This window comes from Tursiops truncatus, chromosome 3, assembly GCF_011762595.2.
Source record: "Tursiops truncatus isolate mTurTru1 chromosome 3, mTurTru1.mat.Y, whole genome shotgun sequence".
Lineage (NCBI taxonomy): Eukaryota > Metazoa > Chordata > Mammalia > Artiodactyla > Delphinidae > Tursiops > Tursiops truncatus.
The window spans coordinates 118,153,566-118,295,360 of NC_047036.1; the positions used below are offsets into that span (position 1 = coordinate 118,153,566).

The 141,795-nt window shown below is 45.3% G+C and overlaps 4 protein-coding genes and 2 long non-coding RNA genes across 28 annotated transcripts; 3 read left to right on the top strand and 3 right to left on the bottom strand.

Moving 5' to 3' along the window:
- Positions 1-18,426: 18,426 nt before the first annotated feature.
- Positions 18,427-22,021, bottom strand: LOC141278334 (uncharacterized). The gene is made up of 2 exons (XR_012330896.1): positions 21,913-22,021; positions 18,427-20,251 (listed from the first exon to the last, which is right to left on the bottom strand). It is a non-coding gene; the product is annotated as an uncharacterized lncRNA (long non-coding RNA).
- A 311-nt stretch (positions 22,022-22,332) lies between these two features.
- On the top strand, positions 22,333-36,314 carry DELE1 (DAP3 binding cell death enhancer 1). 7 transcript variants are annotated; one of them, XR_012330894.1, is made up of 13 exons: positions 22,333-22,509; positions 23,218-23,332; positions 23,434-23,551; positions 25,587-25,734; positions 26,701-26,862; positions 27,104-27,192; positions 27,294-27,390; positions 30,231-30,373; positions 31,188-31,346; positions 31,440-31,532; positions 33,002-33,056; positions 33,671-33,830; positions 35,721-35,856. XR_012330894.1 is itself a non-coding variant. In XM_019924596.3 (13 exons), exons 1-12 carry the CDS (start codon positions 22,479-22,481, stop codon positions 34,816-34,818), a joined length of 1,554 nt encoding a protein of 517 aa, XP_019780155.2. In that variant the 5' UTR covers positions 22,333-22,478; the 3' UTR covers position 34,819; positions 35,721-35,858. The 7 variants fall into 7 exon arrangements, 5 of the variants coding, with proteins under 5 accessions (XP_019780155.2, XP_019780154.2, XP_019780157.2 ...); XR_012330893.1 differs by lacking the exon at positions 35,721-35,856 and adding an exon at positions 34,580-34,715; XM_019924596.3 differs by lacking the exon at positions 33,002-33,056 and adding an exon at positions 34,580-34,819 and having other exon boundaries at positions 35,721-35,858.
- Positions 36,315-36,466: 152 nt separating this feature from the next.
- On the top strand, positions 36,467-81,726 carry RNF14 (ring finger protein 14). Of its 11 annotated transcripts, XM_073802627.1 has the most exons (10): positions 63,955-64,047; positions 64,996-65,129; positions 66,426-66,592; positions 67,795-67,964; positions 69,023-69,174; positions 72,337-72,864; positions 73,811-74,039; positions 78,433-78,605; positions 79,574-79,704; positions 80,057-81,726. In XM_073802627.1, exons 4-10 carry the CDS (start codon positions 67,811-67,813, stop codon positions 80,112-80,114), a joined length of 1,425 nt encoding a protein of 474 aa, XP_073658728.1. In that variant the 5' UTR covers positions 63,955-64,047; positions 64,996-65,129; positions 66,426-66,592; positions 67,795-67,810; the 3' UTR covers positions 80,115-81,726. The 11 variants fall into 11 exon arrangements, with proteins under 11 accessions (XP_019780164.1, XP_033709240.1, XP_073658728.1 ...); XM_019924605.3 differs by lacking the exons at positions 63,955-64,047; positions 64,996-65,129; positions 66,426-66,592 and adding exons at positions 36,467-36,952; positions 40,246-40,374; XM_073802628.1 differs by lacking the exon at positions 66,426-66,592.
- On the bottom strand, positions 40,996-53,984 carry PCDH12 (protocadherin 12). 5 transcript variants are annotated; one of them, XM_004325274.4, is made up of 4 exons: positions 50,775-53,984; positions 47,277-47,374; positions 45,197-45,348; positions 40,996-41,852 (listed from the first exon to the last, which is right to left on the bottom strand). In XM_004325274.4, exons 1-4 carry the CDS (start codon positions 53,652-53,654, stop codon positions 41,383-41,385), a joined length of 3,600 nt encoding a protein of 1,199 aa, XP_004325322.2. In that variant the 5' UTR covers positions 53,655-53,984; the 3' UTR covers positions 40,996-41,382. The 5 variants fall into 5 exon arrangements, 1 of the variants encoding a protein (XP_004325322.2); XR_012330891.1 differs by lacking the exon at positions 40,996-41,852 and adding an exon at positions 46,719-46,844 and having other exon boundaries at positions 45,210-45,348; XR_012330892.1 differs by lacking the exon at positions 47,277-47,374 and having other exon boundaries at positions 41,715-41,852.
- A 9,453-nt stretch (positions 81,727-91,179) lies between the features above and the next one.
- Positions 91,180-102,264, bottom strand: GNPDA1 (glucosamine-6-phosphate deaminase 1). Of its 3 annotated transcripts, none has more exons than XM_019924613.3 (7): positions 102,163-102,264; positions 101,173-101,302; positions 98,092-98,193; positions 96,736-96,918; positions 95,546-95,730; positions 93,564-93,738; positions 91,180-92,655 (listed from the first exon to the last, which is right to left on the bottom strand). In XM_019924613.3, exons 2-7 carry the CDS (start codon positions 101,294-101,296, stop codon positions 92,555-92,557), a joined length of 870 nt encoding a protein of 289 aa, XP_019780172.1. In that variant the 5' UTR covers positions 101,297-101,302; positions 102,163-102,264; the 3' UTR covers positions 91,180-92,554. The 3 variants fall into 3 exon arrangements, with proteins under 3 accessions (XP_019780172.1, XP_073658733.1, XP_073658732.1); XM_073802632.1 differs by lacking the exon at positions 102,163-102,264 and adding an exon at positions 101,828-101,934; XM_073802631.1 differs by lacking the exon at positions 102,163-102,264 and adding an exon at positions 101,476-101,572.
- Positions 93,704-108,964, top strand: LOC109548189 (uncharacterized). Its single transcript, XR_004525904.2, has 3 exons — positions 93,704-93,831; positions 101,676-102,906; positions 108,599-108,964. It is a non-coding gene; the product is annotated as an uncharacterized lncRNA (long non-coding RNA).
- The last annotated feature ends 32,831 nt before the right edge of the window (positions 108,965-141,795 follow it).

A 141,795-nucleotide genomic window follows, 5' to 3' on the forward strand; every position in this document is an offset into this window, starting at 1 on the left:
TTCTGCTGCCTCCTGAGGAGACCCAGGACTGTCTCTTCCTCTGGCGCAGAGAGGGGGGTTCCTCTCTCCCCACGCCCCTAAGATCCTTCTTTACCAGGAACTGCCTGATCTGGGGTGAATCTCTTTCCCAGGAGCCAGCAGTCTTAGTCTAAGACAGGGGCCATAGGATACCTTCCCTCCCCCAAGAGCTATGCACTCACCCCAGACCAGTGGCTCTGTGCTCTGGAGGCTGGGCCGCCCCGGGACCCAGTGACCACTGCTGACCCCGTGGCGTGCGGCTCTCAAAGGCCCCATTCATCTCCGGGGGCTGAAGGCACCATTGTCCCTGGCGGGGGGTGGTGGGGGCAGTGGGGGGGTCTCGACTCAGAAGGAAGGAATGTGTCTGGAGAAGTTGCCCGAAGGGCTCCAGTCTCCAGGTCCCCACCAGCTCTCCATCGGGACCGCTACATGACCCCAAGCCCTTTCCCCCACTAGCTCCCAGCAGCCTTCATGCTTCTCTTGAGGGTGGGGACTGCCGTGGTTTGGGGGAGAAGCCCCGCCCCAACCCTCTGGCTCTCTCGGCAGAACCCTTTCTGGGGCTGGGAGCTGTCCAGCGCCTCGGGTCCTGACGGACCAATGACGCGCCTAGGTGCCATCGGACAAGAGGGGGCTCAGGGCCAGCCTAAGCTGGCCGGGGGCTCGGGAGCTCTCCTCCACCCAGGTTAACACTGCAAACCACACCTGACCTGGGTGGGCATGGGTGCAGCTCTGGACATGGGGATCCATGGGTGCTGAGAACTGACCTGGGGAACAACTTGACCCCTGCCCTATCTGAGGAGAATTGAAGGGTCAAGTGCCACCAGGCCACTCCCCTGGAATTCAGTCTCTGACAGAGTTACAGAAAAAAACAGGAGAGGTCACGCCCTGCCTCTCCCTCCCCCACCGTCTCTGCCGTGCCTCTGTTTCTGTTTTCCTAGCTCTCTCCACCCTCCTCTTCTCTTTCCCTCCCTGCTGGGTTGGGGGCTGCTGAATTATCACTTCCCAACTCTGCTAATGTGCTCCCTGCTGCAGGGAGGGATCGTAATTCTGGGAGATGATTAAGTTTCAAATTGTTTTTCTGTGTGTTGTTGAAGATGAGGCTTTAATATGGTCCCTCCCCAGATAGGGAGCCTGGCCTGGCCCCAGCTGCTTGCCACATCCCTCCTCTGCTGGACCTCTCCTCTCTGATAGGCCAGGTCTGGGAACATGTCCCTTGGTGTCCCCTTTAAACTTATGCGGGGTGTGTGTGTGGGGGGGTGGGGGGGTGGACCCACCTTTGACTCAAGCAGGAATACACATAATGTGTGGTGAGAAACACTGGTTTTGAAGTCAGACACGTCAGAATTCAAATCCTAACTCTGCCACTTACTATCTGTGTGACCTTGGATGAGTTACTTAAACTGTCTGAGCCTCAGTTTCTTCATCTGTAAAATGGGGATAATTTAACAATGGCCTCATAGAGAGCTTTGTGGATTTAAAATGATAATGCATGTAAAGTGCTTAGCGGAGTGCCTGGCTCACGGTAAAACCTGGTCAATGTTAGTGGTTATTAGTACACACGTACCCCATCCTGTGTGATCCTGCCTCCCCCATCCTTCCTAACTTTGTTCTTCAGTTCAGTAAATATACATCTAATGCCTGCTATTTTTCCAGGCACTGTGCAGTAGAAATTAAATTATTCAGGAGTGAGGAAGTTGGTTTTCTTGCTTATCCGCCCTTAAACACTCCTTCATTTGCCTCCTTTCCTCCTTTCAATTTAAGTTCATTCCCATTTTACCCTCCCACCTACTTCCAGCTCTTCCTTCATTCTTCCTACTTCATTCTTCCTTCTTTCTCTGCAGTCTTATCACTTCACCTTGATTCTTATCCTCCTAACACACACACGTCTTTTACCTTCTACATCATTCTCCATCCCATTTGGGGTCATCATAGTGAATAAAGGGGTTGAGTTTTCAAACTAGGAGAGAGGATCCTGAGTCATGCCGTGTGTGTGTTTGTGTGTGTGTGTGTGTGTGTGTGTGTGTGTGTGTGTATCTAAGGGTCACACACATTAGTCTGAATTCAATGGTGGATCTGTAACAGACTTCTGAACTCACACAATTCAACGGTATACTTGTTTGCCTTCTATCCCCTATGTATAATAAGCCTTACAACGCTTGAAATATGTCTGTTTCTTTGCCTACCTACCTACCTACTCTGTCCCTACCTCCATCCTTGTTATACTCTACTCTAAATGGGAAAGTCTACTGGTTGTCAGTAACAGAAGCTGATTTATGATAGTGTCTTTTCGTTTCTTCTCAGCTGGCTTCCTACCCTTCACCATACTGACCAATTTTTCCAAGAAGTCATTTCACAACTCTTTGAGGGCTTGATTCAGTGCAGGAAACAGAAACTACTCTAGGTATTTTAAACTGAAGGGAATTTAATATGGGAATTGAATGCTTATAAAAATATTAAAAAGACTTGTGGAAAGGACTCCTAGAAGCTGTACCAAGAGAGCTAATACATATGCCATGATCAGAAAGATGGGGACTCAAAAGGCCACCACTGGAACTATTGAATTAAAGAACACACTGCCAAAGCTTTTCCATCTAGGAATTAGGAAGAAGAGACCAGGAAGCTGGAATAACCGTTACAGGAGAACCCCACATCTCCAGGATCCTGCTTGCCGGCAGAAAGCCCAGAATAGCAGAAAGAAGGCCTCTTCCGCTTTTCTGCCTGTCAGTCACACAAGTGCACTTAATTGTAAGGGAGTCAGAGGAACTGGACTGTAGCTTTCTAGTCTCTGTAACACGGTAGAAGAAAGTAGCAATAGAGGATGCATGCCAACTGACCATATTCAACACTAATTTGGACCTTGCCCTTTAGGAGTTCACAGACTAGAGGAGAAAACACCAGGATCAATGCAGGTTAAAAGGATGAGCCAGAAAGTATCTGTGACAGACCAAATTTCAGCCCCAGGAGGCCTGGGACCTTAGTGGTCTTAAAGTGAGTCCAGACCTAATTTGTAGCTATGGAGCTCAGGCTCTGCGAATCACTGGAGGACTAAAGCTGACGTCAGTGCACGAGGGAGAGGCGGGGAAAGAAGAGACCATGACCCAATGTCCACAATAGTTCCCACTTCCTGGAAGGGGCTATACGCAATAATCCAGGACCCCGAGTGAGGTCCCAAGAAAACAGGGCCCACACTTGGTAGCAGATCCTCCCTCACACTGACTGGTTTTGGCTTATGTGGCCCTATGTGGCTCACCTGTCACCTGCCTCAGACCAGCATTCTAGAATGAGCCCTCAGGATCACCACTGGGAGAAGAGGAGTGCCGAGGGAAGGCTAAAGTGGGCCCATCTCTCAAGCAGGAGAACCCAGGGGTGTTTTGATGGGGAATATCCAGAAACTGGCACCTTCCAGCTGTCTATCTCTGCTTCCTCCTGAAATTCCAGATGGTCTGGCATCTCTTCTCTTCTCTGACTCTAGGAATCAGGAGCTGAGTCTAGGTGCTTCTCGGACAAGGAAATAGTAGCAGCTTCCAAGATCCCAAATAAATCCCGTTTATAAATGGTGTCAGTTTATATCTGCTGAGCGAGTATGAAAGTGTAGGGATAAGAAGTGGGCTGGCATCTCCTCATGGGCTTAAAATGGAAGGTAGTGTATCCCGGTGGGTAAAATCTTGGCTTCCAGAGTCCTGTCCTGACTCAACTGCTTCCTAGTTTGGCCCTAGTGTGACCTTGGGCCAATGACATAATCTCTCTGAGCTTGTTCCCAATCCGTAAAAGGGGAATAAAACATACTTGCCTCCCAAGAAGGTTGGAGAACTAATTGAAATGATTATGGATAACCATGGACAAAGTGCTTGGTTCAGTTCTTGGCACATAGTAAGCTTTCAGTAAATGGCAGCTGTTAGTATTTTTGTTATTATTATTGATACCGTACTTTCTCAGCAGCAAACATCTTCCATCTTAACTACCTGGAAACATTTAGAAGAGGGGGTTCCTCACACAAGGCTTGCTCTGGAAGTATGCGCTCTTAGTCACAATTTGGAAAAGTGGGGAGCCAGACCAGCTCAGGATGCCCCTCAAGCCTGTTTCTTCCGGCTGAGAAGTCTCTGTCCCCTTGAATCCTAGTGCTGTCCCTGTGTGGATCCATTAGGGCATCTTAACATCACCCAGGGAAGGGGCCGTGATGTCACTCTGGCAGGTGAGGAAAGGAAAGGCTAGTGATATTCACAGGCCCGAGATCAAAAAAGTTTGGAACCATCTGCTCTGACCTTTTGTGCCCCCTTTTCTCCTTTCCTCTCCTTTCCTCAAACCCTCCAACTTCATTTAAATTTTATTGAACATCTACTATGTACCAAGCACAGGCACCATATTAGGTACACGGGGGTACAGTGAAGAACAGAGAGAAAGGCAGCCCCTAACCAACTGGAGCTCTCAGTTCACTGTGGCCACAAACTGTACAACTATAATGACAAAAAATATTCATTTAATTACAGTTATAGTGGATGCATCTAAGGAAAATGACAGAGAGTAATGAGAGTGTATAATGGAGGAACTTAACCTCCCTTGTTAGTCTGGAGGAAGAGGGAGTGGGCAGGAAAGGCCAGATCAGACCTGCAGAATGAATAAGAGTTAGCCACCCAAGGAGGGGGAAGTGCCCTGGGCAAAGTGAATTCCTGCCAAGATGTTAGATGATAACCTTAGGATGTGTTGCCTTGACCAGAGGTATTTGATTCTTAACTAGGGACTCCTAAAGGGATAAATATTTAATGGCGGGATTTTTGAGAGACATGTGACCAGCTGATAGGGTCAGGAGGCCTTCTCATCAGCAGCATTCTAACCAAACCATGTGGCCAGGAGGCCTATCTCTGGGTATGCATTGTGTGTGTGTGTGTGTGTGTGTGTGTGTAGGAATGTAAATGCATGTTTGTGACTGTGAATGTAGGTGCTGGTGTCTATGAATAAATGCAGAGCTGTAGCTAATACCTTTGACATCTGGGCCAAGCAACAGAAACATATCTTTAAATCCAGGTATACACCAACCCATGGGGGAGTTGCAGGAGAACAGAGAAGGAAAACTGTTCACGTGCATGCACATGGGAGCCCCCAGCAGTTAGATCCCCCACCCTTGACCTTGGACATCCCAGATCATCCATCTCTGCTAAGTATCAGGGGCAAACTAGGCAGCCCTGCTAGCGAAGCATTGGTGTCGAAGGTGGGGGAGGAGAAGAGCCTTTAAAATTTGCACAATCTTCTAGAAAATCATTATTTAAAACGTTGGCATCCTCCATATTTTTGTTCCTAGGCCCCTGGTGAGTGAGTATACCTTTATTGAGAGTTTGAGTGTACGTATGCATCTATATGTGTGTGAATGCTGACTGTACGTGCTTATGTGTATATAAATAGGTGTTTGGGGACTACGGTGTCAGTTGTGATAACTAAGAGCCCCTGTGAGTTTGGGGCCAGCAGACCTGTTTGTGTGCTCCTCCCCTCCTACTACGCCTGTCTCCACTGATCTCATGAGACGCAGAGGCTGGGATTATCTGCTGGTCAGGGCTGAGTCCCTCCGTATTAACAATGGACCAAAAATGTACTGACCACAAGGCAAACAGAAATAATATGCTCACGTTCACCTCCATCCCATAAAGCAAGTGGAACCTGGGCCCGTTGCAGTGAATGAGCTTCAGTAATTCATCCCAGCTGCGGGTGTTGTATTGACACAAAGCTAATTTAACACTGTGGGAGCCAGGGGAGGTAAGGAGCAATTATGCCCTCACCTGCAGCATGGTCACTCTGCTAGCTCTCTGATGCTACGTTGGAAAGCAGAATCCCACAGTGGGAAAAAGGTTGGGGAAGTCGCTTGTCCCTTTCCATCCTTGCAGGCAGTTGACTTTCTGAGGCTGTTAAGATGATGTTCTATTTTCTTCTTGATAATATTCTTGCATAGAGACTTCCCACCCCCATCTCAGGACTTGAACTTCCCAACAGTGACGGAGATGTTTCTTAGGTCAGACCAAGGTCTCTTCTGTATCTCTTTCTGAGGAATCAAAACCACTGGCACTTTCTGTAGGGTGTGATGGGTTTGGGAGGAGTGAGGTTGAGGTTTTTGCTGGAGAGAGAGGGAATCCTTAACATGGTTAATGTCTTAAATGACATCCGACAACCCATCTGATTTTCTTCTTTCTCAAAAATAAAAGTCACTCATTCAACCTCCAAAAAATGTCTGTTGAGTTCCTATCTTTCTTCCTTTAGTCAATAAATGCTTAATAAGCACCTACACGTACTAGGTGAACCAAAGAGTCTGGATCCTTGCTTTCGTGGGTCAATAGGATAGCAGGAGAGAGAAGCCTTAAACACATGAATAAGTATGTAAGTGCAAATTGTTGCTAGTGCTACTTATTTCTATTCATTCACTCATTCAAACACCAGTACAATGAGGGAGAATAATAGTAAGGAACAGCTTTGGAACAGAAAGGGCTCTTTGAGCCCTGAAGGATGAGTAGCCTAGGGAAGAGAGTGGGAAGAGTAAACCAGGGGAGGGAAAAGCATGTGTTCAATGCCTTGCTTCTTACCGCAAGCAGATGATTAAGCTTTCCTGGGGCCTGGTGGGAGAGAAGGAACTGGAAGAGAAAGGTCTGAGTTCAAATTCTGTCTTTGCCACTTTATAGTTGGGTGGCCTTGGGCAAGCGACTTATCTCTTTCAAGTCTCAAGCTACTTGTCTCTTTCTCACCTCATCTATAAAATGGAGATGATAACGTTTCCCACTTTATAGGATTGTTGTGAAAAATTCAGTAAAATAATGTTCTAAAGTGCTTACCAGTGCTTGGCATATGGTAAGTGTCAATAAATTACTACTGTTGCTATTATGATTATCCTCAAATGCTCCAAGTTATTTATTACCTCCAGGCTTTGGCACAATTTTTTGCCTCTGCCTGGATCACACCCCATTCTCTTTACTCACTTATACTCATCTGTCAAGTAACAGCTGAAATGTATTTCCTTGGAAGGACTTTCCTGACCCCTAGATCTATGGCTCTCAGACTTTAGTGCATGTAAGAGTCACTGTGTGTGTGTGTGTCAGTGTGTGCTTATTACAAAGCAGATTCCCAGTTTTGACAAAGTACCATGGTAACATAAGGTGAAACATTACGGGAAACTGAAACTGAATGGGAGATATACAGGAGCTCTGCTATCTGCAACTTTTCTGTAAATCTAAGATTATCCCAAAATAGAAAGTTTATTTTTTTAAAAAGCAGATTCGTATGCAAGTCATCAACCACAATGAGATATCATCTCATACTATTAAAAAAAAACAAGAGAGAGAGAGAGAGAATAACAACTGTTGGCTAGGTTGTGGAGAAATTGGAATACTTGTGCACTGTTGGTAGGAATGTAAACTGGTACAGCCACTTTGGAAAATAGTATGACAGTTCCTCAAAAACTTAAAAATAGAATTACCATGTTCCACCAATTGTACTTCTGGGTATAATCCCAAAAGAATTCAAAACAGGGTCTCAAAGAGGTATTTATACACCCATGTTCACAGCAGCACTATTCACAATAGCCAAAAGGTGGAAGCAAGCCAAATGTTCGTTGATGGATGAATTACTAAACAAAATGTGGTATATACATACTATGGAATATTATTCAGCCTTAAAAAGGAAGGAAATTTTGACACATGCTACAACATGGATGAAACTCGGGGACGTTATGTTAAGTGAAATAAGTCAGTGACAAAACAATACTGTATGATTCCACTTATATGAGGTATTTAGAACAGTCAAATTTATACAGATGGAAAATATAATAGGGTTTCTAGGGGCTGGGAGGAGAGGAAACAGTGGAGGTTTTTTGTTTGTTTTTTTAATGTCTATAGAGTTTGTTTTGCAAGATGAAAAAATTTTGGAAATTGGTTGCACAACAATGTGAGTATACTCAACACTATCGAACTGTACACTTAAAATGGTTAAGGTGATAAATTTTATGTTATGTATATTTTACCACAATTTTCAAAAATTCAAATAGCAGATTCCCGGGCCCCACCTTCAGAGCCTTTGACTCAGTGAAGAAATGGAAAAGCTGATTGTAAAATTCATATGGAGGGACCTCGAATAGCCAAAACAATCTTGAAAAAGAACAAAGTTGGAGGATTCACATTTCCTGATTTCAAAACTTACTACAAAGCTACAGTAATAGTGTGGTACTGGCATAAGGATAGACATATAGATTGACGGAATAGGACTGGGAGTTCAGAAATAAACTCATATATCTATGGTCAGTTGATTTTCAGCAAGGGTGCCAAGACAATTCAATGGTGAAAGAATAGTCTCTTCAACAGTTGGTGCAGGGACAACTGGATATCCACATGCAAAAAGAAGGAGGAGGATGAGGAGGAGGAGGAGGAAGAGAAGTTGGATCCCTACCTTACACTATACACAAAATTTAACTCAATATGGTTCAAAAGGCTAAATATAAGAGCTAAAACTATTACACGCTTAGAAGAAAATATAACGGTAAATCTTCATGACCTGGATTTGGCAATGGTCTTAAACAGGACACCAAAAACACAAGTAACAAAAGAAAAAATGGATATATTGCACATCATTAAATAAAAAACTTTTGTGCATCAAAGGACACCATCAAGAAAGTGAAAACACATTTTGCAAGTTATAGATCCAGTAAGGTTCTAGTATCCAGAATATATAAGGAACTCATTACAACTGAATGACAAAAAGACAAATAACCCAATGTAAAAATGAGTAAAGGGCTTGAACAGACATTTCTCCAAAGAAGATTATACAAGTGGCCAATAAGTACATGAAAAGATGCTCAACATCATTAGTCATTGGGGAAATGGAAATCAAAACCACAGTGAGATACGGCTTCATGTCCACTAGGATGGCTATAGTAAAACAAAACAAAACAAAAAATAAAACACCTAAACAAAAACAAGTGTTGGCAAGGATCTGAGGACTTTGGAGCCCTTGTACATTTCTGGTGGGCACGTAAAATGGTGCAGCCACTGTGGAAAATGGTTTGGTGGTTCCTTAAAAAGCTAAACATAAGGCTTCCCTGGTGGCGCAGTGGTTGAGTGTCCGCCTGCTGATGCAGGGGACACGGGTTTGTGCCCGGTCCGGGAATATCCCACATGCCGCGGAGCGCTAGGCCCATGAGCCATGGCCGCTGAGCCTGCGCATCCGGAGCCTGTGCTCTGCAACGGGAGAGGCCACAACAGTGAGAGGCCTGCATACCGCAAAAAAAAAAAAAAAAAAAAAAAAGCTAAACATAGAACTAGCACGTAACCCAGCAACGTCACTCCTAGGTATATACCCAAGAAAATTGAAAACAGGTACTCAGACAAATACTTAGACGTGAATGTTCATAGCAGCAACATTCACAATAGCCAAAAGGTGGAAACAACCAAAATGTCCATCGATGGATGAATGGATAAACAAAATATGGTATATTCATGTAATGGAATGTTATTCAGCAATAAGAGGAAATGAAGTACTGACATATGATATAACATGGATGAACCTCAGAAACATTATGACAAGTGAAAGAAATCAGACACAAAATGTCATATAGAGTATCATTTCATTCATTTAAAATATGCAAGATAGGTAAATCCACTGAAAGTGGGTTAGTGGTTGCAAAGAGATGGGGGAGGGGAACATGGGAAGTGACTGCTTGATGGGTGATGAAAATATTTTAGAACTAGATAGAGGTTGTGATTGCACAACATTGTGAATGCACTAAATGTCACTGAAATGTATGCTTTTAAGGCTATTTGTATGTTATGTAAATTTTACTTCAATTAAAAAAGAAAAGCAGATTGCTGGCCCCACCTTCAGAGCCTTAGACTCAGTGCATCTGCCATGAGGCCCAGGAATCTGAATTTTCTGCAAGTACCTTAGATACCTGACGCAGGTACAGGTACCGATGTTGAGAAATATCACTATACTGTCTTAAACCTCCTGTTGATCCTCTCCCATAGGACCCGAGCTTCTCCTTTCTTAATACACCTCATAACTGGAATTACTTTTCCCGCAGCTCTTCCTGCACCGCCCCCCCGCCCCCACCCAGCGAGTCTGCAAACTCCCTGAGGGCAGAACCCATGTCTTCCTTATTTATCATAATACTCCCAGCATTTAGAAAAATCACCTGGACATTACATGTGCTTAATTGATATCAGGTGAATGGAATTACTGAACTGGATTAACTAGAAGGGGTCAGAATAAAAGGGGGAAATCCTAAGGAGTCTCTAGCTCAAGAAGCCACAGTCTATGTAATGCACCCAAGGTTAAAACTCACATCTCTCCATGAGTTCCACCGCATGATGCAGTGTATCCATCCCTGGTGTGGAAATCAGCACACTCTGGTTGGGAAAGGCCTTCTCCAGGATCCCAGACTGGGCTCCCCATGGGGAGGCACAGCTAGGGAGCTCCTGGCCAAGGCTGGGCACAGCAGTTTCCGTTCTTGGACCCTCAGACGTGGCATCTAGAGGTGTACACCGCTGTTGGCATCTCCTGGCTGGAAGACTCTGCCAGGATTTCCCAGCCTCCTGGCTGATCCCAGCACCTTTTGGCTGGGCGACTGCTCCTGCCTTGGCTGCTTGCACCTTGCCTTAGAGAACACAGTCAGCAGAATGGCTTCCCTCACTGTCGCTGAGCTGGGCCTGAGCCATCCTACTGTCGCCCGTGCTGATTTCTGAGGCCTCAACCACACTGCAGGAAGCACAGTGCAGTCGAGAGGGTGTAGGTGAGACATCCCTGGGACTGGCTGGACCTCTCATATGAGGCTTGCAAAATGCAGTTTTCTCCTTACTGCTGTTACTCCTCCCGTCCAGGCTCCCTAGAGGCACCCTCGCCTCTGTGTCTTCTCTGAGGAGGAGAGTGAAGTTTTCCAGCTCCTCACTAAGCTTACGACGGTCAATTAACCCTACATCATCAGCCACCGCCTCCCCGCCCCCACAGACTTATGCTTACATACCAGATACCACCAAAATAGGAAGACAGTGTGTCTCAAAGGAAAACCAGGGCCTTTTAGAATTCTTATTATTGGCTAATTATATGGCATTTCTCCAGGGCCCCCAATATTTCCCTCAACATGAAAAAAGTCACTTCCGTTGAGCACATACTGTGCACCAGGCAATGGAACTTAACGCTTTCATCATGTATTACCTCATTCAATTCTCACAGGACCCTAGTAGGTATGTGATGCTTTAGAAATTTAATTGTGAATACAACATATACAGAAGATGTCTAAAACATGTATATGAACCATTTAACCCATACTGGTCCCCTATATTAACATACTTATAATTAATATTATAATATCAATAGATTATGTGTTATTATTACATATATCTGTGATAAACATCCCCTTGTTTTTCTTTATAGTTTTATTACCCATGTATGCATTCCTAAATCGTATAGTTTTGTTTATTTTTAAACTATATATGAATGGAATAATACAATATATATTCTTTTGAGGTTTTTTCTTATCATGAATCTATGTGGAATTCATTTATGTTGTTTCATGTATCTGAAGTTAATTGATATTCATTGCTGTATATTCCACTGTATGAAATACAACCATTTATATTTCCATTCATTATAGCTGGGTATTGGGGTTGTTTCTCCTTTTTGGACCTCACAAACTTTTCTTTCTTTTTTTTAAAATTTAATTTATCTTATTTTTGGCTGCGTTGGGTCTTCGTTGCTGTGCGTGGGCTTTCTCTAGTTGCAGCGAGCAGGGGCTACTCTTCGTTGCAGTGCGCAGGCTTCTCATTGCGGTGGCTTCTCTTGTTATAGAGCACGGGCTCCAGGAGCTCAGGCTTCAGTAGTTGTGGCACGCAGGCTCGGTAGTTGTGGCTCATGGGCTTAGTTGCTCCGCGGCATGTGGGATCTTCCCAGACCAGGACTCGAACCCGTGTCCCATGCATTGGCAGGCAGATTCTTAACCACCGCGCCACCAGGGAAGCCCCCGATTCTCTTTAATAATCATATTTTGAGGCTTCCTTCCTGTAAGGCACTGAGCACATACAGAGGCATCATAAATGTCGGTTTACCATATATGGGAGTTCCAGAAAACAGCATGTGTGGATGAAGAGTTAAGGACATGTGCTCCTATAGAGTGAGCTTAGAACCAAATCATAGAGTCCCAGATATGTAGCCATGTCCTGCCCTGCAGGGAGAGCCCCACGTAGCACATGCAGAGGAGCTTGGACTGGGTGGGATATACGTAAGGAAGGAATGTGCTTCACAAAGGATGTACTATGGAATAATCTCACACTTTGAGTAATCCCTCCCCTCTACTCAGGACTGAAGATACAGCCTTGGGCCTTAGCAACAAGGGGTCTTAAGGGGCTTGGTCTGTGGAAATCATGTTTCTTACATTCAAATGGTCCCATTCAAGGGTCTGTGGGTCTCCTGATACCTAGAGGCACCCTCAGATAGGAGGGGCTGTAAGGACGTGAGTTTTCTGTACCTGTCGGGGAAGTCTGCATGGATTAGGTAGGAGACCCGATGAGATGACCTGTAGGTCCTTCCCAAATCTGGGCCTATGTTCTAAGGTTAGATAGATATTGTTCTAAGGTGTCAGACTTCCTGAACCATAACTTCTAGTTTTTTCTTCTGCCTCATGGAAAAGAGGGTACCCCCTTTCTGTCACAGATGGCCTATTCTGGGAAACCTGGAGGAGCAGCTGTGCAAGATTGGGGGTGAATAAATAGGGTGAGGATCAGAACGACATAGGAGTATGTCCTGGCTCTGTCCTAGTTGGGAAAATCTCTAAACTACCTTCAGCCTCAGTGTCTCATTTGTAAAGTGTAACTGTATCTGAGAAAGAAAGAATAATCATCCCCATTTTACAGATGAGGAATCTGAGGTTCAGAGAAGTTAAGGTGTTCAGGAATTCACTATACAGAGCAGAGTCAGGATTCAGACTCAGGCTGTCTGACTCCAGAGGTGAAGCTCTTATTAATTACTAAGAATCACTCCTGGGGTGGGCAGAGGAGCCGGGGAAGGAAGAGATACTCTTTAATACATTTGATGCGGACAGCCACTGTCAGACGTAGAGTGTTTTGGCGTGAAGGCAGCGTGGTACTGTGGGTGGGCTGGAAGGAGAAGGAACAGAGACTCCGTGTGACTCCTGCCATTTCTTTGTCGGGTTTACAGCCTCTGGCAGGCACCAAGCAGGGGAACAGCCACGTTAACGGGGGCCTAGGGCACCTGCTCCCCAAGTGGAGGACATGCAGCAGCCTTATCCGCAGGGTGCCACACACTCCCTTCCCCCAGCAACCAAGGTTTGGAGGAGCGGGGAGGGGTACAGCGGTTGCCACCGTTTATGCTCCTCCAGAGCTTCGGAGCAAGATTTCCCCCAAAAGCCGTATTAAATAAATAAAAGGAAATCCAGCAGATGGAAACATGAATCAATGAAAAGACTCCCATATGAGTGCAAAGATTTATGTCAAAAAACAAAACATCAACATCTGGGAGCTGCCGTGTCTCCTCTTGGCTGCTCGTTTGGAATGGATTCTCCGTGTCGCTTTCTGCCTCTTTCTGGCCCTGGGAGAGGCCAGAGAGGAAGAATGAAGCCTATTTAAAAAACAGTCATTTTTTAAATCAGAAACGAACGCTGTTTTCCGTCTCAAGGCTGGAGGGAACTTGATCCGGGCTGCCGGGGCCCCGAGATCTCCGGGAGAGAGAGCCCCCTGCCGGACGCGGAGCGGCACCCCTCGTTCCCCACACCCCCACGGCTCTCTGGGGTCCGGTACTCCAGATTTCACAGCTGCCGCGGCAGCGCGAGCGCGTTACCCCAGCGCCCACCGCACTGCGGCCGCGTTCCGCGCTCCCAGCGCCGGCGCCCAGACCCGTCACGTGGCTGGAGGCCTGCGTTGAGGAGGTTCGGTGCTCGCCACCACCCGCAGTACGGCCGGCCGCCAGGGAGCTCATCTCACCAGGGCGGGCCTCTGCGTGGGTTCCCCCAGTTCCAAGGGGAAGGATCGGGGATGTATGGTGAAATTAGAACGCAGGCTTTGAGGATGATGCAGCACGGATCAAAGATCGCACTTAGTTCGTATGCTGGGCCACGCTGGAGTTAAGAGGGCAGGCGTTGGGATCCTGATGTCTGGGTTCAAATCCCAGATCTGCCACAGCCAACTGGGTGACCTTGAACACGTTAACCTCCCTGAGCCAGGGTTTCATCATCTGTAAAATGGGAATAATAGCACCAGCCTCCTGGGGGATTGTGCAAAGAGAATGAGAAAACACACATAAAGTACTCAGCTCAGTACAAATATACATGAAATTGAATAAATGTTAGCTATTGTCATCAGGTTAAAGGCTCAGATTCTCATCATAACCTACAAGGCTCTGCATAACCTATGCTTCCAGCTCTGTGGCCTTGGAGAAGCCACTGACCCCCTCCATCACTAGGCTCCAGTCATTAACCTTGTCTTCCACCCAGCAGCCTAGCTCCCTTCCACCTCAGGATCTTTGCACATGCTGTTTCCTCTGCTTGGAAGGCTATTTTACACCTTCCACTTCGCTCCAGGCTGCCCGTTCTTGGGGCCTCGGTTTACTTGCCTCCAGGAAATTTCCTGATTCTCCCCTCCCCCAAACATAGTCTCTGCTCTATACTTTCATAGCAGCCTTGGCTTCTTACTAGCAATGCTCCCAGTTGTAATGTATCTTCAGTTTTGTTATATGTTTGATGTCCATCACTCCCTAGACAGTTCACTTCTTGAGGCCAGGAGCCCATCCTATTGCATTCACTGTGGTATCCCCAGCCCCCAGGACAGTGACCGACCTAGGCCCACTATTTTTGGTGAAATGGTGGGACTCTGAGGCCAGAGGGAATCTTGAATCTTCTATATTGTTTTACCAGTTCCTTCCAACAATAAATGTATTTATTAAGCTTGGCACCAAGGACACAGAACCGTATAATTCTATCGCTGACCTACTGGAGCTCATAGTCCAATGGCAGAGACAGGCATGTAAATAGAGGACAACACAACACACAGATGGGGTGGAGACAGCACAGGGTGTGTGGGGGGTGGTCTAAGTGGACTAAGCTTCGTGCTTTTCCTGCATTATCTTACTAAAACTCACAACTGTCAGATAGGCCTATTACTATCCCCATTGTATAGTTGAAGCATAGAGGTTAAACAACTTGCCTAGGATCACAAAGACAGCCATGGCAGAAGTGGCATTCAAAGAGGGCACATTCTGCTTCAAAGCCAGAGCTCTCAACTACTTGGCCACTCTGCCTCAGAGCAAAGGGCTCTCAGTGAGGTTACCCTCCCTGCCCACGACCCCAGTTCTGGTTCTGCACTGAGAGTGGGGCACTGCCCCTCACCATGTTCTTGCCAGTAGAAATCCCGCCACCCAGCGGCAGAGAGGGAGGTGGGCGCGCAGGGCTGAGGGGCAGGTGAAAGCCCTACGCCCTGCTCCGCACAAGAGCTTAATGAGGAATGTTCACAGGGCGGCAAGGGGGACCTGCAACAGCTCAGCTGAAAACAGGAGCACCTCTGGCTTCTGTGCTGCCAAACCCCAGCACTGGAGGGAGGCCCCAGCCTAAGCCAACTCAGCACCCTAAGGGTGTTGCTCTCACCTTTCACACCCACCTCGAAGCTCCATTGATCCTGCTACCACACCCCCGGGGCTTTTTTTTAAAAGGTTGGATTCACATCCTTCATTTGCTCTCTTAACAGCCGCCCTGCCTGCTCTCCCAGATTCCAAGAAAGAGCCAGCAAAGCTTTTGGAGGCTTACAGGGGAACTGCTCTTCAGAGTCTTCTCTGCTGGGGCGTGGCTGAGGTTAGGTCAGGGTTCCTTCAAGGATTTGATGAGACCACCCCTCTTTTTCAGCACCCACCCCCCTCCAGTTCTCAGAAAGCTGCATCTTCCAGCAGTGGCTGGAGTATTCCGACAGGTGGATCTGAGGTCACAGCAGGACATCTAATGGAAGAGACTAGCAGGTGATGTTAGAACTCAGGAAAGAGAACAAGGGTAAGGCTGTTAAGTGCTGCCATTTATCGAGTCCTTTCTGTGTGCAGGGAGCTGTGCTAAGCACCTCATGTGTGGTTGCCCAGTGAATGCTCACATCAACCCTGTCAGGAAGGGACCAGTATTATCCCCATTTCACAGATGAGGAATTGAGGCTCAAAAAATTCAGGTAACTTGCCCAAGTTCACTCAGCTAGAAAGTGGTGGTAGGGACTTCCCTGGAAGTCCAGTGGTTAAGACTCCGTGCTCCCTCTGCAGGGGGCAAGGGTTCGATCCCTGGTCAGGGAACTAAGATCCCACAGGCTGCACGGCGCGGCCAAAAACAAAGTGGTGGGGGATTCAAACCCAGGCCATTAGGACTCCGGAATTCAAGCTCTTAACCACTCTACTCTGTTTAGGAGTCAGCCGCCCAGAAGGAAGGTCAAGAAAAGAGTGATGGACAGAGAACTGAAATGTGGGCAATGCTGTACTCAGCATCGGGAGGAAGAGGCAATGGCAGAAACAGTGATCAGGAGGTAAACAGACATGGGAGAGGAAGTACAAGGGAAGCTGGAGAGGAGACAGATTCAAGGGGCTGACACAAAAGATGGTGATTTTTACGGGACCTGGTGACTAGCTGGGTGTGGGAGTGTCTGACACCTTTGGGGTGCCGATCACGAGAAATCCAGGAGGCAAGCTAGAGAGAGAGGACTCACATCATTGGCTTCGAGTCTGCAGTCCTGGGCTTTCCTGGGTTCCAGATGCATTCTACCTTTGGGGTCCATTAGCTGTCCCCCACTCCTCCATATCCTGATAAAAACTTTTCTAAAAAGCTATCTTCAATGAGTTTCTCACATTTGCAGTAAGAGTCAAAAGTAATATGGGGGTGGGCAGAGAAAGGAGTTGAGCCAACCCTGGGTTTAAGGTTTATTCCTGAATGGTCTGGGGAAAATGATACAATTGACGGCCGTAAGGAAGGGTTGGGTGACGAGGTGGTTTGGTATGTGAGAGTTAAGGAGTGGACGGTCAACTGAGTCAAGGGCTCTGGGTCAAGACTGATTGAGCGAAGGCCCACTGGTGGTTAATGAGGAGGTCTTTGATGACCCTGGTGACAGCTGTGTCAGAAGAGTAGCGATGGAGGCTGGGAGCCAGCGGAAAAGTGAGGGAGTCATGAAGGACTGGGAGGCAGTTTGTGTGTTACTTAAGAAATCCAGCAGTAGGGAGAACGAGACAGAATGGTAGCTGTAAAGGGCAGGAGGATGAAATAAAGGATTTCCCCCCCAAGAAAGGAAAGGCCTGTGTATATTTCATAGAAAGAAAAAAACTAATAGATGTATGCTTGTCTTGAGGGTCAGGATAATTATAGAGACAAGGTTCTAGAAGAGACAGGAAGGGAATGGGACTAGGAGCAAATACCGAGTTTGGCCTTAGAACAAAGGAAAGAGACAGACCTCTTCTGTGTTCTTGTCATTTCCTCCAACTCACATTCATGGCTTACATTTATTTGTACAGTGTGCAGCTAAACATCCACAGCTGTGCTCACAGCTGCTTTCAAGTTAGATCCTTCTTCACATTCCTGTTTGTTGACCACGGGCCAGGCAATTATGTGTTATCTCATGAGACGTGTACAATTATCATTCCCATCTTACAGATGTGGAAACCAAGGTAAAAGATAATTCACTTGACCAAGGTCACCCAGCCGGTAAGTGGGAGAGCTGGGTTGGATGCCAGATAGTCCCATTCCAGTGCTCTTCTGTGCTGCTTCTAGAAATTTTAGAGTTGAAAATTGTTGCCTCTAGGGAGCAGGACTAGAGGGTAGAGAGCTGTGTGTGGGGTCTGCTGGGCTTTGTTATAAGCCGTTTAGTGACGTTTTTACTAGAGTAGGCGCTCCTTTAACAGACCTTTTTTTATTTTTATTTTTTTTACTTATTTATTTTTGGCTGTGTTGGGTCTTCGTGGCTGTGTGCGGGCTTCTCACTGCGGTGGCTTCTCTTGTTGCAGAGCACGGGCTCTGGGCACGTGGGCTTCAGTAGTTGTGGCACATAGGCTCAGTAGTTGTGGCTCATGGGCTCAGTAGTTGTGGCTCACGGGCTTAGTTGCTCTGCGGCATGTGGGATCTTCCCGGACCAGGGATCGAACCCGTGTCCCCTGCACTGGCAGGCGGATTCTTAACCACTGCGCCACCAGGGAAGTCCCGGCAGGCAGCCCATTTTTTTAAGTGAGGGGTAGAATCCACTGAGCCTGGCACGATCCCTGCTTTTTGCAGGCAGGCTCTTCCTTAACACGGTTCACACTTAAGCATAAACTGTTTGACCACCTGGCCAGCCTCATGTCTAGATGCTACCAGAAATAGCAGGCTTTCTATGACATGTTTTTGGGTTTTTTCTCTAATACAAAACAAAAAAAAAATCAAAAACTTGCACAAAGGAGTCTGCATTTTTTAATGATACAAATTCCCACTAACAAAAAGCAAAAGGAACTGGTATCAGTGCTGTGATAATGACTCAGCCTTCTCAGCGATGAAGGTGAGGTCACTGGCTAGAAGGGACAGGGTGAAAATGAGGGCGTGACCCTCTCCAAACCATCCCTCACACAGCAGCCAAGAGCCTTTTAGCATCCCTTGGGCCTGATCATGCCCCTCCTTCCTTCTTTGATGTTTCACGCCCTCAGGACAGAGTCCAGACATGGGGTGGGAGTGGGGGGGTGGGCGGTGGGCGCTATATAAGACTATGAACCAACAAGGACTTACTGTAGAGCACAGGGAACTCTACTCAATAATACGTAACAACCTAAGTGGGAAAAGAGTTGGAAAAAGAATAGATACATTTATATATATAAATATAAAAAAAAAAAATATATATATATATATAACTGAATCACTTTGCTGCACACCTGAAACTATCACAACATTATTAATCAACTATACTCCAATATAAAATAAAAAGTTAAAAAAAAAAGAGACTTTATGATCTGGCCCCATTTACCTCTCCAGACTAAAGGGCTATTGCTATCCTATACCACCCCCTCCACCATCCCCTACCCTAGCTACAGTTGCACTGATCTTAAATTGTGCTCTTTGCCTCCCTGGGACTTTGTACCAGCTGTTTCCCCTGCCTGAATTGTTTTTCCCTTCCCTTCCTCATCTGGCTAGTTCCCAGGCCTCCTCATTCAGGTTCATCGGTTTAGAAGTCACTGCCTCCAGGAAGTCTTCCTGACTTCCATACCTAGGTTATGAGCTTCCCCTGGGTGTTCCAATAGCACCCTGTTCTTTCCCCACAAAAAAACCACATTCCCCTGTATTCGTGCCTGTGTGTCTTCCCCTCCCACACTGATGCTGGGATGGCCCTGTGAAGTGCTTTAACCAACAGAGTGTGGGAGAAGTGGCCCTGAGCAGGTTCCAGGCCTAAGGCTGAGGAAGCCTGGCAGTTTCAGCTTTTGTACTTTTAGAAGCTCTGAGCCACTATTTAAGAAGTTCAGCTACCCAGATGGAGAGGCCCTGGGACTACACGGAGAAAGAAAGCGGCCTAGTTGAGCCTTCATATGACTCCAGCCCCAGCTGCCATCTGACTGCCACCTCATGACAGACCCCAAGTGAGACCAGCAGAATTGCCCAGCTGAGCCCAGTCAGTTCACAGAACTGCAAGAGATAATAAAATGATTGTTTTAAGCCACTAAATTTTGGAGAGTTTGCTATGCTGCAATACATAACTAAAGGACCATTCTGGATTTCAATCGTCTACTGAATGTTTGTCCTGCTAGACTATTTTCTCCATGAAGGCAGGGACCATTCTATTCTTAAAAATTGTTATACACTCAGGACATTCTCCAGCACAGAATAAGCTCTCATATATTTGATGAATGCAAATTAAGAATGTCTACAAGGCGAAGCCAACAACAAATGTCTAGACCACTCACTGTGTTGAGTATACAATGACATCAACAAAAGGTGATTAACTGGACATCTGGGCAGTAAGTTCCCGATGTAAGACAGCTTACCTTTGTAGAAGGACTGAGTCAGATTGACTTTGGGCCACAAGCCAACAACACAGAACAACGTTGGGAGCAGAAGAGAATGGCTAATGGTTCGGGCCTGCAAGTTCAGAAGCTAAAGGCAAGGGAACAAAGTTGTGATCCCCGATGGTGCTCCTCTGGGCAGCACTGAACAGGTGATCTGGTGTGTCAGTCAGTGAGGACTCCAGCTGCTCTAGCCAAGTACCCCTCACTCAAATGGTCTGTTAGCATTCACAGGCTTCTAGGGACAAGAGACATCAAAATGCCATTTTACACATAGGAACAGACATCATCGTCAAAAATTTTTAACTCGCTTTAAACATGGAGGGCCTTCAATGTATGCGGAATGAATACATTTCTGCTCAAATCGGTAAATCCCAGGATTGAGGTCTGGTGGTCTTGTCTGTAATAATCATCAGCACAAAGTGTCCAGTCAAGTCAACGTGTATTGTTTGAGTATCTTCTGTGTCAAGCCTTACGTGGGATGCAAAATGGGAAAATGCCATCCCTGCCCTGAGGGAGAGAACTGGGGAGACTAGACTTACACAAATGAGATAATTAAATAACAGGACAACATATAATTACTGCTAAATTGTGTGGTAAGAAATTAAGTGCTACAGGAATTGGGAAACGTGGAGAGCAGTGAGGGCTCAAACAGTTGGGAAATGCTGGGAGGTGGAAGAGAGCTGAACCAGCATGCTTGTTATTTTATTTTGACACAATAACACAAGGAATGTGAAAGGTGGCTGCCCCAAATCCCAAAGCCAAGGGTATTTCTGAAGTTTCCCAATATTCACGTTTCTGGGCCTTTATTGCTTCTTCTGCTTGCAATACCTTCCTCCCTTCTCCACCTGGTAAATTCTTACTCAAATTTAAAGGTCCAACTCAAATGCAACTACTTTTCTGAATCCTTCCATGGTATCCCATAACCCAGTGCTCTTGCTTCTCCTGGAACATATCTATGCCTTTTGCGTACTCACCTCTTCTACCACTGCCATTAATAGCAACTTACATTCGTTAGGCTCTTACCATGTGCCGGGAACTATGCTAAACAGTTTAAATGTGTTGTTTAAGCCTCACAACAATTGCATGACGTATCCGTTTTCCTATTTTATAGATCAAGAACCTGAGGCTTAAAGTGGTTAAGTAAACTGACCAAGAATACATAACAGGAAGTAAGAAACCATTCAAACCATTTGTGGGACTCCAGAGGCCACTCTTAAAACACTGGACCATGTCTTCCTGGAGGCTGCAAATGCTGGGATTCAAACCGTTTGTGGGACTCCAGAGGCCACTCTTAAAACACTGGATCATGTCTTCCTGGAGGCTACAAATGCTCCTTACTCCTCGGTCTTCTCAGATTCTAGGATGCTGGCTGACATATGGCTCAAAAATTGCTGAACAAATTAATACCACTGTCATACACATGCCTGGGTCTAAAAGTAGGTACCTCCAGTACTCTTTTACCCCAGATAGAGACTTCCATCAAACCAGAAGTCACTACCTGGGAGAAAGGAGGAGGGAGAAAGTGTAAGCAACTTATATTTGATTTTGAGCTCCTTTATTTCACGGATTCAGGTGTGGGGAAAGAGGACGGAGTCTTTGCCCAACAAAAGAATACACAGATAACTCTGGCTGGGTCTGAAGATGAGAGCTCTGATTAACAGGCGTGGGGGCGGGGAAGGGGCCAGTATCCTCTTTGGTATTTTGAAAGCAGCAATTCAAGTTGTTCTTGTCAAATCAGGAAGGACCAGTCGACCTCACTCCATCTGACCCTATTACTGGGCAGACGGAGGCCCAGACAAGGGAAGGGCTCGGCCCGAGGCTACATGGTGAGACAAAGCTGGAGCCAGAGCTGGATCCCCCCGAATCGGAACCCCGCTCGCAGGTATCATCGCCTACCCAGTCGGGCAACTCCAAGCAGATGGCCTTGGGCAGAAAGCTCGTACTACTGGTTTCCTCCGTCGGACCCTAAGGTTCCTCTCCTCCACCCACTGGGCCTGGTGTCTCCCACCTCCTCTAGCATCGGGGCCTGGGGAAGATTGTTCCCCCTCGAGTCTCCACGGTGTCTGCAAGGTCGTCTGGCACCACCGAGGCCGCTCTCGCCCCGCTTCTCAATGGTCCTTCTTCTGAGGCGGTTCAGCTTCGCCCCCTGCGACCCTCCTCCTCTGCACGACCCCCCCCCCCATTCTTATGCCGGCAGCAAATGACACCTCTTCCACCGGAGGCCAGGCCCCCATCCCCGTGCCCTTGTTGAAGTTCACCTCCCCGCCAGCCCCAGTACGCCTACACCTCCCACTTCCTTTCGCTGAGCGCCGTCCTTCCGGCTGGGCCCCCTTCTAATTGGCTGGCGGTGAGCTTCCTTGGGGACTCGGCCACTCCGAGGGCGCCACACAGGCCACTCTAGCCGCCGTCCCGGGGTTTGGCCGCGCTCTTTCGGCTGCGAGCTCTATGGTGTTGGCGACGACATGTGGCGGCTCCCGGGACTCCTGGGCCGAGGTAAGGGCCTTCGGCCGCGGGTCTTGCGGCAGCTGAGACTTGGAACTGAGGAGGGGGCGGGCCGGAGGACTGAGCCAAAGCAATAGTGGGCGGTGTTAGAGCGGAAGAGAGGCGGGGTCGTTAGGGGCCGCGCAGCACTCTGAGTCAAGGGGCGGTTCGAATTTGAGGTGTGGGCGTGGCTAGTAGGAAGAGGGTGGAACTTAGAGCCAAGGAGACGGGTGGAGCCATTGGAAGGGGGAGGAGCCAAGTACCCGGAGATGGTGGGCGGAGTTCATGAAAGAGGAGTAGAGGCCAGTGCAGTAGGCGGGGCCAATGGGGTAGGCGGAGCCAATGAAAAGAGGCGCGATTTAGAGACAAAGAGCTACAAACATGGAGCGAGAGTTTGTGTATGAATGTCTGGTCATTTTAGAACAGTGGTTGTCAGCCCTAGGAGGGCGTCAGAATCACCCGGGGAGCTTTTTCAAAATATTGATGCTCAACCCTGAATGATCCTAGTTTATTTGGCTCTGGGGTGGCACGCTGGAATCTGTACTAAGCAAAAGATCCCCACGTGTATGTATCCTTGTTTAAGAACCTCTGCAGAAGCAGGTGCCAGTGTTTCCTCGGTTCCTGGCGTGGGGCTCTGTCAAGGGTCAGAGGGAAGATTGATGGGGCCACTGTTGCCTCAGTCCCGCTCATATCAAAGTGACTGATCCTTGCTCTGCACAGCTCTTCCCCGTCTGCTGGGACCTGGCCTCCGTGGGGTGACCTCCAAGTCCACCAGCCCAGATGGGCCTCAGGCTACCTCCTCCAACCTGCTGGTCCCTGTGCCCAGTTTCGACAGGTGAAAGACTGCCATTCCGTCACCCATGTGCTCCCCTAGCCTCCCTCTACTCCCACTTAGGACAGAACTTGATAGCCTCTGTTACATCTTACATCTTCTAGGTCTGGCCACCATGGCCCAGGCACAAGCAAGGGCCCAAGGTCCCATGGATGGAAGGCTGCCTTCCAGTGGATGTCTGCCCGTGACTCCCGGAACACATTGTGGGATGCCATATCATGGGTAAGGTTTCCCCAGCCCTGTTCTTGTCCTTCAGTGTGGATGAGAATGATCCTGTATGGAAGTATAGCCTAGAAACAAGAGCTAGGGCATCATTGTGGCCACACTCAAAATTTGAGTAACTCATGGCATTGGAGCATATTTGGGGAGATATTGCTACTCCCTTTCCCCCTGCTGCCCATGTATATATTCCTCCTTTCATTCAGTAAACATTTATTTAACACTTTCTTTGAGCCAGGCATTTTTTGCTAAGTACTAGGGACATAGCAGAGAACAAGGTAGATATGACTCTTGCCTTCCTGAATCTTATAATTAAATAATACTAAATAGCTAACTTTTAATTTATTAATGTATCTATATATATCATCTTATTTAATCCTTACAAAATCTTGCAGAGGAAATATAATCTCTATTTTATAGATGAGAAAACTCAGGCTCTGAAACTTTAGGTAACACTCTTAAGGTCACACAGCTATTCAGTAGAGGAACCAGATTTTACTCTGGAGCTCGTGCTCTTAGCTACTATGCTCTGCAGCTTGGTTGCTATACCTAGTATGGCTTGTAAAAGCACATAGTACATATCCTGACCCATGATCGTCACTCAGTAAATATTTGTTAAATCTGATCTATAAAGCCAGAGGCTCAGTAACACGAGGTCTAACAAGGCAGAATCTTTGCCTCTTAGGTTCTGCTTATAAGATATTTTAAATGAAGTTGGCACTCACGTCACACTTGTCTCCATCACTTCTCATCCCTCTCGCTTTCATGCTGCATACTTTGGGCAAGTGGCTTGACCTCTCTGAGCCTCAGTTGTCTCATCTGTAACTTGGTGTCATCAGCAGAGCTGAGACTGGAATGTGTCCATGCCAGGAACACTTCTCTCTGGGGAGCTATGGCCTAGGGGCATAACACACCCTGGAGAGGGATGTGTTTTCCCATTTTGTCGAAGATATGAACCCTAGGGCAATCCTATAGTGAGTCCTTCTAAAACTGGGTCTGCATCTCAGGGGTCCTGATGCCATCACTCAGCTCTGTCACTACTGCCTATGTGAAAGGGCCTGAGCACAAGCTTATCTCCAGTGATATGGATACGTGTCCCTGTTATTGACATTGCTGGGACCTTCTCTTCCTTCAGGTCTCAGCACACACATCACTTCTACAGACAGGCTTTCCTCTACTCCTGTCTTGTCAGGAGTCCCTCTTATGCCCTGTGTAAACTCTTGATTTGTTTCCTTAGCGGCATTTGGCATAATTTGTAGTTATTATATTATTTCTCTGTGTACTTGGATGTCGTCTTTCTCCCTCAGTGAAGGTATGAACTCCATGAGGGCAGAGACTGGGTCTGTCTTGTTTGCCATTGTATACAGTGCCTGTTGCAACAAATAAGTATTTGGGTGTCTTTTCTCGTGCATAACACAGGAAGGGACAGGGAAAACCAAGCAGTCACTGGGCTAGGAGCTAGCTTAGGTCTTCTGCAGACCTGTTGGAGAAGAGACACCCACGACAAGCCTGTAGCTGTGAATGTGTGTGGTGGGGTGGCTTTGGGGTGGGGGAGGAGTTGTGCCAGGCTAGAGAAGGAGGGAGCCTGATGGGGAACTCTGACCCGTCTGCGTTTGGCTGCACGTGTGCCCAAGCCCAAACTTGCCGTGTTATCTTTTTGCCTGCTTAGATTTTGTTTATTCAGTCACTCGCTCAGGCGTTTATTCAGCATGTATTTATTAGTGCTGTATCTTAGTGCTCTGCTAGGCGCTGGGGATACATAGGTGAGCAAAACAGACATGGTTCCTCCCTCGTGGTGCTTAGAGACTAACAGGAGAGACAGACCTTGATGAGTAATTGTAGAGGTGGCTGTTTAAGTACCAGTGTGATCAGGGCTCCATGGGGGAAGTTCGGGTGCTTACGAGAGTGCGCTGTGGGGGAGCGGCTACAGCCAGGAGTCAGGAAGGACTTCTCGAGGAAGTGATGTTGGAGATGTAGGCGGAGACTGAAGGAGCTGACTGGTGGAGAACTGTGTCCCCTGAAGTGCTGTCTTCCTCAGGGCACCCTGGCCGTGCTGGCCCTGCAGCTGGCAAGGCAGATCCACTTCCAGGCGTCCCTGCCAGCAGGACCTCGGCGAGCGGAGCGCTGCTTTTGGCACAGTCCTCTGGACCGTTTCTTCTCATCTCCCTTGAGGCACCCGCGCTCCTGTGAGTTCTCAGTCCCGGGGACAGGAGAGCTGGGCTGGGAGCTTCTCTGGGCCAGGAAACATCTCTGGACACACCTCAGGAAAAGAGCCGTCAGCAGCTCCTTGCCTCTCCTATCTGCAGTCAGAGGAAGAGGAATGGGAGGAAGGTCTGTCCACCTGGCATGTGGGCCACGCCTGTCCTCCAGGCCCCTCCCATGTCCTCCCCTCCCCTTCCATTGACAGAGCCCCGCAGGGGTCCAGGTCATTTTAGATCCTAGGAGTGGCTTCCTGCCCACTCCTCAGCCAGTTAGGTCATTCTCTGGTCAGTCATTCATCAGTAAGTGAATCTTTATTGAATGGCCATCATGTGCCGTGGTACAGAGGCAATGCAGCACAGTGATTAAGGCTCTGGAGTCACACTGTCATGGTTCAAGCCCAGAACTGCTCATACTAGTTTGGTGTCCCTGGATGAGTCACTTTTAACTTCCCTGTGCCTCAGTGTCTTCACCTATAGAATGGGGAAATAATAAAACCTACCCCCACAGGTTTCTTGGAAGGACTAAATGAGTTAATACATGTCGAGGACTTAGAACAGTGCCTGGCATGTAGTATGTGCTCAGTAAGTAGCAGTTTAAGTTCTTGCCCTTAGTATTATGATTATAATCATAATCAATATTAACCATCAAACTAAGTGCTAAGTGCTGGGGCTAGAACAGTGAATAAAGTAGATCCCTCCCTGCGACTGGAAGAATTCAAGCCAAGGAGCGATTTATGCTTGGGGTGTGGGGATCAGCATAAATGTGGGCCCCTCTCCACCCCTGCGGAGGGAAGCCAGCCAAGGAAATGGAGGAGGAGGCATGTGAAGGACATGTGTCAGCAGTTTCTAGATTCTTCCTTTGGTCCGCGAAGCCTCAGGGAGGGCTCAGTCAGCCCCAGCAGGCTGAACCTATCCCCTTCTGATGTGACCGCTCTCACTGGCTCTTTCCAGCACTGCGGAGACACATTCTGCCCAGCCCTGATAGCCCGGCTCCCAGGCACACTGGCCTCAGGGAACTCAGGCTGGGCCAGGAAGAACCCTCCACTCGGCCTGAGAGCCTCTCTTCACCCAGCTCCTTGAGAACAACTGGTCTTCAGGGTGCTTCTGAGGAAGGTATGGTCTCACCTCCTAAAATCAGCAGAAGGCGGTGGCGGGGTGGGGAGTTGGGCAGATGGACATTTGTTGCTGCATATACCACATTGGGGAATTGTCATTCCTGTGAGCCCCCATGCTTTCTGGGGCAATTTGGAATGATTTGGTTCCTGGCAGTGGTGCTGGATGGAGGGCTCTGTGGACTGGGGGAGTGAGAGAAAAGGAGAACTAACACCTTCCTCCTTTGCCTTTTCCCTTGCAGATCCCAGTGACGCCGGCTTCCTGCATGCCAGCAGTAGCTTCAAGTCCAAGGCAAAGCCAGCCCAGCCTCAGCCCACTGGCGAAAAGCAGGTATTGTCCAGATTTGGCCACCTGGATCCCGTAACATTCCCCTAGACAGGTGGCAATCCCAGTGAACTGTCCCATGATGAGTCTTTATATTTCTTCCCCAGGAACAAGATAAATCAAAAAGTCTTTCCCTCGAGGAGGCCATGACTTCCATTCAGCAGCTCTTCCAGCTCAGTGTTTCCATCGCTTTCAACTTCCTGGGTAACTGGGTGGACCCTGTCTCAAGAAGGGTGGATGGGAAAATGGAAAGGGTATGCAGTAGGTCAAGTAGAGTCAGGGCAGGGAGTGGTTTACATAAGAGAGAGTTTATTTTCTCCCAGGTAGGTCGACCAAATCTGGCCTGGTGGCACAGTGGTGTCAGGGACCTATTCTCAGTCAGATGGTTCTGCCCTTCTTAAAATGGGCTCCCATCTCAAGGTTCAGTTTGCCTCATATCCAAATTCTAGCTAGCTAGAAGGGAAAGGTGGGAAAACTAAAGGACCACTCCTCTCCAACCTAAAAGTTACACAAATCATTGTCCAGAATGAAGTCTCACGGCCTTACCTAGTCACAGAGGAGCCTGGAAAATAGAGTCCTTAGCTGAATGACCATGTGCTTACCTGAAAATTCGGTTACTGTGTCAGAAGGAGAAAATAAATCTCGAATGACACCTTGAATTTTCTGCCGCACTTAGGCAAGAACAGGCTCCTGAGATTTGGAGCAGGCCCTCAAGTGCCCTTCCTTACCCACATCTGGAGACTCCAGATTCCTCTCCACCATTTGTCCTATTCTCTGCAGTGACTTGGCTTCTTTCAGGCCTTCTCATGTGGAGACCCAGACTGCCAGCAGCATCTCCTGGACTCTAGTGGGCAAGTGAGTGAGAGGCTAGGATTCATTCAGTACAAATGTATTAAGCATTCGCCTTTGGTTAGGTCTTAGTTGAGGTGTTGGGGGTACAGTGATTCACAAGACAAAGTCCTTACTCTCATGGAGCTTCCATGTGAGTTGAGGGAGAGAAAAACAGCAAACTGGTAAACAAATAAAAAAGGGAATTTCAGGGCTTCCCTGATGGCGCAGTGGTTGAGAGTCCGCCTGCTGATGCAGGGGACAGGGGTTCGTGCCCTGGTCCGGGAAGATCCCACATGCCGCGGAGCCATGGCCGCTGAGCCTGCGCGTCCGGAGCCTGTGCTCTGCAACGGGAGAGGCCACAACAGTGAGAGGCCCGCATACCGCAAAAAAAAACCCCCAAAAAACAAAGAGTATTTCAGATAGTGATAAATGTTATGGAGAAAATTAAACAGGGGGATGCATTAGTGACTTGGGCAAGGAGCAGCTCTGATTTGGAAGGCCTCGCGGATGGAAAGATCCTTGACCAGACTGACAAAAACAAGCCAGTCTTGTTTCCATCTGGAGAAAGCTTTCCAAGTAAAGGGAACCGCAAGTGCAAAGGTCCTGAGGCAGGATTGAGTTTTGTTTGTTAAAGGAACAAAGAAAAGGATGAGCGTGGTTGTAGTTTAGCGATCACCAGGAGAGTAGAAAGAGATGAAGTCAGAGAAGCAGGCAGGGGCCAGATCAGATCAGGCCTTCTGAGCCGTGGTGGCGTGTGGTGCTTCTGAGTGAGCCAGGAAGCCATTGGAGTGTTTTACGCTGGAGCAGGAAGTGGGGGTAGTCATGTGATCTGATTTACTTTTCCAAAGATCTCTCTGCCTGCTGTGTAGACAGACGCAGGTCATAGGAACGCCAGAGGGGAAACAGGAGACTAGATTGGAGCTGTTACTGATGGCTAAGCAAAACATGATGGTGACTTGGTTTAGGTTAGAGGCAGAGGATCGGTGTGGGGGATGGGGACAGGGTGGGATCCTGTGCCCTCTCGAGTCTTCTCCTCAAGAACAGAGGGCTCTGTGAACCCTTGACAGTGAGTTTTCAGGCAGCCAGGAGGTGACTCATTCACTGCTGGCCGAACGGAGCCCGGCTTCTGCCTCATTGGCTTTTTGTGATTTTTCACGGGCAGACAGTCTTCCGCGAATTTTCTTGCCCATTCCTTCCTTCATATGCATATTCATTTATTCAGCAAGTGCTAAGCACTGTGGCAGAACACAAAGGGAGCATAAGCCATAATCATATTTTGCATTTGTATAGAGCTTTCACCCTATGCAAAGTTATTTCTTCTACATTCTTTTTCTGCTTCTGCCTCCAGGATTTTACAGTCTAATTGAGGAGACAGGGCTTGTACTCTTGAAACAGTTCAGTTCCTAGAAAAAGGCTTGTGTGTGAAGTAAGTGCCGAAAGCGTGTTTAAAGCCTGAGTGTGGTCTGAAGATTCTAGAGCAGAAACAGGTTGGGAAGGTCTGATGATAGAGGCAGAAAAAGGTATCCCAGGCAGGAGAAACAGCTTGAGCAAAGGCTTAGAGTTGAGAGTAGGCTGTGCTCAGCCCCTTCCCTGTTTTCCTTTTCGTTTGGATGATAAAGAGAACATGGGCTTTGGAGCTGAGCTCTCTTTCTTATATTTTCTCACAAAGCAAGATTGACAGTGTCAGCTGAATCAGTTATGTTGGTTACAAGCAGCCTAAAACCACTTTGGCTAACCTAAGCACAAAAGGAATCTATTGGGATCTGTCGACTTGCCAAGCCTCAGAAAGGACAGGAATCAGAGAGCTCCAGGGATGCATGCGGCAGTAACTGAGAAACAGCGTCTTCAGAGTGCTGCCATCAGAATAAACCTGCGGAAGCTGTTTTCTTTCCTGTTGCAGCCAGATCAAGATTCAGACTCCTGAGAGAGGGTCTCATTGGTTGGGAAGAGGGCAGGCACATTGATTGACAGCACTGCGGGGAGGGCTGTTCCCAAAGGGAAATTAGGATGTTGTTACCAAGAGGAGGATGGTGTACAGGAGGGCAGAACCCACTGATACCTATGGCAAACCAGTGAAATATTCAGAGGATGGAAGTGCATGCGAAGTGTCCAAAAAAAAAAAGAAAAGAAAGGAAGGAGCATGTGGGTATCTGACTAAGAATGTGGGGAAGTTCACAGAGCAAGCTATGTTTACGCCTAGTGCTTTCTTACAGGGACAGAGAACATGAGGGATGGAGACTACATGGCAGCCTTTTCTTACTTCCAGAAAGCAGCAGACCGTGGCTACAGCAAAGCGCAGTACAATGTGGGCTTGTGTCACGAGCACGGCAGAGGCACCCCCAGGGACCTCGGCAAGGTACTACACTTCCTCCCTGCCCCCAGGCCCATGGCCTGTGCTGCACCGCCCAGAGTGACCTCCAGAAATGAGCAGTGGGCAGGGCTTGGGAAAGTCCAGCTTCTCTCTTCTAGCCCGGAGGGAAAACTAAAAGAAGTCTCCAGCTTCTAGGAATTTAGACTCAAAACACAGGAAGGCCGGGGACCTTGTCTTTCTCCTTTGCAGCTGTATCCTCACGACCTAGAACGTTACCTTGATGAAGGGATCAATTAATTCTAAAAAGTAGGATAAGTATGCATAGATGTTATATATAAGAATTTATATATAACAGTTTCTTAGAATTGTATACGATGGCCAAAAAATGGGAAGAAACTTGAAGTTCCTTCAACAGAGAATTGGTTAATAAGATCTATGTGGGCCTTAAAAATGATATGCTAGATCTATATTTATTTGCAGGGAAAGATATTCATGGTGTATTGTTAAATGAAAAAGAATAGGTTACAAAAGATAGTGAGTGTAGTTTTCTCTCTCTCCTTTTCTTCCTACACACACACACACATTTATATATGTGTGTGAGTGTATATTAACATATTTGTGTATATATGTTAATACATACAGTACCGGGGGGGAAGAAATTTGCAAGATTGTACACTAAAATGTTAACAGAGAATGATCTTCAGGAGGCAGGATTTCTTGGAATTTTGTTTCTATTTTTGGCTTCTCTGTATTTTCTGACTAATCTATAATGATTATGTGTTATTTAATTAAACACTTCACTCCATAAAAAGGCAGCATACAGTTATCCGTTGACTGGATGTTTTTCCCTTTGCCCCAGGCAGCCTCTTACTACCAGCTGGCTGCCAGCCAGGGCCACAACCTGGCTCAGTACCGCTATGCCAGGTGCCTGCTGCAGGATCCAGCCTCCTCGTGGGACCCTGAGCAGCAGAGGGCAGTGTCCATGCTGAAGCATGCTGCAGACTCAGGCTTGAGAGAGGTGAGTGCCATTGGTGGGGTCACTCCTGGGCACTTGGGGCAGGTGGGGCCTGGCAGTGACTAAGATACCTTTTTCCTTCCTCCTTGACCACAGGCCCAAGCTTTTCTCGGGGTGCTCTTCACCAAGGAGGCATACCTGGACGAGCAGAGAGCCGTGAAATATCTTTGGCTTGCAGCCAACAGTGGGGTATGAGGTGTCCATATCCAGGCATGATGGGGATCAAGTCTGATAAAGGAAGGGATTTAGGAACTGGTACTGTGCCTAGGAGACGGTTGATAAGAGCATTGGGCTGGCTTCAAGCCTTAACTCTTGCTGACTTACTGTGTGCCCCTTGGACAGGTCCAGTGGTGTGCTGGCACTGGCTTGTACCAGCCTGCGAGAATTGTTAGCTTGAAATCAGCTACAGGGAGAGCATTAGCATTAGAATTGCCAAATGCTACAAAACAGGGCTTCTTCCCCTGGAGAGCTGGTTGTTAAACATTTACTAGCATACTACTGGGCTGGTCACTTCTTGTCTTCCTCATCTTTAAGATTGGGATACTAATGCCTGCCTGACCTGTCTACCACTTCACAGGGTTGTCGTGAGGATCAAAATCTGAGATAATAAGTGTGAAAGTGCTTTGTAAAGTGTACACGTGGAAGGTGCATCGTCACAAGTGGCTTAGTCCAGGGAAGTCAGAAGACGCGTGAGGTGAAGACATTGAGCAGTTTGGCGGGGTAGAGGATGTCTGGTTGTCTGTCACCTAGGGGTTGGCATCCAGGCAGCATGGAGTTTGTTCCACAGAGCATTAGTTCCATGGAACGTTTATAAATCATATGAGGGAAAAATGGTCAGATGGATTTGGGAAATACTTTGTTAAACAGGTATCTTTAATGCAGGAAATCTTAGAGCTTTATGTCACTGTGAATTACTGAAAAGGCATCTGTGGGTTTGCTGTATCCTCAAGTGTCTTTGACCAGTATATTTTTTGAGTTGTATCTTAAAGGACCAGGAGCCCTGGGTTAAAGCCAGCAGTGGCCATGCACTAGAATTTCCCAGCATAGGGGCTGCTGCTTCTCTTTACTTCCTGGCCAACACAGTGATAGCGTTATTGAACTCTTGGGCATCAGAATACTTCTCCTTTTTCACTCTGTGTTGTCCAAAGTATCTGCAGTAGCCATCAAAAGGGGACCAATGTCATCAAACAGTACCTGCCTCTGTGCCTGTCTTTCTATGAAAGAGCCCCAGTCTTCCTTGGGCTCAGTGGGTTGTGTGACCATGTGTGGGACAAGCCTGGGGGCACCCTGGCTGGCATTAGTCACCCAGCACGCCAGGAGAAGTGCACAAAGGGATGTTGTGTAACACACACATAACAGCATGGGTGTTTTGGCCTGACTGTCCTAAGCTGGCCTGTAGCCATGAGTCCACCATATTTATTACATAGACTTTGACCTACATGTTACAGAAACTCTTTAGAGGGTAGAAGAGAAATAGAACCATGGTTGGGAGATTGAATATAATGAAAATATTCATTACAGAGAGGGAGAGATGAATGATGTGGGCAACTAAAGGTGTGAAAATAATAATGCTAATCTAAGCACTTTCCACATATTGACACATTTAATCCTCACGACAGGGTAATAAGGTAGGTGCTCTTATTATGCCTACTTTACAGATGAGGAAACTGAGGCACAGAGACACAGAATATGATGCCCGAGGTTACACAGCTGGTAAGTGGTGGAGCCAAGATTGGAACCCAGGCGTCTGGCTGTAGAGATTGGGCTCCTACTCCCTACCTGATACTGCCTCTCCCAGGAGCCTAATTCTCAGTGAGAGGGGAGTGAGGATCCAGAGCCAGGGACAAAGAGATTAGCCTTTTAACGTTTCAAAGGAGGAGAAACATGTTCTCTGTAACGTATGCTTTGTAGCTTTCTGGGTGGAGATCAGGAAGGCATTCAGGGCCTTCGGAAGCCCAGCCTCCACCCTTGCTCCTGGCTCTTTCAGGATAACATAGGAGCCCGACTCCCTGGGCTCCCAGAGCAGGGCCAAGTGCTTCCCGCAGCCTTCACTTCTGCACACTTTCAGCACCATCCTCAACACGAGAAGCCTCCACGCTGCTCCGGCCGGAAGCTCCCTGGGTGGAGGGATCCCTGTGTCCTCTGTTCTGGGCCTCTGGCTCTTCACAGTTGAGATCCCTTGGTCCAGGGAGGGTTGCAGCTGGGCCTGACCCTGCAGGGGTGAAGCACTGGCCTGCTGACTGCTACACCTTCCTCCTGCCCCAGCGTTTCAGTTCTTCAGTCCTGCATGCGTGGGCATTTGTGTGTCTGTCCGTCTTCTCCTTTAGGATTCACAGAGCAGGTACCACTTGGGAATTTGCTATGAGAAGGGCCTTGGTGTGCAGAGGAATCTGGGAGAGGCTGTGAGATGCTACCAGCAGTCAGCAGCTCTGGGGAATGCGCCTGCCCAGGAGAGGCTGCGGACCCTCTTTTCCATGGAGGCAGCAGGTACAGATGAGAGTCAAAGCCAGCAGGTGCCTCCCCGAGCTCAGTACCCTGTGATGGAGAAGGGGGTGGCAGTAGCCTTTGGTCTCTTTGTTACTTCTGCTCCATTGGTGGGAACGAGCACAGCTTTTTGAGTCAGACAAATCAAACCTGAGTTTTAACCCCTGCTCCATTCCTGAACTTGGCCTGTATGTCTTTGCACCTCTGTTTCTTCACCTCTGAAAACTCATTAGATTGTAAAGATTAAATGAGATGGGACTTCTGTGGTGGCGCAGTGGTTAAGCATCTGCCTGCCAATGCAGGGGACACGGGTTTGAGCCCTGGTCCGGGAAGATCCCACATGCCGTGGAGCAACAAAGCCCGTGCGCCACAACTACCGAGCCTGTGCTCTAGAGCCCATGAGCCACAACTACTGAGCCCACGTGCCTAGAGCCCGTGCTCCACAACAAGAGAAGCCACCGCACTGAGATTAAATGAGATGACAGCAAAGGGCTTAGCACAGCCTGGCACACAGTAGGTGTTGAATAAATGGTAGTCACTCCAATGACTTGTCAGGAGAGACACCATCCCAGGGCTGCCTCCGTGCCCTGACTTACCATCTAGGGCTCTGGGAGCCCTGCTCACTCCTGACTCATTCGGGCTGACCTGGGTTAGTAGTGCCAGGGGAACCAAGTCCTTTAAGAAGCCCCTGCTCCAAAGTAGGAGTCTAAGAACACAGCCTGAGTAAGAGTTGCTCTCGCCTCTCCTCGCAGCCCCGGGGCCCAGCGAGCTGGCAGTGAGAGGATTGAAGTCGTTTTCCAGCCCCTCCCTCTGCAGCCTGAACACCTTGCTGGCAGGAGCCTCGCGCCTGCCACATGCCTCGAGCACAGGGAACCTTGGCCTCCTCTATAGAAGCGCTCGTCTCAGAGCCAGCCCCGGATCCCCCAGCAGGGCTGTTCTCCCACACCCCTACCCCTTGGAAAGGAGTCTCGTCAGACTGGGTTTTGGCTAAGGTGAGATAAAATGCAGTCACTGGTACCTCTCACTGGTGCTGGGGGGAGGGGCGGGCAGGGAGGAGATGGGATGCAGCAAAAAAAACAGGGTGTCAGTATCCCTTTACAGGGTAGAAATTCCATGGGGGCTCAGGTTCCCAAGCAATTTCAAGTGCATGGCTAACAAATGACTTTGACCATTTCCCCTAGTTGGTAGCCTCAGCCTCACAAATGGGCAGTGGACACATTCATTTTTTGGCCACGCCACACGGCTTGTGAGGATCTTAGTTCCCCAACCAGGCATTGAACCCGCGGCCTCAGTAGTGAAAGCGCCGAGCCCTAACCACTGGACTGCCAGGGAATTCCCCATTCACAGTCATTTCTGTGCTGTGCATAAAAAAGATTCGTTCAGTGACCTGTGAAAAACTTTACTGAAGGGTCCAGGGACCCTGGTCCTCGCCTTAGCCTTTGCCTTGGAGCAAATCCCTTCCCGTCCCCCTTGCCAGTCTTCGATTTCCTCAGGCTTAGACCACATCATTCTTTGCCAGCGTCTGATGTGTGTGCCTCCAGTGCTTCACCAGAGGATTTTACGTAGTATTCAAACTAATATTTTTAAATTTTAGTGTTTGTATATTAATATATATTATAAAAATGCGATTAGCATGTCATAGTGTCACAGATATTAAAAATAATGAATCAAGTAGAGAAAAAACGTTGTGACATTGCGTAAAGGGGAGCACAGATCCAGAGAGGTGGCAGAAGTCATGGGGTGGTTTCATGAATGCCTAAAACTCAGGAAACGCTGAATGACGTCCGCTTTTGTTCATCCCCGATGGATTCCCGACTGTCTCCATTTCACCTTTGATTTGGAAGGAAGGAGTTTAGTGTCTAAATGCCTGATGTAGCTGCTTGACTTTTTCAGACCTTCGCACTTCACTCAGCCCTAGAGATGGAGCCTGCGAGTTCTCAGAGAGATACCACAACTTGAATCCCAGAGAAGAGGCCAGATGTTCACCCGCCTTCCCAAAGAACCTTAAGTACCTGCCCAGCACAGTACAGAAGAAGAAAGTGTGTAAAGATCCAGGTTCTGGCCACGTCACCTTGAAGCAGTGGCCTGACTTGCTGTGTTGTTTCCTCAATTGTAGACCAAGGGCAGCGGTGTCTGCCCTCCTACCCTCCAGGGCTGATGTAGGGCATTTCACTGCGGAAAGGACGTTGGTGCTCACTTAGGCCTGAGGAGGCAGAGTGATGCCCATGGTTACCTGGCTTTATGAGTCACCAGCCCAGGACAAGGACCCCAGCCTCCCAACTCCTGGCCCAGGGCTCTTTTTTGCACAGTTCTCACTGTAATTTTAGGTGAAAGCGTTACTATCGTCCTGCCGATACAAGGGGGTAAATGGCAATTGGGCCCTTGGAGTCTTGGAGCAGGAGAGTATAGATTTTGAGATCCTCTTTTGTGAAAGGTTTGTGCCAGAAATGGATGGGAGTTTAATAAAACTGATACTGGATTGTCTCATCACTCTTGCCCTTGAGTATGTTGGGGAAAGCCAGGGAGATGGGCAGGGGAAGCAGAAAGCCGAGGCTCCATCCTCATCTCTAAACTCTCCATTAACCAATTTAAAGGGTCTTAAAAGCTTCTCCGAGAGAGAGACATAGCAAGAAATGATTTCTGAGTCAACGCTAATGATTCCAATTACTGAATTTGTGCATAGCTGTTCCCCGGCTTCTGGATGTTAGCCCAAGTTCAATAGCAGAGATGTGGTTGAGGACGGGGGGTGGGAGGGACTGAGGCCCAAACCCCCTAGGAACTGTCCAAATGCGAAAGACCACCCAGCATGGCCAGCTCAAAGCGGGGAGGATTTGAGGAGGGGAGTTGTCCACATTTCCCTGTCTGCTGCCCGCCCCCCTCCCCAGCCTCTAGTGGTCTCATCACACTTTTCCCAGCAACTTCCTCTCACTGCTGGAGCCCTAAGCTTCCTCCAGCTCGAGCGCCTCTCCTGCCCTCTGCTCCCTTTCCAGGGCTGCCCTGCACACTGGCCTCACCCCCACTGGTCCCCTCATGTGGCTTTCTTCCACAGATGGCTCCTTGGAAGCAGGGACTTTGTCTTTGGATTCCAGTATCCTCAGCACTTAGCACAAGGTCCCGTCATGCAGGTAAGGGCTCAATACACACATTGGTTAAAGCTCCGGTTTTTAAGCTGTGCAGTGCACTAATCTCTGCACAAAAAAAAAAAAAAAAAAAAAAGATTTCTGTGGTCAAATAAGTTTGGGAAACAGTGTACTAGACGTCCCCTTTTTATAGATGCACGATGCACGTCAGCATATTCAAGGTTCCAAGAAGTCCTGCAGTAAAGAACTTGGTTAACCCAGTGCTTCCCTCATAGAGTCGGGCGCAGAGCCCGGCTCCCTGCAGATCGCTGATGAACCTTCCCGGGGGCACCCTCTGTGTAAAGTAAAGTGTCACTTCCTGCCTTCCCATGGAGCTCCACTTGCCAGCCTCTTCCCCTCCTGTTGTCACTTGGGGTTCTCCGATTATGGGCTCCTCTGGCCATGCCTGGGGCAGGGGGGCAGTTCGCACAGTCCGGGGACCCAGGGCCTTCTGTGTTGATGGCCAAATAGGGTTCTCCCTCCCTCTCCGTCGTTATAAGTTAAGTGCTGATCCAATTTAGGGTACCAAATGTGGAGGGAGGATATTTTTAAGCTCTCCTTGTGGAGCAGGAAGGATGGAAGAGTCGTGAGAGAAATGCTGTCAAGGGGCCAAGAATCCTCGCTGTTCAGTCCCTACGGTCTCTGTACTGCCCAGGGGATGGGCTTCCTCGCAGACCCTGGAACTGCTGTGCTTTTGCCATTAAAATTCCGTTATTAATGACTCATTGTTAGTGCCCTGAAAGGGAATGTGAGGGGAGGCTAGGGAGGTGGCCTTTGTTAGCAGGGCCAGCCTGGGTCAGGACGACCCGAGGTTCGAGCCCTGATGCCCTCAGCAATGAGCCCTTTGCGCAAGGCTCTGCTGCCTCAGTTTCCTCATCCGGAGATGCTGTTTTCAGGGAGCCCTGACACTGTGGAGGGAATGAGGCTGTTTGGTTCATTATATCTTCAGTACTAATACAGGGCAGGGCACTTAGTAAATGTTCAGTAAATATTCATTCAGTGAATGAGGGATTCTATGCGTTGTCTTTTCTCCACCGGACACCAGCACCAAACCTACCCAGCAACATAGGAGGTGCTTTAAAATATCTGTTGAATGAATGATTCTGTATACCCCTCCCCTGACTGCCATTCCTAGTGCTACTTCTGACCTGTAGTAATTGCTCAGCAAATATAAAATGTTTGTTGAATGAGCGTTTCTGATCGTGCCCCCCACCCCAGACCCATTATATTGTGCCCAGTACTCAGTAGGGACTGGAAAACACTGATCTATTTTCTAGGTACACACTATGTGCCAGGCTGAGCCTGTGCTAAAACTCCTCCCTCCCCTCCCCTGTCCTCTCTTCTCGTGTTGGAGATTTGGTTCTCTCCAGAGTCCCAAGGGTGGTAGTTGCCATCTCACTCATTTCAGTCAGCGGAGAGGTAGGGATCAGTGAACTGCCAAGCTGAAGTTGGGTCACAGACAAGGAGGCTTCCTGTCAATCTCAGGACGGCCCCCAGGCTCCGAGTGAGCACTGCATTGCCCTCCTGGTGCTGGAGGACGGCTGACTATTGATAAAAAATGTCCCTCTGCGCTTTCCAAATTAAGACGACATTTAACTGAGTGCTCGCTGGCTCGCCAGCTCCTTCAGTCTCCCGGGGGACAGAGCCCATCTTGGTGGAAACGGTTTTGAGCACGTCCAAGGTCTCAGCTCTGACATCTCGGCTTATGTCAAGAAGTTTCTGTAACCTTTCTGTTCAGCAGACTCAGTTCTGTCAGCATGCACACTGTCTCATTCTCAGTCGGTTATTGGGTATAAGGTCTGGCATCAGCCTACTTGGAGGGGTTGCAACGTTCGGGTGAGAGCACTTAACCCTCACGTACATACAACCCCGCCCTGATCAAAGGTCGGTTGCCTCAGAACAGGAACAGCTCTACCCATGAGTTCTCCAGGTTCGGCGGGGAATAGAGGATCACAGTGGGCCTTAATCTTATTTAGGTCACAGACCCCTTTGAGAATCAGATGAAAGCACTGACTCCTTCCCATAGAAAAATGCACATCTTCCCAATTTTGCATGCAGTTCAGCAGTTTCTTAGATCCTGAAGCCCAACCAAGAACCCCAGGTTAAGAACCCTTGATGTATTAGAAAGAACATCATCCTGAACCTCAGATGCAGATGCTAGCCCTGTCACAAGCCTGCCGTGTGGCTCTGGGCCAGTCAGCTCTTTCTGTCTTGCCATTTCCTTGGCTATAAAATGTTCAGACTCCTTGTGACTAAAATTGCCCACGTCTGTGGAGGTTTAGATAGTGACTGAGAGCAGTGCTGCTTATCTTTTTATAGGTCACATGTTCCTTTGAAAATCTGATAACTCCGTATCTTCTGCCTAGAAAAACACCTGTACACAAAGTCTCGCCTGGCATTCAGGGGGTCCAAGATTTAGGACTTTTGAACTAGAGTGAGGCAGTGATCCAGTTGCGAGCCCTGGTTCCAGTTTCCCTAGGTCACCTCTCCCCATCTCTTCTCTCCACCTCCCAATATCAGCTCTGCACTGAAAATCCACTAGTAATTGGGGGTCAGCACTGCCTACTCCAGTGCTGTGGTTTTCCGACTTTGTCTTCACGTAATGGAACATTTTTTTTTCTCTTTTCTAAGGAAGTCTTACCTGGAGCTCCAATATAGAGAAAAGGGACTCCTGTAGCATCTATTTACCCATTTATTCATTTATTCTTCCATTCAACAAGTATTCATCAAGTCTTGCCTTGTGCCAGGTACCTGGCTGGTCAGGTTGGAGACCCTACCTGCTTGGTGTCCCCCAGCCTCTTTCATTGACTTGGGGAACCCAGCAGCTTGCAAATCACAGACCTTGTAAAGAGTTTACTCTGCCTCGGAGTGATGATCAGAGACCTAGAGACCCTGCTCCAGAAGCATTCCTGAAGCTCCTGAAGCACTATGAGGGCCTCATTTTCCTCATCTGTAAAATGGGATAATGGAATAATGATGCCTCGTTGCATTCCAAGTGTGGATGGTTTTCATTATCCCTAGTGGGGAGTATGATTGGCCCATTTCTGTGGACAGTGAACATGTGTACTGAGCTCCAGAAAAAGGGCAAAAGGAGAGGCACAGAAAGGAATTTTTCCCTTTAGTATCCAAGAAAGCCCCACATTACTGAGAAGCTGAATAGACTGCTTGGAAATTTCCAGGGAAATTATAAGGCTGAGCCTTGGGAAAATACTTGCTATTTTTTTCACTCCTTCTTCTCCTGGAAGGTTTGCTGCTGTCAGTGTCAATTTCATAGACCCGGTTCACACACTGTCCTCTAGGGCCTGAATTCACTGCTGTGACAGAGGAAGATTTACTCACGATTGCTGGGTCTGGAAAGATGACTTCTGTACCTGAAGGGCTGCTTGCTGGGAAAGGACAGGAGTCTGCAGACACCCACCCTGCATCAGGTCAGTTCCAAGTCCCTCTCACTATGTGCTTGGAAGAGCAGAGATGTGAAGGCCTGAGTGGCTTTGGAAATGTTCTTTTCAACTGTGTTTCTTGAGGGGATCTCAGGCAAGTCTGCTACTGGCAAAAGCTCACCTATGGGGGCTCTTCCTTTCCTTTCCTTGGCTGGCAGTCTAGTGTCAAGGTCGAGGGCATGGGTTTTGGTGTTGGACAAGCCTAGTTCTGATTCCTGGCTCTGCCTCCTCTCTCTGCTTGATCTTGGGCAAGACCCTCAGCCTCTCCAAGTCTCATGGCTTTGTCTGTGAAATGGGGATAATAACACCTCCCCTCCTAGGGCTGTGGAGAAATGAAATGAAATCCTATTGTAAAGACTTGTGTCTGGCTCGTGTTAATGCTCTATAGTCATGCTTTTCTTAGCCTTAATTTTCCAGCTGAGAATCAGATTATTTGATAATGTAGCAGCAGCAGAGGAGCAGGGGTCAAGAGTACCCATGTCCATCATTGCCTGCCTAACACTGTGCACCCTCCTGTCCAGGCCCCGCATGACCCTCTGGCCAGGGACTGGATGACAAAGAACCTTCACTCTGTTCTTCCATCCTCCCTCTCGACAGGTGCAAACAGGATAACGAGCCACTGCTTTTCCTTTATTAGTAGGTCAGAGAGCTTTGCCTGGTGCCCCAGGATCCAGCCCCCCACACCCTCCAGTGTGCACCCAGGCCATCCTTTCCTGCTTGTGACACTCCTTGGCATCCGCTCTGCAGGAGGATGAACCCTCTGTGCTCTTACATGTGTTTTGCCAGCAAACACTTATCTCAGCGGCCAACTGTCTTCCTCCTCCAAAAAATCCACAGGCAGAGCCAGCCCCTAACAAGGGGTTGCTTTGGTCAGCCCGCTGTTTGTCCTGGGGCTCCTGCCTCCTCTGTGGGGCAGCACTGGTCACCTTAAGTTCTCAGGCCACCTCTGGTCAGTGAGTTCAAAGATTAGAGAAACCACCTCCTGTCCCAGAGTCCTCAGGGCCTGGGCTTCCTAACATCTCCCGGGGCCCCTGGTTCCTGGATCCACAGGTCCCTGCTGCTGCCGCCGCTGCTGGTCCTGCCCTCGGCCCCCTTCTTTCCAGATCGGCCCCCAGGGCCTTCCGAGCCCGAGGCCCCGCTGGTGGCTAGGTCTAGACTCAGGGTCCTTCCGCAGACTGAGAGCCGCCGCAGCACCTCGGAGGCGGCCTCCACCGGCACGGCGGGGCGCTGCTCCAGCAGCATCTCCAACAGTGAGCTCATCTCCGACAGGAAGGTGCTGGCCAGCCGCGTGCCCGTCGGGCTCAGCTCGGGCCCCGGCGCCTTGCCGAACGTCTGGAAGGTCCTGGGCTCCTCCGAGGTCGCAGCGTCCGGGGAGAACACGTTGTCACGGTAGTTGGTGGCGAGGGGCAAAGAGAGTCTTGCCATCCAGGCAGGATCGGGGACGCTCAGCCGGTCCAGGGCCAGGCCTGCAAGGGGCGGAAGGGACGCGGTGAGGGCGGAGCCCATGGCGGGCGGGGGTGGGGTCGTGGGCAGGGCGGGGCGCCGGACAAAGGAGGAAAGGGAAATGGAGGGGACCGATGGGGCGGCCGGAGGTGGGCGGGAAGGAAGAGGCCCTGACAGGGAAGCGCTCCGGGCAGGAAGGCAGCGACTGATGTCCGCGCGTGAGCTGAGTGAGGATGCGGCAGGGGGAGGAGGAAGGCCTAGAATTAGAAATGGCCCGTTTCTAAAGCATCTCCCGGTCCGTGGGGCTGTTTCAGGTTTAGGTGTCCTTCATCCATCCCTGTACAGCCAGGATTTTCACTCCCTCAGGACACCACTAGCTGAGGATGCCGGGGGTGGGGGTGGGGGAATCCCCGTTTTTAGCCATTGCTGGAGTTCCTGGCTTGGCGCTGCCTTCGGTTCCTATTCATAATAACAGTGACCACTTATTAAGTACTTCTGTGCTAGGCAATTTACATAATTATCTCATTTAACCTCCACACAAACCTTTGAAGTCAAGAGTATTTTATGGATGAGGAAACTGAAGTTCCAAGAAGTTGTCACACAGCTACTAGGCAACCAAGCCCAGATTTGACCCCCAGGTCTGATGACTTGGAAGCCCCCTGTCACTGCACCACTGCACCCACTCTCTGAAGAGCTGGCCCTTCCTCCCCCTGGATGCTAGGTGGCTCTGGTTTCCCAGGCCTACTAAGGTCTGTACTGTTGCCTCCTGGCCCCATGCTCTCAACTCCTCAACCTTCCCCTCTCAAGCTGCAGGAAACCGTGTGAAGGGGCTGGCTGCCTAAGAGCTGTCCCAGGGAAGGGCCGGGGCGGTGAAAAAGTGTCCCCCAGGCCCCAAATCCCACCATCACACTTCTCCTTTTCCCATCTCTTCAACAGAAAATCCTGTCTCAGAAAACTAGTTCCAGGCCCAATGATAGAGGCCAAGCCAGAGGGAAGAAATTATAGGCCTTGTGGTTAAGAATGTGTGTCTTTAAAAAAAAAAAAAAGCACAACATCTGCTTTAACATGTATTTAATATTTGCTTAAGGTACCCTGCTTTAAATTCTGTGCATAGAATGAAAGACTGGAAGGGGACGCGTCATAGTGTTAACTGAAATTACCCCTGGGCAGAAATGATTTATTCTCTTTTTGTTTATCTACATTTGTCTATATTAACCAAATATTACTTTTGTGATTTTGAAAAGTTATTGCAAAATACAGTAAATGCTGTTTCTATTAATAAATGAGTCTCGGTCTTGCCTTCACAGTGTGGAGCTGTGCAGGCTGTGAGGCAGGGTCATGCCCCTTCCCGACTGGTCCAGCCCACGCCTGGGGCTTAGTGAACGTTTATTGAATGATTGAATGGACATAAATATTAACCCTGGACATTTGGGGAATGTAAACCTAAGTTCCCTGAGACTCTGGGGTAATAAGTTTAGAACTCTTTTGGTGTTACAGAATCAGGCTTTTCCTTGCACAAGGGTCAGAGAGCTTTGGAAGGAATGAAGCTTGGAATGAGAAAATCAGTGGAGTGTAGGAGAATGGCTGAAATGTGATGATGAATTCACTCCGCGGCAGGTGGGCACTGGGCAGACCTGGATTTGATTTCCTAACTTTGCAGCTTATGAGCATTGTGACCTTGAAAAACTTGCTTAACCTCTCTGAGCCTCCTTTTTCGCTCACAAAGTGGTGAAATAGTAGCACTTATCTTGTCAGGTGGCTGTAAGCATTCAGTGAGCTCACGCAACGGTAAAATATGGTCATCATCACATCCTCAGGTGGGGCTTTTATCTGATGCAGCCAAGACCCCAGTGTCAGGCACATTCCCCAGTAGCCTCATCACAGTCCAGCCCTGTGAGCAGCGCAGACACTTCTACCCCTGCTGCGCTCTTCGTCACACCACTTGTTACCATCTCCCTGTGTTCTTTGCCCTCTGTGCTGTGGGGAAGCAGGACCACATGGGAACTGAGCCCACAGGCTCCAGCGCAGAGCTGGTGCACACAGATATAATGCAAGGCACTGAGGTCGTCTGAAATTTTCTAGTAGCCACATTTAAAAAGTAGAAAGAGAAGGTGAAATTAATTTGTAAAAGTTTTTTTATATTTAAGATCATTTTATCACATAATCAGTATTTTTAAAATTATTAATGAGATATTTTACATTCTTTTTTCATACTAAGTCTTCAAAATCTGGAGTGTGTTTTATACTTCTATCACATCTCCATTGGTACTAGCCATTTTCACATGTGGCCAGTGGCTACTCTATTGGACCTCACAGCTCCGCATTCTAGACAATGCTGTCCTGTAAAGCTCTGTAGATTTGTGCTGTCCCAAGCAATATCCATTAGCCACACGTAGCTACTGAGCTCCGGAAATGTGGCTGATATGACTGAGGAACTGAATTTTTCATTTTACTTGATTTTAATTAGATTTCATTTTACTTAATTTTAATTTAGAGCCACACTGCCTGGGTTAATAACCATTGGCTGCACAACCTTGGGAAAATTACTGAACACCCTGGCCCCTCAGTTTTTTTCCTTTATGAAATGGGGATAACGAATAGTCCCTATCTCAGAAGATTTTCTCATGAGGCAATTAGAACAGGGACTAGCACATAGAAAGCACTCAATAAAAGTTAGCCATCTATTTTTTTAACCAAGGAAAGGGAAGTCCCTGTCATGCCTTCAGCGCACAGAATCTGTCCAGATGAAGAGCAGATTATTAACTACAGAAACAGAAAATCAGCGTAGGTTGGACTTACTGTGTGTTACCTGAAGGGGGCTGACTGATGCGGGGGCGGAGGGAGCTGGCAGATTCTTGAATTCTCAGGGTAAAAGGGTATTTAAAGACATCAAAGAAATGCAGATGAGTGGTTTAGGAGGTAGAGAGAGGTCCCCTGATGGTAGGTGGGCTCAGGATGGCTTCCCTTCAATCATTGAAGTGACTCAGGGCAGGCTGTATTACCTCTCTGAGCCTCAGTTTGCTGATCTCTAAATTGGAGCTCATAATATCTACCTGAAAAGACTGTTTGGAAGCTTAACTGAGATAATGTATATAAGATGCTTCCTTGGTACCTGGCACACACCAAGAGCTCAGTAACTGTTCACTATTCTTATGATGATTTTTTTAAATGAATGACCAAAGTAGAATCTGATCTTTAAACAAATGAAGATCTGAAGCTCCAGGGGAAGTGAAAAAATTTTGCTGATAGTCTCCAGAAATAGAATGGCTGTTTTCCTGCAGTGGATTGGAGCAGAACTCTGAAGCCTGGGCACAGGAGGGTACCATGGGGGCAGAAGCGGGGTCGGGTGACCCTGGGGAGTCCCTACCTGTGTAGGGGTCCAGCAGGTTCGACAGCTCTTCTTCTAGCAGCTGCTTCACAGAGAGGTCCTCCTCAGGGTCCAAGGGCCCTTCCTCCTGATCTGGTTCTGCCTGGCCACCAGCCCTGGCACCTGGGCCATCTGTGTCTGGGATTGCACTCCTGCAAAGGGAGCCAACACAGTCCGCGAGTGAGGAAATTCACACATAGTTTCATTCATTCCTGCTCATGAATAGTCTTCTATTCATGCCAGCATTCATTCATCCACAGAGGGAAGTGGGTCCACAGCCCAGCCTTCAGAGTCAGACCAATCTGGGTTACTTGATCCCAGCCCTCCTGCCTACTCTGAGTCTGCTTCCTCGTCTGTAAAATGGGAGTAATAAATAACACCCACCTCATGGGGCGTTATGGGGGTAAAATGAGGTGTTGCATGTAAAGAGCTTAGCACAGTGTTGTAAGCAGTCAGCAAACAGAAGTGACTATGAATGCCCTGATATTACTCACCATTGTCCCTCCATTGCTTCTCATTACCTGGCATGGAATAGGAGTTTAGTAAACTTTGGGTGATCCAATGCAGTCATCCTTCCACCCCTCCATCCCTCTATCTGAGTATGAGCTCCAGTGAGGGCAGGGATATTTGTCTGTCTCATCCCCTGCTCTCTCACCAGTGCTCAGAATAGGACTTGGCACATAGTAGGTGCTTAATAAATACTTTGTGGACTGAGTGACTGAATGTTCCTTCCTCCCTATTTGAGGCTAAATCCCAGACCAGAAGAGCAGGTCAATAGAGGATGCAGCAGAGGTGAGGCATCCGAAAGCTACTCAGAATCTACTATGGTGTCTCTTGCTGTCTCCCTGACCCCTCCCTCCCAAAGACCCTCTCTATCACCTGGGGGAGGCCAGTTCCTGGGACTACCTTAGCATGGTGGGGACAGGCCTGGCGCCTCATCCCAGCATCTGGAAAAGCTCCCTTTAAGGCCTGGGGGTCCTTGCTGCTTTTTTTCTGTGGCCATTTCTGCTCCTATGCAGGGGTAGCAAGTTTGCAAGTAATGGCAACAACTAATGTTTATTGAGCAATTACTCTGAGTCAGACATATGCTTTGCAAGGTATATTTACCTTCTCATCAAACCTTTCACGTCTGTAAGGGGTTCTCTTGTTGTCCTCATTTTACAAATGAGAAAACCAAGATTTGTAAAGATTAGGTAGCTTGCCCAAGGTCCCCACAAATTAAGTAAGAATTCAAATCCGGGCTGATACGACTCTGGAATGTGTGTGCTCACCGCTACTCTACACTATTTCTAGCTATCTTTGCAAAAAAAAAAACAACAAAAAAAGACTGTAAGTTGTCACAGCAAGAGCACTGAACCGGAAGTCAGTGTCCTGAGAGCTGGTCCCAGCTGTGCCACTCACTGGCTATTTGACCTTGAGCAAAGTCACTTTAAGGGGAAAGGACTTAGCATTGTTTGTGTACCTCCCATGTGCCAGGCACTGGGCCATGGGCTTAGAATGCGTGTGATCATTAAATCCTTACCCCATCACTACAAGGAAGTGTGGTGACCTCTGTTTCATGGATGAGAAACTGCATCCCTGAGGCTTGCTTTGCTCAAGTTTACATAGCTGGGTTGGATCAAACTACGTAGAGCCTCAGTTTCTCCATCTGTAGCAAGAGGGAGTTAAATTAGATGTCCTCTTGAGGTCTCTTTAATTCTAGGACGGCCCAAAGGAACACACCCACACACCCACATCCTTAGCCAGGAGCCTTCATATTATGTTTAAGGGTCAAGAGAAAGAGCTAAACATTACAGATTTAAAGTTCATAGCCCAGCACCTCTGCAATCAGGGAACGGATAGATAATCAGAGCCTCAGGGATGAAGTCACTTCCTTAGTGACTCGGGTCCTGTAAATACTATTAATACAGTTGCTCCAGGACCAGGATGCCTGGGTGGGGGAATGGATGCTGTTCGCTGCAGTCTCCCAGGGGAGCAGCGTCTGGGATGTGCTCACCCTTCCTCAAGGCACAGAGGCTGCAAGGGTGAGGGCAGGCTGGTGGGGGGCTTGAGAAGCCAGTGGGGGCTACGTGCAGCTTACCTGCTGCCGCCGGGCTTGGCCAAGTACTTATTTCCCCGGTGGTTTGGTTTGGGCTGGAATTGGCCCTGATGCAGCAAGGACAGCAGCTGGGAGATTTGCTACAAGACAGGAAAAATCTGTTGACTCCACACAATTCCGACCCAGCACACTTCCTCACCGGATGTTTCCCTCAATGCCGGCGCTTTCTTTTTATAGTCTTTCCTCCAGCTTCAGATGTTCGTGGATCGGATGGGGGATGGTGAACGGTGATGGTGACGGAGGCAGGGATGTGTGCAGACAGGTTCCCTGCTTGGCCATGTGTCAACTACAAATTCCCGGGACCTGGGAGTCTGAGAGAGAGAATGAGAACCCTCTGGGCCTGTCCCCCAACTCTCATTCCCCCAGGAGACCAGCTCCCGGTGGAAGCGGTGGGACGGGGGTGGAAAGGGCATGTCCTGACTGTAAATGTATTATAACCTCGATAAGGATTATTGTAAAGTGTTATTTCCCCCGCTTCAGTGATGTTCAAAGACTGAGCCATTGTTGGCGGGCCAGATGTAAGACTATGTTGTACAGAAGGCAGAAGGGTGTCTTTGAATCATTCGTTTATTCATCCTTTCATTCGCTCGACAAGTATTTAATGAGAGCTTGTTTGTGCCACGCCGAGTGCTTGCTGGGGGGGTAAGAGTGAGAACAAGGCCCAGTCTCTGCCCTCAGGGAGTTCCCAGTCTGCCAGGGAGGACAGTCAGGGGAGACAGGACACAGCAGCTGCTATGGGGGGTTGCACCAGGGATGAGAAACGATGGAGGTCAAGTGGAGCAGAGGAAGGCCCCTCACCCAGCTTGCAGCAATGAGGGAGTTACGGGGTGGGGCTGTGGATACAGGGGGAAGTAATTCACTTATTTCAACATATGTTTTCTGAGTTCATACTACATGCCAGGCGCCTCTGCTGAGACCCGGAGGTTCCACAGGGGCTTGGCAAGTGGAGAGAGGGTGAGGGCCAGGGTGAGGGAGGAAGGGAGTTTCGGTCAGAAGGTGCTCAAGCTGAAAGGCCAGAGGAGACGGTGGCGTTTCAGAAAGGCTGGTGAATGGGGCAGGGGTGGGTGAGACGTCAGGGTGAGGCCCCACAGGCCCTTGTGAGGGAGAAGGCAACAGACCAAGTCAAGGGCGTTTCTAGCTTGTTGTGTGATGTCAGGCAGGTTTTTAGACATACTCAGACCTCAGTTTCCTCATCTCTAAGGTGGATCTAAAAATACCACCCAGACTTCTTTACAGGGTTGTCAGGATTAATTAGGTGGTTTTTGAAATGCTCTGCAGAGTCAAGGGGTTTGGGTTGTTCCTCCTAGAAATGCTGCCTCTGCCTCCCAACTGGGCCCAGCCCCCCTCTTCCCTGAGAGGGTCCCTCTGCCCTCTGGGCAGCTCAAGACAGAAAATGCCAACCTCAGAGGAGAGTTGGAAGGGGATGTGGCCAGGACTGGGGTTTCACTGTGATGTGGGAGGGCCAGGGTCCCATTGCCTGCCTCAGGGCAGTTCCCACCTCCTGGCTCAGGCCCAGAAACCCTCCTACAAGCACCTGCCACCCTGTTTTCGAGTGACAGCTGCTACTTCAGGGAAACTCCCTGAGTGCCAAACCCTAAGTTGTATGCTGTCATTCAGGCTGTCATTTCACAGTTAGAGTCCAGACTCTGGAGTCAGACTTGGGTTCAAGTCCTAAATCTGCCCCTGTTCCACTTCCCATCTGTGTGGCCTTGAGGAATTACTTAAGCATTCTGACCCTCAGTTTCCTCAGCAGTAAAAAAAAAAAAAAAAAGGGAATAAAAATGAGACTCAGGTCATGTGTTGGTTGTGGCTATGAGGATTAAATGAGTGAAAGTCTATAAATTACTTAGGAATAGATCTTATGATAAGCACTTAATAACTGTCCAGTGGTATATAATCTCATGTCATTCTTCAGTAACCCAAGGAAAGAGATACCATTATATCCACTTTACAGGTGTAGCACCTGAGGCTCACAGGGGCTACACAGCAATTAGAGGCAGGGTTGGACTTTGAACTGGGATCTGACTCCACTGTGGCACTGTGCTACCAGAAAGACAAGCATTAGGCAAGCTGCCTCTTACCCTCAACTTGATCCCAACTTGGTACCCTCCTCTCTTTCACCCCAGTGGGGTCACCCGCAGGGCTTGCTATCTGCTCTCTCTGTTTGCCAACCACCAGCACAGTGTTTGGCACAAAGAGCTCATTCAATAAGCATTTGATGAATGAATGGGTGAATGAATGAATGAACAAATGAATGAATGCATGGCTCTGGGCAACTTCCGGGGCTGCACAGAGCCCAGGGCAGGACTCCTGAGAGAGCAGCTGGGCCCTCTCGAGGTGGCTTCCTGGGGAAGGGGTGGGGGAAGGAAGCTGTGTCCTTGCTCTGCAGGAAACATGAGCTGATAGCCTGGCTCATGACAGAAGTGTGCCTTGGGCGGGCAGCCTGGCACAGGGAAAATGATCTGGGGTTCAGAGGAGTTGATACGGGTGTGAGATCAGACACCGTCCCGGAAAAAGCTTTCCCAGGTGTGTCCAGTAAATCCTAGGTCACTGGACACAGCCATTCATCATCCCGTTTAATTCTCAACCCCCTGGGAGGTAGACACAGCTAAGTTTGGCATCACAATCCCCGTTTTATAGATGAAGAAAATAAGGCTCAGATGTTAATGTTGCCCAGCTCCTAAAGTGGCTGTGCTGAAACTGGAACCTAGATCTGCCTAACTCCCAATTTCCAAGGTTGTTTCCACTGTCCTATCCCATAGGCCTAGCTGGCAAGCTCTGGGGTCTCAGGCAGGTCAAATGCAGCCCCTGAGCCTGGGGGCAATGATGCCTATGCCGGCTTGCTTCACCCGGAGGTTGCCCAGATGAGATGAGGGCAGGTGAAATGGAGAAGAGCTTTGCAGAAATCATCATAATCATTTTCTGAGTGCTGACTACACGCCAGACGCTATTCTAGAGGCTTTAAGCACATTCACTTTATTACCTTCAAGCAAACTTGGGAGATGGGTGCTGTTAACTTGGGCAACTTCAACAGAGAAGCTGAGTGACTTCCCTGTGGTTCACAGCTTGGAAGAGGTGGAGCCAGAATTTGAACCTGGGCAGCCTTGCTCCAAAGCTTGTACTCTTAGTCACTACCTTTGCTCTGTGTCTACTTGCACAAGGCACTCTAAGTGAGTGCTCATACAGGAATTAACTGACCAAATCCTTAGGACAATTCTGCAAGGCAGATGCTCTTACTGTCATCCCTATTTTATAGATAAAGAAACGAAGGCTCAGAGACAGTAAGTCATCTGTCCAGGATCACACAGCTAAATTCTGTTGACCCCAGAGCTGTGCCCTGAACCACTGCACCCAATGCATCCTAAAGTGCGTGGTGAGCCTGAGGAATGGATGTGAAGAATGTGAGGGTAATGGGGTCTGATGCTGTTGTGGGCGGGTGAGGGGGGCTGACAAGAGAGGGAGCTGCCCACACCGAGGTACCTGAACAGGAGGCGAATCCACAGTGAGCTCCTCTACGGGGTTCCGCTCCGCAAAGGCAGCCACAGACAGCCGGACCAGGCTCCGCAGGATCTGACGGGGGCCTGACTCTTTCTCAGGGGCTACTTTGCCATGGAGATTCCGCTGCCGCCTCAGGGTTGCAGAGGAGGCCGGCGGGCTCAGCGGGGCCTCCTTACTGCCCTGGTCCCCAGGCACCCTCCCTGTGGGGCTGCCCGCAACCTTCAGGGGCCTTGAGCGGGGCTGGCCTGTCGCAGGTTGGGGCTCGGGAAGGTTCAGGTTCTCCCGGGAGGCATTCCTCTGCCTGGGATGGTTGAAAAGGAGGTTGACAGTGTCCTGCAGCACCTCTCGGCTCTCGGCCAGCGTTCCCTGGTTACCTTGGTTACGCAGAGTCCTGTACAGGGTCGGTGTGAGATGAAAGGGGGCCTGCAGGCAGGGGTCCCAGCCTGCTTCCATCATCGCTTCCTTGCCCACGTGCTTGGGGGGCTGCCCAGCTTCGCCAGGCTCATCCACCTGGCCCCTGAGCACAGGCACGAGGTGGATGTCCGCCTTCTGGATGTGTTTCTGGGGCCTCTTGGGCTGGTGACGGTAGGTGGACTCGGCCTCCCGACAGTTGTAGGCCCTGTTGTCCTTCTTCTCCGTCCGGCAAATGGACATAATCAGAGCCAAGATCAACCCGGAGATGGCCAGCAGTACGACCAGGCAAATCACCGTGAGCACCGATGTGCTCAGAGCCCCAGGCTCACGGGCTGAGTCCCTCAAGTGGTCCACACTGTTGACGAAGAAGACCCTCAACAGGGCCCGGGTCTGTAAGGAGGGGCTGCCCCGGTCTTCCACCACGATCTCCAGCTCCCACTCACTCCCAGTGAGGCTGCTGGCATTGGTGATGTTGATGAACAGCTGCCCCAGGTGGGGGCTGAGGACAAAGAGACCGGCTTCGTTCCCACTCTGAATGCTGTAGAGGAGCTCTCCATTTGCCCCCGAGTCTGCATCTCTTGCTACAATGGTCACCAAAAGGAATGGCCGGGAGCTGGGGGTGGCCTGTGGTGGCATGTCAGTGCCTGCTGGACCCACGCCATTGGGAGTTTCAATGGGCACCAGCAGGTGACCTGTGGAGGCATTTACAAGCACCGAGAGACTGGCTTTCCCATCGCTGAGTACGGGGTGAATCACCTCTGGGGCATTATCATTGGCATCCAGCAGGCTGACCCACACAGAGACACTGGATGCAAGCTGGGGCTGCCCCCTGTCCTCTGCGATCACCAGGAACTCGAAGCCGGCCATCTGTTCATAGTCCAGTGACCTCTGGGCGGTGACCTGGCCTGTGTCTGAGTCAATAGCTACCAAGTGAGAAACTGGGGAGTCCTGGATGTGGTATGAGATTTTCCCATTAACGCCCAGATCTGCATCATGGGCCTTGATGGTAATGAGGTGAAGAGAGGGTAGGTTGTTTTCCCGAGTGGAGACCTGGTACCTGCTTTTCTCAAACACAGGTGCATTGTCGTTGGCATCACCGATCTGAATGCTGAGCTGTTTCTTGACTGATAAGGGCTGGGGTCCTTGGTCTTGGGCCAAAAGAGTGAGGGTGTATTGCGGCCACTGCTCTCTGTCCAGCGTGGCATTGGTTAGCAGCATGTATGTGTTGCCATTGGTCCTCTTCAGCCTGAAGTGGCCCAGCTCTTGGCTCAGCCAACAGTGGACCAGGCCGTTGTTTCCTGAGTCTAGGTCATTTGCCATGATGAGAGCAATGAAACTGTCCTTGGGAAGAGCTTCGGACACCAGGGATGGTTGGGAGGCCCACGTGATGTGGATGTTTGGGGTGTTGTCATTGACATCCAGAACCTTGATGAGAATTTTGCAGTGAGCTGGGATGGGATTGGGACCCAGGTCCCTTGCCTGGACATCCACCTCGTAGGCAGGATTCTTCTCATAGTCTAGGGGTTGACGCAGAATCACCTGGCCTGTCTTGGCATCAATACTGAAGGTGTCCAGCACCTCTGGAGGCACGTGCTTACTGAGGAAGTATTCCACCTCCCCGTTGGGGCCTTGATCAGGGTCTGTGGCAGTCAAGTTTATGAGGAGAGTACCAGGGGCAGCGTCTTCTTGGATTTCCAGTGCCAGCGAGCTCTCAGCAAACACAGGGCTATTGTCATTGGAGTCCAGGACATTGACCTTGACCAAGCTGGTGCCTGACTTGGGGGGGTTCCCACTGTCATAGGCAGTTAACACCAGATCAAAAAATGAATGGATTTCCCGGTCCAGCTCCTTCACCACCACGAGTTCCGCGTGTTTGGTCTCATCGGGCCCCACAATGACATCCAGGGCAAAATGCTCGCTGGGAGACAGGGTGTAGGAGTGCAGAGTGTTGGGGCCAGTGTCTGGGTCCAGAGCTCTGTCCAGGGGGATCCGGGTGCGCAGGGAGGCGCTCTCAGAGATTTCCAGCTCCTGCTCACCTTTGGGAAACTGAGGCTGGTGGTCGTTGATGTCCAGCACCTGGATCTCCACGTGGATGAGAGCCAAATCCCCTGTGGCAAGCACGTCAAAGGAAACCAGGCAGGGATCCTGCTGCCGGCAAAGCTGCTCCCGGTCCAGCCGCCTCCCCGTGCTGAGCAGGCCGTCCTTGGAGTCCACCTGGATGGGGAGCGCCTGAGGCAGCTGCAAGACCTGGAAGGCAGCCCCTGCTCGCCCAGACCTCTCCTCCCGGCCCAGTTCCTGAGACAGCTTCCCTATCACTGTGCCGGACGGTACTTCCTCTGACACTTGATATTTCACAGTGAGAGTGGCGACCTCCTGACAATCCCCTGAAAGGAACAAGTAGCCACCTGGCCCCCAAAGTCCCAGCAGAAGTGGCAGAAGTCGCACCATGCTTACCGCCAGAGTGGGCTAGATCCAGAAACCGCTAGAGTTCTTCGAAGGCTGGGCAAGTCCTCCAGTGTTCCCTGGGGGGCTTGATTAGCCCTGTTCTCCTGCCCCCAGACCTGCTGGCACAGCCTCGTCCCATAATTAGTTGATGGAGCCAGCAGAATTCCCAGGCGAGGCCATCTTCATCAGAAGAGATTTGAGGGGTCCAAGGACCAATGAAGGAAAATTGTTCAGGGGCACTGTTGGTCCCCGTTAGCAAATGATGGACAAGAGCCGGTCCAGGAGGGACTTGACCCAGTAGAGCAGGATGTGGGGATCTGACTTCCAAACAGTTGCTAGGCTGGGGAAACAGAGAAGCAGCTTTTTCCTATGGAAACCCCACCTACAGGAAAAGGGAGGGCTATGAGTTTCTATGCCAATTAGAGAAAGAGAGTTTCCATGAAGCTGAGTGGCCCGCCGCTGAGGAGGATGCGGCTGGGGACAGGCCGGATGGGAAGGTGCCGTCCATGTGGCAAGGCAGCCACTGAGGGGAGGGGAGCCCCTGCTGTGGCCAAGTGAGCAGAGAGCCTGAGCCCCTCCCGGGTAAGTCACACCCTGGCCTCTCTTCCCTTCCTTGTCTCTCTTTGTTTCCGTCATCTCCCGTCATTCTTCTCCCATTCCCCTTTTTCCCACACTTGTCTACCTCTCAGTCTTGACTTCGCCCTCATCACCCGTTTTTGTCTCATGGGAAGCAGCGCTGATTAAGAGAGTGGCTATAAGAGCCAAAATGCCTGGGTTCAAATCCTGACTCCACAACTTCCCAGCTGGGTCATGTAGGACAAGTCACTCAACCTCTCTGGGCCTCATCTTAAGAGCACAGATGGGAATAACAACAGTAGCCCTCTCAGCAGGAAATCGTGGGGATGAAATGAAACATTGGCCCGGAGTCGTAGGCAATGACGTTGTTCTTAGCGGTGGGTGGCGTGATCTGCCAGCTTGGCCTACCTTGTGGCTGCCTCTGGCTCTTGCACTGGCCCTGGGTCAGTCCCTGCCCACATACTTCAGGAGCCAAAAGTGCCCGTGTCCTTGGCTCCTGAAGTACAATGACCTTTCTGACCCGACGGTGTGGCCTCCCTCCCCCTTCCCTTCCGGCTCCCTAGCCTCCTGGCCCATTGTTCTCCACATCTGGTCCAGCCTGAGCCCCTGTTCGGGGGAATCCCCCAGCTCCTGCTCCTTGGTCTTGGAGGTTTTTATACCTTTCCCTCTCCCACACCTTCCTCTCCCTTTCCCTCCCTTCCTCCAATTCTTCTCTTCCCACTGCTGTTCATGTCCAAGAGTCCCGTCACAGAGGTGAGGCCAGGAGGGGGGCGAGTGGGCAGTTGGCTTGGGTGGCCTTGAGGTGACTTGCTGCTTCTCATTTCCTCCTCCATCCACTGCCCCCACCATTGTCCAGTCTCGCACTGTACCTTGAGGTTGAGTCCAGAGGTTTGTAAACCTTTTGAAGTGATGGGAGTTAAGGGCCAGCTTCCCCTCAATGGGTGTTGGCAGCTCAGTCCTTGGGGCTGGAGGTGCCTGTTGGGACACAAGTGACTCCAATCAGGCCCATTGGCCAGGGGGCTTGTGGCCATTAGGATGGGGCGACTGAGGACCTCCCTGGCCTAAGCCTCACCTTGCACCCCCCTTCCCCTCTGTATTCTCTTTCCCACACCCTATCCTTTCATATTCTACCCCTGGAGGTTTCCCAATAGCAAGGGGCCTGAATCCAATGGGGTGTTTCCTACAGTCTGGCTCTGAAGACAGAACACTCAATAGCTCGGAGACGTGGCACAAGTCACATAACCTCTTTGGGCCTCAGTTTCCTTCTCTGTAGAGCATGGCTGTCACCCATCTCCCGAGTTTGTGGTAAGGATTTGATGAGATAATGCAAGTGAAGGCTTGGTGCAATGCCTGGTACAGAGAAAGCACTCATTACATGGGACTAGTTTACCTTGTACTATTTGCCAGGCTTTATACCTCGAATGCAAATGGTAAAAATGGTCTTGCATTTGTCCCTTCACGTTTTTTCCTCCGCCTTCTTGGCCAGGAAGGCTCATTTCCCAGGGCTTCTTCATCTCGGGCGAGGGCCCAGTGCTACCTGCCCTGCAAGGGGAACCAGCGTGGGCCCCAGGCCCTCTGGTGACAGTCAGCCTGCATGGCGGCCTCACTGTCTGGCCCTCACTCATCCTACTATGTGCAAGGCAGTGAGCAAGACAAAGTGACCCCCAAGGGGCTTGTAGTCTCAAGCCAGGGTGGGGAAAATGAAAGAAGTGGGTCCAGTGGATGGCTCCAGAGTCAGGCTTAGGGATCAGGGGAGGCTCCTCCTGGAGGACACACCCTGAAGGACGGGGAAGAGTGAGGGGGGGGCAGGTGCGAGCAGGTGGAGGGAGCAGAATGGAAGAGGCCGGAGGTGGGCGAGCTTGCTTCTCGCAGTCCCACACGAGGGCCTGTGCGAGTGGGGAGGAGGACGGTGGGCTGGGGGTGTCAGCAGGGGCCGCCAGATGATGGAAGGCCTGGGACCCCGTGCTCAGGATTTGGACCTTGTCCTGAAGGCCATGCAGAGCTTTGGAAGGGGTCTGAGCAGACTGAGGAGAATAGCAGCTACCTGCCAAGCTTTGTCCCGAGTGTTTTACCTGCATCGTCCCATGCCACCCTCACAACCAGGCCATAGGGGTGAAGAAGCTGAGCAAGGGTAGCTTGCCCAAGATCACGCACATTTGCCCTCCACAAAGCCCCTTCAACTGTACTCTGGGACGTCGATTGAAAGGGAACAGAGAAGAGGGAAGAAGAAGGCCAGCTGGGAGTAATGCAGGGGAGCTTTGGTACAGGAGACTCTGGTGCTGAGAACGTTTCTAGAGTGCCATCTGGTGGCCAAAGGCAGGAAAGCCACAGAGGCAGGGAGGTGGGTGGCTGGAGTTCTCAAATGTCCACAACTCCAGACCCGTGTTCCTGTGCTACGTACAACACAATGGAAGGAGCTATACCCAGGTGACAATCATTTCACTTAGTGGGAAACCTAATGTGACCCAACGCCCACAGGAGGAATTATGGAATTCATGATTTTACATGTGTTAACATTTATATTCTGGAAAGGGCATTGATTGTGTGTGTGTGTGTGTGTGTGTGTGTGTGTGTGTGTGTGTGTGTGTGTGTGTTGCCTTGACTGGGATTCGGGGATGTAAAAAATGGACTCACAGGCCAAGAAAAATTTTGAATTTGGATTTCGTAGGTGGTTTTTTTCTTGTTCTCTGTTTTACTCACGTTGGGGGCAGGAAGCTAAGACAACCCTTTAAGAGTCCAAAGTCAGCAAACCAGACCTTTTAAAGGCTATTACCTCTGGGAACGAGGTCCCCTTTTAGTAATATTTCCTCCTCCTTTTTGGCTACAGGGTCAGTTGATCTTTAGCCGCCACACATCAGGGGGTGAAACTGGAGTTTATCTGGAGAGCCTTCATCATCCTGAGTTTTGAAAATAGGTTTGAAGGAGCAGAAGTCCTCTGAAATAGGTCCGAAATAGCTGAGGACAGCCTCCCTCTTTTTGAAAAGAGGGCAGGCTTGGGCTTGGTGCGTGAAGCCTTGTTCACCACCAGCCTTGGGGTTGTTCACACTTGGGTCCGTTGTTTGGGAGGGGTCGGGGAGTGAAGTGAGAAGGGTGGGGGGGTCAGAGGATCCCTGGTGTCCTGAGGAACCTTGAGGGGTCAGACCAGCAGGGTGGGACTCTGACCCTTGGGGGACTTGAAGACCAGCTGGAGGAAGGCTAAGATCATGCCCCACCTATGAATGTCCTGCGGGGTTGGCTGCTCACCCCCAGGGCCCCCTGTGAATCTGCCCGGTCGCTGGCCATAGTCATCACCACCCACCAAGGCAGTGTTGATGAAACTGGGAAGCTTCATCCTCAGGATCATTCTGGTTGGGGAGGTGACTGGACCACCTAAGGTCTGCCTCTTTTTTTCAGCAAGACCTTGTTGAAATTGGAGGCAGTGTAGCCAGGGCCATTGACTGGGAGACTCAAGTGGCTGTTCTGGGTCACCTGGTCCTGGCCCGCACTCTGTGATCTCTGTTGGGACAGACCACAGATGTCCATTCCCACACAAGGGCACCTCTTTCTGGGCAAAGAGCAGAGAGAAGAATGCACTTTGCAGGGAGAAATTTGCCAAGAAATAAGACTTTTCAAGAAATGAAAAGGCTTTGTGTCTTGATTAAGAGTGGTATCTCTCAGAAGCGTCCACGTATCACGATCACTTGAAAAGCTTTTCAAAATACCAGGAACAGGGCAAGAAAATTCATACTTTTCTCTTTCGCAGCCTGCCAAAGAGAATTTTATAATTGCCAGCTCTATTACCCCCTCTCTGAAAATGCTTCATCTTTCAGATCATTTGGGACCGGATTGAGAAAGTTGATTGGACTTCTTTGCTGGCAAGAGAGGCCTAATTGATCTACATAATAAAAGGAAAAATAGATGAGGGGGTGCGGGATTGCTGAAGCTTGAGGATATTGTGGAGGGAGGTACCCTACAGAACGGGCAGAGGCTGTGAAGGAAGTAGATTGAAGATAAGGACTTTCCAACAGATAGTTGTAAACTGTGGATCACCTTCGTGGTTTTCAAGATAAATGCAAGAAAAGATTTATAATTTATTTTGTGCTTTAGTAACCACAACATGGCCCCCGCAAACAGACCACATAAATTCTGAGTTGATAAGGGTAACACTTATGTCTCTCTCCCCAATCCTCAGAGGGGGAGAGGGCTACTTCCAGCATGTAGATTTCGGTTCTGATATACTGCAGGTCATTCTGCCACGCACCCCTTCTCCACCCCACCCTCACTGAGAACCACTGACATAGAACTTCTTAGAAGCACCAACAACAACCTTGCAAGGGCCAAACTCTACAGCCATCAGGCCTTTCTCACTGAGCATCCTCCTGGTCCCCACCTCCCCCCGTGCTTGTGTCAATGCTCTGCGCACAGCTGGTTCTTCTTCCGTATTTCTGCAGGCTCTTCTATCTGCTTCTCTGAATCCTCCTTTGGTTTGCCTTCCTTCTGACTCCCAGGTGTGGGCATGTCCACCAGATAACTCTCTTCAGCCCTCTCTTCTACATAGGGTTATTAGCCCAGAAATAGTTTGCCAGATTTAACAAATAAAAATATACTGTGCCCTGTTAAATTTGAATTTCAGATAAACAATGAAAAATTTTTAGTATAAGTATTTTTATCTGGCAATCCTATCCAGAAGTAATGTATGATCTTACCACAAGTTCTTTTCTGTTTTCATTTTTCCTCTTCTTCTTTTTATTTTTAGAACTTTGGTTTACACAGTGAATTTGAAAATCTATCAGTAAACACAAAAATCAAACATATTGACTGGGAGCATCATCTGTGCATGAATATTCAGAGGCTGACTCTGTTGATTGGCCTTGTTATGTATTCAGCATTTCTCGGTGACTCTAGGATGGAACTGTTCTCACACTGGAAGAACCACCCCAGAGAAAGCCTGGATCACACTCATTCATTAATTTATTCGGTCATCCAGCCACTCATTTTTTTTTTTTTTGCAGTACGCGGGCTTCTCACTGTTGTGGCCTCTCCCGTTGCGGAGCACAGGCTCCGGACGCGCAGGCTCAGCAGCCATGGCTCACGGGCCCAGCCGCTCCGCGGCATGTGGGATCTTCCCGGACCGGGGCACGAACCCGTGTCCCCTGCGTCGGCAGGCGGACTCTCAACCACTGCGCCACCAGGGAAGGGAAGCCCCCAGCCACTCATTGATTTGGTGGAATTCAGCATGTTCTTCTCCATTTACAAGGTCAGGGTTTTTTTGGGAAGGGAGGTGGTAAATAGCTAAAGCTGACCCACATTTTCCCCTTTCCATTGCTTTGGTTTTCTTTCTTCACATAAAATCTAATCAGCCTAATTCTCACCTTGCTTCAGAAAGATTCTTGCAGGAAGGAAAATGAGTCCTGCCATCGTTACATAAATTCTCATGGGGCTCCCCTTTATAAGTTTATGACAGCCAGGAGTTGAGCCTGGAGCTCCGAGAGAAACAGCCATACACTGATTTATGATGACCGCCGCTGCTAAATCTCACCCCTCTTTCTTTCTTACAGCGCCATGTTACCTTGGGGTTACAAAACTCTTTTCACTGTTATTCAGGGGAATAATAATAAAGTCCCAGTTTGCAAGTATAAACATGATCATTCTTTGCCTATTATTGTAAATCAAATTTTACCTTTTGCATCAGAAGCACAGAAAACATTTTTATACTGTTAGCCACCGCAAGCCTCTCTACGAGTCTGTTTTTATATAACCCTGGGATGACCTGAGGTATTGTTTGAGCTACGCTGACCAGGGAAGCTGGCCACACAGGTAGTCTGGCTATTTCTCCTTACAGACCTGAGCACTTTGCATGAGCAAAGTGTAAACTTGATCTAAGCATAGCATTAGGGTTAGTAATGTGGGCTCAGGACTCCAATTGCCTGGGCTCAAAGCCTGGCTTTGTAATTTCCTATCTGTGTGACAGTGGCAAGCCACTTAACTTCTCTGTGATCAGTCTCTTTAGCCTTAAAATAGGGATGACGATGATGGTAATATGTTACAGGGTTACTGTCAGGTTTAGGTTAGTCAATACAGAACATTTAGAGTGGGGCATGGGACATGAGTAGCGCTCTAGTTGTTAATTATTTATAATTGCTTTTAGTGTAGTAGCTCTCAATTTTTTTTTGAGGATGAAGCCCCCGTTTTAAAGAAACACCAATTTTTCAGATTCCCAGGTGATAATGGTAAATTTTTTGAGATCTACAGAGTGAACAAATACATAACGACAGGAGACCAGCAGTGATACTTCTGTAATGAGGTGGGGCTCACCACTGTCCAGTCCTGTCCCAGAGTTGGGGCAGGGCTTTCCCTTCCACACTGCTGCCCCTCTCTACGTCAAGGCTTGTTTCAGGGGTGCTTGTGAGTGGTGGCCATTGAAAAGGAGGCTGTCCCCTCTGGGCAGGTGGGATGAGCTCAGCAAAGTCTCTGGACACCATTTGGATGCCAGTGATGGACGGGAAGCAGTGCAGTTCCTGATGGAAGCCTGCTGGTCCCTACAAGACCAGACATATTTTGTGACTTACTCCTGCATCTCTACCCAATGGCCTGGGTCTTGACCTCTGGCCTAGGTCACACACCCCATCCTCTCCTAGCCCTAGACTCCATCATCATCTAGTGTCCCTGGGGACGGGGTATGGCGTTGGGTCTCTTTCTCTCTCTCTTTGTATCTTCATTCTCACCTATCATGATGTCATAAACTGTAATCCTGACTTTCCTAGGGCCTCCCCTTTTAATTCTTGAAGCCAGAATGATTTTATTCTGTATTTCTGTTTCAACAAACCCTAGTTCTTTCACAGGCTCTAAGAGAGGGTCAGACTGATGCAGAATTGGTCCTGATACTATATGTCACCACTGAATGACACCGGTAAAATCATTTCACCCCTTAGTGCCTCAAGTTCCTGATTTGTGAAATGGGGAGATAAAATTACCTTGGTCATGGGGTCCTGGGTGTTTAAATGGGACAATGCGTGTAAAATGCTTAGCACAGTGAAGGGCTGGGCACGTGGGGATAGCTCAATTTAAAACCAAACGACATAACGCCAGTCACATAAAACAAAAGATACAAAAATGTTATTTTTATGGAGTCTAAAAAGAAAATTAAGTAGAAAACTCTCTTTATCCAATCCTGACCTCCAAACTGGACTCTGAATGCTTAGTCCACTTTAAACATTCATCCAAATTATTAACACTGCTTTGAAATCCTCCCTTCTATTCCCTCCATCCTGTGACCTCTGACATGAAGTCATGATGTGATGTCACAATTCACCTCCTACTCCGACTTTGTGAGAATTTCCCGACCTGGTTCTTCGGCTCCCTCACTTTTTGCATCTGGGAGGTCTCTGTCTGTGTTTGTGGTCTCACCTCCAAGCACTCTGCGGTACGGTTGCCATGCATTTCTCTCTTGATTTTATTTCCTTTGGCTAAACATGAACAGTGATATTAGTGAATGGCTTCAGAGAGTCTTCTTCCTTCCTTTACGTTTTTAAGGAGTATATTTCTGGTTCTGGTGTCCATTACAGGGGTAGTTAGTTTTCTGTTCTGTAATGGTCAAGATTTACAGTACAGAAAATTAGGGCTGATTATTTGCATTTCAAAAATTTCCCTTCTGTGGCAGTCAGGTAAGCCCTTCCAGTGCCCGATTTTTTTTCCCACTTGGCTTTTCCTTTCTCCTGGGTGTAGGACCAGCATCGTAATTTGTGAAGCCCAGCACAAAATGAAAATGCAGACCCTCTGTTTTCCAGAGTGGCTACACCATTTTACATTCCCAAAAGCAACATATGAGGGTTCCAATTTCTCCACATTCCCACCAACACTTGTTATTATCTGTCTTCTTTTTAAAAATTGTTATTGAGGTGTAATTTACATAAAACGTTATGTTAGTTTCAGGTATATCACAGTGATTCAATATGTGTATGTATTGAGAAATGATTTCCACAATCAGTCTAGTTAACATCCGTCACCATACATACAGATTTTTTTCTTGTGAGGAAAACTTTTAAGATTTATTCTCTTCGCAGCTTTCAAATACCGTGTACGATACAGTATTATGTACTATAGTCACCACGGTGCACATAACATCCCAATGACCTATTTATTTTATAATTGGAAGCTGTATCTTCACGCAATTTGCCCACCCCCTACCTCTGGCAACCACCAAATGGTTCTCTGTATCTATGGGCTTGTTTTTTTTGTTTTTTTTCTTTTAATTATAGCAGTCCTAGTGAGTATGAAGTAGCTTCTCATTAGGGTTTTGATTTCCCTGGTGACTAATGATGTTGAGTATTTTTCACATGCTTGCTGACCACTTGTATATCTTCTTTCGAGAAATGTCTATTCAGATCCTTTGCCCATTTTTAAATTGGGTTACTGGTCTTTCTATTGTCAAGTTGTAGGAGTTCTTTATATGTTCTGGTTATTAAACCTTTATCAGATATATGATTTTCAGATATGTTCTCCTATTCTGTGGGTTGTCTTTTCACTTTCTTGATAATGTCCTTTGAAGCACAAAAGTTTTTAATTTCTTTTTAAACTGTTCTTTTTAAAAAATAAATAATTAATTAATTAATATTTTTGGCTGTGTTGGGTCTTCGTTTCTGTGCGAGGGCTTTCTCTAGTTGCGGCAAGCGGGGGCCACCCTTCATTGCGGTGTGCGGGCCTCTCACTGTCGTGGCCTCTCTTGTTGCGGAGCACAGGCTCCAGACACGCAGGCTCAGTAGTTGTGGCTCACGGGCCCAGTTGCCCCGTGGCATGTGGGATCTTCCCAGTCCAGGGCTCAAACCCTCGTCCCCTGCATTGGCAGGCAGATTGTCAACCACTGCGCCACCAGGGAAGCCAAAAAAGTTTTTAATTTTAATGAACCCAATTTATCTACTTTTTCTTTCGTTTCTTGTGCTTTTTTTCATATCTAAGAACCTACTGCATAATCCAAGTTCGTGATTTATTCCAACGTTTCCTTTTAAGAGTTTTTTAGTTTTACCTTTTACATTTAGGTCTTTGATCCATTTTGAGTTAATTTTTGCATATGGCATGAGGTAGGGGACATGTAATTTTAACTCCCACTCAGCCTGTTAATAATCGTGTACCCTTTGGTAAATTCTTGAACCTCTCTAAGTTTCAGTTTTCTCACTCGTAAAGTGGGAATAACAGATGGTACCGAAATCATAAGGTTATAGTGAAGATAAAGAGAAAATTTACATAAAGCACGTAGCACAGGGCCTGAAGCATCCTATGCTTAGTAAACATGGTAGTTATTACTGTTATGAACAATAAGTGAATGCCTTCATAGTGGAGGTGCCAGAAAGATGGGCAGCATTTCTGAGGCCGGGATCCGAGGAGGGAGAAGAGGCTTGCGTAGTCTATCTGGGGGAGCAGGTCTGGGATTGTTATAGGAACGTCTGCCCCCCGGTAGATCGCTGCCTCATGATCATCTGTAGGGACTGGTAAAAATTCTAATTTCCGGACACTGTCACAGAAGTACTGAAAGGACCCCCCTGGGTAGGGGGCCCCAGAATCTGCATTTGTGTCAACTTCTCCAGAGGCATACTTATTAAGTGTGCAGGGCTGCGGTACGGGTGACGATGGTCGCTCCTGCAGCGCCGCCTTTGACCTGCGGGGGGCGGCCGAGGGGCCGGGGCGGTCAAGGCGGCTGCGCAGAGCCGCCTTGGGGGCAGGCCCGAGCCCTTCTCACGCGGGGTACTCTCAGCCAGGTCCGCGCCGCTCAGCTGACAGCTCCGAAGACTGAAGAGGCGGTACGCTGGTTGAGCCGGGCGTCTCCAGGCGGAGCCGGCGAGTGGAGGTGAGGAGATCCGAAGCTAGGGTGGAGGGCGGAACTGTCGGGCCCGGCACGGCGGGGCAGCCGGAAGGTACGGTGGGGACTGCGCTCCGGGCGCGCGAGGCAGAGAAGGGCGGCCGGGCCGGGACTGCTCAGCGGGCTTCAGCTCCCCAGACCCGGGACTGGGCGCCCACAGCCCGGCCCGGCTAAGACCCACGGGGCGCTTAGAGGAGGAAGGGGAAGGACCAGGCCCTGCTCCTTTGGGACGCCCCGGGCCGGCCCACACCCGTGCAGCGCCCTCCGTATCCAAGCGCCGGGGCAGGTAGCAGGGCTCGGGCCTGCCCCCAAGTTGTAGGTGAGTCTCACAAACAAGGACTCCACACCCCGCGGTGAGCGGTGGAGACACCGGCAGCGGCGTGCTGAGCCCGGAGCCAGGGCAGACCCCAGCGCTGGAGCCCGCACGGTGTGGCCTGGGAGTATGAGTAGGATTTTCCCAGGCCCAAGGGAAACCCGGAGGAGGAGGGGCCTTCCCTCACTGATGTAGCGGTTTCCGGTTTGCCAAAAGTAATATTAAACTTGAATTCTCTCTTGTGTCGTGGCACCGGGGTTTATTCTCGTTCCCGTGTTACGGCTGAGGAAACAGGGTGGTCCGAATCCAGGTTTAGTTACGTATTAGATGTGTGATTTTGGGCCAGCAAGGACTTAAAATGTCATTTTTCTCTGTATAATGGAAGTAGGGCCAGGACTTGCTCCCTGGGGCTGTGGGAATGTAACGAGCTAATGCATTTAAAGGGCTTAGCACAATGGCTGACACACGGCAAGAGCTCCCTAAGTGACTGTTCTTACGGTTATTGTGACGACCGACCCAACCTGCTCCTAGTGGGATGTGGCAACGCTGTCACTGAACCTTGATTCTAGTCCCCCATAAGAGCACACTGCATCTCACCCCAATTCAGTTCTCACTTTTTCCAGTGTCTAATGTAAGGCACTGCTAGATGCTGAGAACAATATACGCAGATGCAAAAGACTTGATCCTCACCCTTAAGGAGCTAATGCGGTCTGGTAGGAGAGGAAGTGCAAGTTCAGAGGAAGAACTGTAATGCAAGGTGGGTTGTGACAATATCATAGGAAAGTTACAGTAGAAAAGTTTGCTGGATTTTTAAAGGAAGACATATGATATCTAATTGGAAATTTTTACGTGGAATAGGGGCTTTGGATATGGGTCTTGAAAGCTGAATGGATAGAATCAGAAGGAAATCTAGGTCAGCGATCTGAATTAAGGGACTGGGGCCCAGTGGCAGCTTCAGAAGCTGGGGTCTGGTGGGGTAGGTCATGAGGAGCTGCCGATTTCAAACAGCTTGGAGTAGAGCTTAAGCCTGGCTGCTCATTAGAATCACGTGGAGAGCTTGGATAGCTACTGATGCCTGATTGAATTGCTCTGGGGTATCGCCTGGGTATTGGGATTTTAAAAGTAGCTTCTCAGGTGATTCTACCATGCAGACAAGGTAGAGAACACTAATCTAAAACCAGAAACTATAAATTCATCTCACCCCATTTATAATGTTTGAACAGGAAGAAACAAAAAGCTTAATTACATTATCACCATGTACTACACCTGGTAAAATTGTTTACAATTAAGTAATGTGAAAAGACGGTATAGTACATAGTAATACTACTCAGTAAATGTAAATTAATCCTGAATTTCATTCTTAGCTTATTTGGGAGTCACACATCTGAGAATTTGGTTTTAAAATTATGGTTTTATATCATATTTTTTGCATATAATATTAGGATGTTCATAGGATTCTCTAAAACCCATCTATGAACCACTCTCCCCTTCTCCTTCATTCCCAGTTAAGAAGCCTGGTAAAGCATTTAGAATAGGACTTAAAAGTGTGTGTGCGTGCGTGCGTGCGTGCGCGCTTTTATTGTTTTGTTTTCAAACATCCTGCTGTCTTGCTTAAATTAACCTAATGTTGAGTGTCCCTGGCAGGATTAATTCATTAGCAGGCAAGAGGACAAACTGGAGGGGGATAGGAAGTGAAGGAATAGAGGAAGCAGAAGAGGAAAGGAAAAACAAAATCAAGAAAACCGCAGGAAGTCGTTTGCTATGGGAGCATGCTGTACTGTCCTCTCATAGGACCTCAGTGTTTCTCCTCAGCTCCTCCTGGGGCTGAAGGCAGTCAGATAAGAAAGGCGCTCTTATTACTGGGGACATGCACATGTCCGTTCAACCACGTGCCTCAGTTAGGCTGACCTAGGAGAGTAATATGCAGCTGTAGATTAGGATTGACTGTGTGTTAGGATGTGTTTGATTTAAGTGATGGTAACGGAAATTCAGAATTTAAATTTGGAGAGGGTCCTAACACCATCTTTTGTATTTTTTTTTCTGCAATTGGCAGGATTTCTGTAGTATACCTAGTATGAGTTCCACATCTTGGCCTCTTATCCAGCTTCAGCAGTCTCATCTCCATCATCTGGAGAATAAATGAGATTTGCGTGAGTTCCAAACTGAGCTGAAATACGGACTGCAATGCTAATATCCTTTTCTTCTGGTTGTTATTAACAGGTACTAACTGACCTCGAATAGAATATGTCACTGTGTCTTAGGGACACAGCTCAAGCAGAACTGTTATTATCTGCTGGAAAAACGTACTTTTTGAAAATGGAATTATTTTAAATGAATTTGTCTAAGTTTTGTAGTATTTTATAATGTGAAAAACCATGTCCTAACTTTTCAATTCTGTGCATTTCAGTTTAGAAAAATATTTCAGCCAAGAGGGAGCATATTTGCAAATGCAGTTATAGTCCGGTATTTTAATTGATAGAATGGTAATTTTGGTGGTGGTTTTATTAAAGTAATTTTCGTAGATTCTCACTACATATTTTTTGCACATTTAAATTATCTGATAGTGTGGCGCATCTTTCAGTTGCTGTGATTAAAAAGCATTGTACAATTTAATTGTAGCATATTTTCACGGTTGGTGTTACCTTAAAAAATGATAAATGTTACAATTGATTTGACAAAATTCATCATTGTTTCAAAAATTTAATGTTATTTTGCTACTTCCTCAGTTATCTGTCTTACATAGTATCTGTCCCTGTAACATTCTCTAGAGTAGGGTGGTCTCAACTGGGAGCAATTTTCTTCTGCCTTCCCTGTGCAAGGGGGGGATATTTGGCTGTGTCTGGCGATATTTGTGACTGTCACAACTCTTGAGGGAAAGGGATGCTATTGGTATCTAGTAGGTTGAAGCCAGGGATGCTGATAAACATCCTCTAATGCACAGGATAACCTCCCACAACAATTGTTTGTTCCAAAATGTCAGTAGCGCAGAGATTGAGAAAACCTGTCCTAGAGATTGCTGTGGATTTAAAAAATTCATTTATTTTTAAGCATATCAAGTATACTTTGACTACTTTTATGAGCAAGGCATTTTCCGAAGTTCAGTGGGCAAGTCAAACTAATTTGTGATTTCTTTGATTGTGCTTTTTTTCTTAAATCATACCTAACTGATAAAGTCAGCAATTAAAAGAAACACAACTCTCCTTTTTGGAAAAGGCTGTTACTGTTGCAGAGCTACTGGAATATTAGATATGCCTGTCATTTTTAGTTTGACAGAAAAGTGAGAATATTGATTAATTCTTTGCAGTTGTTTTTGAGGAACTTTCTTTTTGGGGGGTGTGCGGGGGGGCCGTGGACAGTGCCGCTAGACTTTTCCAAACTCTGTGCCTTTTCTGTTCTTAACTGACTTGAATGATTGTCTTCAGCTCCTCAGAAAATTAAATGTCGTCAGAAGACCGAGAAGCTCAGGAGGATGAATTGCTGGCCCTGGCGAGTATTTATGATGGAGATGAATTTAGAAAAGCAGAGTCTGTCCAAGGTGGAGAAACCAGGATCTATTTGGACTTACCACAAAATTTCAAGATATTTGTGAGCGGTTAGTTAATATTCTCTTAAACAGATTTTTCTAAATAAAGGTTATTCTCAGTTTCTTAGTGTACCCTAAATTATTTATCATCTTGTATTTATAGGCATTAGTGATATATGGTAGTATTACAGATTTAATGCCTGTTTCTCTTTTAATTGAAAATTGAGCTGGGGGTGAACAATTTTCAATTTGATTCTGCCTTTTTGATCACTGAATTCGGATATTATCCTGCATATTTCATGCATCCTAATCGTCTTAACTAGCAGTTCATTAGCCATGAGTCATTGGCTGTTAAATAGGGATAATAAAAGAGAAAATGAAATAATATATGTGAAAACACTTGGAAAGACTTAAAGTACCATGGCGGTTGTTAATACTATTTGGTTTCCAGAATCTTTTCAACCACCATAAACACATGACACTTGCTGCTACTCTGTGACCTTCTGCTTCAGAAAAAAGTTGAAAACTGGTACTTTTGATACCAATGTACCAGATGTCATCTGTGAACACTTTCTTAAAATGTTTCTACTATAAAGGCTTTGAGTAAACAAATTAAGTGTGATAACTGAAAATGAAACTTTGATTGTGAGAGTGTTGTGTGTTGTGTCTTGCCCTCAAGAGATCCTTGTACTGGCACAAATTCTCCCAACTATGATTCATGGGTAGTTGGCACATGCTGGTCTAAGTAGGTCATGGCTCTTTGATAGAAATAAACGTCCTTTTCTCTAGATTGTGTCTTTAATCATCTACTGTAAAACAACAACAAAAGAAAACATTGTGTTATTACTTGTCATTAGTGTTAGGAATTATACTCAAAAGTGTATACAAGAATAAGTTGTGTATCTTCATTTTAAATTTCATGATGCTTAGTAGATTTTTTTAAGGGCTTACAAGATTTTTTTTTTAAGGTGGCGGCTACGAAGTAACATTAGGGAATAGAAGGTGCTTTGGGGGAGGGTTTTTATCCCCTCAACCAAAGCATTACGTTTTTCTTGAGCACTGCTCAGCAGTAACGGACACTCAAGTGTTGACCAACTGATCCTTTCTAATCTTTGTTTTTGGTTCAGGCAATTCAAATGAGTGTCTCCAGAATAGTGGCTTTGAATACACCATTTGCTTTCTGCCTCCACTTGTGCTGAACTTTGAACTGCCACCAGATTATCCATCCTCCGCCCCACCTTCATTCACACTTAGTGGCAAATGGCTGTCACCAACTCAGGTTAGACCCGAAACTTAATTTCTCCTATCCATCTTTAGAAACTTAAAAATCATCTTTAATTGAACACTACCTTGATGATCTTGAATTCAGTGCATGAAGAACAAATGGGTTTGATTTTGTCATTTTTTTTTCCCTTGCCTTCATGAATTGTAATGTTAATAAATTGAAAATGTTTGGTGTTTTAGAAAAGAATGGCGTAATTAGAACGATTAATCATTTTGAATTGCAGTAGGAGTAATTTTTAATCGAGTAAATTGTTTCTCTCTTTGTCTTGTTATTTTCCTATTTAATCTGTATTGTAATGGATACTATAAGGTCCTCCTCATTTTCGTTAGATGTTGGTATTGCTTTTTTTTGTTTTTTGGTGTTTTTTTTGATGTACGCGGGCCTCTCACTGTTGTGGCCTCTCCCGTTGTGGAGCACAGGCTCCGGACGCGCAGGCTCAGCAGCCATGGCTCACGGGCCCAGCCGCTCCGCAGCATGTGGGATCTTCCCGGACCGGGGCACGAACCCGTGTCCCCTGCATTGGCAGGCGGACTCTCAACCACTGCGCCACCAGGGAAGCCCTGGTATTGCTTTTTATTTTTTTTTAGTTTCTTATCCATTCCTTAAATGAAAGATTTAATTGTAGTTAGGAGGACTAAAATTGAGCTAATGTAGTTATAATAAATATTTCCTAAGAAAACGTAAGAGTGCTTTTATTTTTAAAAGTCTGTATATTAATAACAGAGTTGTTGACTACTCTCACATAGGTGTGAATGCACACAAATAGAAATGTGTATGATTCCTGTAGATATCTCATTAAGGCTTGAGATCTTATATTATGATCTTCATTTCCTCTGGGTTGTATATCTTTTTCTAGTAACAACCTCAACTCTTGATTGAGACATAAATATGGCTTGAAGCTAATATAATGTATTCTGGGGTAGATAATGGATCAGTAGCAGTTATTCTTCTAGAAGTCATGATGAAGATTGATAGGCTGATGTATTAAGACAAAAGCTGTCAGAGTTACTTGACCTCAAGCAACAGCTGTCAGTTTTTCCTTTTTGATCATGTAATTTTCATTCCCACCCCTGCTCATCACCAGTCTATAGATGAGAGTGCTTTTGTAAAATTGAACTTACAGTTTAAAAACAAAATTAAACTTTAAGAAAGAATAATACATGTAGAATAAAAAGGAATTTTACCTTACATTTTAATATCTGTCTCAGAGGCAACACATGCAAGACAGTGGATGATTTGCCCAAGAATATCAAAGATGTTTGACATTTAGATCACTGAGAGTTGACTGAATTATCTAGATATTTATAGTCCCATTTCTCTAGAGAGCTCTTGATACTTTATGTCCATGCATGTTTGCACATATACAGTTTCAGATTCCAGCCAAATAGCATCTACTTAATGCTGGCTTTTAGGGTGTGGGGAGAAGAGGGTTATTCATTATTTTATGTTACACAGCTAAAATTACAGTAGGGTTCTCTATCAAATTTTTGTCCTTCCTTCAATTCTTGTTCGTTACTGGGCCCTGATTCCTTGGCATCATGAATTTCACCTGTTGATAGTGAAGTTGATTCATGGCCCTGTCCCTCACTGAATTTGGTTGGTAGATAGAAGTGGGTTTAGTTTTCTAGTATTTTCCCTTATTCCTCTTCCAGTATATATACACAGTCTCTCTCATGCTCTTCTCTTTCTTCCTCCCTTATTCCTCACATTTATGTACATCCCAGATGCCTCTTTTGAGAAGGGACTAGAGAAGAAAAGAGGATGGAGGAGAATGGCTTCTCCACTGGACTTGGTAGCTCAAGCAATACTCACGAACAAGGCTTCCCTTTTAGTATTTATTACATTTTAAAGATTTCATCAGGTTTCTGGTTGATCATATAAGCATATTCATGCAAATGTATAAAAGCATTAGTTGTCCAATCTTGAAGTAGTCAGTATGTGTTTAATTTTGTGCCTGTATAGGGTTTAGTGAATAGCACTACGCAGCGTAAGGAAGAGAGAATGTGGTCCTTTTTCACTTGGTATTCAAATTTACAAAATTTATTTACATCTGGAAGGCTTATTTTTTGATGTTTACCTTAAAAAGAAAAGCTGCTTATGATTCCTGAGCTCTACTTTAAAATATTTTACATTTCTAATGGAAAATCTAATTATATTTGCCTTTCAAATTGAACAGACCAGCTTTTTGGGTTTTTTTTGTTTTGCGGTACGTGGGCCTCTCACTGTTGCGGCCTCTCCCGTTGCAGAGCACAGGCTCCGGACGCACAGGCTCAGTGGCCATGGCTCACAGGCCCAGCCGCTCCGCGGCACGTGGGATCTTCCCGGACCGGGGCACGAACCTGTGTCCCCTGCATCGGCAGGCGGACTCTCAACCACTGCGCCACCAGGGAAGCCCATGAACAGACCAATTTTAAGGAGGAAAAGTCAAAATAGTTTAAACTTTGGTTGCTTAGGTTAGGAAATGTGAGCTTTGCCTGTGGCAGCCAAACCATGTTAAGGGCTTATAATCATGTCTGGATTCAATATCAGCCTGCCTCCCTCTATTAGCCAGGATCTGGTGTAAGCCCAGATTGCTTAGTTAAAATCAGCTTGTAAATCTGAATACCAAGGACTCTGAGGTTAGATTCTGTTAGTGATTCTTTCGCACGAGGTGGCTTCTTGATACGACTGAAAGAATTAATTTTAAGGTTTGGATGGTATTTTTAAACTGTTCTTTTCCTAATCATTATTGTAGGGTACCTACAGGGCTAGGACTCCAAGGGATAGAAATAGTTCATTTTAGAACTAGAACTCTTCTCCTACACGAGGTAGCAATACTAACATGAAGAAAAATAAAGAACAGAAAAAGTCCCCCATTGCAGTGGCTCGTATGTAAACCTAGTTCTGCATTTGGTAGAGTCTTGCTGTTTCTCTTGTTTTAATGATACTTCTTTTAGCTTCTGACCTTGTGTTCTACTGTGGCTCGTGTTGCTGAATAGTTTAAGAAGTGCTTCGATAAGAACACCGATGCTGTTGTGCAGCACAGTTTATCACAGAAGTGAAAAATCATGTTAGGAGGTAGAAAACCCTGACCTAAAAAGATTTCAAGGGAAATCAGGAGTTGACAGCATCGTCATCTTTCCAAACTTACCAGCATCCTCATGTGTTTTCCCCTAGCTGTCTGCTCTCTGCAAGCACTTAGACAACCTGTGGGAAGAACACCGCGGCAGCGTGGTCCTGTTTGCCTGGATGCAGTTTCTTAAAGAAGAGACCTTAGCGTATCTGAATATTGTCTCTCCTTTTGAACTCAAGATGGGTTCTCAGAAAAAAGTTCAGAGGAGGATGGCTCAAGCTTCTTCCAACACAGAGCTAGATTTTGGAGGAGCTGCTGGATCTGATGTAGACCAAGCGGAAGTTGTGGACGAGAGAGCCGTGCAGGATGTGGAATCGTTGTCCAGTCTGATCCAGGAAATCTTGGACTTCGATCAGGCTCAACAGATAAAATGCTTTAATAGTAAATTGTTCCTGTGCAATATCTGCTTCTGTGAGAAGCTGGGTAGTGAGTGCATGTACTTCTTGGAGTGCAGGCATGTGTACTGCAAAGCCTGTCTCAAGGACTACTTTGAAATCCAGATCAGAGATGGCCAAGTTCAGTGCCTCAACTGCCCAGAACCCAAGTGCCCTTCAGTGGCCACGCCTGGTCAGGTAACTCTTGTACTCTGCTGACAGCCGCCCCCTAATTCTCTCTCACAAAGGGAGACATTTCCTCAGGAGCTTCTTGACAGGGCTCCTCAGGGCGGTCTGAGGCCTGGGAGCCAGCCCACAAGTCGTTTCATTGTATCCATCAAGAATGCCATGATCTTAGTTTAAGCAAATGTAAATGCTTCCTTTGCTGGCTTTGGAATGTGTGGTCCTCCGCAGGGATGAGCAGTTAAAAAAGTAAAGTAATTCTGGTGATTTACTCTGTATATCTGCTAGGTGGGGGAAGTACGACCCTGTCTTTATGTGACGTTGGGATCTGGAGGGGTTATCTCTTAGAATAGTTAACCAAATGTTTTACAGACTTTTAAAGACAGCCTGCTTGGTTTCCTTTTTTTTCCAGTCAACTCCATTAAGGCATAAATGTACTCATTTAAAGTGTACTGTCTGCTTAGTTTTGTTTTTTTTTTTAACATCTTTATTGGGGTATAATTGCTTTACAATGGTGCGTTAGTTTCTACTTTATAACAAAGTGAATCAGTTATACATATACATATGTTCCCATATCTCTTCCCTCTTGCGTCTCCCTCCCTCCCACCCTCCCTATCCCACCCCTCCAGGCGGTCACAAAGCACCGAGCTGATATCCCTGTGCCATGCGGCTGCTTCCCACTAGCTATCTACCTTAACGTTTGTTAGTGTGTATATGTCCATGACTCTCTCTCGCCCTGTCACAGCTCATCCTTCCCCCTGTCTGCTTAGTTTTTACACATGTGTAGACCCATGTAACCACCATCTCAGTCAAGATGTAGACCTCCCATAACTTGGTTTGATTTTGAAAGTAGAGTTTTAGTTTATGTGCCTCTGGTTTACACTAGCTTCCTAAGGATCTCCTCAGGATCAGAACTGGTTGGTAAATCATCAAACCTGTGATGTTTTATATTTCCCTCCAGGTCAAAGAGCTAGTGGAAGCAGAGTTATTTGCCCGTTATGACCGCCTTCTCCTCCAGTCTACCTTGGACCTGATGGCAGATGTGGTGTACTGCCCCCGCCCATCCTGCCAGCTGCCTGTGATGCAGGAGCCTGGCTGCACAATGGGCATCTGTTCCAGCTGCAATTTTGCCTTCTGTACTTTATGCAGATTGACCTACCATGGGGTTTCTCCATGTAAGGTGACTGCAGGTAGGTTGTAACTGTGTGAACTCAGTCTCCCAGCGCTCCCCCCGCCTCCCCCCACTCACCGGAAATAAAAAGAGATATCACTTCAATTCTTCAGTTTGGAAGAATTGTGTTCTTCTGTGTTTGTTCAACACATACTTTTGAGTCAGTTACTGTCCTAGGTTCTGGGGATACAGCAGTGACCAAATGCCCTCATGGAACTTACATTCTAATGGGGGAGATAGGCAAACAAAATAAATAAGAATATTCGATGGTGGTAAATGCTGAAGAGGGAAAAAAAAATAAAGCAGGGACAGGCTATGAAGTGTTTTGAAGGGGAAGGGGCTTTGGATTTTATTTAGAAAAACCAGGGGAGGCCTTGCTGGCAAAGTGGTTTGAGTAAAGACTTGAAGGAAGTAAGGAAACAAGCCACGCAGATATCAGGGGGAGCATTCCAGGGAAGGAATGACAGGGTAATTTCTGTCTATGAATATGGAATAATGTAGATCCTGGTCGGCAGATGCAGAGCATCTAAGCCATCACTCTTGTTTCCACTGTACACGTGTTTGATCAGTCATCAAGTGCTTTCTCAGTGAGCCCAGGGAGGCCTCAGAATCTTCCTCAACACAGTGCTTCAGAAGGCCACCCTCTATTGAGGTAGTCACAGGAGGTAAAACCTGTTAGCCATTTCTGATCTAGATTGAGGTTTGAGGAATCGGGCCCTGGACATCAATTTGACTAGACTTTGGTGACTTAGTCTTTCTCAAACTAAAAGGGCTGATGATAATAGCTACTTCATAAGGTTATTGTAAGTTTGAAATGACCTATTGTAGTGCTACTTAAAGTTGTTATAGTTGTTATACTGGTCTGTGACAAGGTAAATACAGAAATTGAGAGTCAGTGTTTGAAACTTTAATAATGATTTTGCTATCGCTATTCACTGACTAAATTTTATGGCAGTCAAATCTAATAAAAATTTAGGCTTATATTTTTTGTCTTTTTACCCTCATTTTTCTAAAAATTCATTTGATTATATTTTGCAAAAGTACTGGTCCTTGACAGAGTGAGGGAAAAAAACTGGTACTTAACCATAGTTTGAGAATGGGCTAATGTATGGAAAATGCAAAATAGTAACTATTTTTTGTTTAGTTTGTGTATTTATTTATTTATTTAAATTATTGAAATATAGTTGATTTTAAATGTGTTAATTTCTGCTGCACAGCAAAGTGATTAAGTTATACATATGTATACATTCTTTTTTATATTCTTTTCCATTATGGTTTATCACAGGATATTGAATATAGTTCCCTGTGCTATACAGTAGGACCTTGTCGTTTATCCATTCTATATAAATATAATAGTTTGCATCTGGTAACCCCAATCTCCCAATCCATCTCTCCCCAAGGCCCCCTCCCCCTTGGCAACCACAAGTCTGTTTTGTATGTCTGTGAGTCTGTTTTTGTTTTGTAGATAGGTTCATTTGTGTCATATTTTAGATTCCACATGTAAGTGATATTATATGGTATTTGTCTTTATGACTTAGTTCACTTAGTATGATAATCTCTAAGTCCATCCATGTTGCTGCAAATGGCCTTATTTCATTCTTTTTTATGGCTGAGTAATATTCTGTTGTATCTATATACATACCACATCTTCTTTATCCATTCCTCTGGCGATGGGCATTTAGGTTGTTTCCATGTCTTGGCTATTGTAAATAGTGCTGCTGTGAACATAGGTATCTTTTTGAATTAGAGTTTTGTCTGGATACATGCCCAGGAGTGGGATTGCTAGATCATATGGCAACTCTTATTTTTAGTTTTTTGAGGAACCTCCATACAGTTTTCCATAGTGGCTACACCAATTTACATTCCCACCAACAATGTAGGAAGGTTCCCTTTTCTCCACACCCCCTCCAGCATTTGTTATTTGTAGACTTGTTTGTTATTTTGTTGGGGGTTTTTTGGCCTTGATGTGTGGCATGTGGGATCTTGGTTCCCTGGCCAGGGATTGATCCCGTGCCCCCTGCATTGGGAGCATGGAACCTTAACCACTGGACTGCCAGGGAACTCCCCTGTAGACTCTTTTTTTCTTTTAAATTTTAGTTTTTATTTTTATTTATTTATTTATTTTTATAAATTTATTTATTTATTATTTATTTTTGGCTGTGTTGGGTCTTCGTTGCTGCACGCGGACTTTCTCTAGTTGTGGCGAGCGGGGGCTACTCTTTGTCGCAGTACACGGGCTTCTCATTGCGGTGGCTTCTCTTGCTGCAGAGCACGGGCTCTAGGGTGCGCGGGCTTCAGTAGTTGTGGCTTGCAGGCTCTAGAGCGAAGGCTCAGTAGTTGTGGCACGTGGGCTTAGTTGCTCTGTGTCATGTGGAATCTTCCCAGACCAGGGCTTGAACCCGTGTCCCCTGCATTGGCAGGTGGATTCTTAACCACTGTGCCACCAGGGAAGTCCTCCCCTGTAGACTTTTTAGGGATGGCCATTCTGACTGGTGTGAGGTGGTACCTCATCGTAGTTTTGATTTGCATTTCTCTAATAGTTAGCAGTGATGAGCCTCTTTTTATATGTCTTTCGGTTATCTGGATGTCTTCTTTGAAGAAATGTCTATTTAGTTGTTTTGCCCATTTTTCCATTGAGTTGTTTGTTTGTTTTTTGTTGAGTTGTATGAGCTGTTTGTATATTTTGGAAATTTAGACCTTGTCGGTTACATCATTTGCAAATGTTTTCTCCCAGCCTATAGGTTGTCTTTTCATTTTGTTTACGGTTTCCTTTGCTGTACAGAAGCTTGTAAGTTAGATTAGGTCACATTTGTTTATTTTTGCTTTTATTTCTATTGCCTTGGTCAGGAAATGTTTTGCCTGTGTTCTCTTCTAGAGGTTTTATGGTGTTATGTCTTATATTTAAGTCTTAAACCACAAAATGGTAACTAGTAATGCCAGTATTACTATAGTTATTAATTGTTAGCAGTGTCATTATCTCTAAGAAGGGACTCTGAGCGGAGAATGAGTAAATACAGTACTTCCAGTTGCCTGTTGCAGAGTTTTGTAGTGGTTATAGGCAGATGGGATGGAGAACTCACCAGAATATAATGTTAGCCTTTACTTTAGACTTCTGTATCCTTATCATTGAGAGGCTGAAGTACATTTCGGGTGTTTCACAGTGTTTGGGGAAGAAATCAAAGATAAGACTTGGGGGCTTCAGCAAAATTAGGAACCTCTTTCTCAGTCTCTATATCTATATATTTGATATTACCATACAAAATATATGATATACTAATCATTTTATTATTTTGAGAACATTAGAGCAGTAACCTTTGTCCTTAAGATGTCTAGGAACACAAAAACGTTTTGAATTAGTAGAGGAGATAAAAGTGACAGGATAAAAAAATACATGTCTGCTACATCTAAGTAGAAGTGATGGAGTCATGGGAATGAACAGCACAGAGAAGGGATTCACAAGTGAAGCAAAAGTGCAGATAGAATTCTGCCCCTGAAGATGTCTACTGCATTTAGAGGGAAGATGTCCACCTCTAAATAATGTGAGGAAAGTAAATTAATAACATAGCTAGAACATTGTTGAGAGAGGTCTTTAATTAATTGTGTTGAAAAATTAAGGTAATAGAATTGTGAGCAAAAGCCTACAAAAGTCTACAACTAAAGCCTTTGGGAATGGCTGCCCATTCCATTTGAGTTAAGTGATAAAGCAGTAGAAACCAGACTGAAGAGTATTAAGGGGAAAAGTTGACAGGAGGGACTTTTCGTTTCCTGTGGGTGGTAAACTTTATTCACTGGCTTCTTTTGATATACAGAATTGAATAGCTGGTCTTTGCCCTGGTGCTCTTGTTTAATTTGGTAGGCCTGTTGTTATCAAATGGTGAATGATGCTGATTTAGTAGAAAATCAGCATCTGTTTCAACCTTTGTGTCATTTAGATAAGTCAGTCTTAAACTGTACTACTAGTTGTACTAGTTGCACAAAAATATCAACATTAATAAGTTAAAAGCAAAGGAAAAAGGTAAGCTGTTATTCTGCCACCTTTAACAAGTCCAGCTTTTCTACTTGGAGGATTCCTGTCTGTTCTTTGTCTTTCATGCATGTGTAATTTTTACCTAGTTACAACCTAAATACGCTTTTTTCTGAATTCCATAATGAGTATTTTAACTGAGTTGTAGCCATCCTAATTATAAGTTTTAATAACTAAATATTATATCTTAAGTGGCTCCACACATAATTTTTCCCTTGGACATTTAATTCGTTTGCCATTTTTATATGTAACTTTACTATGGATTAATTCCTTATGATGAAATCCCAGGAATAGCATTATTGAGTAGTCAAAGGTTATGGCCAATTTTAATGGTTTTTAGTCAGCATTACAAGTTGTATAAAAGTTAATTTTCCATTTCACTTTCTAGAGAAATTAATGGACTTACGAAATGAGTACCTGCAAGCAGATGAGGCCAATAAAAGGTTTTTGGAACAGAGGTATGGTAAGAGGGTGATTCAGAAGGCACTGGAAGAGATGGAAAGTAAGGAGTGGCTAGAAAAGAACTCAAAGAGCTGCCCATGTTGTGGGACTCCCATTGAGGTAAAGGTTTGGGGACAGACATGGAGGCAAACCTAATTGCAAGCATGTTACGATTTCCTCAAGAAGCCTTTTAATTTTGTGCCTAATTAAGAAAACACATTTTGGTATTTATTAAACTTTCTTAACTTGGACGATGTAAATTTACTACTAAATATTGTTATTGACCTAAAATGTATGTAGGCTTCCCATTTCAAAGTGCTTTCATACGGTGACAGTTGTTCTCACATTATATCCACCTCAAAATTGAGTGGGTTATAAAGAGGCCATACTCGAGCTCCAGTCAACTCTTAACTCATCTGCCTGACTAAAAAAGAATCAAGCCTGACTTCTCCTCCGAACTATATACCCTGGAATTTAATAGCTGTTTTACAAGTGCCTGCTTATGAAATGGAGACATCTGAGTCAAGATAGATAGATACATCTACTGCTTCTTGACAAAATCTTAATATGTTTCAAAATTGAAATATGTCTTTGCATTTGATTCTGTTGTTCCAGTCCATCATATCTGAGCTGACCCTTGTGGTGATGCCCCAGTTACTCCATTAAGGAAACTGGCCTTCTATTTAACCACTTCTGACATGCCTCAGCTCTTACAGAATGGGGGACTTGGTACCAAATGTTTACTTAGATTTACGTAAAAAGTTTAAATCCCACATATTAAATCCAAACATTTTAATATTAATCTAACTATGTGTTTCACTTATACATGTTTGGTTTGTATTTACTGTTTATCAGAAGAGGTTTTGCTAAGTATCTAATTGTAGGAACACCTGCTAAGTGTTTTCTGTATTTTACTTGTAATGCAAACGAGTTAGGCATTCATAGTTATCATTGTGTGTTACCTGTATATCTCCACCCTGCATTAGAAAAGGGAGAAGACAAGGAGAATGTTGTACCAAATCATTTTGTCATGTGCATTTCTCTTTTGCTTTTGTAGCCTTGATATTTTTCTCTGTCTTTCCCACCAGAAATTAGATGGATGTAACAAGATGACATGTACCGGCTGTATGCAGTATTTCTGCTGGATTTGCATGGGTTCTCTCTCCAGAGCAAACCCTTATAAACATTTCACTGATCCTGTTTCCCCATGTTTTAACCGGTACGTACACACAGACTCCTAGTCTCAGCAGTTTTGGGTACTTGGTTTGCGGACCATAAGCCCAGAAAGTTTATTCCACATATTGTACACATTTAGTATCAGTTTTGTGATACCCATCTCCCATTATTGTTTATGCTTGGTCCTAGAGAGTTGTCTGGATCCTTAAAAGGCCTGTTCCTATAAACTTTAAGGGACCCATATTTCAGCCCTCACCAGTGGAATGATTAAAGGAGAGGAAAAGATATACAAAGATGTTATCAGAAGAGTACAGAAAGTATATTTGAGAAAAGGAAAGAAATTATATTCAGTTTCTATCAGGTGTATTAAAATGTACCTTATTTTATGCTTCCAGGTTGTTCCATGCTGTGGATGTTAATGGAGTTATTTGGGAAGATGAGTTTGAAGACTAGTTAACTTCTGCTGCTCAAGATATGGAAGTGGAATGGTTTGCCCTAATCTTTTGTCAAGTATACAGAGTAACTTCGCAGGATATTTAGGGTACCATTGATTCCCTCTTCCTGTGTAGAAGATATGGAAGAACAAGTTTGATATTTTCATGTGGTACTACTGATTAAGGCACATTCAGACATTTTTCATTGCAACATGATTGAGGAAATATTAAGCCAAAGGTTCCGAAAATGAAAACTAGAAAATATTAGTATTACAATGTGCCCAAAGCTTTGAGTAGTTAAAAATTAAATATTTATTTTCTTCTCCAAGCTTTAGGTAAGGAGAGAGGGGTCAAGAGTTAAGCTTATAGTCCTTTTTATCTCTGAGAAACATCCCTCTAAGACATTCTGTGGGAGCTCCCTCAGTAGTACTGCTTACAACTGGGGTGGGTAGAAGCCTTATTAAAATTGTACCGAGAGCCTGATGTTATTCACTTCATGTTACATTCTTTCCAACCTGAATTACTGCTAAATTTTCTTTGGAGGAAGCCCTTTACTCTATAACTGATTGGCTGGCCCAGTGTCATTTTGATCTGATTTTCAGAATAGAAATTTATAGATAATTTTAAAAATATTTTTTGATACCACAAACACTGTGGGTCACCTGATATATTTATTAGTGGTCTATAGTCCACTGGTTTTGAGCCAAGTCTAGAATTTATTGATACTGGCTCAGAAGAATTTCAGCCCTATTCAACTTTCCAGTTTCTTCTAGGCAGTAGAGCCTAGATTCAGAACAACTTGTCTTCTGTTCAGCATTCTTTCTGTTGACTCTTGCCCTGCTTTTCATTGGTAAGGACAATTTTAATATTAGCTCCAGCAGCTCATATTTCTGTTTCCTCTGCTGGGATAGGAGAAAGCCTAATACGTTCCCAAGACGAACAAGCTGAACTTTTTTTTTTTTTTTTTTTGCGATACACGGTCCTCTCACTGTTGTGGCCTCTCCCGTTGCGGAGCACAGGCTCCGGAAGCGCAGGCTCAGGAGCCATGGCTCACGGGCCCAGCCGCTCTGCGCATGTGGGATCTTCCCAGACCGGGGCGCAAACCCGTGTCCCCTGCATCAACAGGCGGACTCTCAACCACTGCACCACCAGGGAAGCCCGCAAGCTGAACTTTAATTATCTGCGTTTTGAACACTGTACCACCATAGTTCCAGTCCTAACTTTCTGAATTCTTTTTAAAGGGCTTCTCTAATGAGCTATGGAAATTTGTCTTCCTATCCTTTTTTTTTTTTTTTTTTTTTGGCAACAGCGCTGTTTCAGGGGATAATTTTGGCTTGATACCTAGATCCTTGTTTCTGGGTTTTGCTGGCTTTTTGAAAAATTGTCTTTCCTTGTGGTTTGGTGAGTGGCTTGGTAGCAAAATAAGATTTTTGGAAAAAAAGGACAGAGGAATTCTTCTGCAGCTGTGAACATGTTCTTTTTTCATACCTTGTCATTGAAAATTGGTGAATCACTTTTAACCATTTTAAGTGTGTGTATCCAAAGAGCACGGACTGTTTCTGGATTGTCAATGAGGATGCTTAATCTTAAAAATAAAAATTATTTAAAAATTGTCTTATAATTAAAGCAGAGTTGCTGCTCTGTGTTCTGTCACCAAGGCAACTGGTCACATTTAAAAACTATATGGTATATAACACATATTCTTAAAATGAGCAGAAGAAAGTCATAGTACAGCGCCTCCGCTTGTGACTGAACTTAGATTTTAGAACCCATATTTTGTTTGAACTACATGGACTTCGATTCAGCACATTTAATATAAGAACGAAAGTTAACTTAAAGAATAAGTTGAAGATAAGAAATGGAAATTAAAACAACTAATTATACAGTACATACTTGAGAAGAGTGCTTCTTCTCAGTGACTGGATAGGAGTTCAATTCATCTTTCACTACTAGCCACTCAGAAGCTCTTTATTAGTTCATGGGCTAGTTGACGTTGCTAGAGATTATTTTATTTTAGGCTGTTGTACATTATGTTGATGAGGTATTGGAAGTAGGAAAGAAGCCTTAGTTTCGTGAAACAAATGGCGTGGTTTTTCTCCATGATTTTAAAAAACACGTAGGCTTCGCTGGTGGCACAGTGGTTAAGAATCCGCCTGCCAATGCAGGGGACATGGGTTTGAGCCTTGGTCCGGGAAGATCCCACATGCCACGGAGCAACTAAGCCCATGAGCCACAACTACTGAGCCTGCAGCCTAGAGCCCGTGAGCCACAACTACTGAGCCCACTCACCACAACTACTGAAGCCCGTGCACCTAGAGCCCATGCTCTGCAACAAGAGAAGCCACCGCAATGGGAAGCCCGCGCACCGCAACGAAGAGTAGCCCCCGCTCGCCGCAACTAGAGAAAGATTGCGCGCAGCAACGAAGACCCAACGCAGCCAAAAATAAATAAATAAAATAAATAAATAAATAACACAACAAGTCGTTAGTCTTAAAGATTTGTTTGTTCAACTGAGTGTTTCTTCCTTAGGTACAAAATCTTCACCCCTTAATTTTCACAAAGACAATAGGGCTTATTTTTGAGGCATGAGTTACGAGCTAATTTTAAGATGGTATAGTTTTGGGTAGAGTACTTCTGTCTCTGAGTAAAATGGAAGATTGAGGTAACCCCTTATATGACCTGTGAAATAAATAGGTTTGTGGAATGTTGGTATTATCAAGAAAGTATATGAGAGAACGAAGAGTTTTGTGTATCTAGCTTCATTTCATGAAGGCCTTTTTCCCCCCAGCATTTAAAATTATTGTTTTATTTTAAAATTAACTTATTTTTGCCAATCTGATAGGGCAAAATGGCACACAATTAAATTTTTTGCACACATTAATTACTAATGAGTATAATTTTTGGAAATTTGAAATTTCATTCTATGAATTGCTGTTAATTTCCTTTGAATTTTTTTTAAGTTATTTATTTATTTATTTTTGGCTGCGTTGGGTCTTCGTTGCTGCGCGTGGGCTTTCTCTAGTTGTGGCGAGCGGGGGCTACTCTTCGTTGCGGTGTGTGGGCTTCTCATTGCAGTGACTTCTCTTGTTGCAGAGCACAGGCTCTAGGCGCGCGGGCTTCGGTAGTTGTGGCACGTAGGCTCAGTAGTTGTGACTTGCGGGCTCTAGAGTGCAGGCTTAGTAGTTGTGGCGCACGGGCTTAGCTGTTATGTGGCATGTGAGGTCTTCCTGCACCAGGGCTCAAACCCGTGTCCCCTGCATTGGCAGTTGGATTCTTAACCACTGTGCCACCAGGGAAGTCCCTGAAATTCTTGATTGAGGTCTTTTTGTAGCTTTGAATCAGGTGTTTTTGAGAACACTGGCTGTCTCTGGAGTTTTAGGCTGTGTGCCTGTTATGGTCATTTTCCTGCTCAGCTTCATGAGGAAATCATTAAACACTGGACAAGTTGATCAGACGTGTGGGTCATCTGAACTCTCGGAGGCTCTGCACTAGTGTGAGAGGATTAGCCTGCCACCTCAGCTAAATACTGAATCCAACGAGTGAGCATCTAGTGGCTACATCCCTTCCTGTTGAGGAGATGGGTAAGGGAGAAAACACTTGGCAGCCGTACTCCCAGACCTATAGCATTGTCAGCAAAGTCATTTTTTAGTAGTAGAGGGTTCTTGTTTACATTAGAATTTCATTAATATACTTACTGCTTTTTTGTTCAGAGAAAAAAATTGGAGTTAATCAAATATGATAATCATAAAGCCATTCATGTGGTTGCCTGCTTTAGAAGGGAATTTTAAAATTTTGACTGGAATTTTGGAGAGCCCACCAAGTATTAATTTTATCATAAGCACCACCAGCAGGTGGCAACAGTTCCCATGTTATAAATGCAATAACTGGTTATGACAGGAGTGTACTTTGTTATAGAAACAGGTTTATTTCTGGGATTTTAATTTTCCTCATTGTGTGTCATTATAGTCTGTTACACACCTTGGTAGGTGGAATAGCATCAAATGAGACAAGCAAGGCAGGAATAGCAGTATTACCAAAAACTGTAAGGCCACTTAAAACTATTTGAACCATAGTTGGCATCCAATTGTGATGTGACATTAAAGTGTCACTCCTGATAGTAGCACTTGCCTGCAACCACTGAAGTAAAGAAATTAAGTTATAGCTGAAGCTGCTAAGTAAGACAAGGAATTGTAACACTGTGGTGCCCTCTCATACTGGTAAGAGTAGCCAAATAGTCTGTTCCCTGAACTTTGGCTCATTAAAAAAAACATCGGCCTGCAGGCCAGGTTGAGAGTTTGTGGTCAGAAAGCTGTTTATGGTACTATCAACTTTCAGCACCCATAGCCTGTTCTTTGCACAATTATTCAGGCAGCCCAAAGGTTTACCACTCCAAGTAGTCCCATATTTCTCAGAGCCAGGGGTTGCTTTGGAGGATATTGTGCACATTGAAAATTTAGTGAGATTCTGATGCCACAGTTGGTAAGTATAAAGTCAGCACAGTTATTGCTTTTCCTTGGCTCTTTTTAATTTTTTTCATTGAATCAACAAACTAAACTAATATTAATATAACCTAAATGCATATAAACTTAAAAGGTGTGTATCTTATTTTCGATCCTGTTCCACTTCTTGTAACCTACTGTGTTTCCTAGTATTCATTTACTCATTTAACGAATATTTATTGAACACCTCACAATGGGCCTTACTATTTTTCTAGGTGCTGAGAATGTAACAGTGATTAAAGCAGGTATAAATCTCCCTGCCCTTGTAGAACTTAAATTCTGGTGGAAGGAGACAGACGCTAAGCAAATCATATGGTTTATCAGAAAATAAGCACCACAGAGAGAAGCTGGGAGAAGGAATAAGGTGTTAGGGGAAGCAGAGTGATGTTGGAATCTTAAAGAGTGGAGAGGAGTTCATCAACATAGCACTTGAACAAAGGCTTGGCAGTGTGGGAGTGAACCTTGTGGACACCTGTGAGAAGAGAGTCGAGGCAGAGGGAACAGCAGGGGCAAAGGCCCTTGGGATAGGAGCATGTTAGAGGGCTCCAGGCACCGTGTGGTAGCCAGTAAGGACTTAAGCAGGCTGAGGAAGGGAGAATTTTAAGAGGTGGGATGGGAGTGGGTGGTGCTACATACTGCATAGGGCCTTGGGTGAACTTTGGCTTCTACTCTGCGATGGGAGCCTTTGGAGGACTTTGAGCAAAGTGTGATAGGGTCTGACTTAACGTTTCAGGGGAGCAGGGTGAGCAGGGACAGAAACAGACCAATTAGGAGACTACTGCAGTGACTCAGGTGAAAAGTACAGATGTCTTGGACAAGTGTACCAGCACTTGGAGTCTTGACAAATGTTCAGATTCTGTACTTCCTTGAAGGTAAAACTAATAGGATTTGCTGATAGATTGGATATACAATGTGAGAAGGTGAGGCATCACAGTCGATTTCTAGGTCTTTTTGAATAGTTGAGATGGAGAAACCTATAGGTAGCAGAGGTTTGCCGGTGAAGATCAGGAGTTGAGTCGTGGACAGATGAGTTTGAGATGTCTGATAGTTATTTCAGTGGAGATGTTCGGTAGGCAGTTGGATATTCTAGTCCAGGGTTCAAGGGAGAGATTCGGGCTGGAGATATAAATATGGGAGTCAATGTATAGATTGTATTTAAAGCCATGAGACTGGATGAAAGTACCAAGAGAGTGAGTTTTAAGAGAGAAGAGGTCCAAAGACTGAGCCCTGGGACACTGCAAATGCTAAGAATTCAGGGTGATGAGGAGGAACCAGCAAAGGAGACTGAGAGTGGCCAGTAAGGTAAGAAAACCAGCACAGTGTGATGTCCTGGAAGCCATGTCAAATTTGAAGGAAGGAGGGGTCGGCTTTGTCAGGTACTGCAAATGGATCAAATAATGTGAGCTCTGAGCACTGACTTGGCAATCAGTGTAGAGGTCATTGGTGGCCTTGACGAGTGCTGTTTCCCTGGAGGGGAGGTGAAAATCTGGAGTGTGTTTGAGAAAGAATGGGGTATCTTCACAATAAAAAAAGCTGAACAAACTGAAAATCAGCTTTTCTTCGATCCATCAGAGAACTGAGGTCACAGGGCAAACTTCCACAAAAACTAGAAAGACAGGAAAATGCAGAAAACACAGATCAGCTCACCCAAAGTCAAAGTTGCTTGAGGCAATAATTAGGATTTAAATGAATTGCTAGGGCGCTGAGTGTGGATTCATTTGAGAGTTTAAAACTCTAGGGAGCAATTTGTAACAAGTATCAAATTATTACAACTTAAAACAGGAACAAGAAAACTCCTGGGAGTTTTCCTTAGGGGGCCCCCAGGCTTCTGTGGGTTTTACCTCCAGGAGCTGGATCATGTTCCCACTGTGAAGATGGCAGAGGAATCCCCTCTTGTTGGGGGAACGGGTGGCCCCAGGAGGTGGGGGTGGGGTGGGAGGAGTAACCATTTGGAAATACACCCAGAGCTTTGCTTCCAGGCAGAAGCCTGCCCTCAAGGAAAATTACTTTGCTGGAGTCTTCTGTGATCTAGGGGAAGGGCATTTGGATGGTGTGAGCCCTCTCTAGCCTTCCTTGCTCACGTAAGTGGGGAGGAAAAAAGGCTAAGGAACTTCTGTAGGTCTCAGCCCAGAGATTCTAGCCCAGTAAAATAAAGCAGATTTAACCATAAGATTATAGAATGCTTCTCCCTAATACTATATCATCTATAGGGCTCCAGTGTTATAACAGTGGATTACAGCTCTTGAAAGAGTTGCAAGACACAGCCTCTATTTTAAGGAGTTTCTAGGGAAACCCAAAGACAACAGGGGAGACAAAAACAAAAGACACTGAAGAAAATTGAAGCATCTGACACCTACAGGAGACATTAAAACACAGCCTAGCTGCTAGCCAGATAAACATAAAACCTCACATTAATGGCCCATTTATCTCAGTTTCTATTACCCAGTACCTCGTGTCCAACTTTCAATAAAAAATTACAAGGATGCTAAGAGGCGGAAAAAAATAATCTGAGGAGATAAAGCAAGCATCAGAACCAAACTCAGACGTGGCAGAGATTTTCGAGTTATCATAATGGGAATTTAAAATAACCCAGATTAATATGATAAGGTCTCAGAAAAAGTGGACAACATGCAAGAACAGATGAGTAAGCAAAAGAAACTCTAAGAATTGAAAGAAATGCTAGAAATAAAAACATTGTAACAGAAATGAATGCTTTTGATGAGCTCATCAGTAGACTGAACACAGCTGAGAAAAGAATCTTGCACTTGAAGATATGTCAATATCTTGAAATGTCCCAAACTGAAATTTAAAGAGAAAAAGGAATGAAAGAAAAATAGGTACAGAATATCTAAGAACTGTGAGAATTGCAAAAGGTGTGTAACGTGCATAATGGGAATACCAGAATAAAGAGAGAACTAGAGGAGAGAGATTGGAGCCGGAGTATAGGTAATTCCAGAAATTTTGCTTATTGAAAAGGGTATCAGAGAATGAAGCTATTACAGGAGGGGACAAACAGGGTAAAGAGATTTGTTTTTAAAGCTTGCTTTGTATTCTGGTAGGGGTGATCCAGGAAAGAAGGAGTTTGATGCTGTAGGTGCGAGAGGAGAGTCTTGCTGGAGCAATGCCCTCAAGGAGGCAAGAGAAGATGGGATCTAGTGCACAGAGGGTGACAAGAAAAGGGCAAACAATGAGGGCAGGGTTGGCAGGCGGGTGTATGTGATGGTGGGAACTTGTGGAAGTTCTTTCCGATTGCTTCTATTTTCAAGGTCATCAGCTCAGAGAAGAACTGGAGGAAAAGGGATTAGAGTCTTGAGACATTATGAATTAGGTCTCTCTAAGTAGACCGAATGGACTAGGGGAAAATAGTTGGTGTTAAGGGCACCCTTGAGATCCAAATTACTATGTTGTTTTATTTACCCATTATTTCATAACCCAGGATTCTATCACAATATGTCTTACTGGAAACTTATGTATGCTTCACTAGCATCTCAGCACAGTAGGGATTTTAGTTCCCAGGAAGGAGGCATCACAAACTATCCCAGAGAGGGATGGAGAATCAGGATTGCTACTTTATATTGGAGGGTCAGGGAAGATCTCTCTGATAAATGACATTTGAGCAAAGACCTGAGGAAGTAAGGGAGTAAGCCATAGATAGGGGCGGGTAGATAGTGGGCTAGACTCTTGTGTCCATCTGTTCTTTATAAACAGACGTATTTAATAGGAGAGGTGACACCCATTTATGTCAACATGCTGCTTGTTTTTATTAAATGTAATGAAAATTTAAGCACATTCCATCCACCCTTCCTGAACAACTTCCTATACAACTCCATGTATACTTAATGTTACCATTTCCTTTTTGAGTGTCACACTTGGGGTTTTACAGATAGATTCAATTTGTTCCACTTAGCTGTATTTATTTATTTATTTTTAATTTTGTTGGCGTATAGTTGATTTATTTACAATGTTGTGTTAGTTTCAGGTGTGTAGCGAAGTGATTCAGTTTTATCAATACAGATACATATATTCGTTCTTCTTCAGATGCTTTTCCCATATAGGTTATTATAGAATATTGAGTAGAGTTCCCTGTGCTATGTCGTAGGTCCTTGTTAGTTATCTATTTTATATATAGTACTGTGTGTATGTTAATCCCAAGCTCCTAATTTATCCCTCCCCCCAACATTTCTCCTTTGATAATAATGTTTGGTTTTGAAATCTGTGAGTCTGTTTCTGTTTTGCAAATAAGTTCATTTATATCATTTTTAAAAATTAGATTCCACATATGAGTGATATCTTGATATTTGTCTTTCTCTGTCTGACTTACTTCACTTGGTATGATAATCTCTAGGTCCATCCATGTTGCTGCAAAATGGCATTATCTTGTTCTTCTTTTATGGCTGAGTAATATTCCTGTCGATGGACATTTAGGTTGCTTCCATGTCTTGGCCATTGTAAATAGTGCTGCAATGAACACTGGGGAGCATGTATCTTTTCGAATTATGGTTTTCTCCAGATATTATGCCCAGGAGTGGGACTGCTGGATCATATGGTAGTTCTATTTTTAGTTTAAGGAACCTCCATACTGTTCTTTATAGTGGTTGTACCAATTGACATTCCCACCAACAGTGTAGGAGGGTTCTCTTTTCTCCACACCATCTCCAGCATTTACTGTTTGTACTTTTTTTTAAAAATTAGTTTTATTTATTTTTGGCTGCGTTGGGTCTTTGTTGCTGTGCGTGGGCTTTCTCTAGTTGCAGTGAGCAGGGGCTACTCTTCGTGTGGTGTGCGGGTTTCTCATTGCGGTGGCTTCTCTTGTTGCGGAGCACGGGCTCTAGGGTCGCGGGCTTCAGTAGTTGTGGCTTGTGGGCTCAGTAGTTGTGGCTCACAGGCTCTAGAGCTCAGGCTCAGTAGTTGTGGTGCATGGGCTTAGTTGCTCCACGGCATGTGGGATCTTCCCAGACCAGAGCTCGAACCCGTGCCCCCTGCATTGGCAGGCAGATTCTTAACCACTGTGCCACCAGGGAAGTCCTGTTTGTAGACTTTTTGATGATGACCATTCTGACTGGTGTGAGGTGATATTGTAGTTTTGATTTGCATTTCTCTGATAATTAGTGGTGGTGAGCATCTTTACGTGTGCTTTTTGGCCATCTGTATGTCTTCTTTCATTTAGCTGTATTTAATATTTCTTTATTGATCAAACTGTCACAACCTGGCCAATAGGAGTTTCATTAAACAGGCTGCTTTGTCCTCTCAGTACTGCCTCGGACATTTTTGAAAGCATCCTTGTTTTCTGGGAACAAGATATTCCAGGCCCACTGTGATCCCTGCCCCCAAAACATATAATTTCTCCTCTCCAAGAAGCCCTGAGTGGTATCAGAGGCCCAGTCTGGCCCAGGAGTATACATCCCACTTGATCTGCATAAGAGCTGGTTGTAGCAGGACGACATGGCTGTTGGGCCACCAGGGAAACTGGCCTGGGAAAAACAGATCTTTTTTTTTTTAATCATTATTATTATTTTAATTTTTATTGGCGTGTAGGTGATTTAATGTTGTTACTTTCTGCTGTACAGTGAAGTGAATCAGTTATATACATATATCCACTCTTTTTAAGATTCTTTTCCCATGACAGATCTTTTTAAGGTCCTGAGTTCATACAGACATCTCCAGCTTAGCTGTCATCACTAAATCCTTTCTCATTTCGTTCTAATATGATTTTTTTCCTATTAACATATGTACTTAAAATGTAATCCCTTCTTTACCGGCTAAACAAAATGTGGTATATCCATACAATGGAATATTCTTCAGCAATAAGAAGGAATGGATGCTTGCTACATGTCATATGGGTAAGCCTCAAAAACATTATGCTTAGTGAAAGAAGCCAAAGAAGATCCAAAAGATGTCTGCTGTATGATTCCATTTATATATGAAATGTCCAGCAAAGGTCAATCTATAGGGACAAAGTAGATGAGTGGTCACCTGGGCTGGGGTAGGAGTAGGGAGCTTTGGGGATGATAGAGAGGGACTGTGGTGAGGAATTGTACAACTCCATAAACTTAATAAAAATCATTGAATGTATATTTAAAACAGGTGAATTCTATGGGAATGTAAGTTATCTTAATACAGTTCTTAAAAAAGTAAACCCTTCTTTCAACTTCTACTTATACCTCAGTTGGTTACGTTGACCCAAGATGTTCCATTATATTGACTTTTTTAACTAAAAAAAAACCCATAAACCTGTCTTCCATACCTTGCAGTTGATACATCCCTCCTGGTCACAAATCTGCCTTATTCTAGTTAACAGTCATATCTTCATTTGGACGCCAAGTAGAGCCAGAATCGGATACTTTATTGCTCATCTGTTCATTCCTACCATTTTTTCACACAGGCACTTCATTTTTATGAAATATTTTGATTATTTTCCCCTCGGGTGATTGAAGAAGATCAACAGTTGCTATGATTGTGACTTCCTGCCGAGCTGCTGTGAGGAGTGAGTATGAAGCTTTGCTCGCTAGCTATTCTCAAAATACATAAATATCAACCCAAACCAGCTTCTGACCTTTGGGGGTGGAAGTCCACAAACAACACATCTTACTTGAAAATACTGGATTTAATAGAAAATATTGTAAACAAGTCCATTGATCCATTAGCTTAAGACAGAATGACAGCACAATCACGTATAAAAGCTAAAGGTGAAATGCTGGTACCAAACACAGCACTTAAAGAGAGGCCTGAGCCAGGCTCCGAAAGGTCTTTCCCAGAAATAGAGGCAGCAGCAGCTTCAAATGGGCACAGAGATAGGGAGGAGGAGGCAGCATCCAAACCATCAAGGCAGAGGAGTAAAAGAAGGCAGAGCAGTGGACAGCTTGTGAACAAGGGGTGAAGGATAAAGGAGCAAAAGCACTGTATTTCCTGATGTTCTGGGAACATCAGACCATGCCACACGAACCTGGGAGGGTTAGAAGGGCAGGGTATTTTCAGTGGGGAAAGGACATTAGGCAACTTTAGAAACAGTTGGTATGTTTCTTGGCACTCAGCTCTTAGGGATGTAGAACATGTGACTCGTGTGTTGTTTCTAACTCAACTAAGCTGCTTGCCCTGGCTCCATCACCTTGACTGAACACAACGCTGAACTTGACAGTATCTGCTGGCCCTGTGGACTTATGAAAGAGCACGTATGAGAGGTGCCACAGTGAGACCTTGGAACAAAACACAGGGCTCTGGTGGGAAAAGCGTTTCCGCCTTCCTCCTGGTGCTGGAAGGTCCCTGATGGAGGGGAGTTTGACGTGGCTGGGCCCCTTGAGGCTCTGAGTTTATCAGCAAAAGCCTTCTTCTTAGTCCTACCCACCCAAATCCTCCCTCAAGGAGTCCTCTGAGTTCACAGAAAGGCCAACTGAAAGAGCAGTAAAAACTGGGGAAAGAAAGTAAGGGATAGTTTCCTTCCCATGGCACTTGTTACTGACCAGAGGGACCGCTTCCTTATACTGGTTCTAGACATTAAGAGTGTTTGTTCCTTAATCTAAAACAGTGATTCCCAAATAAGGGGCAGGCCTGCTCAAGAGGGGCTCTCAGGACTCTCCAAAGAGGTTTTGTCCCATATACATAAGCCCCTAACTCCCTCCCAATTGAGAATCAGTGCACATAATGATAGAACTTACTAGCAGGAGTGTATTGTACACGTGAACAGTGTCAGAGACAGAGCAAAAAGTTAAAAACCCCTAGTCGGGCCAACATCAAAATTATGGAGTGATTTTTTTTTTTTTTTTTTCTGATTAACAGTAAGTTACAACCAAGTAGCTAAACTCCATGACTGGACTCCACGCTGCATAGCCAAGAATAATAAGTTCACCCACTTATCTGGGGTAACCGTACTAGATTAAAGAAATACAATTCTGTCCTCCTAAAGACAATTTCCAGAAAGACCTGCCTGTCCCAATGAGGTACTTGGCACTAGGATTAGCACAGGCTAATCACTGTATGGTTTCTTAGAAGACTGGCTTTTCTCTGTTTCTTTCTCTTTGATACTGTACAAGGGATCCACCAACTTGTTATGAACAAGCATTAAACCTACAAAAAATTAAAAACAAAAGTCATTAATGCAGGTAGAGGCAGAGTTCCATGATTATCAACAGTAACATCCAGGAGCTCTCAAATTTTGTCCTAGAACTGATACTCATCATCTTTCGTCTGTGGGCCCAAACGATAAACACCCTAAGAATAGGAAAAGAATTTTTTATTCCTAATGAATGCTAGAATCCATGGGACTGTTATAAATTCGTCTCTAGGAGAGTTGGCCATTATAAGGTTAATCTTCGGCTTCCCTGGTGGCGCAGTGGTTGAGAGTCCGCTTGCCAATGCAGGGGACACGGGTTCGTGCCCCGGTCCGGGAAGATCCCACATGCCGCGGAGCGGCTAGGCCCGTGAGCCATGGCCGCTGAGCCTGCGCGTCCGGAGCCTGTGCTCCGCAGTGGGAGAGGCCACAACAGTGAGAGGCCCGCGTACCGCAAAAAAAAAAAAAAAAAAAAATCTTTTCATCAAAGAACAAATTCCTAATTTGCCTGCTCAGTAAATGAGGATTTTCCCATAAGTTTATTTAAAGCAGTGAGTGTCCGCTTTAAGTAGAAGAAAAAAAGATGTGCATGACAGTTCAGTGCCTTGACTACAAGGAAAAGGCCTGTACAAGATCTGGAAAGATAAAAAACCTGAGGCTCAGTATCGCTGCAAGGAGATTACCAAACTGCCCTTGAACTACCACTTTCATTTCATTCTCTTTCCTCCTCCTCAGAGCAAACAGGTCTCTAGAAATGGACCCTTAAATAGTCATGGATGGAAGAGAAAACTGTATTCTGAGAGGAGGGTTTGATTTTATTAAAATCATAGTTGTCAAAGTGGCCAGAGCATGCAAGCTAGATCCACTCCTCTCTCCTGGCACACCTGAACTTGGCAACCTACTCCCTGACCCACCCCACCCTCACCTTTGAAATACTTGACGGTCTTCACTTTCAACTCCAGGGTGGCATCCTCGTCGCACACAAACACCGTGCGGGGATGCTGCTGGAAGGCAGACACGGTCCACATGTGGTTCACTCCCTCCTCGATGGCCTTGTATAGAGCAAACGCCTTGTGAGCACCCGTGATGAGGATCATCACCTGGGGATCAGAAAACAAGCCTGTGATGGAGGAGAAGGAGCAGCGGAACGGGGAGTCTAGACACCTGAATCCTGGTGGCCACCCAGGACAATCGTAAGGACTGTTGTTGTTATGTGTCATTGTAAGTCGTTAGCACGTGGCACGCTGCTCCACGCTCTGTGTGCTCTGTCACACAAGTAGCCTGAGATGGGGAGCACTGTTATCCCCACATTCTAGGATAAGGGAGTGGACTCTGTGATGGGGGTTTCAGTAACTTGCCCCAGGTCATTTCTAACCCAGAGTCCATGCTCTTGACCACCACATGATAGTGCCTCCTGGCACCTTTGATGATGACCGTGAAAGTGCCCTGGGAGCAGATGTGCCGTACAAACAGAGGCCCACGCCTTATCCCAACGGTTCTGACACTGGGTCCCGGGGCCGCTAGGTTGGGTGAGTTTCCACAGTGGCAAACTGGAAAAAGACGGGTCCTGATTTGCGCCTCCAGGGAGGCCTTGGAAGCAATGGTGAGAGTTATCTGTGTGGCTGCTAAGGTTGAATGCCAATAAAGCTGCCCCTTAATCTGGTCACTTTCAGTTCAGAGTATTAGACCTGCTCATGTGACTTGGAGTAATGCTTCTTGTTTAAGTAAAACAGGCACAGACTCCCCTCAACACTTAAAATATCGAGAATGTTAAGTGTGGGAATTCCCTGGCAGTCTAGTGGTTAGGACTCCTTGCTTTCACTGCCGAGGGCCTGGGTTCAATCCCTGGTCAGGGTACTAAGATCCTGCAAGCCGTGAGGCACAGCCAAAAATAAATAAATAAAATAAATAATTTTTTTAATTAAAAAAAAAAAAGAATGTTAAGTGCCAGAAAGTGATTATAAAGAACTCAGCATTCCAGATATCCTTTCATTGTAATTCACTTCTGCCATGGAGTTGTGAGCAGGATTTACTGTTCCTTTCTTGAAATGAGAAAACAGAGGCATAGAAAGAATGTGACTCTTTGTTCAGGACCCCAGAGCTCGTTTTAAAAAAAAGAATTTCCAGATTTCCATCCCCAGGTCCTTTCTGCACACCACAGGAAGAGCCCTCAAACTGTAGTGTTTATAAGATGCAAGGCCAAAAACAGCAGAATGACCTCCCTAGGTACTGATTCAAGGTTACCCAACAGAAATTGCTGCCATTGCTTATTTCACAAAAAATCACTTTAGACAGGGAAACTTTTTCAATGATTTACATGTTTGTTTACAGACTTGGGCAAAGAAACCTAAAGCTAAAATGTCTGTAGCTGCTTCCCACTGAATATATCAGAAAGGAAGAGAAAATGCTTCTAATGAAAGTAAGGAAATTGGAACTACAAAAAATTCAAATGATACCCAAATTTCTATAGAAAGACTCAATTCAGTTCAAGACACTATTTCAATCACACTTCTCCACATTTATGACTCCCTGAGCACAGGGCTATAACCACAAGCATCCTGCGGTTGCAGGGGGAGCTCCCTTCAAGCAGTGGCCTCCACCAACTGCAGGGAACCAGAGGGCCCCTCTCAGTACCTGGACAGGTACAAATTCATATTCTGATATTAGTGGTGCTGGGTAGGCAGAGACCAGGAGCCTGTGGCCTCCTGGGCAGTCAGTGCTGAAAAGGTTTCACCTCACACTGGGAAGAATGGTTACTTCCAGAGAGGAAGGACGGCAGTGATAGGGTCAGTTGGGATTTTAGCCTTATTTACAATGTCTTCATTTTTAATAAAATGGATTCAGGTGGTACCTGTATAGTTGAAATTAACAGCAAAAAGCCAAGTCCAGCCCCCCTTGTGCCCTTACCTCTCTAGCATCCATGACAGTGCCCACACCCACCGTCAGGGCCATGGTGGGCACCTTGGCGAGATCTCCATCAAAGAACCTAGCATTGGCCAGGATGGTGTCCATGGCCAGCGTCTTCACACGGGTCCTGGACACCAGACTGGATCCCGGCTCGTTGAAGGCGATGTGTCCGTCAGGGCCAATGCCTGCCCAGAAGAGACAGGGCAGCCCTGTCAGTCCCAGGGATCCAAGATTTCAAGAACGGACAATCTCTCCTTCCCCACCTGGGGTCTGAAAAAAATCCTTGAAAACCAAGCATATGATCTTCCCCTCTCATTTCTAGCTGAGGCACACACAGACATTGTTAACTTGCTGCCACCCTCAGAAAGCTAAGTACGGAGCAATCCCAAAAGCTTCTGCCCCCCAGATCATCCAAGTGTAACTTCTCTCTCTCCTGCCACTTCTCTATCCCTGCTGGGATGGAGTCACACCGAAGAAAACATACACAGGGCCTGGAAAGGGGCTGCCAAGTTTATAAGATCTCAGAACATGAGCACTCCTAGCCATTTCCTCCCCACCTGGAAGTAAAGAAGGGTTAAATCTGGAGCAGTCAAAGACTGTTCGACTTCAGCCTCCCACCCCCACCCCCCATGGGGGACTCCAGAGGCCTTGACAGATGGAAGTGTAAGAGGGCAACTCAGGGCAGGGACAGGCATAAACCTGAGAGCGGGATACCCTAGGTCCCCACCCTCTCTCCACTGCTCTGGCTGGCTGACCCTGGGCAAGTCACAAAACTTCTCTGGGGTTCAATTGCTATTTTTAGCATGCAGGGGCTGATGGTGGAATCTTCTGGAACTACATGAGTCTGTGATTATGTTTAACTAAGTCCCATGACTGATCCATAAAACCTTGCCTGAGGAATAGAGAGAATCTTGGAGTCCAAATCCAAATCCATCGATTTACAGACAAGGCATCAAATTGCAGAAAGAGGAGATGCCCCAGATCACAAAGTTTCTGAGCGGCAGAGGCAGGGCAGGGCACCAGGGCTCCCACTCTGTGCCTTCCCTGCTGCCTCAGGCTAATGAGTGACCCCACTGTCACTGGTGCAGAGAGAGGGAGCTGTTTGCAGACAGGCATGGGTCTTGTCCCCTTCTCCTATGTTCCAGCCACCCTGGGTTTGCCCTGGACATCTGCTGCGGTGTCGAGCTCACCTCCGACAAACAGCTCAATCCCACCCGCAGCCTTGATCTTCTCCTCAAAGGCATCACACTCAGCCTGAAGGTCAGCTGCATTCCCATCCAGAATGTGGGTGTTTTCTGGGTGGATGTCAATGTGCTTGAAGAAGTTGTTCCACATGAAGGAGTGGTAGCTCTCCGGGTGGTCTCGACGAAGGCCTGTGGGGCCATGGCTGCACTCAGTCATGCCAGGCTGAGCAAGGGCACCCTCCCAAGGATGGCAGGATACTCCCAGACCCCAGAGACACTTTCAGGGAAGAGCCCATCGGGGAGCCTTGGGCAGTAGCCCTCTCACCCCCAGCCACTCGGAGTAAGCTGAGCTGGTGTCCTTGTGCCCATGACCATGGGCCTGGGCCCTCATTCTGATCTCCTTTTCACAAGAGAATGGCTGGAGGCCAGGATCAGTCTGGACCTCTGGAGGTGGGCTAGCCTCTGCGGGGGAGGGCTGGGCCCATCAGGAAAGGAAGCAAGAACACCCCTTACCCTGTGCCTCCCACCTCACCATTCACCCCCCCATTACACCCTGCTCAGCCTGAACCCCAAGTGGAACACCAAGTGGTTGGAGAGAATTATCTCAGAGCTTCCAAAAAAAGATTTTTTTCAGTTAAGAAGAAAAAGAGTGTTTAAAGTGCATGTTTCAGGGGCCTGAGGAGCGGGGAAATGGGCAGTTGATTTTTAATGGATAGTTTCAGTTTTGCAAGATGAAAAGAGTTCTGGAGATTGGTTGCACAACAGTGTGAATCTACTTAACACTGAACTGTACACATAAAAATGGTTAAAATGGTAAATTCTATGTTACGTGTAGTTTACCACAATTAAAACCATTACAAAATGATGGTGGAGGTGGAGAGGGTGACAGAAGCCCAAGGTGCCACTTTTCATCAGTGGAAAGGACACCAGTCTCAGCTCCCTTCCCAGTATACTTGGCAGGAAGGGGACTGGAAGATGAACAGTAGAGAGAAAGTCCAGACACAGACACTGGTGTGAGGGGGAGCACACACCCCAGCCATGGGACCCCAGATCCCCTTTGCAGCCATTTGTTCCGGAAAGAAATGGCATGGAGTTGGGGACGAGGCAGGGGAGGAGATATGCTGGAATTCATTAAGTGCTTGCTCTGATCAAGAAGCTTCCACACCTGTTATATCACTTAATGCTTTCAGCCCATGAGGTCAGCTTTATTAGCCTCATGTCATAGCTGAGTGAACCAAGGCCTGGAAGATACAGTACCACCAATTGAGCCTACCCCCAAATGCCACTGGTTCCCTGAGACCTCCCCCGTCCTCTCCTGGGCCGATCCTGTGAGGGGAGGAGTACGATTCTCCCAAGACTCACCCACATACTCGTCCATGTTGAAAGTCTTCACATATTTGAAGGACAGGTCTCCATTCTTGTAGTATTCAATCAGCTTCTTGTAGCAGCCAAGTGGGGTGCTCCCTGCAAGAGAGGCCACAGCCATGAACCCCCTTCAGCCCCCAGCTCCTGGAAGCCCAGAGGGCGCCCGGGAATGAATCAGGGATGCTCCACCAGGAGAACCTGTCAGACCTGACAGAAACAAATCAGATCTGAAGTCCTGCCCAATGCTCAATCCCAACTGCCATCCGTTAAGTGCTGGTTTAATGCCTATTTCCCCCCTAGACTGTAAGCTCCAGGAGGGAAAGGGCTGTGTCTTGTCTTGTTCATGGCTGAATCCCTAGCATTCAGCACACTGATGATTGAAATGACTGTGATTAGCACCTCAGTGAATGTCAGACTTAATTACTGACATGACATTCCCTGAGCAACCAGTACATGAGAGGTACGTGATGGGGATGCAGAGAAGTGAGAGACACAGCAGCCACCCTGGAAGAGCTCACTGTTTAGGAGTGGGGACACGAAGCAGTAATGTCGGCTGTGGTACAGGCTAGCCTGTGGGTTTGGGGAAGACTTCCCCTCGGAGCAGCAAACCCGAGCTGAGTGTCATTAAAAAGTCAGTCATAAAACCCGTAAAAAGGCAAGAGGACTGCTGTCGATTAAGAAACTAAATATGCATGAAGCCTGACTGGACACTGGGATTAATTTTATTTTAAAAACTCTAAAAAAATGTGGACAATTCGGGGAAAAAATTTAATATAGTCTATATATTAGATGATATTATGAAATGATTTTTAATTTTTGTAGGTATTATAATAGTATTGTGGTTATATAAGAGAATGTCCTTATTCTGAGGAGATATGTACTAAAGGATTTAGAGGTAAAGTGTCAGGATCTCTGGACCTTGCTTTCCAGTGGCTTATAAGAAATGTGTGCGTGTATGTGTGTGTGTACAGACAGAACATGAGACACAAGAGATGAAAGCAAATGTGGCAAAAGGTTAACAATTGGTGAATCTAGGTAGATGGTACTGTACTATTCTTTCAGCTTTTCTGAATGCATGAAACTTTTAAAAATGAAAAGATGGAAAGAAAAAAGCCCCACCCAAATCAGATCATTGTTTTCATAACCCACTAATGGCTTTTCATTTCACTCTGAGTTATAATCAGTCCTAACAAAGGCTCTGTATAACCTGGCCCCTGGCTAACTCTCTCCCCAGCTAGGAATCCTGCTTCAAGCAATTCTACCTCAGGGCCTTTGCACATGGTGTTTGTTGCAACTGCTCTCCTTCAGGTATCTGCATAGCTAACTCACCTCTTTAGGCCTTTACTCAAATGTCACTTTCTCAGAGAGACCTTCCCTGCCCCCATATCCAACACTGTAACTCCCACCTCTGCCTAAACACTCTCTAGCCCCTTTCCCTGCTTCATTTTTCTCCTTCCCTCTTATCACCATCTAACATACTCTATATTTTGCTAATTCACTTGTTTATTATCTGTCTCTCCCACCATAATTCAAGCTTTAGGAAGGCAGGAATTTGTGTTCTTTTTATTCACTGCTGTATCCCTGGCACCTAGAACAGCTTGGCATACAGCAGGTATTCAATAAGTACCTGCTGAATGAATGACAGTGGCAGCCCCATCCACACAAAATAATCAGCCTATCCCTGTGACATGGTCTTAGCCATGGCTGAGCCACACAGCTTCCCTGTCCTCCCCCTGAGCTTCATCATGTCCATTTTCCAAACGTGTAGCCTTCCCATCAATTCTGTGAGCTTCCACTATCTAGCCAATAAATTCCTTTTCTGCTTAAGTTAGCCAGAGTCGGCTTCTGTGGCTTCCACCCAGAGCCCTGAGGGTGCTTCAACTAACAGTAGGAATGTTCCAAGGAACCCATATGGAAATGCTGTGCTGGTTCAAGTGTGATAGTCAGGAAGGGGCCAGGTCTTGGAGGACCCTGAACACCACTCTGAGGGGCTTGGATCTAATTTTGCAGACGATGGGGAAATGGGGAGGGGTTTCAGCAGAAGCCCAGACTCTGACCCAGGGTGGCTCCACAGTTAGAAAACAGGATGTTAGCACAGCCCCGACACAGTCTGAGACGCTGGTGGTTTCACCAGATACCTACCTGAATATACTGTTCCCACAAACCGCTAGAGCAGAGGTCGGAAAACTTCAGCCCACAGGCCAGATCTGGCCTGCTGCCTGTTTTTGTAGAGCTCATAAATTAAGAGTAGTTTTTACACTTTAAAACTTTTTAAAAACCAAAAGAATATTATGATATATGAAAATTATATAAACTCAAATGTCAGTGCCGGCGGACATCCATGCTCATTTCTGGATTGTCTATGGCTCCTTTTGAGCTACAAGGGCAGAGTTAAGTAGCTGCAACAGAAAGTGTATGGCCAGTGAAGTGTAAAATATTTATTATTTGGCCGTATACAGAAAAAGCTTGAAGACTCCTGCAATAGTGGATTGGTCACTGAGGCAAATCCACCCCACTTCTGAAAGAAAGAATCAGAACATTGGCCTTGAAAAACTGGGTTTAAAATATCCTCCCATAAAGGCAACATTCTGATTTTTTCCCCAAAGAAACTAGGACTGTTTTTCACTTAGGTCCTGTGTTTAACTAAGCCTTACAGAAAATGCGTTGAGTGACTATCTTCTCAATTCTCCCAAGGATGGCGCTTAGTTAGTAGCACTCTAGATGCAGAGAAGAGAAATTAATTCATTACATAAAACGTATGCCTTAAGGTATTAGGACTTAATTCTGTTAAGGAGACTTGACTGACAGGGCTGGCTTAGGATATAGCCTAAAAATCAAAGTTTTTCCTGCCTAACCAAGATCCCTTCTACTCCAGGACTCTTCAGGAGCAGGCAGCAACAAACCAGCCCAGAGGAAGCTGGGTCCCCTCTTTCGTATGTCCGGGGGCAGGGGAGTCGTTCACTCATAGGGCCAGTACCTCAGAGCCCTCCTTGCAGTCCCTTGGCTGAATGGGCCTACCTACCTGGCCCCTTATAAGCCCATAATGCCCTCGCCCACCCTCCCCATCCCACAACGCACCAGTAGGGAGCCCCAGGGTGAAGTACTTGTCTGGCCCTGGGTTAAACTGGATGATGCGGTTCCTGATGTATTTGGCTGCCCACTCACTGGCCTGAGAATAGTGGTCCAGGATGATGAGCTTCATCTTGTCCTGCAGGGGTAGGTGACAAAAGGAATCAGTGGTAAGGGGTAAGGAGAAAGGGGTGGAGGGGAGAAGCCCTTCTCTCCATGCTGTCTGAGCCCAGAAGGGGAAGTTCACAGAGCATTGACAGGCTGGGCCAAGTGCCTCCACTACCCACCGGGAGGCGCTGCTGTGGGACAGACCTGGGTTCCAATTTCGGTTCCTCCATTGATCAACTGCAGGACCTTGGTTAAGGACCCAAGTTCTTTGAGCTTGTTTTCTCTTACGGGAAAATGGGGACAACAGCACCTACCTGACAAATTTCATGATGGTGAATGTGAAATGAGAAGATGCATGTAAACCACATAGTATTCAATATAACATGTTGGCTATCCTCTTGCAGCTCGACCCAGGCCCCCCTTCCCCACCCCTCGACAACCCCCACCTGGCTAGATACTCTACTGTTGAACTCTTCCTCAATAAATAGAGAGGTCATGGGATCATCTTGGCTCACTAGAGCAGGTGGAGGCCTGGAGAGGTGTGTTCTTTCAGTACCAGAGAGGGGCGCTCCCAGCGGCCTGCCTTGCTTTGCAGATCCTGTTTCCCCCAAAGAACACGCGGCAAAGGTAATCGCTCTGGAAGGAGGGCGTTTAGTCCTCCCCGCCGCACTGCGGTCAAATCAGAGTGGGAAGGCCAAGGCTGAGGTGGCCGGATCCGCGGTCCGTGGGGTACAGGAGTTTTTCCCCCACCCCAATGGCGATCCCATCGCCCCTCCCGGGGAGGGACCCGAACGGATCGCTGGGGGTCCCGGCCCCAGGTTGCCGGAGGCTGGGCAGCGCCCGGACCCCCGCCCGCGAGGAGGGTCCCCGCGGACCCCGCTCCCCACTTACGCGGACGCTTCCCGCGGCTGATGCAGCGACTGCGCTGGCGGCCCCGCCCCGCGTGGGTCATGTGGCTGCAGGTCACGCGGTGCCGCGCTCTGCCCGCGGGGCTGACTTCTAGGGGCTGCGGCTCCAGGGAGGGCTCTGCCCGGCGGGCCAGGGGCTCCCATTTTCTTAGCACAGGGGCTGTGTAGGCCCCGGAAAAGCCGTGGGGGGCGGGGCTTGGAGACTGGTTTGGTGGAGGAGGGAGACTTGGGGGGGGTCCCAGGTCGCTCCCAGGGATGCAGTCCCCAAGGCCGGGGGCTGGGGCAGGGTTTTCAGTGCTGGGGGTGGGGCGCGGGAGGAAGAGCAGACTCGCTTCCTCTAGGGCTGGGCTTGGCTCTGCCTTCAGTTTATTTTTTTAGATATCATTTATTTACCTAGTTATTGCTGCTTTTTTGTTTTAAATATAATTGGATTTTTTCTACCTTAAAAAAAAATCCATCTTTGCAGCAGTATGAACTAGAGAAAAATGTAGGCCCCTGGTCTCCTCTACTTCCCACCCTAAGGTAATCATTGCTAACAGGTTAGACTACATCCTCAGTGATTTTTCGTGAATATCCTTACATTGTATTTTACAGAAATGAGAACACACCACACGTGTGGTCCACAGTCAGCTGGGCAACCACATCCTGCAGTTCCCGTGACTTGGTTCGCCTCTTCCTTGGGCCTCGCTGCGACTCCGGAGCAGCTTGAGAGAGTGGGCTTCTAATGGTGAGGCCCTGATGAGCCCGGGCGGTGGAGCTAACACAGTTAGAGGGACTTGTTCTTTGGCCTCAGTGTTGGTGTAGGTGTCTTTTGTTTTTTAAAATTCAGTTAGAAATCTCATCTTAGCCTGAGGATTGCAGATGTTTCACAGTGAGGTTCCCATCCCAATCTCCAAACACTTCAGATGATACCTTCAGGTCTGCAGCACTTGCCCTCAGATGGTACAGGAAGTGACTTCATGGGACCTAATTGGGTCTGTTTCCCCAGAGTTACCCTTTCTGTAGGGAACCAATGCAGGTGTCTGTTAAGCCTAGAGGCTCTTGATTTTGCATGCGGACTAATCAGGAAGGCCTGGGTTTAAATTCTGGTCTTGCCAATATCCATTTCTTGAGTGAGTGACTCAAGCCAATGACTCAGCTTCTCCAGCTCTTCATTTTCTTATCTGGAACTTGGGAATTGAGTGGAAATTACGTAATAGTGACCTCATGTAGCTGTTGTAAGCATTAAATGAAAACCAGTGGGCCCTCCATATCTGTGGTTCCAAATGCACAGATTCAACCAACCTCAGATGGAAAATATTCAAAAAATAATTCCTGAAAGTTCTCAAAAAGCAAAACTTGAATTTGCTCTGTGCCTGGCAACTGTTTACATAGCATTTACGTTGTATTAGGTGTTATAAGTAGTCTAGAGGTGATTTAAAGTATATGGGAAGATGTATGTAGATTATATGCAAATACTGTGTCATTTTATGTAAGATTTGAGCATGCATGGATTTTGGTATTTGTGGGCGTCCTGGAACCAATTTCCTGGGGAAACTGATGGCTGACTGTGTTAGCATATCATAGCATGGCTAGCCATGTTACCAATACCCCTTATTTCCTCCTACCCTCCTTACAGCTCTCTCTCTCTAACCCTGAAATACTCTCTACCCTAACCTTCTGCCCTCCTCAGGCTCCTCCCACTCCATGCCTCGGTTTAAACTGTTACCCATACCCATCCTTCCATCCTCTTGTTTTGGAACTAAAGTTGGCTAACTAAAAGAACTGTGAGTCCCTCCCCACCCCAGGTTTTTTGCTTGTGAGTTCATCTATGCAGTCTCTGTTCCTTTTCCTTCCTTCCTGTGGTGAAGGCAGATGTGATGCCTGGAGCTGGGGAAGCCATATTATAACTATGAGGCAATAAGCATGAAGGTAGAGTGGAGGATAGAGGGAACTTAAGTCCTTGATGTTTGACAAGTGCTAGACCTCTACTTCCGGACTTCCTCTAAGGAAATAACAAATATCCGTGTGGTATTTATTTAAGCCACTGCTGGTAGAGTTTTCTGTGTCTTGAGATTAAAAACATGACTCACTGTTACAGCAGATGACTCAGGTCTTCCTTGGGGTTTATGCTGGTATTGTGGGGAGATACCTTTCTTCTACAGGAATTTTGAGCTGTGAAATCCAGGAAAGCTTAGAGCTACCAGTGAGGAAAGTAGAAACAATAGAAAAGTGATACAAAGCCCTGTGACATCATTTGAGCTGCCTAGATCTAGCATGTCCAAAGCCAAATATACTCTGTTGGGTTTAAGTTGGGTGAATGAATGAGGGAGTATAAAAATAATATCTTTTCTTCCCTGAGGCTAGTTAGGGGAAACTCTGGGAGAATATTGAGTTATCTATTGCTGCATAACAGATTACCCCAAAACTTAATGGCTGAAAAGCAATAATTACAATAAGGGCTAAAAAGAAATGCGCTGTCAAGCCATGAAAAGACCTGGAGGAAACATAAATGTGTGTTACTGAAAAGGCTACATATTGTAATATTCCAACCCTATGACATTCTGGAAAAGGCAAAACTATGGAGACAATAAAAAGATGGTTGCCAGGAGTTAGCAGGGAGGGTGGGATGAATAGGTAGAGCACAGAGGTTATAGGGTAGTGAAACTATCCTGTATGACACTGTAATGGTGGATACACGTGGTTATACTTTTGTCTGAACCCTGGAATGTACAAGAGTGAACTCTGATGTAAACTATGGACTTTGGGTGATTATAATGTATAGGTTTGTCACTTGCAACAAGTGTGCCACTCTGATCAGTATATTGAGTGAAATCTCATGAGAGACCCAGACCCAGAATCACTCAGCTAAGTCAGTCCTGAATTCCTGACCCACAGAAGCTGTGAGATAATAAACATTTGTTGTTTTAAGCTGCTAAATTATAAAGTCATTTGTTATGCTGCAATAGATAACACACTCAGGAAAATTCCATAGGTGGGGTAGGTGTTAAGCAGGAGATTCAACCCCTGTTTCTCTCCCCTGTGCATGGAGGTGTGTCATCTGACCCACCAGAGACTCCATTCCTCAGACCACACATTCCCACGTTGTGCTGCCCTCTGCCATGTCTGTGGAATCCCCTGCCAAGGCTTCTGCTGAGCCTGTCTTCCTGTTACTTGCTGTTTTCTAATTATCTGAGGCCATGTCTTACCTTCATTCCCTGTAGCTGTTTCTCACTGATCTTTGCATTTCCCATACCACCTAGCTCACTACCTTGCACGTAAAAGCCAAAGCCCCACATGTTTCAGAGCATTGGCTCTGGAGCCCATTGGGTTCAGATGCTAGATCAACCACTTATTAGCTGGGGTACTTTCTTAATCTCTGTGCCCCAGTTTCCTCAACTGTAAAATAGGGAGAGTAATGGTAGCTACTTCATAGGGTTGTTTTGAGCATTAAAATACCTTGTCACGTGGAAAGCATTTGAAACTATGCCTGACACGTGGTAGCTGCTCCATAAATATCACTTATTAGATTGAATCATACAAAAATAGTCATTTTTCTGGGTCAAAAAACTAAATATTGGCAATTTCACATAGTTTAATCTCATATTATTATTTCTATCCTTTCACCAGAGTTATATTCAAAGAAACAGTCCGGCAACCCAAAACACTTACAATTGTTGGTAATGTCTCTAGAAGAATGTTAAAGACAATCCAAATCAGAACCCAGAGCACCTCTTAAAATTCTCCTTGCCTCATTCTTTTTACTGTTACCAGGAAACCTTTTCCACTGCTCATTCTAAACTCCTAACTAAAAAAATCTCTGCCCCAGCACCCCATCCCACATAACCAGCCAAAGTAGGTGACTACCTTGCCCGTCCTTCAACTTACCTCCATTCTTTTCCTCACAGTAAATGTCTCTTTTTTGATGCAGACACCTGGGTTTGGCTTCCCAGGTGTCTCTCTTTTCCTCTCTCTCATTGCAAAAACCTAGACGTGATACTGCCCAAAACTGGCTTCCTAGAGAGCAGAAGAGAGGGGAGAGGCTGAGAAGGCAAAGGTGAAATTCCTTCTTTCTTTTAAAAAAATTTTAATTATGGTAAAAACATACAAAGTTTACCATCTTAACCATTTTTAAGCATCCAGCTCAATAGTGTTAAGTACATTCATGTTGTACAACCTATCTCCACGACTCTTTCCTCTTGGCAAACTGAAACTCTAAACCCATTAGACAACAACTTCTCCACTTCCTCCTGCCCCGAGTCCCTGCAGCCACCGTTCTACTTTCTGTCTCTATGAATTCGATTACTCTAGTTCCCTCATATATGTGGAATCATGTGGTATTTGACTTTTGCAACTGACTTCAGTTAGCACAGTGTTCTCACATACATACATAGATACATACACACACATACATACGTACATACTATATTATTTTATCCATTCATCTGTCCATGGATACTAAGGTTGCTTCTACCTCTTGGCTATTGCAGAATTCCTTTTAAATGGGGAAATATGAACGAATTTAGTAATTTCAGGCTCCTTAACAAGGGGAAGACAATGTAATAAACTGCTTGATTGTGTTGTTCAAATGTTAAATGGGGAAGCAGGTCACGGCCCCAAGAGAGCCACATCGGTCAGAGCCGGACAGACTTGGGTGGCATATCCAGGAATGGATGCCAGAGCCACACTGGCTTTGAATTCCAGCTCTACCACTTACCGATTGGTTAACTTCTGGGAAGTCAATTTCTCTCTGACTAATTGCTTCGTCCATGAAATAGGAAAAATAACACCTACCTTATTGTATGGACTATTATTGCCAAGAGTAGTTACCTCAGGGGAGGAATAAATGATTTAATACATGTAAGGCACTGAGAACGGTGCCTGGCACTGAGTTAGCTGTCACTAAGGGATCATTATTATTACTAGGGTTTTGAGATGGTCCTTGAAAGAGAATCAGGGTTTGGTCGCTGAAGAGGAGGAGGGTGGCATTACAGACGGGGATGATCAGAGGCAGGAATGGACTGAGGCTGGGTGAGTACTGTTTCCAGAGTTAAGAAACAAAAACACAGGATATCCAGTTAAATTTGAATTATGGCTACTTGCCTGTGCATATGTACTTTGAGATAAAAGAAAAATATCACATGACATACTTATTCTAAAAGCAAATTTTGGGGAATTACCTGGTGGCGCAGTGGTTAAGAATCTGCCTGCCAGTGTAGGGGACATGGATTCGATCCCTGGTCCAAGAGGATCCCACATGCCGCAGAGCAACTAAGCCCATGCGCCACAACTACTGAGCCTGTGCCCTAGAGCCCGCAAGCCACTAAAGAGCCTGCGTGCCACAACTACTGAAGCTCTTAATCTTTGTTTTGCAGGATTTGCTTATAAAATTCCTCAGAGTTACAGTCTGTGTTTTATTTACATTTTGATACGATTTCTTTAGGGGTCACGTCTAACTTATTGTGTTCTTGGCCGTTGAACATTCACTAATGAGAAATCCTGCTCAGCGTTAGCATTATGAGCCAGTATATAGAACTGGCTGGTCATAAAGTTAACAACTTGTCATAAAGTTAACAACTCTGAGAATTACTCTTCAAATTTCATTGGTTGAAGCCCATAATAAAGTCTTTCACAGCATAACTTGCTTTTCCACTCTTCAGGATTACATTGTACCTTTTGATCAATAACTTTTTAAAATGTGCACAAACAAAAAGGAGCATTGTCATCAGTGTTTATTCTTTTTTTCTTCAACACTGCACCTGATGATTCCACCTGTTTCCACACTAAAAGCGTATTTAGTAACATCCACGTAAAAGAATTGAATTTGTCAATGGATGAAATCCATTTCAAAAGATAATCATAACAAGTGCTGCAATAATTATCCACTTTGGGCTGAAATTTATTTCCCTGCTTACATAATGTTTTCCCTTTTAAAAACAGCTTTGGTAATAAAAGGGATACATTTTCCATCAATTCTTCTTTAACACATTCAACAAGTTCCTTTAAGCAATGGAGTACTGCAGCAACACTGTTGGTTCTTCTTTCTGTTTGCATAATCCTATCGCTAAATTGATACTGAAAACTAGGAACAAACTTCATTCAGTGCATTATTTAAAAAGCCAACAAGAATTTTGGGGTCCTTTTCTTCAGAATTGAAGCATAATGTCCGTGCTTCAAATAAATGGAGGATTCTCTCAACTGCAGTTGTTAGAGAGCCAGTGGTTTTTGAATGTGGAGAAGTAAAGAATACTGAATGCCAAAAAAAAATCACAAAAAGCTTTAAATCGCTTAGTTAGAATAGTGTAAATGCTGAAGTAGGAGAACATTGCATGACAGTTACTTCAATCTCAAAAGAAAAGACATCAGGTACTCTTTTTTTTTTTTAATAAATAAATAAATTATTTATTTATTTATTTGACTGCACCGGGTCTTATTTGCAGCACGCGGGATCTTCGTTACGGACTGCAGGATCTTTGTTGCGGCATGCGGGATCTAGTTCCCTGACCAGGGATCAAACCCAGGCTCCCTGCATTAGGAGCTCAGAGTCTTAACCACTGGCCCACCAGGGAAGTCCCAACATCAGGTACTCTTGAGCACATTATGCAGAGCACAGGCAGGACCACCAACGCCTTCCATAGAATTATTCATGCTTTGCTTCAACTTTGAATAAACGTCGTTTGTACCTTTATGGAAACATCCACCAAAAGTTATATTTGTATTATCTCCAACAAAAATAGTAAAAATTTCTCATTAACTCTTTATTTTTTTTTTTTTTTTTTTTTGCGGCGGCCCTCTCACTGTTGTGGCCTCTCCCGTTGCGGAGCACAGGCTCCAGACGCGCAGGCTCAGCGGCCATGGTTCACGGGCCCAGCCGCTCTGCGGCATGTGGGATCTTTCTGGACCGGGGCACGAACCCGCATCCCCTGCATCAGCAGGCGGACTCGCAACCACTGCGCCACCAGGGAAGCCCTAACTCTTTATTTTTAAAATAAAATTTCGACTTTATTCTGATATCCAAGAAGTTCATTCTGTGATTGTAGTATTGCATTTTGACCTCGACTTTGGTCAAATACTGATATAAACATTGTTATTCAGCCAAAATGTGTATTTGGTGCACTTATTTGGGAAAGATTTTTCCTTCCAGTTTGATTAAGATATAATTGGCATACAGCACTGTATAAGTTTAAGGTGTACAGCATAATGATCTGACTTACATTCATCATGAAATGATTACCACAATGAGTTTAGTGAACATCCTTCATCTCATAGATACAAAATAAAAGAAAAAAATGTTTTTACCTATGATAAGCACTCTTAGGATTTACTCAACATCTTTCATTCATAACGTACAGCAGTGTTAATTATATTAATCATGTTGTACACTACATCCCTAGTACTTATTTATCTTTTAAAAGGAAGTTTGTACCTCTTGACCACCTTCAGCCAACTCCCCCTCCTTCCACCCCCTGCCTCTGGTAACTGCAAATCTCATCTCTTTTTCTGTGAGTTTGTTTTAATCTTGTTCATTTTTTATTCCAAGTTTCCTTGTACATATCCAAAGAGAAGTGATAACTGTTAATGTGTGGGCTCCATGGGCAAAAGAACAACCTTACAAACAGCTAAATAATGCCAGTTTGATATCAATGTCATCCAGTGTTTTAAGTATATCAGTTAACTCCAATGGGGATTTGATTTTTATTCAACCAATTCATGGAATCAAAATAAAGCTTTAAGAAGTTCATTCTGCCAAAGGTAAAACATCCAAAATTAATGTAAACACAATTATAAATTTAGTTAAAATATCCAGCATTCAAGATAAAATTGTTTCTGTGGTCTCAATACAAATATATATTTTGGTGAATCACAGCTTCATGATAAAAATGTTTTTACCATATTAGGATATTAGCAATGACCTTAGAATTGGTTGTGATGCACATGTAATTTCTTTTTTTTATTTTTAGGAGGGAAGATATTTTGTATTTTAAAAATTTTTTTTTAATTTAATTATTTTTTTTTTTTTTTGCAGTATGCGGGCCTCTCTCTGTTGCGGCCTCTCCCGTTGCGGACCACAGGCTCCAGACACGCAGGCTCAGCGGCCATGGCTCACGGGCCCAGCCGCTCCGCGGTATGTGGGATCTTCCCGGACCAGGCCTCGAACCTGTGTCCCCTGCATTGGCAGGTGGATTCTTAACCACTGCACCACCAGGGAAGCCCGGGGTACATCTTTTTGAATTAGTATTTTTCTTTTCTTCAGATAACTACCTAGGAGTGGAATTGCTGGATCATATGGTAGTTCTGTTTTTAATTTTTTGAGCCACTATTTTCCATAGTGGCTGCACCAATTTACATTCCCACCAACAGTGCACAAGGGTTCCCTTTTCTCCACATTCTCACCAACACTTGTTATTTGTTGTCTTTTTGGTAATAGCCATTCTGACAGGTGTGAAGTGATATCTCATTGTGGTGGGGGGGGGTTAATTAATTTATTTATTTGGCTGTGTTGGGTCTTAGTTGCGGCACACGGAATCTTTCGTAGCGGCACTCGGGCTCTTTGTTGTGGCGCGTGGTCTTCTCTCCAGTTGCAGCGCAGGCACCAGAGTGTGCGGGCTCAGTAGTTGTGGCGCGCGGGCTTAGTTGCCCCATGGCTTGTGGGATCTTAGTTCCCTGATCAGGGATTGAACCTGTGTCCCCTGCATTGGAAGGTGGATTCTTAACCACTGGACCACCAGGGAAGTCCCTCATTGTGGTTTTGATTTGCACTACTAACTTTTTAAAATATATACAAAATACTACATATATTTAATGTGTATAATTTGATGAGTATGGGCATATGCATTCCCTGGGGAACAATCACCATAATCAAGGTGATAGATTTATCCATCACCAAAAGTTTCCCGTGTCCCTTTGTTTTTGGTTTTTGTGTGTGTGTGTGTGTGTGTGTGTGTGAGATTAACTCTTAACTCAATAAGAGACTGTCTGCAAAAATTTTTACTGTTTCTGAAGTCTCATCTGAAAGGTATTCTACTTGCAATAGCCTTATATGCAAGCCTTTTTCACAAGAAAAATATTGCACAAAGGAAAATTTGTTTCTGCACTGTGATTATTTGCATTTTGGCAATGCCATAAAAGAGTGAGACATTTAGATCTTTGATAATCTCTGTAGTGATAAATGGAACTATTATATTATTATGGCAGCAGATTTCATCCTAGCATTTGAAAATTCGTTTGCAATTTTGGAACCTGAAAACACTTCTGGTGGTAGTCCATCCAAACACTTACTTGAGCTGAAAGACTGATGATGATATACAGGTGTGGAAGTCCATTACATTTCTGCTGTGATTGTATTATCTGCTTAATCTGAATTTTTCCTAAAAAAAAATTGTTTATCACTTTCCTTAGTGTTAGTTAAGGAAATCATACATCTCTTATGGTTAGTTGTTAATATATGCTGGCTTATGTCTGATTTTTCATCTTTTATTAAATGAACAACTGCATACTGCAGAAACTTTCAAAAGGGATTTCTGTCTTGTTTAATAAATGTTCACTGCTCAGAAAGTTCAGCACAAGTTATGCTTGCTCTTTTATATTTGGGGGTTCATATATACAGAAAAATAGATTTCTGATAAAGTGTTAATATCCAAAATATATAAGGAACTCATACAACTGAATAGCAACAAACAAACAAACAATCCCAATTAAAAATAGGTAGAGGATCTGAATAGACATTTTCCAAGGAAGATATACAGATGGCCAATAGGTACATGAAAAGATACTCGACATCACTAATCATGAGGAAATGCAAATCAAAACCACAATGAGGTATCATCTCATACTTGTCAGGATGGCTATTACCAAAAAGACAACAAATAACAAGTGTGGGCGAGAATGTGGAGAAAAGGGAACCCTCGTGCACTGTTGGTGGGAATGTAAATTGGTGCAGCCACTATGGAAAACTGTATGGAAGTTCCTAAAAAATTAAAAACAGAACTACCATACGATCCAGCAATTCCACTCCTAGGTATTTATCTGAAGAAAATGAAAACACTAATTCGTAAAGATATATGTTAGGACTTCCCTGGTGGTCCAGTGGCTAAGACTCTGAGCTCCCAAAGCAGGGGCCCCGGGTTCGATCCCTGGTCAGGGAACTAGATCCCACATGCATGCTGCAACTAAGAGTTCACATGCTGCAACTAAAAGATTCCCACATGCCACAACAAAGATCCCACGTGCAGCAACTAAGACCTGGAGCAGCCAAATAAAGCAATTTTTTTAAAAAAGATATATGCAACGCTGTGTTCACTGCAGCATTACTTACAACAGCCAAGATATGGAAACAACCCATGTGTCTGTCCATCAATGGATGAATAGCTAAAGAAGATGCAGTATAGGGACTTCCCTGGTGGCACAGTGGATAGGACCCCATGTTCCCAATGCAGGGGGCCCCAGTTTGATCCCTGATCAGGGAACTAGATCCCACATGCATGCCACAACTAAGAGTTTGCATGCCACAACTAAGGAGTCCGCCTACCACAACTAAGATGAGGTGCAGCCAAGTAAGAAAATAAATAAATATTTTTTAAAAAAGAAGATACAGTATATATTACACAATGGAATACTATTCAGCCATCAAAAAGAATGAAATCTTGCCATTGGCAACAAAATGGATGGGCCTCGAGGGCATTATGCTAAGCAAAATAAGACAAAGACAGAATAGCCTATGATTACACTTATATGTGAAATTTAAAACAACATCAAAAAACCAAGCTCACAGATACAGAGAACAGACTGGTGGTTGCCACAGGTGAGGGGGTAAGGAGTGGGAGAAATTGGTGAAAAGGACCAAAAGGTACAAGCTTCCAGCAATAAAGTAAATAAATCATGGGGATGTAATGTGACTGTAATGTAATGGTATAATGTAATGGTGACTACAGTTCAACTTTACTGCAGATAATGTAATGGTGACTGCAGTTCAACTTTACTGCAGATAATGTAATGGTGACTGCAGTTCAACTTTACTGCAGATTTTAAAGCTGCTAAGGGAGTAGATCTGAAAAGTCCTCATCACAAAAAAATATTTTTGTAACTGTATGGTGACATGTTAACTAGGCTTATTGTGGTGATCATTTTGCAATATTTACAAATATCAAATATTTTGTTCACCTGAAACTAATACAGTGTTGTGTCTGTTACACCTCAATAAAAAAAATTGCAGGAAGGTTTAAAAAAAAGTAATAGAAACCACTTCAAGAATCAAAGAGATTGAATTTGATAATCTCACAGCTGTGAGAGTGCATTTGTCATTTACAGGTTCAAACTCTTGACTTACTATAAACTGGGTCCAACTTGACCCAGTTTGAAAGGGCTGCACAACTGCAAGCTAACATAAATTGAGTTTAACATCTGATTAAAAAAAAAAAAAAAGGTGAACTTCCTGTTTGCCTGAAAGTGAGACTGCACTTTTAAGGCAAAGTCTCCCCAGCAAAGCCAGAGCTGATTTTATGGAAGGTTTTGGGAAGCCTGGGCGCAGGGGCTGGTGGACTTTCAGAAGAGAAAGGCTTTAAGGATGTAAGGACTTTCAGCTGCTCCCTGGAGCAAGGTTGTCTTTGACTGGCTGGCTTTCGAGCACGGTCCTGGGAGTGAGACGCTTGCTGATTGGCTGTCGTCTAGGAGCGTGGGGACTGTCACTGACTTGCTGGCTTTCAGAGGCTTGGTGGTGGATTTGTTCACATCCAGAAGCATAGTTACTGAAGTGAGAGTATCGCTGATTGGCTGATTTTCAGAACAAAAATCGTAAGTGATTTCTCATCATCGCAGTTACTGGTCACAGCTTGGGACTTTGACCAAAGAACAGTGTTCTCCTTTCCTGAATATGAAAATAAGTACCTTTGATTCTCAGTCTCCCCTTTTATTTCCCTCAGCTAAACCTGCAGGAGATCATAAGAGGTTGAATTTTTATTTGTGCAGATACGCTTTTCAGCTGGTGTTGCCATTTAAGTGATTTAAGCACCAGTTACTGTGGAGGAAAAATAGCTCTGACGCATTTTAGTAATTTATTGAAAAAAGCTGAATGCAAGACATTCATGGTGTCCTGACAGTCAATACAGTACGCAGGACAAAATATAGGACATGTCCTGTATGTACAGGCAACTCTATGAGCAAAGTGCTAAGGGAAGAGAAGGAAGCCTCACCTCAACAGAAGGAAATTGAATTCTCATTTCCTTCTAGAAGGGCATTCATTGTAGCCTGCTTGTTAAAGGCAAATACTGGAAACAACCTAAATGTCCGTCAGTTGGGAACTGGTTGGATAAAGCTTTGGGTACCTGTAAAATGGAATACAGTGCATCCATTAAAAATGAGATGGAGTTCTGTGAACTAATATGAATACTACCATGATAGATAGTTAATTTAAAAAAAAACAAGATGCAAATTCCCTGTATGGTATCATTTGTGCTAGAATATGTGTGGGGGTCATGGAGAGAGGAATAAATATATGTTCCTATATGTGTCGACTGTCTGTGGAAGGATATTCAAGAAACAGTCATGATGATCTTGGGGAAGGGGAACTGAAAGGCTGGGAGGCTGAAGGGCAGGGAGCAGAAGAAGCTTCCTTTTCAGGGCATATCCTTTTGCAAATGGAACACTTTTAATTATTTTTAAAACAATGATTTTTAAAGAATCGAATGTGTGACCTGGGCATGGGTGAGAGGCACAGGTTTGATAGGCTAAGGGTGTGGACAGGATGTTTTTTGAGCCTAGTGACCCGTCTGCACAAGGGTGGACCTCTGAGGCTGGCTAACCAGGTGTGTGGGATGTTTCCCACATCTCCAAGTCTCCACACCACAGAGCACAGGAACTAGCCTGGGGCTGGGAGGGGAACAATGCCATCCCACGTAGCAAATGACCAAGAAACAGAGCTCACAATAAGTGCACTAAATTGCACAGGCAGCCAAAGGGAACAGGGATCGCTGTAATGATCCTGTGTCGAGTTCACTTCCTGGGAGCTCTCCACTGCTGATGGAGATAAAAAGCAGGAAGGGTCCCTCCGAACATCCTTGGAATTTCATCGCTGGAGGTCTCCTCACTGGGGAGTCAGTCTGCTTTGAGGAGAACAGCTCCTTCCCTGGCAGAAACAGATCTCTGCAGCATAAAATGTATAAAAGAGAGAGTATGACAAAAACTTTTGAAAACGGAGGAGTTGGAAACAGTGAACCCACTATAGGGGATCATCATCATAATTATAGCAGCTAATATTAAATGAGCATTTATCGTGTCCTAGGGACTGTTCCAAGTGCTTTGCATGCATTATACTCTCACTTAGTCCTTAAAACAACCCTATGAGGTAGATACCCTTATTCCAGTTTCACTGATGAGAAAACTGGTAACCAGAGGTTTAGAAATTCACCCAAGGGCACATATGTAGTTGATCTGGGGTTTGAACCAAGGCTGTCTGTACTCCAGCCATTTGACCATACTGCCTCCAAAAGAGGGCTTCTCTGGCACAACCTAAAAACCAATTAACAGCATTAAGCATAGGTGCCATGGGAAACATTTGGTGTTCCTGAGTGCCAGCACAGCTCCTGGAATGTGGTTTTTTAAAAATTGAGGTGAGGGACTTCCCTGGCCGTCCAGTGGTTAAGACTCCACGCTTCCACTGTAGGGGGCATGGGTTCAATCCCTGGTCGGGGAACTGAGATCCCGCATACCGTATGGTGCAGCAAAAAAAAAAATAAAAAATAAAAATTTGAGGTGAAATTCACCTAACATAAAATTAACCACGTTAAAGTGAACAATTCAGTGGCATTTAGTGCACTCACAGTGTTTTATAATCATCACCTCTGTTTAGTTCCAAAACATTTTCATCACCCCAAAAGGAAACCCTCTATCCGTTAAGCAGTTTCTCTCCATTTCCCCCTCCCTCCAACCTCTGATAACCACCAAATATGTGTTCTGTCTCTGTGGATTTATGTATTCTGGATATTTCATATAAATCGAATCATACTATATGTGACCTTTTGTGTGTGGCTTCTTTCCCATAGCATGTGTGTTTGAGGTTTTTCTACATTATAACATGCATCAGTGCTTCGTTTCTTGTTATGGCTGAATAACATTCCATTGTGTGCATCTGCCGCAATTTGTTTATCCATCCATTCATTGATGGGCTTTGGGGCTGTTTCCACCTTGTGGCTGTAGTGCAGCTGTGAACATTTGTGTGTGTGTGCTTGTTTGAGTACCTGTTTTCAGTGTTTTGGGTGTATACCTAGGAATGGATTGCTGGGTCATGTGGGAATTCTGTTTAACTTTTAGAGGATCTGCCAAATCAGAATGTGATGTTTTGATATTAGAATCTCTCCTTGGTACCTTGGCTTTCTCCTATCCAAGAAAAGGAGAACTCATTTTTCAGGTGAATAAGAGAAACACAGTGTGGTGTAGTGCAGGGAAGACACAAGCTGACCTGGTTTTGAATCTCTGCTCTACCACTTAGAAAGCATCTGCTAATAAGTTATCAGCAGAAATGGAGATGATCACAGCATCCATTCGTTCATTCATTCAATGAATCCGCTGAGGGCTTGTTGCAGGTCTGGCACTGGGGATAGAGTAAGCCATCGTGAAGTTTACAAAATGAGGGGTGGGAGGAGGAAGGGAGGACCCAGGAGTGAATTATTTTACAAAAGGAAGAATCTTTTTGTCATGAGAATAATCGCTCCCTTTAGCCACAAGTAGTCAGTGAGCACATCCAGGTGGGCCTGCATCTTATTCCTCTATCCCCAGCAGCCAACACAGGGCTTACAGAGATAGGTCATTTAGGATTCTGGAGTGGCAAGCAATAGAAACTCAGTGGCTTGGTTTAACAAGGATTACTGGATAAAGATTGGGATAGCTCCCAGAATGGAAAGAATAGCTAAACAATCAGTCCTCTGGGAGGCTGGAAAGAGGCCAGGAAGTGATGGGCGTCTCAGCACCAGAGGCTTGTAGCTCGGCCTCCCCTGGGGCTCTGTCTTGGATGACCCAGCTCCAACCTCTGCTGGTGTGGCAGGGTTCTGCCTATCACTGCAGTTTGGGCTTTGCACACTCCAGGGGGTTCCTTCATGTCACAGTCGTCAGAGGATTGAATTCTCATTAGGACAATTTTCTAGCAAATGACAGTCAAGTGTCTTGAGGAAGGGTGTCTTTGTACAAAGTCACAGTTGGCGCTGAAAATCAGCTTGGACTGAAAAAGAAAAAAAGCCGGCTGGGAGGACAGAGGAGATAAAGCCAGCTGCAAAGCCACAGCTTTGTGTTTCTCCCACAGTCAGGCAGCAGCTGTGAAATGCCACAGGGACCTCTCTTTGGGTGACTGCTGCTTTCTGACTTTTGACAGAAGACAAAAGCAAAAGCCTGGTTTGCTATTCTCATCTCTTACTGCAGATAACCAACTGCTCTGTGGCCTCACCTCATGACAGCACTCCATCCCTAGTTAATCTCTGCTTTTCTCAATCCTGAGTCCAAAACAGCAACCAGTCCAGAACTGATTCCCACTTCCCTTTGACCCTCCTTGGAATCCTTGAGCTGGGACCCAAAACTTACAAAAGAGCTGCCATCCTTCTGTGGGTCCTCTGGAGTGCCCCACCTCACTGCTTGGAGCCAAGAAATCTGATTCCAGCAGACCACAGGCTTGTCCTTGGTCACCTCTGGCTGGTTAGGCTGGAACGATTTATTACTGACTGTCAGGAATAGAGGACTGTGATGGAGGGAGGAAGGTCCCCAGAGGTAAATGAGATGCTGTCATCAGGAAAAGGTGAAGGCATTGAGCATGCAGACCCAAGAGATGGCTCTTGGAGTAATACTCAATTAATGTGAATTATTATTAATGAAGTCATGTTTTTAGAGACACTCTAGCAGATACCTTACAAAATGATAGATAATAACAATGCCTAATAATGATGGAATATCTGCTGTGCGCTAGGCTCTCTACTACCTCATTTAATTCTTAGAGTGGCCTCCCATCTATCTTACAGATCTCTGCAGTTTCTAGGACATACTGTGTGTGCAGGAGGAGTTATCCAGCATGAATGCTGGTGGCAGGTTGTTTCTGGCTCTGGTACCACCTCGGCAACTGCACTAGCCTGAAAGCATCCCCTGGATTTCCTCTGTATCTTGGTGGGAGTGTGTGAAGTCAGAAGTGGCTTTAGACCCAACTCTTGCCCTGCTTTAGGATGGGGGACTCTAACTCTACTCTGGCAGCAACAATGATAATAACAACCATTAGAAACACTCATAAGCTGTTCTACCACATGCCGGGGACTGTGCTAAGAGCTTTGCATGTATCATCTCCTTTAATCAGATGAACAGTCCTGTGAGGTACGTGCTGCCTTATTTCTCAGATGAGCACACTGAGGTCTGGATATCCTTCTTGCTAAGGTCACACAGTTAATGAAGGTCAGAGCCAGGACTGGAACCTGAGGCTGTCTAGAACTCAAGTGCTAAAACAGAAGGCTATACCGCTTGACTGACTTGCAACCATCTGTAAATACAGCCTCTTTATATTTTTGTACACGTTTACTTATGTAAATATATTTTTAAATGAATTAATGAATAAAACATTTGGCACAGGGCCTAGCTCATGAGCCATTATTATTATGGTTACAAATGGGTGTGTTCTTGACAAGTATAAAAACCAAATCCTATCTCTCTGTAACTTTAGCTTGTGATTCTCATTTTATCTTCATTGCTCAGTGATGTTCAGTTTGCCATGGATCTTAAATGCTCTCCACCTCTCCCCTGAATGCCATCTGTCAAACTTCTCACACTCTTAATCTGGCAAACAAACACCTAAGAGCAAGCACCTGAAAAGTGAAAGCATCCCTTAGCAAATTCTTTTGGGGAGGGAAGAATCCTGTTGTCTTGGGGTAATAAGTCATTGACCCCTAATTTTTCTGTTTATCATCTCAGGAATCATTCCCAGTATTGGGGAAGGGAAAGGGGGAATAGAGACTATGGTGGCTGTCTCACAGACTGGGGACAGCCCAGGGGAGTCTCTGCCACTGAGAATAGCCAGCGGGGTTCGAGGTATGGGCTCTAGCCATTAGTATTGCCATCATCGTGGGCAGCGGGGCCAAAATTCAGGTTCCCAGGGCCTGCCCCAGACCCACTGAGGGCACATCTCCAGAGATGGCGCCTGGGAACCTGCATGTAGTGTTTCCTGGTGAAGAGCTATAGTCTTATTCTAATGTCTAGGGGAAGGAACCTGGGATGGGGCTGGGGTCACTGTCAGAGGAGCAAGTATGCTTAAAAAGTGGCTCATGGATGGCTGCCATTTTAGGAGGTCTCCTGATTTTGCTCTCACATGTCTTCCCTACACAACTTTTCATCATGGCTGCAATTGCCTTTTTAACATCAACTTATTTATTACACTATTGTTCTAAAATTCCACCTCTGGAGAATGTGCTGGGGGAGCAATCACTCTTGCTGCTTCTTCCCCCAGACACGTTTCTGCTCCCCAAAGGCTGCTTGCACAGGACCTACCATCCTTCCAGGCCCCTCTTTTTCTTATGTCTTCTGCTCCTTGCTGCTGCCGCTCCATTGTGAGGGGATGCAGGGAGGATGCTCCTAGAATGTGCAAAGACACATTCCCTTTGTGAAGTTCAAAGGTGAAATTCATATGACTCACTTCACATTTGGATCTGAGGCACTGGTATTTTGTGCCCAATTTAGTAAGGACCGGATTGAGAGAATTGGAGGCTACTTGTTTATCCTCTTAGTTGGTCTTCCCCTCCCTCCTTTCTGCATTTGGTTATTTCTTGTCTAGCTGCTGTTGCAGGTTTCATTTATCAGGCTGAGGTGCCTTGGTAGGCCAGCAGAGGAGGCGGGGCCTGAGTCTGTGCCTGGCGGGGGCATTAAGAGGAGGCTCTGGGGCTTTCCTGGTGGTGCAGTGGTTGAGAATCTGCCTGCCAATGCAGGGGACACGGGTTCGAGCCCTGGTCTGGGAAGATCCCACATGCCACAGAGCAACTGGGCCCGTGAGCCACAACTACTGAGCCTGCGCGTCTGGAGCCTGTGCACCGCAACAAGAGAGGCCGCGACAGTGAGAGGCCCGCGCACCGCGATGAAGAGTGACCCCCGCTTGCCACAACTACAGAAAGCCCTCGCACAGAAACGAAGACGCAACACAGCCATAAATAAATAAATAAATAAATAAATAAATAAAGAGGAGGCTCTGGGAGCATTGTGGGAAGAAAGGACTAAACTCGTGTAAAACACCTTGCTGTACTCAACAACAACACAAACAGCTCAAATTCAAAGATGACTTAGATACACATTTCTCCAAGGAAGGTATGCAAATAGCCAAGAAGCACCTGAAAAGATGTTCAACATCACTGACCAGTAGGAAAATGCAAATCAAAACCACAATGAGGGGACTTCTCTGGTGGTCCAGTGGTTAAGACTCTGTGCTCCCAATGCAGGGGCCCCGGCTTCAATCCCTGGTCAGGAAACTAGATCCCGCGTGCCACAACTAAGAGCCCGCATGCTGCAACTAAAGAGCCTACATGCCACAATGAAGACCCTGTGTGCTGCAACTAAGACCCAGTGCAGCTAAATAAATAACTAAGTAAGTAAGTAAATAAATAAATACTACAGTGAGATACCACTTCACACCCATTAGAATGGCTATTATAAAAAAAAGAAAACGGATAATAAGTGTTGGTGAGGATGTGGAGAAATTAGAACTCTTGTGGTGGGAATGTAAAATGGTGCATTGCTGTGGAAATGCAGTATGGCAGCTCCTCAAAAAATAAAAAATGGAATTACTGTATGAACTAGCAATTCCACTTCTGGGTGTATATCCAAACGCAAGGATTCGAAATGATAGTTGTTCACCCGTGTTCATAGCAGCATTATTCACAATGGTCAAAAGGTAGAAACTACCCAAGTGTCCATGGATAAACAAAATATGGTATATACATATAATGGCATATTATTCAACCTTAAAAAGGAAGGAGGAAGAGGACATTCAAGATGGCAGAGGAGTAAGATGTGGAGATAACCTTCCTCCCCACAAATACATCAAAAATACATCTACATGTGGAACAGCTCCTACAGAACACCTACTGAACATTGGCAGAAGACCTCAGACTTCCCAATAGGCAAGAAACTCCCCACGTACCTGGCTGTGTGGCTGACATGGTCTTGGTGCTCCGGCCAGGTGTCAGGCCTGAGCCTCTGAGGTGGGAGAGCTGAGTTCAGGACATTGGACCACCAGAGACCTCCTGACCCAGCGTAATGTCAATCGGTGAGAGCTCTGCCACAGATCTCTGTCTCAACGCTAAGACCCAGCTGCACTCAATGACCAGCAAGCTCCAGTGCTGGACACCCCATGCCAAACAACTAGCAAGACAGGAACACAACCCCACCCGTTAGCAGAGAGGCTGCCTAAAATCATAATAAGTTCTCAGACATCCCAAAATACACCACTGGACACAGTCCTGCCCACCAGAAAGACAAGATCCAGCTTCATCCACCAGAACACAGGCACCAGTCCCCTCCACCAGTAAGCCTACACGACCCACTGAACCAACCTTACCCACTGGGGACAGACACCAAAAACAACGGGAACTATGAACCTGCAACCTGTGAAAAGGAGACCCCAAACACAATAAGTTAAGCAAAATGAGAAGACAGAGAAATATGCAGCAGATGAAGGAGCAAGGTAAAAACCCACCAGACCAAACAAATGAAGAGGAAACAGGCAGTCTACCTGAAAAAAAATTCAGAGTAATGATAGTAAAGATGCTCCAAAATCTTGGAAATAGAATGGAAAAAATACACGAAATGTTTAACAAGGACCTCGAAGAACTAAAGAGCAAACAAACAATGATGAACAGCACAGTAAATGAAATTTAAAATTCTCTAGACAGAATCAATAGTAGAATAACTGAGGCAGAAGAACGGATAAGTGACCTGGAAGATAAAATAGTGGAAATAACTACTGCAGAGCAGAGTAAAGAGAAAAGAATGAAAATAATTGAGGACAGTCTCAGAGACCTCTGGGACAACACTAAGCACAACAACATTCAAATGATAGGGATCCTAGAAGAAGAAGAGAAAAAAAAAAAAGAAGGGACTGAGAAAATATTTGAAGAGATTATAGTTGAAAACTTCCCTAATATGGGAAAGGAAATAGTCAATCAAGTCCAGGAAGCTCAGAGAGTCCCATACAGGATAAATCCAAGGAGAAACACACCAAAACATATTACTCAAACAATCAAAAATTAAATATAAAGAAAAAATATTAAAAGCAGCAAGGGAAAAGCAACAAATAACATACAAGGTAAGAAAAACAATAACAAGGGAATCCCCATAAGGTTAACAGCTGATCTTTCAGCAGAAACTCTGCAAGCCAGAAGGGAGTGGTAGGACATATTTAAAGTGATGAAAGGGAAAAACCTACAACCAAGATTACTCTACCCAGCAAGGATGTCATTCAGGTTCGACAGAGAAATTAAAACCTTTACAGACAAGCAAAAGCTAAGAGAATTCATCACCACCAAACCAGCTTTACAACAAATGCTAAAGGAACTTCTCTAGGCAGGAAACACAAGAGAAGGAAAAGACCTACAATAACAAACCCAAAACAATTAAGAAAATGATAACAGGAATATACATATTGATAATTACCTTAAATGTAAATGGATTAAGTGCTCCAACCAAAAGACAAAGACTGGCTGAATGGATACAAAAACAAAACCTGTACATATGCTGTCTACAAGAGATGCATTTCAGACCTAGGGACACATACAGACTGGAAGTGAGGGGATGGAAAAAGATATTCCATGCAAATGGAAATCAAAAGAAAGCTGGAGTAGCAATTCTCATATCAGACAAAACACTTTAAAGACTATTACAAGAGACAAAGAAGGACAGTACATAATGATCAAGGGATCAATCCAAGAAGAAGATATAACAATTATAAACATTTATGACCCCAACATAGGAGCACCTCAATACATAAGGCAAATGCTAACAGCCATAAAAGGGAAAATCGACAGTAACACAATCATAGTAGGAGACTTTAACACCCCACCTTCACCAATGGACAGATCAACCAAAATGAAAGTAAATAAGGAAACACAAGCTTTAAATGGCACATTAAACAAGATGGACTTAATTGATATTTATAGGACATTCCATCCAAAAACAACAGAATATACTTTCTTCTCAAGTGCTCGTGGAACATTCTCCAGGATAGATCATACCTTGGGTCACAAATCAAGCCTTGGTAAATTTAAGAAAATTGAAATCGTATCAAGTATCTTTTCCTACCCCAATGCTATGAGACTAGATATCAATTACAGGAAAAAAACTGTAAAAATTACCAACACATGGAGGCTAAACAATACACTACTAAAAACCAAGAGATCACGGAAGAAATCAAAGAGGAAATCAGAAAATACCTGGAAACAAAAGACAATGAAAACACAACAACCCAAAACCTATGGGATGCAGCAAAAGCAGTTCTAAGAGGGAAGTTTATAGCAATACAATCCTACCTCAAGAAACAAGAAAAATCTCAAATAAACAACCTAACCTTACACCTAAAGCAATTAGAGAAAGAAGAACAAAAAAACCCCAAAGTTAGCAGAAGGAAAGAAATCATAAAGATCATATCAGAAATAAATGAAAAAGAAATGAAAGAAACGATAGCAAAGGTCAGTAAAACTAAAAGCTGGTTCTTTGAGAAGATAAACAAAATTGATAAACCATTAGCCAGACTCATCAAGAAAAAAAGGGAGAAGATTCAAATCAATAGAATTAGAAATGAAAAAGGAGAGGTAACAACTGACCCTGCAGAAATACAAAGGATCGTGAGAGATTACTACAAGCACTATATGCCAATAAAATGGACAACCTGGAAGAAATGGACAAATGCTTAGAAAAGCACAACCTTCCAAGACTGAATCAGGAAGAAACAGAAAATATGAACAGACCAATCACAAGCACTGAAATTGAAACTGTGATTAAAAATCTTCCAACAAACAAAAGCCCAGGACCAAATGGCTTCACAGGTGACTTCTATCACACATTTAGAGAAGAGCTAACACCTATGCTTCTCAAACTCTTCCAAAATATAGCAGAGGGAGGAACACTCCAAAATTCATTCTACGAGGCCACCATCACCCTGACAACAAAACCAGACAAAGCTGTCACACACAAAAAAAACTACAGGCCAATATCACTGATGAACATAGATGCAAAAATCCTCAGCAAAATACTAGCAAACAGAATCCAACAGCACATTAAAAGGATCATACACCATGATCAAGTGGAGTTTATCCCAGGAATGCAAGGACTCTTCAATATATGCAAATCAATCAATGTGATAAACCATATTAACAAATTGAAGGAGAAAAACCATATGATCATCTCAATAGATGCAGAGAAAGCTTTTGACAAAATTCAACACCCATTTATGATAAAAAACCCTCCAGAAAGTGTGCATAGAGGGAACTTACCTCAACATAATAAAGGCCATATATGACAAACCCACAGCCAACATCATTCTCAATGATGAAAAACTGAAATCATTTCCACTAAGATCAGGAACAAGACAAGGTTGTCCACTCACACCACTCTTATTCAACGTAGTTTTGGAAGTTTTAGCCACAGCAATCAGAGACAAAAAAGAAATAAAAGGAATCCAAATTGGAAAAGAAGAAATAAAATTGTCAGTGTTTGCAGATGACATGATGCTATACATAGAAAATCCTAAAGATACTACCAGAAAACTACTAGAGCTAATCAATGAATTTGGTAAAGTATCAGGATACAAAATTAATGCACAGAAATCTCTTGCATTTCTGTACACTAATGATGAAAAATCTGAAAAAGAAATTAAGGAAACACTCCCATTTACCATTGCAACAAGAAGAATAAAACAGCTAGGAATAAACCTACCTAAGGGCTTCCCTGGTGGCGCAGTGGTTGAGAGTCCGCCTGCCAATGCAGGGGACGTGGGTTCGTGCCCTGGTCTGGGAAGATCCCACATGCCGTGGAGCAGCTGGGCCTGTGAGCCATGGCCACTGAGCCTGAGCCTCTGGAGCCTGTGCTCCATAACGGGAGAGGCCACAACAGTGAGAGGCCTGCGTACCGCAAAAAAAAAAAAAAAAAAAAAAACCTACCTAAGGAGAAAAAGACCTGCATGCAGAAAACTATAGGACACTGATGAAAGAAATTAAAGATAATAGAAACAGATGGAGAGATATACCATGTTCTTGGATTGGAAGAATCAGCATTGTGAAAATGACTGTACTACCCAAAGCAGTCAGCGCAATCCCTATCAAACTACCAATGGCATTTTTCACAGAACTAGAACAAAAAAATTTCACAATTTGTATGGAAACACAAAAGACCCCAAATAGCCAAAGCAATCTTGAGAAAGAAACACAGAGCTGGAGGAATCAGGCTCCCTGACTTTATACTACAAAGCTACAGTAATCAATACAGTATGGTACTGGCACAAAAACAGAAACATAGATCGATGGAACAGGATAGAAAGCCAAGAGATAAACCCATGCACATATGGTCACCTTATCTTTGATAGAGGAGGCAAGAGTATACAATGGAGAAAAGACAGCCTCTTCAATAAGTGGTGCTGGGAAAACTGGACAGCTACATGTAAAAGAATGAAATTAGAACACTCCCTAACACCATACACAAAAATAAATTCAAAATAGATTAAAGACCTAAATGTAAGGCCAGACACCATAAAAGTCTTAGAGGAAAATATAGGCAGGACACTCTGTGACATAAATCACAGCAAGATCCTTTTTGACCAACCTCCTAGAGAAATGGAAATAACGAAAATAAATAAATGGGACATAATGAAACTTAAAAGCTTTTGCACAGCAAAGGAAACCATAAGCAAGACGAAAAGACAACCCTAAGAATGGGAGAAAATATTTGCAAATGAAGCAACTGACAAAGGATTAATCTTCGAAATACACAAGCAACTCATGCAGCTCAATATCAAAAAAACAAACAACCCAATCCAAAAATGGGCAGAAGACCTAAATAGACATTTCTCCAAAGAAGATATACAGGTTGCCAACAAACACATGAAAGGATGCTCAACATCAATAATCATTAGAGAAATGCAAATCAAAACTATAATGAGGTATCACCTCACACCAGTCAGAATGGCCATCATCAAAAAATCTACAAACAATAAATGCTGGAGAGGGTGTGGAGAAAAGGGAACCCTTTTGCACTGTTGGTGGGAATGTAAATTGATACAGCCACTATGGAGAACAGTATGGAGGATCCTTAAAAAACGAAAAATAGAACTACCATCTGACCCAGCAATCCCACTACTGGGCATATACCCTGAGAAAACCATGATTCAAAACGAGTCATGTACCACAATGTTCATTGCAGCACTATTTACAATAACCAGGACATGGAAGCAACCTAAGTGTCCACTGACAGATGAATGGATAAAGAAGATGTGGCACATATATACCATGGAATATTACTCAGCCATAAAAGGAAATGAAATTGAGTTATTTGTAGTGAGGTGGATGGACCTAGAGTCTGTCATACAGAGTGAAGTAAGTCAGAAAGAGAAAAATAAATACTGTATGCTAACACATATATATGGAATCTAAAAAAAAAAAAGGTCATGAAGAACCTGGGAGCAGGACAGGAATAAAGACGCAGACAATGAACTTGAGGACTCGGTGAGGGGAAAGGGTAAGCTGGGACGAAGTGAGAGAGTGGCATTGACATACATACACTACCACACTACCAAATGTAAAATAGATAGCTAGTGGGAAGCAGCCGCATAGCACAGGGAGATCAGCTCAGTGCTTTGTGACCACCTAGAGGGGTGGGATAGGTAGGGTGGGAGGGAGAGGCAAGAGGGAGGGGATATGGGGATATGTGTATATGTATAGGTGATTCACTTTGTTATACAGCAGAAACTAACACAACAATGTAAAGCAGTTATACTCCAATAAAGATGTTTGAAAAAATAGAAATAGAAAAAAAAAAGGAAGGAAATTCTGACACATGCTACAACATGGATGATCCTTGAGGATATTATGCTAAGTGAAATAAGCCAGCCACAAAAGGATAAATATTGTATGATTCCATTTATATTAGGTACTTAACAGTAGTTAAATTCATAGAAAGTAGTATGGTGGTTGCCAGGGACCAGAGGAAGGGAGAAATGGGGAGTTACTTTTAATGGGTATGAAATTTCAGTTTGGGAAGGTGGAAAAAATTCTGGACATGGATGGTGGTGATGGCTGCCCACCAACGTGAATGTACTTAATGCCATTGAACTATATACTCTAAAATGGTAAAAATGATAAATTTTATGTTATGTATATTTCACCACCACAGCAAAAAAAAAAAAAGAATGGGGACAATAAGGGTACCTACCTGAAGCATTACAAATAACGGCCAGTATTTATTGAGCCTTTACTGGGTCTTGTGCACTGCTCTAAGAACTTGACACGTTTTGTTTCATTTAATCCTCACACAAACCTTTAAGGTAAATTCTTTTTAAATTTCGTAGCTGGAGAGACTAAGGCCCACAGGGGCTACTGGTCGATCATCTAGCGAAAGGTAGGTTTAAAACCCAAATCTGGTCCAAGTGAAGCCTCTGGCTTAGGTAACTTCTTAGAGTAGGGACTTGGACTTGGCACTGCTGTTTCTCCAGTACCTAGAACAGCACCTGGCACATAGTAGGCTCTTAATAAAATGTGCTGACTGAATAACTCCAGAGCCTGTGCTGTCAGCCACTCTGCTAAGTGGGGTAACACATGGAGAGAGAGCTCAGCACAGTCCTGGCACGTTGTCAGCTGTCCATAAATAGAAACAATTATTACCATCATGGGCCCATCCATATGGCTGGGAGCTCTGAGGAGGGTTATAATTCACCCCCCACCCCGTTCTGTGAGCCTGGCTTGTTTCTTCCTCAGTGCACTCCTAGGCATCTCTCCTTCTTGGCTTCCTTCTACCTTTTTAATGCTTTTGCTCCTCTCTACTCCCAGATGGACTGAGTACATTAAGAACAAGATGGTGAAATCTTTGTGTCTGCTCCACAGGTGCTACACACAGGCTTTAGGCTCAAAGGACCCAAAAGAAACCTTTTGGTTTCTTCAGGAAACCCACATGCTTGCTGAATGGGTGTGTGTGTGGCTTCTCTTCAGCGGGCCCTGTGGCCCCCAGGAACTCAAGGGCAGACAAAGCCCTTACTTCCTGCTCTGCTGGCAGGACCCTGACCCTTAGCTCTGGCGTCCAAAGGTAGTTCTATCCAAGTTGGGAAGCATTCTGGTCAGAAACAGGTAAAAAGGAAAGAAAGAAAGGACTTTGGGGATATTGATAGGAAAGACAAATTCCCAAAACAGATCTACTCATAGACATAAGAAAGAGAGCGCCACCCAGAGTTAGGGAACTGGTCCATTATCTTTTTTTGTTCAACAAATTCAATATTCACGGATGTGCACTTCCCCACGGCTTTCCTCTCTGTCAGTCCTTCATCCTGGCAGCTGTCCTGGCCCTTGGTCAGCCCTGCAGGCAGCCACTTGCCTGTGAACCCCACAGACAGGAAGTGCCCCCTTGGGAGATCTGCTGACCCAGGAGTGCATGGCTCTGGGATGCCGCCTGGGTGAGGAGTGGGGGCCTTTCCCCTTTGCCCCAGAGGAACAAAGAAGAAGAATCTCTACTATGACCGCAATATGAGTCCCTTTGGAGAAACCTGCACTGTGTTTCCTTCAAGGTCTTGCTTTTTCTAGCAAATGGTCTCTTGACTTCCAACCAGCCAATTTCTGACGCCTCTTGAAGAGATTCTGAACTAACTGTTGCTTTTCTTTTCCTCCTGATTCACCTGCATAGACCAGTCCCTTAAGTACCTCCCCCTGCCCCACCCCAAAAAGCCTGGGTCTCCAGGATCATTTCATGGAGGGACAGTGGTTGATCAAAAATTCAAAGATTTGCCTACCACTTTATAATTTGTTGCTGTTGCTGCTATATCCATGTACCATCTGTGTTGTTACATGCTTAATATTTTTATTTACAGTCACCTTTTATTTTATTCATTTATTTTATTTTATTATTTTATTTCTTGGCTGCTCTATGCAGCTTGTGGGATCTCAGTTCCCTGACCAGGGAGCGAACCCGGGGCCCCTGCAGTGGAAGCGCAGAGTCCTAACCGCTGGACCACCAGGGGACTCCCTATGGTCATTTTTTTAACTTTAGCATTACCCTAACCAATTGTTATCTATGAAGTTATGGATTTTATGTTCCATTATACACGCATGTACTTACACACACACACACAATTTTAAATAAATACATAACAATTAAAAAAATTTTCCGACATACCACTAAAATTATCGGGTGCATGTACCCTACCTCAGGAACCCTGACCTAACCTGCAGTGCTCAGAGCAGAATGGAGGTAGATTCTCTCAGGCTTGCATGGAGCACGGGTCAGCTGTGGCCATGGGAGCCTTCCTGGCCAGTGGGTTGGGATCTCACCCGCCTCTTCTCTACATGAGTCCCAGAACATTCTCTTCATCTCTGGGGGCAAAGGCAGCTAGAAGGTGCTGTGTGTAAACCTTTAGACTCACTCCACACTCCTACTAGCATTAGGGCGTTCTCCCCAAGTTTCTGTTCTTCCTTCTCTTAGTGGAGCTGATTCGCCCTGCTCTGCCTGGCCCTGGGCTGAGCCTCTGTTGTGTAGGCAAATCAGCTGACTTGAGGGGGTTGCCCCTGGAGCTCTGAATGGTGTCCTCGGTCCCAGAGAGGAATGCTCAGCTCTGCTGAGTCTCCAGAGGCTGCTTTTCTTTGCTTGATATGTCTCCTAACCCTCTTTTTTAAAGGTTCATTTAAATTTTTTAAAATTTATTTTATTGAAGTATTGATACAACGCTTATACATTTTTTAAATTTTTATTTATTTATTTTTGGCTGTGTTGGGTCTTCGTTTCTGTGCGAGGGTTTTCTCTAGTTGCGGCCAGCGGGGGCCACTCTTCATCGCGGTGCGCAGGCCTCTCATTGTCGCGGCCTCTCTTGTTGCGGAGCACAGGCTCCAGACGCGCAGGCTCAGCAGTGTGGCTCACGGGCCCAGTTGCTCCGCGGCATGTGGGACCTTCCCAGATCAGGGCTCGAACCTGTGTCCCCTGCATTGGCAGGCAGATTCTCAACCACTGCACCACCAGAGAAGCCCTATACCTTTTTTTTTGAGATTTTTTTTTTTAAAGGTCAAGTCTTTATTTTATTTATTTTTGGCTGCGTTGGCTCTTTGTTGCTGCGCGCGGGCTTTCTCTAGTTGTGGCGAGGGAGGCTACTCTTCGTTGCGGTGCGCAGGCTTCTCACTGCGGTGGCTTTTCTTGTTGCGGAGCACGGGCTCTAGGCGTGCGGGCTTCAGCAGTCGTGGCTCTAGAGCGGGCTCTAGAGCTGTAGAGCGGGCTCTAGAGCGCAGGCTCAGTAGTTGTGGCTCACGGGCTTAGTTGCTCCGCGGCATGTGGGATCTTCCCGTACCAGGGCTGGAACCCGGCTCCCCTGCATTGGCAGGTGGATTCTTAACCACTGCACCACCGGGGAAGTCCCCAACGCTTATATCTTAAATGTACAGCATAATGAATTTTTATATAAATATCCATGAAGACACCACTCAAATCAAGATACAGTCTTGCACTATTCGATACAGTAACTACTAGCCACTCTGTCTACTAAGCAGTTCAAGTCTGGCTAGTTGGAATTGAGATGTGCTGTGAGTGTAAAATACACTTCCAACAACTTAGTACAATAAAAGGGAACATATGTCATTGGTGGTTTGTTTATAGTAATTAAATACCCAAATGACAGTATTTTGGATATATTATATTAAATACAAATATATCCTTAAAATTAATTTCACCTGTGAATTTTAATTTACATATGCAGCTTACATTATATTTCTTTTGGATAGCACTGATTTAGAACATTCCCAGCACGCCAGAAATCTTCCTCATGTTCCTTTTTCTTCAATACCATCTCTAAAGGTAACCCCTAGAAGATATGTAGAACCTACACTTAGGCAAAATGAAGATAATAAACATACCCACCATTTCAAGTCAACTGCTGTTAACACTTGAAATACATATATCCATCTGTACATTTATCTGTATGTATACTGGCAAAAATGGCATCATACTACAATTATATTTTTTTCTAACAGTTTATTGTACTGTACCCATCTGTCCATGTCTATGAGTATTCATCTACAGCATAGTTTTACAAGGTAAATAATGTTCTAGTTTATGGATGTGCCATAATTTAATAAACCCCATATTCTTTTTTTTTAAAAAATTGAGGTATAGCTGATTTACAATGTTGTGTTCGTTTCTGCTGTACAGCAAAGTGCTTCAGTTATGCATATATATGTATTCTATTTCATATTCTTTTCCATTATGGTTTATCACAGGATATTGAATATAGTCCCCTGTGCTATACAGTAGGACTTTATCGTTTATCCATCCTATATATAATAGTTTGCATCTGCTGATCCCAAGCTCACAATCCTTCCCTTCCCCAGCCTCCCCCTCCACCACCACCTTGGCAACCACAAGTCTGTTCTCTATGTCTGTGAGTCTGTTTCTGTTTCATAGATATGTTCATTTGTGTTGTATTTTAGATTCCACGTATAAGTAATATCCTATGGATTTGTCTTTCTCTTTCTGACTTCACTTAGTATGATAATCTCTAGTTGCATCTATGTTGCTGCAAATGGCATTACTTTGTTCTTTTAATGGCTGAGTAGTATTCCATTGTATATATGTACCACATCTTCTTTATCCATTCCTCTGGCGATGGACATTTAGGTTGTTTCCTTGTCTTGGCTATGTAAATAGTGCTGCTATGAACACAGGGGTGCATGTATATTTTCTCCGGATGTATGTCCAGGAATGGGATTGCTGGATCATATGGCAGCTCTGTTTTTAGTTTTTTGAGGAACCACCATACTGTTTTCCATAGTGACTGCACCAACTTACATTCCCACCAACAGGTAGGAGGGTTCCCTTTTCTCCACACCCTCTCCAGCATTTGTTATTTGTAGACTTTTTAATGATGGCCGTTCTGACCGGTGTGAGGTGGTAACTCATTGTAGTTTTAATTTGCATTTCTCTAATAATTAGCAATGATGAACATCTTTTCATATGTCTATTGGCCATCTGTATGTCTTTGCAGAAATGTCTATTTAGGTCTTCTGCCCATTTTTCGATTGGGTTGTTTGTTTTTTTGTCATTGAGTGTATGAGCTGTTTGTATATTTTGGAAATTAAACCCTTGTCGGTCGCATCGTTTGCAAGTGTTTTCTCCCATTCTATGGGTTGTCTTTTCACTTTATTTATGGTTTCCTTTGCTATGCAAAAGCTTATAAAGTTTTATTAGGTCCCATCTGTTTTTTTTTTTTTTTGCTTTTATTTCTATTGCCTTGGGAGACTGACCTAAGAAAACATTGGTACGATTTATGTCAGAGAATGTTTTGCCTCTGTTCTTTTCTAGGAGTTTTATGTTGTTATGTCTTATAGTTAAGTCTTTAAGCCATTTGGAGTTTATTTTTGTGTACGGTGTGAGGGTGTGTTCTAACTTCATTGATTTGCATGCAGCTGTTCAGCTTTCCCAACACCACTTGCTGAGAAGACTGTCTTTTCCCCATTGTATATTCTTGCCTCCTTTGTTGAAGATTAAACCATAGGTGTGTGAATCCCCTTACTCTTGAGCCTTTAGGCTCTTGCCAGTTTTTCACTATTATAAACTATGTTATAATGGGCATCCTTGACCTAGAGAATACTATGCTTGGTGAAATAAGTCAGACAGAGAAAGACAAATACTATATAATATCACTTACATGTGGAATCTAAAAAATAGATCTATGTCCAAATGAATCTACATACGAAACAGAAACAGACTCACAGACATAGAAAACAAACTTATAGTTACCGAAGGGAAGAGGGGGGTTGGGGTGGGACAAATTATTAGTATGGGATTAACAGATAAAAACTACTATACATAAAATAGATAAGCAACAAGGATTTACTGTATAGCCGCGGTCCCCAACCTTTTTGGCACCAGGGATGGGTTTCGTGGAAGACAATTTTTCCATGGATGGGGTGGGGGATGGTTCAGGCGGTAATGTGAGTGGTGGGGAGCGGCAGATGAAGCTTCACTCTCTTGCCTGCCACTCACCTCCTGTTGTGAAGTCCGGTTCCTAACAGACCACAAACTGCTACCGCTCCGTGGTCCAGGGGTTGGGGACCCCTGCTGTATAGCACAGGAAATTATACCCAATATCTTGTAAATAACCTATAATGCAATATAATCTGCAAAACAACAACAACAGCAAAAATGAATCACTATGCTGTAGACCTGAAACTAACACAATATTGTAAATCAACTATATTTCAATTAAAAAAAAAATAATGCACACCCTTGCCATTAAATCTTTGCTATGTCCTTAAAATTTTTCTAACCATGGAGTTGCTTGTTAAAAGACTGAGATGTGTGATTTGAAGGCTGCCAGATTGTCCCCCTCCCCACCCTTGACAACAAAAACCTCTTACTGGTGAATGCCAGTTTGAAGGTTAGAGGGAAAAGAATCCTCTCTAGAACACAGACTCACTCCTTCCTAGATCTAAAGTGCAGAAGGCACTGCTTCCCTAAGAATACTAGGTCATCTATAATGCAAAAGCATAGGCAGGTTGGGACTTCCCTGGTGGCGCAGTGGTTAGGACTCTGCGCTCCCAATGCAGGGGGCCCGGGTTCAATCCCTGGTCTGGGAACTAAATCCCACATGCGTGCTGCAACTATGAGTTTGCCTGCTGCAACTAAGGAGCCAATGAGCTGCAACTAAGGAGCCTGACTGTGGCAGCTAAGACCCGGCACAACCAAGTAAATAATAAATAAATAAATAAATAAATATTAAAAAAAAAAAAAAAGCCCTGAGAGAAATATTTAAATCAGGAGACCTCACCCCTCAGAAAATATCCAGTAGCCTCATTAAAAAAAAAAAAAAAAAAAAAAAGCACAGGCAGGTCTCGTTCCTCTGGGGCAGAGGGAGAGCTGTTGGGTTCCCAAGGAGGAGATATTTGGAACAAGGATAGGAAAGCTATATCTGTGAGAAGGCAAGTGCTAACTAGGTGAGTTAGAGAGACCAGACATGCTCTCAGGTTAGGTCTAGAAAAAGGGATGGGGCTAGCAGAGCATTGTTCTTGCTGACAATCCACATCCCCAGTCACCCCACATCGGTCTCCATCCATTTATGTGGGATATTTGCTCTGTGAAGGGAGAAGAAGAGTAGCCCCCCCCCCACCGCAACTAGAGGAAGCCTGTGTGCAGCCACAGAGACCCAACACAGCCAAAATTAAAAATAAATAAATAAATTTATTTTAAAAAAATTAGAAGAAAACTGAAGTAGAGCAGGATACTGAGTCATGACACAAAAGCGTAGGCAACACAAAAGAAATGATTGATGGATATGATCGTGTATGAAAATGAAATACTTCAGAAGAGAAAAACAAGTTAAAAGACGAAAGCAGGAGAGAAATATTTGCAACTTCTGAGACAGACAGGAACTAAGAGCTCTTACAAATTCATGTGCGTGAGAGCACGCACACACACACACACTCCAAAACACGTCCCAGAAGCATGTCTTCTCTCCTGGGAGACTGGACTGTAAATGTGCAAGGAGAGAATTGTGTCTGAAATGTCTTTGTTCTGCCCACGGGGCATTATACATGGTAAGTACTCAGGTGGAGTCTGTTGATTTCAGCTGTTTATTGCAGTTTCAAAACTGTCTGCACCTCTTTCCCTTCCTCACATGTAAAGACTCTCCTCTCTCACTCAGAAAAATCTCATTAAAATGCTTCCTGTGCAGTTTGTGACTCACAGCTGGATTATGGTACCCGCAGTGCTGATTTCAGCAAGAAATCCTCCCCCAGGCATAGGCTGGGTTCCTGCAATGCCCAAAGAGTGAACTAAACTGGAAAGTCTTTGCAACCATTCAGCACCTCTTTCTTATGCCCTTACTATGTATCTGGAGCCATATTTACTTTTTTTTTTTTTTAATTTAAGTTTGTGCTCATAAGGGAGAGTACAGACAAGAAGAGGCCTGGTCAAGAAGAATGGGCATGATGCACTGGGAAATCTGGATGTAGTAGCTCTGCCACTTCTTATCTGTGCGACCAGACAGGCCTCTTCCATCCCTGGGGCTCAATTGCTCCCTGTGTAAAACGAGTGGGGGGACTAGGTGGTCCCCACAGGGTCTTCCAATTCTAACGTCTAAGGATTCAGCTCATTTTGTCTCTTGAATGTGTGGGTCCTAATAGCCATTTAACCTTATTTGAGAAGTTTTGGAAGTCCCTTGAGAGTCCTTTTCAGATTTTGGAACCCACCGAGAGTAAAGTAGAAAATGCTTTCATTTACTGAAGTTGTTCCTCCATTTTCTAAGAAAGATTCCGTTCCACTCATATGGACAAAGTAAAACTGCAACAGAATTAAATAGCTAAGGAGGCAGTAATCAAGTTAGGTGGTGGGTCTGCTCCAGTCCCCACGTGTGCTGCGGTGATATGTGTTGCCCTATAATTTGAAAAGTGCCTGTTGGCTTTCCAGGGACTCAGTGTCCTCTGTTACCCCAGGAGACTGTCCAGACCAGGGCTGGCTCCAGACACAGACAGAATAAGCTCTGGGGTTGTTGTCCTGCCCCAAATGGCCTTCTATTTGCCTATGATTTTGGAATGTCCATGATGTCAGAAATTTCTAACACTAGCTCCTCCCCTTTGGATTAAGGTATTGACAGTGATTATTTCTGGCTGCTCAGCGTGTCCCTCTCACCATCTACCCTAGTCCACCTATGCCCCTTCTTCTGATCTGGCCACAGATGTAGGTGGGGTAGCTAGTGTAGACCGAACATTAGCTTTCATTTTCCTAGACACATGATTGATCCAGATGGGCATGACACACGATTCTGGGAGAGAGAGGGTCCCTGTCCCCAGATCTAAAACTATCCCTGGGGGCTACTAAGCTGGGAGGATGTAAGTCTGAACTGCTGGCAGCCATCATTCTTCTACATGGAAAGAACCTGATGTGGAATGAGGCCAAGATGAGGCTACAGAGATGAGATATGGAGAGAGTATCATGGAAGGAGGGAACCAAAGAAACAAAAGGGAGGTTCAGAAAGGTGGGGGTGATGAAACAGAGAGAGAGAGAGAGAGAGAGAAAGAGAGAGATTTACTGATTCACCGTGAAGCTGAAGCTTTGGTTCCTGTAACTCCCCCTTAGAGTCTGTAAGCTGCTCTGTTATCTTCCCAGCTACATAAGCAAATAAATCCTCTTTCTGCTTCAGATGTTTTGAATTTGGACGTGTCCTGAATAATGTATTATTGTATCTCCGGGAAGCTTTTCTTAAACTGTGAATGTGTTGTCCAGAGGGATGACACATGAAGCCAGTAATGTAGATTAGGTTTTCAGATAAGCTGTGACTGGTACACAGAATAGATAACATTTTGACCAGGAAGATAAAGTAAGGGTATTGCTAGAGAAAGGTAGTGCTAGAAAAGGGCAGAACCCTTGTATGCTGCTGGGGGTAATAACATAAAATGGTGCAGCCACAGTGGAAAACAGTTTGACACTTCCTCAAAAAATTGAATATATGTTACCTTATGACCCAGCAATTCTACTCCTACGTATGTACCGAAGAGAATTGAAAACATACGTTCGCACGAAATCCTGTACGTGAATGTTCATAGTAGCATTGTTCATAATAGCCAAAAAGGAGAAACAAACCAATTTCCATTAAGTGATGAGTGGATAAGCAAAATATAGCATATCTGTACAATGGAATATTATTCAGTGATAAAAAGGAATGAAGTACTGATACATGCTACAACATGGATGAACTTTGGAAATATTACGCTAAGTTAAAGGAACTTGTCACTAAAGGCCACATGTTATGTGATTCCATCTATATGAAATGTCTGGAACAGGCAAATCTATAGAGATAGAAAGTAGATTAATGGTTGCCAGAGGCTGGTGTACAGTGACTTGTATACTTTAAAAGGATGAATTACATCTCAATTTTTTAGAAAAGATTACTCTTATTATTCTGGTCATTCCCATCTTTGCATCATACCATCCAGAGTTCATTTTGTGGTTTGGCTCTGATTCTCCCCAGACCTAGAGCTCCCCATCCCACCCTGAATCCTCCACAATATTTAGAACCCTTGGGACACTGCCTGCCATGAATAGGAGCTAGGACTGACTTCCCCTTCAAAGAAGCTAGACCCTTTTCTCCTTGCTCAGTTATTTTGCTGGGATACAAGACCAGTCTTATCAACTCAAAGGGGATAGGCGGCAGTGGACTGAAACTAATTCACAATTTTGTTTAAATTTATTTGTCAAAGGCAGAAATATTCAATTTCATGCATACTCCCAATTCCCTTCACTGGGAGCAGATTTCCAGAAGGCAATTATGTAGAACAAAATATAATGGGTAACAGGGGGTACCTTGTGAATTATTCATAATCCGATAATGGTTTGAACCCATTTTTATCATGACCTGCTATTGGTGTTAGCTTCTGGAAAGTTCCCAAAGTAAGCAACAGAGAGGCTTCCTTTAGCAATGCTTATATAACCATAAACCTCCTGCCTTTCCCCAAACCACCTGAATAATTAAAATCAAAAGAGGCCTGGGATCCCTTTACCTCCTCAAGTTCTTCAAATCAAAGGGAAATGCTGCCTTACAGACTCCGTCTCGCTCACGCATTACTCCTCCTTAGAGACTTCTCAGGGAGGTTGGTACAACATCATGCCAGCAGATGGGCTGGCTCTGGGAAGGTACACAATACTTATTTGTTTTTGATTGTTTGAATGAATGAATGAATGAATGAATGGTGGGAAGAATGAGGTACTTGTAGTAAGGAAGACTGGGCTAAGTGGTTTTGCTACTTATCAGCTGTGTGATTTGAGCAAGTTTCTTGCTCTCAGTTTTTTTTAATCTGTAAAATGACACCTGCTTTGCTGGGTTATTGGAAGAATTTGAGAACATAATAAGTGCTCCGTGAGCAATAGCTATTATCATAGCTAGTCTTTCTTTCTAGTAACAGCCCTAGAACTTCCTCAAATCTGGTAAACAATGAGAGAGTCAGCCAGAGCTTCTAGAGCCGCAGGTTCCCACATCTGGCTGTGTAGCAGAATCACCTGGGGAGTTTTTTAAAATATAAATTTCCAGATTCTGCCTCTGGAGATTCTGATTCAGTAGGAATGGGATGGGGTCAGAGGATATATTTTTTAGTTTTGTTTTGAAATTCAGGTAAAATTTATCTACAGCGAATTACACGGATCTTCAGAGTATAATTGGATGAGTTTTGACAAATGTATATAGAACATTTCCATGGCCCCAGAAAGTTAAACCAACCCCCACCCTGCATAGACCACCAATGTCCTGATTTCTGCCACCATAGGTGAGTTTTGCCCATTCTTGAATATCAGCAGACTCATACAGGATTCACTTATTTGGATCTGGTTTCTTTTGCTTCCCATAGTGTTTTCCAGATCCATCCATGTTGTTGCATGGATCACATCAACAGTTCATTCCTTTTTATTGCTGAGTAGTATCCACCACATGTTTGTACCTCAATTTGTTTCTCTCTTCACCTACTGAGAGGACTTTTAGGATTGTTTTTGGCTATTATGTATAAAGCTGCTATAAATATGTTTTCATTTATCATAGGTAAATACCTAGGGGTATAATTGCTGCGTAAGGGCGTTTAACTTTATTTTTACTTTATTTTTAAAAGCGCTTCAAATGATTCTGATGATCAGCCAGATTTGGGGACCCCTAAGGAAGAGAAAGATCAACCGTGATGATTCGGCTGATGATTTGTTCAGCTTTTGTGTCGCTGTGCAGGTGTCAGGAACGACTTCTTTCACCAGGGAAACATCTTGTGTTGCCCCTCTCTTGGCTACCCAGCTCTTCTTTCCGCCGCTTGCCAATTTCTTACCAGAGAAGAGAGTTCCAAGCCAAGGATCCCCGTGAATTTCTCCATGTGTCATCCAAAGAGTTCCAGGAAACACGGAGGGTGTGAAGGGCATCAGATGAGGCTGCCAACCCAACAAAGACTTGCTCTAACCTTGGGATCGCTTGCTTAGGATGAAAGGCCAACCCTGCAGTCACTTGGGGTGGGAAAGGAAGGCCATTTCCTTCTGGGCCACAGCAACCCCACCACCTGACACAGAGCCAGGCCTGGGGCAGTTTGGGACTGAGGCCTTCAGTGACCACATGGAACTCTAAGAGAAGTGCAGTGGCCAGGGCCCAGTAGACTCCTCAAAGGCTCAGGAAATTGGAGTCAGTGTTGGGTTCTGTAAACTGTGATGGGAGAGGAGAACCTGTCAAGACACAGCAATTTTGTTTGAAGGGTCATGCTGGCTGTTGGCTGGGGAATAATTTTTTTTTTTTCTGAAATTGCTTCTCCTTTTTGGGATTATTAGAATTTCACAGTAGGGGTGAAGACATTGGGAGCTGAAGTGGTGCTCTAATCCAGCGTTTCCAAAGGGGGGTCCACGTGTATGGTAGTCAGGATGGTTTCAGGGATTATACAGATGAGTGTGATTAAAAATAAATATTTGTTTCAGCACATAGTCGAAAAAATAAAACTAGCACCGTAAATATGTGATTTCATGGATGTATTGCTTAGCATGGAGCCAAGTTATAAAGATTAATGAATTTTCAGAAAAAGATTAAGTATATAATAAGACAGGTAATACACAAGTGTGACAAAAGATATGAAGGTGGAGATGAGTGACTGTGGTTCAGAAAACTATCAAGCCATGCGTTTGACATGAGCAAACCAAGGTGCCAGGATGCAAGTGACCTGCTTGCAGTAGTCAGACTTCCTCAGAGCCAGGACCAGCTCACCCAAGTTACCTGGTTCCTGGCCATGTCACTAATGTGCTCTTCCCTCCTGTGAGGAGGGAAAGTGATCTCAAGGCCATGTAGCGTAGCCCCTAGATTCAAAGTCAAATGCATTTGCAGAAACCACCTGCAGTTTGCTCAGACCATGAAGTCAGGAGGAGTCCATAATAGGACCAGGCTCCAGGAAATCTGAGTTAATGAGAAGGAACCAGCCTTCTAAGGAAGGAGCACCAAGATCTTGGTAACTCTCCTCATATGAACTCTCTGGGGGAGAAGAGGACAGACGTAGAACGGGCAGCTGGTTTCCCCATCCCTGTCCCTCATCCTTCCAGAAGATTAAAAATAGCCTCTACGTTAAGGCACTAGAAGGCATGAGTGCCCTTTGTGGGCAGTCTACCTCTGCACAGGTTTTTCTGAGGTCGCAGGGAGGGCTCTGATTGTTCACAGAGATAGCGTCAGGCAGCTGGAAACATGTCAGGGCACAGCTTCCCAGATGACTGTCATCTTTGAATCTTCACAGATCCAATAGGGAGCTGTGGAGGAGACACCCCGTTAGGAGTCTAGCATTTGCTGAGCCCCATGGCATTGAGTGAAAAGAGCAGGCACTGGAAATGCAGGCACTTGAACTTTTTCAGCTGCAAGGTAATGTAACTGAGCATGGGAGAGAGGATCTGTTACTGAATCGGTTGACTGCACTCGTGCTGGGGTCCTAGCCCAGACCAAGACCCCTGTCTCTGCCAGGGAGGTTCTTTTTCCGATCAGATTCGCACAGCCAATACAAAACTGATGCTGAGACGGGAAAAGCACAAGCTTTATTCAACAGCCAAAGAATGGAGAAGCAGGAACCTAGTTCACAAATCAACTTCTCAACCCAATTCGGGTGGAGACATCAAATATATAGGAGGGTCGAGGTAAAAGGGAGGAAATTGGAAAGAATGGAGGGAATATTCGTGAGTTATCCAAGAACAGGGGTGTGGTTTGGACCCAGAAATCCAACTCTCCTTTTCAGTCCTTGTATGGGCTTTTCCAGTTGTTGTCATGGCAATTGTGGACTGTCCTGGCGCTGGCGGGCGTGTCATTTAGCATGCTAACGTATTAAGTGAGAGTATAACGAGGCTCAAGGTCTATTGGAAGTCAAATCTTGCACCATCTTGGGCCTAGTTGGTTCCAACCAGTTGTTTTTTTCTCTTTGTAGCTTCCTCCTGAAACTTAGATAAGAGTAGTTGGTTTCTGTTTGAGGGAGGGACAGAGGTATGATTCTGGGGCAATAGGCTTGGTAACAGAGCCATATTACTATTTCTCTTCCCTGAATGGTATCTTGTGTCCCTTGCTGAAGCATCCCCGACCTCTGCAGTCTGGGAGCCACTTGTTCTTCCTCTGTGTCACCTTCTGGGTGTTGGGTAGTGTGTGACCTGCTAGCCCACCCCTCGGAGGAACTCTCAGGGATCCAAAAACACGAACCCATCTAACCTCAAAGTAGGCGTGGTGGAATACACTGTGTGTAAGTTTTCCCGGTCAGCCTGACAAGGGTTCCGCATCGAGGAAGACACCGCTTTATCCTGGGCCCAGATCAGAGTCTGTGCATGAACTCCTCTGCCCCCACCTCCTGTCCTGGCTCTGGTCCTTGGGAATGGGAGCCCTAAGCATTTGAGAGTGGATAAGTTAAACCAGTGACTATAGTTCCAAAGTTTCTCCTGTCCTTTG

Excerpts from the sequence above, each read along its gene's own strand:
- DELE1 (XM_019924595.3), top strand. The coding sequence starts at position 22,479 with ATGTGGCGGCTCCCGGGACTCCTGGGCCGAG. Across the intron at positions 25,735-26,700 it reads CTTGAGGCACCCGCGCTCCT|CACTGCGGAGACACATTCTG; the intron begins GTGAGTTCTCAG and ends GGCTCTTTCCAG. Across the intron at positions 33,831-35,720 it reads CTTTTCCATGGAGGCAGCAG|ACCTTCGCACTTCACTCAGC; the intron begins GTACAGATGAGA and ends TGACTTTTTCAG.
- PCDH12 (XM_004325274.4), bottom strand. The coding sequence starts at position 53,654 with ATGGTGCGACTTCTGCCACTTCTGCTGGGACTTTGGGGGCCAGGTGGC. Across the intron at positions 47,375-50,774 it reads TGGATTCGCCTCCTGTTCAG|CAAATCTCCCAGCTGCTGTC; the intron begins GTACCTCGGTGT and ends CCTGTCTTGTAG. Across the intron at positions 45,349-47,276 it reads GCCAAGCCCGGCGGCAGCAG|GAGTGCAATCCCAGACACAG; the intron begins GTAAGCTGCACG and ends CTCCCTTTGCAG.
- GNPDA1 (XM_019924613.3), bottom strand. The coding sequence starts at position 101,296 with ATGAAGCTCATCATCCTGGACCACTATTCTCAGGCCAGTGAGTGGGCA. Across the intron at positions 93,739-95,545 it reads CTGTCATGGATGCTAGAGAG|GTGATGATCCTCATCACGGG; the intron begins GTAAGGGCACAA and ends TCTGATCCCCAG. Across the intron at positions 92,656-93,563 it reads GACCGTCAAGTATTTCAAAG|GTTTAATGCTTGTTCATAAC; the intron begins GTGAGGGTGGGG and ends AATTTTTTGTAG.
- RNF14 (XM_019924605.3), top strand. The coding sequence starts at position 67,811 with ATGTCGTCAGAAGACCGAGAAGCTCAGGAGGATGAATTGCTGGCCCTG. Across the intron at positions 74,040-78,432 it reads TCCATGTAAGGTGACTGCAG|AGAAATTAATGGACTTACGA; the intron begins GTAGGTTGTAAC and ends TTCACTTTCTAG. Across the intron at positions 79,705-80,056 it reads GTTTCCCCATGTTTTAACCG|GTTGTTCCATGCTGTGGATG; the intron begins GTACGTACACAC and ends TTATGCTTCCAG.